General features: G+C 40.5%; 1 protein-coding gene across 5 annotated transcripts; it reads right to left on the reverse strand.

The window, feature by feature from the left end:
• Nucleotides 1-2,422: 2,422 nt before the first annotated feature.
• LOC124544911 (testin) lies at nucleotides 2,423-103,047 on the reverse strand. 5 transcript variants are annotated; one of them, XM_047123648.1, is made up of 15 exons: nucleotides 102,941-103,047; nucleotides 102,676-102,848; nucleotides 102,473-102,561; nucleotides 90,753-90,871; nucleotides 81,376-81,473; nucleotides 67,116-67,270; nucleotides 54,594-54,654; nucleotides 50,190-50,538; nucleotides 49,906-50,115; nucleotides 49,592-49,819; nucleotides 48,876-49,514; nucleotides 32,590-33,047; nucleotides 31,545-31,649; nucleotides 12,562-12,720; nucleotides 2,423-4,426 (listed from the first exon to the last, which is right to left on the reverse strand). In XM_047123648.1, exons 2-15 carry the CDS (start codon nucleotides 102,736-102,738, stop codon nucleotides 4,232-4,234), a joined length of 2,928 nt encoding a protein of 975 aa, XP_046979604.1. In that variant the 5' UTR covers nucleotides 102,739-102,848; nucleotides 102,941-103,047; the 3' UTR covers nucleotides 2,423-4,231. The 5 variants fall into 5 exon arrangements, with proteins under 5 accessions (XP_046979604.1, XP_046979603.1, XP_046979601.1 ...); XM_047123647.1 differs by having other exon boundaries at nucleotides 48,876-49,511; nucleotides 49,592-49,822; XM_047123645.1 differs by having other exon boundaries at nucleotides 49,592-49,822.
• Between the last annotated feature and the right edge of the window lie 4,443 nt (nucleotides 103,048-107,490).

The raw sequence follows: 107,490 nt of genomic DNA on the forward strand, positions 1-107,490 counted from the left end.
GTAATTTTCTGCAATTAAGATACTGTGTTTTTACCTTCTTGTATGTGATATCTTTGTGGACTTGCTAGTTAACTTGTTAATTCAGGAAAAAAAAAATCATGCCAGTTTCTTGGTATTTAAGGTACTTTCTGCTAATGTAGTTGAAGTTCAATTGCCAAGCAAGTGCATCCATTCAAATCTTGTTGGTTTTCCATCCAGCATGGTGGCCCCTTGCTACCATTAAAACCATTGGGTGTTGTTTTGAAACTGATTTGCAGTTGGCAGTTATATCTTATCATCTCCTTGTAAAGATTTACGTGTGTGTTCTGTAGTAAAGCCCAACTGTTTTTCTTGCTATTAATACTGGAGGGCTTGGTTTCTGCCACTTTATTGATATGTGGGTGTGTAATTAAAATTGTAGCCATAATTTGTTCAGTTCCATGATTGAAGGGTTAAACATCATTTATGATTAGATTACTTGTTGAAATTGATCATTTTTATTGCCAGTTATTACTAGCAGTTACTCGTGCCATCCACAGAATTGCCTTGATTATCTGGGAGGTATCTCATTAAAGCTGAGTAACTACCTGTTGGCAGTTGGTTGAATTCTGAGGTCTCAAGTTGCGCTGCCTCTTGATCAACAGTATTTGCATGGCCAAAAAATTTACTTGATGGAACATTGTACCCATCTCTGTTTTTTAAAAAATTACATATTTTTTAAAATGTGAATGTGTGTGTGTGTGTGTGTGTGTGTGTGTGTGTGTGTGTGTGTGTGTCCTTTTTGGGGAACTGAATGTAAATTTTAAGGTCATTTTTTGTAAGTTTTCATTTCTTTGGTCAGTAAAAATAAATGTCATGTGACAAGGGCCTCCCATCGGGTAGACCGTTCACCAGGTGCAAATCTTTCGATTTGGCACCACTTTGGCAAGTTACGCGTCGATGGGGATGAAATGATGATGATTAGGACAACACAACACCCAGTTCCTGAGAACAGAAAATCTCCGACCCAGCCGGAAATCGAACCCGGGACCTTAGGTCTGACTAACCACTCAGCTACCAGGGGGGCAGGACGTTGGTCAGTAATGTTTTGTAAATCAGTAAACAGACTCTCAGAAAATATGACAAGGTGGATTGCCAAATTGTTTGTAACACAAATTCTTGTTTAGCTGCTGTTTGAACTATAGATACTGTATTAAATTTTTGCATTGTTGTTCTGTCACATAAACATGTCCAAAAAAATTTTCTATGTCATAATGTTTACAAGGTATCTCATTATAGGAATTGAAACTTAGTGATAAGCGATTAACTCTCAAGGAACTGCCACAAATTTCTTTGTCCCTGTGATGTGGGTTGTTGAAAGTATTTGCTTCCATAACAGTAATACTTACGTGCAAGGCTCATTTGTTGTCTTTGAACATACATATTTTCATAACCATATATAACATTTTGGGTTTCCCATGTTTTGAATGGTACAGTGCGTGCCAGTGTAATAGCGTATTGAAGTCTTATTTGAATACAAAGTAAACACTGCAGTACATGTTAAGGGATGTGCACATTTATGAAATTTGATCACTGCTGAGACTTGTTACTGTTCTTAAAGTGTTTTTTAATTAACTGTTGAAAGCTTGCACATAAATTTTTCTTAATTGGTTGAACTGATCTTCTAAGCATACATTGTTCAATAAATATTTGGTCATGAATGATTTTCAATCCTTACTTGGTCCTACTCCTCCCCTCCCTAGACAACCCCACGCAGTAGCTGTTTACCCACAATTTCTCTCCGTTAAGAATGACATGACATGCAATCTCAACAGAAAATGCAAGACAGCTGAACAATTACAAAACTGTTTGATTGAGCGAAATGTGATTTCTGGACATTCAATAGCACAGTTATTAACAACTAGACTGAACATTAATATAAAGTATCTCATAAATAGTATAAAATTGTGTGGTGGTGGTGGTTAGTGTTTAACGTCCCGTCGCCAACGAGGTCATTAGAGACGGAGCGCAAGCTCGGGTTAGGGAAGGATTGGGAAGGAAATCGGCCATGCCCTTTCAAAGGAACCATCTCGGCATTCGCCTGAAACGATTTAGGGAAATCACGGAAAACCTAAATCAGGATGGCCAGAGACGGGATTGAACCGTCGTCCTCCCGAATGCGAGTCCAGTGTGCTAACCACTGCGCCATGTCGCTCGGTAAAAAATTGTGTCTCTCACAACATTACTATGATGACATCGTCTATACTACAGAATATTTCTGCAACACTGTACTACTAGCAGATGATGCAGACAGTTCACCCAAGGTTAATGATCCTACAAGGTGCACATTACCAAGTGTCTCCACTCAAAATATACTTCTGACATCATGAAATAACGTAACAAAACCAGCTCTGTCTGACAAAACTATTCTCATTAACATGATGAATAAATTTCATGAACCATATTACATTTAAAAAATGAATCTGAAGTAGTATACTTCATCATTTAAATTTATTTCCAAAAAAAGGGTATATCAATATTTTGTGACATAAAATAGGAATGTAAATACAAACTCTAAAATTTGAAATGCTTAAAAATGCATACAAAATATTAATCACTTATAAAAGTTCTAAAATTTACTCTTGTTTATCTTGAACAACAGTCTACAGTAGAACAACCTCACACAAAATATAGGCTTATATATATAAAGTAACTAACAGTCTTTAATCTTAGTGAATTATACTTTTTGATTTTTAATACTATATTTCCTGAATTTGTGAAATCTTCTGAAAATTTAATTCACAGGAAGGAGATTGACAACTGACAATAGCTAAAACAAGTGAACACAAAAACATTCACAGTAATTCCCAATATTCAATCACAAATGAAATGATATGAGAGCAACGATGTTTAACAGTAAATGATGTAAAATTTTCTCTAGTCTTTACAAAGATGATTATCTTGGCCAGGCACACTGTGATATTCCTTAAGAAATACCCTAAAAATGCCATCAAATTTACAGCCTGTAAAGCATTTCTGTTTCTGAATACATTTAATTACTATGGCACCATATTTCAAGTAGAAATAAATGCATGACTGGGATAAGAAATAATACTGCAAAGCTGCTGCATGTACCTACAATACATGAAAAAGTTACCTCAACATATCACCTTTTACAAAACATCAGGCTGAGGAATACCATACTGAAAAATGAATCTAATGATCAATAACCCAACCCACAGAACATAAGATGAATGTATGAGCACAATTATCAACTCACTAATTTTACAGTCTGCATCAATCATTTCTGCACTATGTTGAACAGACTGTTTTCTGCGTAAAAAAGGCACATCATAATATTTTGCATAAGATATGCTCACATATTACAATGGCCATTGACAATCATTACTTACAGTTACACTAACACTTTGTCACAAACATCAGTGATATTAAAATGTATGTAAAAAGTATAGAAATCTGTCATTTCATAGCTTCAAAATTAATTTTCACAGCCAAGGTACACTGCAGAAAATACTTTTAAGACAACATGTAAAAATACCTGTTAAGCATGTAGATGCAGATATTAAGTGTAAAGTTGATATAAAAACATATATTTCTCTTCAATGATTAGTCAGACTGTTTTACAGGGACACAGTAAGAAGCAAATTAGGCCACTGAAAAATGTTGTGGACGAGTTCACACTGTTCATATCAAATGCAGTGTATCTAAACCTGTGTTAGGTGGCATCACACTAAGTACGAAAAGTACCTTATGAATGTTTCTTATCAAGAGAAAATAAGTTACAGTGAAAACGATTACTGTGTCGCACCTTTTTGAAACATACACTGTAAACCGAATGCATCACACTTGACTCTCATTCTCCTATTATTGTACACAGAATACTCTGAATACTCATGACATTATCACTTAAGACTGTAATGAGTTAAATGTTGCTTCCTTAAAACAATACAATTTTGTCACAATTAATAAAATCCACAAATTATTGGAGAGAGAAAGCAAAATGAATAAACTGTGTTATTCACTTCATTATTCTCTTCTTTTTACTACTGTAGAAATGACTCCAAATGCACTATGCTTCTTTTCAAATGCTTGAATTATATGTCAAACATTTCCTAAATATAAATCTCATAACCAAGATGTGGTTGAATGGAAAATAAATGAATAACATATGGCACATATACCAAGTATTCTCCTTGGCTACATCCAATATACCCAAATGTAATACATAATTATGATTACATTTCATACAGTTCTATAAGATACCAGATGCCAAAACACACTCCTTGCTACAAAATGGCTGATTTTTCTTCACAGCAAAACGTCCTCCCAGAAGAGATTTATGGCATGAGAAGCAACTGAAACAGTCACCTGACACATGCCAGTGAAGCTCATTCCAACTAACTCTTTGGTCACTGGCACCAATTTTTTTTCCACATGCATGACAACTCTGTGAAACAAGTAAATTATTGTTATTAGTGTGAACAAAGATTTCAAACTGATTTAGCATAAAGAGAATGCATCCTCAAACTAATGCTATGCATTGAAAATCAATGTTAAGGTACTACTCCAACAATTGTGAAAAGAACAAATTATTCCTAGGTAGCTATGTCTAACATCAAAATCAACTGAGCTCCAGCACTCTTAAAGTACTTGACATTTTGGTGATCTAGGTGTGAGAAAGAATAATGTTCTGTGGGTACACTGACTTCGAACTCACTGAACATGGTACACACAAGTTATTGTGACACTGTTCTCATTCCTTATGAGCATCTTTTCAGGGGTGCGTTTGCCCCGACTTCATTTTTATGGGTGACCATGTGAGGCCACATCAAACACAAGGGGAGGAGTTCTTGGAATGAGAGGATATTCAGTTAATGGGTTGGCCTGCCCGTTCCCTTGATTTAAATCGCATCAAGTGCATAAGTAGTATGTTAAAAAGAAAGATGATGTGACTTACCATACGAAAGCGCTGGCAGGTCGATAGAAACACAAACAGACACATACATACACACAAGATTCTAGCTTTCGCAACCAATGGTTGCTTCGTCAGGAAAGAGGGAAGGAGAGGGAAAGACAAAAGGATGCGGCTTTTAAGGGAGAGGGTCGGGATTGGAATGACTCCTTACCCTCTCCCTTAAAAGCCGCATCCTTTTGTCTTTCCCTCTCCTTCCCTCTTTCCTGACGAAGCAACCATTGGTTGCGAAAGCTAGAATTTTGTGTATATGTATGTGTGTGTTTGTGTTTCTATCGACCTGCCAGCGCTTTCGTATGGTAAGTCACATCATCTTTGTTTTTAAATATATTTTTCCCACGTGGAATGTTTCCCTATTATATTCATATCATTAAGTAGTATGTTAATAAGACATACTGTGGCATGTCCACGTGCACCAATGACCATTCAGCAGTTGTAAACTGCACTGGAGGAGAAATGAAATACCCTACCACAAGAACTCCTTACCCATCTTGTGGCCAGCATGGCAGCATGTTGAAGAGGATGCACTGACATTTGTGCCTATTAGGAACCATACCCTTCCTTTTGTAACATCCATAGGACCATCAAAAATCACAGTGACACCAATGTAATTACCTGCATTGTCTTTGAATAAAAGTGTTATTTCTGTTTGTCTCACTGTGTATTTGCTTCTGTCACATTCTGTACTATAGCAGTTCTTTCAATGTGTGATGCAAGTTTCATCCAGGTGCATTACTTGGCAGTGACACATCATGCGAAAGTTACTTTCATCCTTAAGTTTTGCACACCATGGTATATATTCACAGTTTAAATGAAAAATTGAGTTCTGAAAGAAACATTTCTTTCTGTTTACAAACAATATTCCACATTAAAAACATGGTATCTTATTCACACAGTATCCTTATACAAACAATGATTCATGCATACCCCAAATTTAGTTGAAATTGTTCCAGATGTTCCTGAGTTACACTTTTATGTCACCCTTTTTCACTCCCACCCTTCGCCATAGGAGCGCTAGTGATGTCTACTGCCATAGTAACTTATTTTTTCCAGATACGCTGATATGTTGCTGTCTTTGCATCCCCAAAACTGCCCCACTCCTAGAGGTAAAATGTCGTCAGTACTGTGATCAATGAGCATAGCAAAACTGGAAGCTATAGATTTGATACTAATATCAGTCATCATTTATAATTTTAATGTCTGGGCCTCTCAGTCTTCAGCACTTGGGGTGGTAAGGGTACATTAACTTCACAGTACTTTTACACAAATAACACAACTGATGAGTCAAGCACAAAATGTAGTTGAAACTATTCCAGAGGTTCCTGATTTATGGTTCTACATAATCCCCTTTCTGCCTGCACCCTTATATGAGACACGTAGTAGTTCTACTCATATTGCTTCACTTCAGATAGCACCAAAGTATACCAGTTGGTGGGAGGAGATGTGGTATATAAACACACAAACACACACACTCTCTCTCTCTCTCTCTCTCTCTTCCCCTTCTCTCTGTCTGTCTTCCCCTCCTCCATCACTCTATCACCACCGTTCCCCATCTCTGTCCATCTCCTCCTCCCACCATTTCTTGGTTTCTTTCCCCCTCCCTCCTCTCTCTGTCCAACTCCTCCCCCTCCCTTTTCAACCTCCCCACTACCCTCTTCCATCTTCCATCTGCCTCTTACACCTGCCCCCCCCCTCCTCCCTCTCTCTATCCATCTTCTTTTCTCCTCTCTCGGCCCATCTCCTACTCACCTCTATCCCTGTCCTCCTCCTTCTCCACCCCCCTCCTTCCCTTCCACATGCCATTCAACAATCTACCTACTTCCTCTGACCATTTTCTCCCCCTCCCCTCTGTACATGACCTCCTCTCATTCTTTCTGTACATCTCCTTCTTCCCCCTCTCTCTGTCCAGCTCCTCCTCCTCCTCCTCCTCCTCTTCTCTCCATCCATCTCCTCCTCCCCATCTCTGTGTCCATCTTCTCCTCACCCTGTGTCCGTCTTCTCCTCACCCCCCTCTCTGTCTATCCATTTATTTCTCCTACCTCTCTTTGTACAGTACCTATGACACTCACCTCAATGGGAACTAGGTGATTCTTGCCCCAACAAGGCTTCTTTCCTGAAAGTAAGAGTTATGTGTACCAAGTTTGGTTGAAAGCAAGCCAGTGATTTAGGAGGAGATGTATATATGATGTAGATCCTACTTTTGAGCTAGCATCTATTAGTTCATAATGAATATGTATATTTCTCTGCTACCACAATAATTCTATGCTTTACTTGCCCTGCACTGCTATGCTCACTTTGTTGGAGGACAGAAGGCTATTCAAAAATTAAATAGAAACTAGAGTCCTTCAAATATTCTGCTTATTTAGTGAATACATAAATTTTATGCAAGCCTTTGTTTTCTATTATCAGATGTAGGAATGAGTGATTCAAAAATCTCATAACTATGTAACATTTTCATTGTGTGTGTGTGTGTGTGTGTGTGTGTGTGTGTGTGTGTGTGTGTGTGTGTGTGTGTACTCCCACACGATAAGTAAACGTTTTTATCTGTTTTACCTGTAATTCAGTCAAAATGACCAGTGCTGTCAGTAAAATGTACTTGTCAGAGAGGCTCCTGAAGCGAATTTCAGGCAATAACAAGCTGTGTTGTAGTGATCTAACATAAAAAAATTCAAAGGGCCATTGGTATATTCTTTGAAGTGTAAAGTCATATGCAACATACATGACATTTGGGATATTTTTGTTTGTATGTTTCAGTGGTAGACATCGGTTTGCCATTTATTTCCTCTGGGAGACAGTAAATTTGCTGAAAGATGATGTTCACTTTTCTAATACATTTGTCTGTACCTAGGTCAATCATGCCAAAATATACAGTGTTCCATAATACAAGAAAATTTCATTCCGTATGGGTCCCTAGCATATCACTATTACAGTCAAGAACAATCTTTACAAGCACTGTCACAAAACCATGTGGATGTAGTGTTGTCATTGTCAGTCAAATATTGGGCATTAAGGTAACACTCCCTATTCCAGAAAGAGCTTAGGCATTAAGCTAACACCCCTATTCCCACATCATAGAATGAATTGCTACTTGTATTATTACGTGAAGAGAGAGAACAACCAAATACAAATATCAAGACTTCGAAATCAAAATTAACAAGAAATGTCAGCACCAAATAAATGTGTTCTACATGTTAACACTATGAATGGCCACTTCACAGCCCATGCCATTTGTATCTTTCCAAACAACAGTTTCTGTCCACCACCCACCTACACTCATGCTCATAATTTAAGGATAATGCTGATACATGGTGAAACAATGATCTGGTGGGTGGTTTGTAGGTTTAAATCACCTTGGGGTATGACCATGCGGTGCATTTGACCTGCGGTCATCGCACAGTGGCACTGGCAGCAGTCCACATTCACAGAGGTGTGTTGGTGCTTGTCAGAGTACGGTGCAGCGAGTAAGTGTGCAGATGTTTTCAGATGTGCTAATGGTGACTGTGTGTTGAAAATGGCTCAAAGAACACATATTCATGACGTTATGAAGAGCAGAATACTAGGGCGACTGGAGGCTGGTCAACCACAGCAGGTCATAGCACGGGCCCTCTGTGTGGCACAAAGTGTGATCTCAAGATTATGGCAATGATTCCAGCAGACAGGAAACGTGTCCACGCACTACAGCACGGGACGTCCACAGTGTACAACACCACAAGAGGACCGATATCTCACCAACAGTGCCCGCAGATGGCCATGGAGTACTGCAGGTGGCCTTGCTCGGGACCTTATCGCAGTCACTGAAACTGAACAGACATGGTTTATTCACCCAGAGACCTACAAGGTGCATTCCACTGACCTCTGGTCACAGGAGAGCCCGTAAAGCTTTGTGTCAAGAACACAGTACATGGTCATTTGAACAGTGGTCACAGGTTATGTTCACGGACGGGTCCAGGTATAGTCTGAACAGCGATTCTCGCCAGGTTTTCATCTGGCGTGAACCAAGAACCAGATACCAACCCTCAATGTCCTTGAAAGGGACCTGTAGAGAGGTCGTGGTTTGATGGTGTGGGGTGGGATTATGATTAGTGCACGTACACCCCTGCATATCTTTGACGGAGAAACTGTAACAGGTCAGGCATATCGGGACGCCATTTTGCACCAGTATGTCCGCCTTTTCAGGGGTGCAATGGGTCTCACCTTCCTCCTGATGGATGATAACGCACGGCCCCTCTGAGCTGCCATCGTGAAGCAGTACATTGAAACAGAAGATATCAGGAAAATGGAGTGGCCTGCTTGTTTTCCAGACCTAAACCCCATCGAGCATGTCTGGGATGCTCTCGGTTGACGTATCGCTGCACGTTTTCAAACCCCTACGACACTTCAGGAGCTATGACAGGCACTGGTGCAAGAATGGGAGGCTATACCCCAGCAGCTGCTCGACCACCTGATTCAGAGTATGTCAACCCATTGTGCGGCCTGTGTACATGTGCATGGTGATCATATACCATATTGATATCGGGGTACATGTGCAGGAAACAGTGGTGTTTTGTAGCACATGTAGTTTCGGGATCGTTTCCTCAACTTATCACCAATACTGTGGACTTACAGACCTGTGCCGTGTGTAGCGCCATGTGCCTATGCTATTGGCACCAGTTTTGTGTAGTGCCACATTGTGTGGCACCACATTCTGCAATTATCCTTAATTTATGAGCATGAGTGTATATCTCCTTGCCTACTACCAGTCCAACCTCTAACATGCTTCCTACTCCCTTTGGTTCATCTGCACAGTGTTGCCCTTTTACTGTCCCCCCTTCCCCCCTCACCCCCTTAGTTCCCAACACAGAACTCCCAATGGTACACCTAGCAGTCCACCATCCCATGGATCATTGCTGCACCTTCTTCTCCCACCCTTACCCAGGTAGTCCTCTCTGCCCTCCCTCCCCCATGGTTCTTCTGAAACCCCAATGCCCATGCCAGTTAAGAACGCTAACTGCCGCAGTGGCGCTGCAGTCCACAGAACCAACGGTGGCTGCGAATGTGTAAGCACTTTGTGTGTGTGTGTGTGTGTGTGTGTGTGTGTGTGTTTTGCTCCATCCAATAAAAGGTTTGTCCGATAGCTAAAATCTAAGTCAACATTTAAATATGCGTCTGCTATTCAACACCTATGTGGTAATTAGCAATCCATACTAATATTCATACTGTTATTTCGTCACAAACTTTCCATTCTTTGTCATACATTTTAAGCTTGACATTCAATTTTTTCCACAAACACTGTATGTACATTTGAAATATAAGTATCCAAATGATTATTATAATGTTAAAAAGGAGTGTGCTATTGTATGAAATGAAAACCACACATGAGAAAGCTATAAAATTACCAGAAGACAGAGTGGCTCATCAGAACTCACCACCGGGAGGTGATATTACTGCACTGCCACCACACACATTTAAAAGTGAATAACCATTCCTCGCTTTTGGAACTAATAGTTCCTTTCTCAATGAGGAAATAGGAATACGATGGAAGGTTAGAAAGAAGGGCAGATCATTTGGACCCAAGGATGAGGAGCACCCACCTGTATTGAGGATAGCAAAAATGAAGGGGGAAGTGCTGTACCCGGACATGTAGCACACCAATTTAACAGGACACTCTAGCAGGTTGCCAAAGTACTGGGCTGGTGATGCTATACCTTTGAGAATGTAACAAACATTCCTGAATGACAGTATTAACACCAGCATGTATCCACAGGCATCTCTGGCAGCTTCCGCTGAAACCAGCAGTGCCTGCTTAGCCAACAGATCGCACCCATATTGCCAATAGGAGGCATGGCAATCATGACACTACTTGTGACCACAATGTCACATATCCACAAGTACTGTACACCATATTCCTCTGCCAGCACAGCATTTAGGACACTGTATGGGCACAGCATGGCAATTCAGACACCAAAACCGATCTGGTGGATTCAGCCATCAAACCAAGATGCAGTTCTTCCAGCTGTCAAACCACAACTGAGTTCAAGTTGCCAATACTGGATGACTTTGCCTGCACCATCACTAAAAGGAACCAGCTGGACAACAACAAGCTTCCGCCTCACTGACCTGGGCCCCCGTGGACAACAGCATCCACACTTGGTCTCTTAACAGTTCGCTGACATTATCCTGGGCACTACTGCCTTCATAGAGTCTATAAGCAGCCACTTGTTCTACAATGAGCCATGTTTACTGACCTCAACATCACAGGACCCAGGGAGCACGACTTTAGTGTTCACCAGTTCATTGACTTTTGTGGTCATATTTATGGACAGCCTGATTTTGTTCATCTGAACTTCGAATTTGTTCTGTTCAAACTCTACACTAACAGTGTGACTACTTGTCATTAAATTCTAGAAACAATTGTTCAGAATAAAGTGATTCTTGTTTTACATCTATTTCAAGCCTTTTTGTACTGAGGGAGCTTGTGGAAAGACACTTCAGGAGATACCAAAGAGAGCTGGAGGTCAGTGGAGGTACTCACTGTTCCAGTTTCAGTCAAGAGAGGATATAAGGATAGAGTGAAAAATAAAGATGGACAGAGGAAGAGCTATGAGTACTGCAGTTAAGAACTAAGTACAAAGCAGAAAAGGAAACAGGGACAAATCAGAGAGAGTGGGGAGGGGATGGCGGTAGGGAGGAAACCTGGATTTTTCTTTATTCCTTTTTCATCTTCTTCCCCCCACGTGGATGCAAGATCCCTCTTCCCCACCCCCATCAACACACACATGCACAACTAATTTCACTACTAATTTATCTTCCAATATCCATATTCATTCTCTATCCTTGTGTTACCACTGGGATGAAGCTGGGCAAGTGCTTACCAACACACTGCCTTTGGCTCCAGCTCTCTGTTACTCATTCCCATTAATAATTGTTTTCCCTTGATCTCAGTGTAAGTGGGTCCCTCTCATCCTGGGGGCTCCGTGATATGGTCCTCCACTCTAACCTTCCCCAATCTATCCTTTTTTCTCCCTGATGAAGGAACTAATAGTTTTGAAAGCTGGAAAAAATTATTTCACTTAAATTTTATATACTGACAGTACTGGTATTTCATCCCATGGCAGTAAGAATTGCTGTATGCAATGTTAAGAAGTATGAACATCAAATCAAATTTCAGCACAGGAGTGAAAAGCCTAGATTCTATAGAAAAAGAAAACAGTGTTTAAACTGTGGAATGTTAATGTGAGACTGAATACTGAATAAAACAGCTGAAGTGAACAAAGATGTAGGATTTGGAAGGTAGGGAGATCATACTGCAGCAAGAGGATTGTGTCATGTAAAGTAGGATTTATGTCAAAAGGAAGTCAGGGCGAAGGCTTGTACACAGAACCCAGGAAAACAGAGCTATTAAATATTGATGATGATTTTGGTGGTGGTGGTGGTGGTGACTACAAAATGACATGAGATAGTCATAATGGAGAATGATTTTATAATTAATGTAGTATATTTTAGAACTAAGACCCCAGTTATTCCGCATAATAATGTTAACCAACTCTGAGATTTGATAGTTGGTGATGTTACTGAAAGTATCTTTCAATAAAAAACTAATTTACAATATACAACAAGGTTTTACGTCTTACCTTTCCATATTTTTCTTGGAAACAATCAAGACACACTGGTTGACCATCTACTGGAACATATTTCATGCCTCCGAGGGGAATGTCACATTCATAGCAACAGAAATGTTTTACATGGAAAGCCTGTCCCTCTGCCATTGTGTATTCATTGACAAATATCAGCTGAAACACAAATGCAAATTAATACAACTATAATGCCACAGTGATTGTAATTATAATGCTTAAGTCAACAAACAGAAATAACAAATGCTGACTTCATATTCAAAAACTAAAAAACACTCCTAGGGTGTGATACTAAAAACCAATGAATGAAGGGGAGAGGTTAGAGCTAAACATCATGTTGATGGCATTGTCATTAGAGATGAAAAACAAGCATGTAATGGACAAGGATGGGTTAAAGAAGCTGGAAGCATCAATTTCAAACAAACCATCCTGTCATTCATCTTCGACAGTCTAGGAAACCTAAATACCATACTGCTCAGTAAGGCATGAAGGACGATGTACACACAAACCCCCGAGCATTCACGTAAAATTTTCATTCATTTAGTTTAATCTTCCTCTTATGAGCTCTGCTCAATTGTAATATGTTAAATTGCATGCAGTGATGTCAATGTTGCACAAAATTTAAACAATGGAAAATCCAGGGTGGAATGTAACAATATTAGGGAAAAGAAAGTTGCTCCTCATCATATAGCAGAGATGCTGAATCGCAGATAGGCACAACAAAAAGACTCACAAATCAGCTTTCAGCCAGTATGGCCTTCGTCAAAAATAGACGACACACACACACACACACACACACACACACATTATCTTGTTTTGTTCTACAGGAATTTTTGTACTGTTTCACATCTCTTACTAAAATTACAGTATTTTGTAATGGCGTCAGTACCTCTATTGAAGAATGGCAACCAAGAAATCTGACATTTGTTCAAAAGCATAATTTTTGACAACAATTTACATGCTTAACTTTATCTTTAATCTGGATCTTTCTATGTATTACCAGTACAAAATTGTATCCGATTAGGCGTAATTTGTATGTTGCTGTTTGCAAGCTTGTTCTCAGTGCTTCACATAATAATCATATCACCAGCAGTGGTTATCATCGTATCAGTGTTAAGATGCAATGTTTCTGTTATTGTGTTTCTACTCCCTCAAAATGTCATCCATGTCAATATTAAAATGTCGTATGGGATGCACAGTAACCTCGTCTTATTCTTTGTTGTAAATTCTCTGTTAGCTGACCATTCGCATCTTAAATTATCAATGTGCTATGATGTGAGATTTTTAAGTGCTGCAAACAGATATTTGGCATAATTTTTCTTTTCTATTCTTGTGCAAAGTTTAGTTCTTTTAACTGTACCAAAAGCATTTTTCCATTTCTTCTTCTTATTGTTAATCAACAACTGCAACATTGGATGCATTAATGTTTATGTACTAAACATTCCAAAACAAAGCAAGGCAGTCATCAACCTGAAGACTGGTCTGAATTCCTCTACTAAGCACGCTTCTACTGGATGGGGGGTATGCCCTTGCCTTCCTTCAAGTTTGGAACTGACTTACTCAGTCTCTTATAGGGGTCCTACAGTTTAGTGTGGATTTGGAAACTCAAAATTTTTCACATTAATGAACTTCATCAGAGGTGAAAGAAGTGATATGTCACAAGTAAAAAAAACCTAGTACTGACCAGCAATCAAACTCAAGATCTTTCCATCCACAGTCCTGCACTTCACCATTGAGCCATTATGATTCCAAAGTAACAACTGCATTTAAGCACAATTTTATTACTCTAAATTCCATCTATTCTTCAACAATTTAACTCTTTGTCATTGTGTTCAGTGTAGTTTTTAAACCAGTAGCGCACAATGTGCAGATACTGTTTGCGGAAAGGGTTGATTCTTTCTCCTTTTTGAAAACAGAGACTATTTATGTTTTCCTGGACTTACGGAACTCCATGGGTGCAGCACATTTGTATGAGGAGAAAACCCACAAGTCCAGTTGCTTTGGATTTTCAGCTTCTCTTACAACTTCTTCCAATTATTTCATGGATACTTCATGGATATAAAATGTACTTGTTATTGGGAACTTTTATTCTGCTACTTTATAGTCCAGCAAAAGCTTTTCACAATAGTTAATGCATTCTTCAACTTTGATACAATTCAATTTCATTCATTCTTATTGTGTTGCATTCATACAACATTTTCATGGCCTTATATCCTACCCTCTCCACTCTTCAAGTATACTAGAAGTCCAACGTTCACTCAGTGTGCTTGCCAGGGGCCTTGTCCAGGATGTGGAAGAGGCTCTTCCAGCAGCTATTGAGAGTGCGGGGTGCAGACAGCTCCAAACTGTTGCACATGTCGGCACCAAAAATGCCAGTCATTGGGGCTCCGAGGAAATCCTTGGGTCCTTTGACGGATGGCTAAATTGGCGAAGGCAGCCTCCATCTCTCGAGAAGTGGAAGCCAAGCTGATGACTTGCATCATCGTACCCTTGGTGGACCGGGGTCCTCTGGTTTCGAGTTGAGTGGAGAATCTACACCAGAGGCTATGTCGACTCTGTGATGAAAATGGTTGTAGATTTCTCGACCTACATTATGCAGTGGAAGGTTGTAGGACACCCCCGATAGATCAGGGGTGCACTACACAAAGGAAGCAGCTACATGGGTAGCACAGTACTCGTGGTGTGCACATGGTTTTTTTTATTTCTTTTTTTTTTTTAAAAAAAAAAAAGATTAAGTTCCTCTGCACGGGAAACAAACCGTTGGCCTGAAAAATTACTAGTTCATGACAATGATATGTGTGTGCCAACTGTAAAAATTATTAGTTCGCCTAAACAGGTCATTCCAAAGGATTTAAATATGTTAAATCTCATGCTAGTAAATTGTCTAAGAGTGTGTAGCAAGATCCCCGAGTTACTATCCAAAATAAACAGTAGTAATGCCAATACTGTATTAGGTACTGAAAGCTGGTTGAAACCAGACATAAATAGCAGTCAAATTTTGAACTCTGATTGCACAATGTTTAAGGAGGATAGGACTGATGCTATGGGAGGTAGTGTGCTCATTGCAGTTAAAAGCTGTTTAAACGCAGTTGAGATTGATACTGAGTCAGAATGTGAAATAATTTGGATAAAGCTGTCAATCAGAGAAGAAGTGACCATTGTATTGGGATATTTTTATAGACCACCAGCATCCACAACAAATGTCACAGAACATTTCAGGGAAAGTCTTGAGTACACAGGAAATAAATATCCAAATTGTCCATTAGTTATAAGTGGAGACTTTAATCTGGCATCCATTGACTAGGAAAATTACATGTTTATCACAGGGGGCAGAGGCAAAGACTTGTGTGAAGTTATTCTAGGAGTGCTCTCAACATAAAACCTTGAGAATTGGTTATAACAGCAACTCGAAATGGGAACATGTTAGATATCTTAGTGACAAACAGACCTGATCTTTTGGAGGAAGTTAATCTAGAAGAAAGTATTAGCGACCATAATGTCATTGTGGCTTCTATGTCAGTGGAAGTGGGGAGGGGGGAGATAGAGTTTTCTTGTTTGGCAAAGCAAATAAAAGTGTCATTAATGAATATCTTCATAGTCGTTCATAGTCGGCTCCAAGCATTCACCGTGAGACACAAAGATATTCAGCATCTTTGGCCGGAATTTGAAGGTATTGTCCACCATGTGCTAGAGTAATATGTGCCTAGCAAGAATATAGGAGGGAAAGGATCCACCTTGGTTCAACAAACATATTAGGAAGTTGCTGAGAAAGCGGAGAATTTTGCACAGTCGTTTTAATCATAGTCACTGTCCTGCTGAAAAATAGAAATTATGCAAAATGAAGGCAGCTGTCAAAAGGTCACAGAGATATTCTTTTAACGAATTTGAAAGCAATATTTTACCTGCAAATTCTAAAAATAACCCCAAAAAGTTTTGGTCGTACGTAAAATCTATGAACGCCACAAATAATTCAATACCTTCTCTTGCTGACAGTATGGATAATGCAACAGATGATGATAAACAGAAGGCTGAAATTCTAAACCTAGCTTTCAAAAACTTATTTACAGCAGAGGACTGCAGCACCATTCCCCCTTTCAATTGTCGAACAAACGCAAGGATGGCTGACATAGTGTTTAGTGTGCCTGGGATTGTAAAACAGTTAAGATCCTTAGACGACAGGAAGGCATCTGGCCCAGATTGTATCCCCATAAGCTTTTATATCGACTATGGTACAAATATAGCATCATTCTTGTCCATCATCTATCAGAGATCATTGGAACAGCAGAAAGTTCCACGGGACTGGAAAAACGCCCAGGTCAGAGCAATCTATAAAAAGGGCAGAAAATCGCATGCACATAACGACTTTTCTAGACTCTGAGAAGCTAATCTGCAGAAACCAGCATGGTTTTAGGAAACAGCACTCATGCAAGACACAGCTGGTCCTCTTTGTGCATGATATACAACAAGCTCTAGATACCGGCTCCCAGGCTGATATGCAATATTTCTCGACTTTTGAAAGGCATTCGACTCAGTTCCGCACTGTCGCTTGCTCCAGAAAGTGCACGCTTACAGTCTATCTGATGACAAATGAGGTTGGATAGAAAGTTTTCTAAGAGACAGAGAGCAGTATGTCATCCTGAATGGGGTGACTTCAACAGACACAAGCGTAACTTCAGGTGTGCCCCAGGGCAAGATAAAAGGTCCACTGCTTTTTACGATTTACATAAACAATCTGGTTGATTGTACTGACAGTGGCATTAGACTGTTTGCTGATGATGCTTAGTGAAGTTGTGAACAAATCAATGAGGATTTGCTGAAAATAAAAGCGTGGTGTAACGACTGGCAGCTATCTCTCAATATTAGTAAGTGTAACGTACTGCATATAGCAAGGCGAAAATCCCCATTAATGTACGAGTACAGAATAAATGCCCAGTCTTTGGGAGCAGTAACATCCGTCAAGTGTCTGGGTGTGACTATTTGAAATTATCTCAAATGGAACGATCAGATTACACAAGTAACGGGCAAGGCAAACTCTAGATTGTGGTTTATTGGTAGAGTCCTGAAACGATGCAGTCCTTCAACAAAGGAAATTGCTTACAATACTTTAGTTTGTCCAGTCAGAGTATTGTTCACCTGTATGGGAACCTCACCAGTTGGGTCTCATTCAAGAGATTGAGAAGATCCGAAGAAGAGCGGGTAAGACTCACGACTGGTACATTTAGCCATTGCGAGAGTGTTACAAATCTCATAGAAAGTTTGAAGTGGGACACACTTGCAGATAGATGACACGCTAAACGGAGGGGGCTGCTCGCTAAATTCCAAAATCCGATCTTTGCCGAGGATGTAGAGCATATATTATTACCACCAGCTTTCAAATCGTGCAACAATCACCATTCAAAGATAAAGAAAATTAAAGCTCGTACTGAGGCATTCAGACCGACAGTCGTTTCTTCCTCACGTGATCCACAAGTGGAACAGAGGAGGGGAGGGGGGAAATATGACTTTGGCGTGATAGTACCCTCCGCCACACACTGCTTGGTGGCTAGCGGAGTATAGATGTAGATATCACATGGTCCAGTCACATTATTGGGAATGTGCTGAAGTAAGCTGTTGTCAGCACACCAGTTGGCAGAGATGTAGCAAGAAGATCGATAGAAGGCACTGGATCAAGCATGCCTATCAGGAGAGAGGCCACAGATAGGCTGGCGAGCAACACGCCACCAACACCCTCTTGATCATAAGTATTTAGATCCCCGCCACAGACCAGAGAGCCCAGTCTCAGTCTGTCACTACTTCAGTCCGTCTCACACTCCAGTTTGGCACCTGTCATTCATCGCATAGCAGGGCCTGTACTTCACCAGCGGTGAGGCTGTGGACTGTTAGTGAAGAGTTTGTACCACAATACATGGACTCAAAGTTAAGTACTTTGTGTAAATAAAGAACCCTGTCAATACGTGTGTGCAGTTGTGTTGTAGAAAGAGGATACCGACCACCAGACAACATCCTCTCCCTTGATCCCTATGGTACAAGACTCTACAGTGGCATTAAGGATACAACAGTGTCAACGAGAACACTAAAGAGGTGACAAGAATGGGATTCAGTGCAGATCAAAGATAATCAACTTGGCTGAAGATTTTGCTTGCTTCTCTTATGTTTTAGCTTGCAGAGGTTTCTAATTGCTAATTTGTTGTTGTGTTCTTGCATGTATTCCAGGAAGGGAGCCGCAAAACTAATTAAATTTCTCTTTTCAGAGGCTTTGCTTCCTTTTTTGACAAAGTATTTGGATACCCCATCCCTGAGCCTCAGCCACAGACAGCCAGTGTGATGGATCTAACACAAGCTTTTCAATTTCAGAACCAACAAAGTGCTGCCTTACTGATGACAGTACAACTACTGGCTGCACAAGCCATGTCATCTGCACAACCAACCAACCAGCCAGCCCAAAAAGTACCGCTGACTAGCATACCAGTGTTCTGGCAATTTAACGACACAGAAGAGGAATAGTTTGAACACTTGATTCAGTTCCAAGCACATTGTCAAGTTCATCATGTTGAAGGTACTGTAAAGTTACAATACCTCCTTTCTATTGCAGGGTCCCCAGTGTTCTGGTTAATACAAAAACTATTTCCAACCGCGTCCCCTGATGAACTCATCTATGACGAAATAATCACTGCTTTAACTCAATATTATGACCAGCAAGTCCATGTAGCTGCAGCCAGACAGTTTCTTTGCTTGCAGAAAAAGCTGGAACAGACATACTGACAGTGGTACACGAATAACATTCAGTGTCCCAGATAATAGAATACGGGAATGAATCTTAAAGTACTCTGATCCACCACTTCCCCAAGTACTGCAAATATTAGAGTAATATGGTTCGTGTGCCACAGCGGCCGATAAGTTTGATTAGGCCCCGATTTGTTGGATCAAGTCGCCCCTTGCATGTGACTGCCCCAAACAGACACAACAAGTGTGTACACAGCCGTGTAGGCAGCCACATAGACATGTAAACAAGCCTGTGAAGCATATGGAGTGAATGCTGTGTTTTCAAAACCTGTAACAGGTTTTGACAAAAGTAAGATTAAGGTTGTTTCTACTCATTGCTCTAGTGCTGTGCAATGACGTCCTAACAAACTATTTGTCTCATTACGAATTGCTGGCCCTCATGTGAACTTTCAGTTAGACAGAGGTGCCCCAGTAACTTTGCTTAATCATGCCACGTCTGTTTAAGTCTAGAAAGCACTTCACTGCTTACAATAGACAGGAAATTCTAGTGCTTGGACATTGTAGTTTGCCCACCACTTACAAATCTCACACTAGGATGGTGAATTTTACTGTTTTGAAATCAAGAGACAGTGAGACCATATTCAGTTTAGATGCCTTTGAATTGCTTGGCCTTAGCATCAAAGACAATGTACTTTCAGTAGCGGCCTGAGCAACAAAAGACAGTGTTGCTAGCAAGCTAGCAACACTGTCTTGCTTAAAGAATTTCCTGAAATATTGTCAGAAGGAATGGGAAAACCTAATAACTTTGTAGCACATGTTACATTGAAAGATAATGCACAGCCTAAGTTTTTCCAGGCCTGCCCTGTTCCAATAGCTTTAAGAGAGAAAGTAGCCAGTGAATTGAAAGAATTACAAGATAATGGTTTAATTGCTTCCATTCAAGCTAGTCAATGGGCAAGTCCTCTCGTTTTGTTGCGCAAGTCTTCTGGTAGCATTCAGATTTGTGTTTATTAAGTCTAAAGTCAACCCCACAGACAATAGTTGACACTTATCCATTACCACGCCGTGAGGAATTCATGGACAGGCTTGATGCGGGACATTACTTTTCTAAAGATAGATTTGCATGAGGCCTACTTGCAAATTCCATTGGATGAAGAATCACAGAAAGTGTCTGTTGTAAATACGCACTTAGGACTGTTCACGTATTTGCATTTGCCCTTCGGCAGTGCTTCCACACCTGCCATTTTTCAACTTTATTTGGAACAGCTGACAGCAAAAGTGCCATTTTGTCCAAACTACCTTGATGATATTGTTGTCTCACGTTTGTACACCAGAAGAACATATTGCCAATTTGCATACACTCTTGAGTGTTGTCAGAAGCAGGACTCAAGTGTCATCTCAAAAAGTGTGACTTTTTTCAAACAGAACTACAGTACTTAGGTCATGCGATAAACGGTTATGATGTGCATCCCCTCCAGTCTCATTTGCTTGCAATCTGTGACCTGCCTGTTCCTCGCAATGAGTCTGAACTGCAGTCGATACTAGGAAAGATAACGTACTACATTCGGTTCATACCAAAAGCTGCTCAGATCATGGCTTCATTGTATTGCTTGCATCACAAAAATATACCTTTTGTGTGGACTGAGAACTGTCAAGATGCATTTGAGAAACTCAAAAATGCTTTGCTTAGTGACAGATGTTTACCGCATTTTGACCCTGCCAAGCCAGTAGTTTTACAAGTCGACGCTTCGTCTGACGGAATCGGCACTGTGCTTTCACACAGAATTGGTGCACAAGACAGACCTATTGCTTTTGCCTGAAAGTTGTTAAACTCAGTGCAATTATTCTCAAATTGAAAAAGAAGCTCTCGGTACTGTGTATGGAGTAATGAAATTCTACTTAGTGATAAATCACAAGCTTTTGCAGTCCTTGTTTCATCCATCATAGCCGGTTCCTATATGCACTCCTAAAAAATTGTGATGTTGGCCTTTATTGCTTTCACAGTATCAGTATGAAATTGTATACCGACCTATGGCAAAGCATGGCAATGCAGAAACCGTATCTCAGCTTCAGATTGGCCCAGCCTCTGATTCTGATGCATCTTGTTGCCAAATCGATGTGCAGGACTCTGGATTGCTGGAATCTTTTCTCATGCAGTACAGAAAAATAGCACAGGCCATGGAAGCAGACCCAAATCTGAAGATTTTATTGCATTACATTCACAATCTTGGCTTCCTTCATTGAACAGTATACAGAACTCAGTTGTGTGCTGATATTTTGCACATCAGCACAACCTTTCAGTTCAACAGAATGTGACTATTTTAAAATGACAGTGGAGAGTTGCATGTGCTTATTCCCTAAGTGTTGCAAAAGGATGTGTTGTGAGTGTTGCTCCACCAAGGAATTGTTTGCACTAAACAGTTTGTGCAACGGCACTGTAATTGGCAGGGCGTGGATGCCCACATTGAACAGATGACGGCACAGTGTCACACATGCGCGGGCAACCAATCTGCTCCGCCACAGACATTTGAAGCTTGGCCTAAGACTCAATCGCCATGGCAAATAGTGCACACTGACTTTGCTGGATCATTTTGGAACATTCGTTGGCTCATAGTGGCAGATTCTATTAGCAAGTTTCCATTTGCAGTGCCTATGAACTCTACTACATCATGTGGCAATTTCAGAAATCGTTAAGTGTGTGGGCTGTATGCATGCCACCATGGTTACAGAATACCGTGCATGCCAAAATAATGCTATCCAAAACTGGCACCAAGGCAACTCTAGTGCACCACAGACCATAGACGACACGAGTGAACAAAGGCTGTGGAGATGTAGTGCACCACAGACCATAGACGACACGAGTGAACAAAGGCTGTGGAGATGTGTATACGCAAATAGATGTGCAACTGCTGAGCAACTGACAGCCCAGGTGAATCTAGGGGCTACCAACAGTGTCTTCTCAATGATCATTCAGCAAATGATGTTGCGTATAGGCTTTTGCACAACTATGAGTCTACCCATGAAGATCATGTCCATCTCTACATGCAGTTTGTTTTTCCTTGGCACAACGGCATGTACCATCAGGACAAAGCAACATGAAACAAAGCTAGCAGTATGTGTTTGAGTGGTTCAAAGGGGGCCAGGAGGAGTTTACCGTACTCTGTTGACCACTCAACCCCCAGATTTAAACCCGATTGAGAATCTGTGGGTCAACCTCAGTCATACTGTTTGCACCATGGATACTCAACTGAGAAACCTAGCTTAGCTGGCCACAACAATGAGTCAGCATGGCTTCACATCTCTGTCAGTACCCCCCAGGCCCTCACTGACTGTGTTCCTGCACATCCGCACTACAAAAGGTGGTTATTCAGGCTTTTTGAAACTTGGCCACATTAATGGGACCAGGCCGTGTGTCATTTGTTTTATTTCTGTTTTACTTACAAGCCTGCCTTTGATTCTTGTTGAGTTTGACATAAAGTGCTTTGAGCCACTTCTTGCTTTTCTGGTGTGGCTTGATGACTCTGCGATAAGTCCCAGACTAGAAATGTAAAGGTCCAGGGTTTCAGCTCCAGTCAGTCTTAAGATCGTTTCTGTTATTTATCACTTCTCTCACTTCTGGCAACTGTTTCTTAATGTAAAAAGTGTCAAGTTGTGCCTTGGTTTGGAGACCATTTGAAACTGTAGATCCCTCTATGACTGAGTAAGTTCCAAGGTTGGGGGAAACCAAGAGTATACCACCTCCAACAGTAAAGCACCACAGTAATGGAACAAGCCTTTGGGTTGAGGATGTAATGTGCCAAAATTCGTTTGTCTTTTGTCATGAGCAGGGTTGATTTTCAGGTGCAAATTTCAGATGAAAAAAGAAAAGGAAAAGATGCACAAATAAAGTAAAAGGGGGAACAAAAAGTGTTGGCTTATTCTACTAATTCAGTGATTTCTCTTTCTTCTATTCCACTATTGAATTACAAACAAGTACATCAAATTTCCACTCATCAAAAGTAGCAAAAAACACTAAGCTGTTGTACTTCAAGACATTAAGCATCTCTACATTTTTGAATGTAAGTCTGTTTCTATTAGGAGATAGAATGTCTTTGTAGATGTTAAAGCTTCTTCCCACATCCACAGAAAGCAGTGGGGCAAACCTTGTATTCACTTGGAATGACAACTCTACAGATGTGGCGAATTCCTCAATGTCTGGATTCTTCTGAAGACTACATTCACGTTTGTCTTTGGCATAGCCATCTAACTGCTCCCCCACAGAAGTAATAATATCCCATTGATTTCTCTTTTCCAGACCTTGTTCTTCTAATTGTATAATAGTTGCAGTCAGGTACTTGTAACTATGGACATGGTATAGTTCTCTCTGCAAATTATGTATTTTCTCTGGTAACAGAAGTTGCTGTGCCTTGGACATAGCACCTGGGTTGGCTGGAGTCAAAGAAAACATAAACACACTAATTATGTCAAAATTCTCACACAACATACCAGCACACTCAATCCAAGATCCCCAACAAGCAATGATCAGGAAATCTGAAAGCGGCAGGCCAGTGGTATCCCCGTAGGAAACAACACGATTTGGAGCTTTCCGTAGAATCTTTTTCAGGGAAGAGATGAACTGATTTGCGATGTTGTATTCTTCCTTATGGATTCACAACCCCTATGAAGGGCATGAACCAAGCATGTCACATGCTTCAATTTAGGAAATAAAGGTTTCAATTGGTTAACAGATGACCCATAACCACAAGCAGTAGTTTTCTGAACTCGATACCATTAGGCCAGAGTTTCTGGCAGAAGTTCACAATTGATTGCATTACTGTACTGGCATTGGCTTTCTGCAGCTCATACATTTTTTTAACAAGATGGGCTCAACTTACTCCCCTGCTAAGGAAAAAACCAAAAATATTCAAAACATTCTATTGAGTATATGGTTTCATCCACAATGCTTCCCACATCATATTCAGACACTTTCGTCTTGTTTCTTTATATGGTTTCTTGGTAAGCAGAGTCCATGTAGTTTTTTCTTAAAGTATTGTCATAAGGCATTGACAGCTTTGTATATTTTTCAAGAAATCTATTGACGGCTGGGTAGTTCACTTTACTGAGTGGAATTCCTGTTTGTGTAAGAACTGCACACAAATCAATGTTTAATTCCTGCAAATTTTGGCTTTTTGAGGCACTCTGTTGAAATGAATTTTGTAATAGAAGTTGCTGATTTGTTTGCTTGAAGAGCCTTATTCACTTGACACCTAGAGCTGGAAATGTGTTGTTTGATGCAATCTCGCTGGTGTTTTTCATCTAATAAAATTCCTGGATCACAAATAGTACATCGCACAACAGTTCCACCAGTGTCTATGAAATTTTGTTTGAATTCCTGACCCGGAACAATAAATTGGGCTCTGGACACCTTTGGCATGGCAAAATCGAGTAGTACACTCATTTAGTAATGTAAAAAAAGAGAGAAGAAGAAGCTAACACCAGCTCACTTGCTAACTCAATGTGCCTGTCATACATCACTCTTGCACCCACTCGCTCACTTGCTGTCCACACTCTCTTTTGTAATACTGGAACAATTACCAGAATATTCTCATTCATCTGTCTCTGCGATTTCTAGTAGCTTCTACCAGAGCCCTGTCTCAATTCCTGGAACTATGCAGGTGCGGTTACTGCTGTCCCTGTGTAATCAGACTCTGCCTATATGTGAACAGATGAGGTCTCCCCAGTAACAAACTCACATTCGTGAACAGCAGGCTACTGGTTCTGGTGGGGTAGACTCACTCATTGTCAATTGCATTACTGTGGTCCACTTTATAGCGGTGAAGCACGAAAAAGAGGTTTTGTCAAGCACAGAATTATTTTCCATTGTTGCAGGTGTGCTCTTGGGCTAGACTCACTCATTGTCAATTGCGTTACTGTGGGCCACTTTATAGCGGTAAAGCAAGAAAAAGAGGTTTTGTCGAGCACAGAATTATTTTCCATTGTTGCAGGTGTGCTCTTAACTCCTGTACAGCATTTACTGAAGGAGGTAGGCTTACTATTCACATGTACAAAGCAAGGTGAGGAGACTTTAATTAAAGTTAAATATTTTAAATTGATTAGAAATCTCGTACAATAAATTGGAATGAAACTTCGAAGAAAATGGAGAATTATGGGCATTGTTGGGAGAAAAAGGTGCATTTGGTTGGTAAAACCTTAAATGATCATAACCCAATCACTAGCTGATAACAAATCAAACGCAATTTTGTGGATGCGTAAAGCGTGATATTTGGATCGGCATTAGTTCCAACTAGTTCCAGCTTGTAGTTATGGTCCTGCACAGAAGCATTTCGATGGAGAGTGATTTCTGTTTTCATGGTGTAGAAAGGATGTGTTGATTTGCATTACGTATATGTGTGATACTTAAGACCAGGTTCTTGTTGTAGTTGACACTATATTATTAGTATTTCTTTCTTTTCTCAGACGTTATGTCTGGTCAAAAATGGAAAGTGGTGTGGACCTTGATAAAGCGTGACTTCCTTTTAACTGTACAGTATATGTTATATTGCATTTAGGAACTTTCGGGTAATTGAACATGCATCAATAATTACGGATTTCTGTAGTTGTATATATAAGTTTGGATGTAGCTGTATTGCATTGATGTACTGGTGGATATTGTGCGGTATGACTCCTGTAGTTGATAGTATAATCGGTATAATGTCAACTTTATCCTGATGCCACATGTCCTTGACTTCCTCAGCCAGTTGGATGTATTTTTCAATTTTTTCTCCTGTTTTCTTTTGTATGTTTGTTGTATTGGGTATGGATATTTCGATTAGTTGTGTTAATTTCTTCTTTTTATTGGTGAGTATGATGTCAGGTTTGTTATGTGGTGGTGTTTTATCTGTTATAATGGTTCTGTTCCAGTATAATTTGTATTCATCATTCTCCAGTACATTTTGTGTTGCATACTTGTATGTGGGAACGTGTTGTTTTATAAGTTTATGTTGTAAGGCAAGCTGTTGATGTATTATTTTTGCTACATTGTCATGTCTTCTGGGGTATTCTGTATTTGCTAGTATTGTACATCCGCTTGTGATGTGATCTACTGTTTCTATTTGTTGTTTGCAAAGTCTGCATTTATCTGTTGTGGTATTGGGATCTTTAATAATATGCTTGCTGTAATATCTGGTGTTTATGGTTTGATCCTGTATTGCAATCATGAATCCTTCCGTCTCACTGTATATATTGCCTTTTCTTAGCCATGTGTTGGATGCGTCTCGATCAATGTGTGGCTGTGTTAGATGATATGGGTGCTTGCCATGTAGCGTTTTCTTTTTCCAATTTACTTTCTTCGTATCTGTTGATGTTATGTGATCTAAAGGGTTGTAGAGGAGGTTATGAAATTGTAGTGGTGTAGCCGAAGTATTTATATGAGTGATTGCTTTGTGTATTTTGCTAGTTTCTGCTCGTTCTATAAAGAATTTTCGTAAATTGTCTACCTGTCCATAATGTAGGTTTTTTTATGTTCATAAATCCCCTTCCTCCTTCCTTTCTGCTTAATGTGAATCTTTCTGTTGCTGAATGTATGTGATGTATTCTATATTTGTGGCATTGTGATCGTGTAAGTGTGTTGAGTGCTTCTAGGTCTGTGTTACTCCATTTCACTACTCCAAATGAGTAGGTCAATATTGGTATAGCATAAGTATTTATAGCTTTTGTCTTGTTTCTTGCTGTCAATCCTGTTTTCAGTATTTTTGTTAGTCTTTGTCTATATTTTTCATTTAGTTTTTCTTTAATATTTGTATTATCTATTCCTATTTTTGGACAATGAGCAACTACTATATAAAAATCAACATGGATTCTGCAAACAGAGATCCTGCGAAACGGAGCTCGCTCTGTTCCTCCATGAGATCTACAGTGGAGTGGACAAAAGCACTCAGGTTGATGCCGTATTCCTTGATTTCAGTAAGGCATTTGACACCGTCCCGCATTGCTGTCTAATGAAAAAAAAAGTGAGCTTATGGAGTATCAGAGCAGACCTACGATTGGTTCAAGACTTTCTTGCAGATAGAATTCAACACGTCACTCATAACGGAACTAAATCGACAGATGTAAAGGTAATACCCGGAGTACCACAGGGAAGTGTGATAGGACCGTTGCTATTTACATTATATATAAACGAAACAGTACAAATCATTGGATGCTCTTTAAGGCTATTCACAGATGATTCAGCTGTCTACACCAAAGTAGCAATGCCAGAAGATAGTGAGAATTTGCAGAACGACCTGCAGAGAATTGACGAATGGTCCAGGCTCTGGCAGTTGACCCTGAACGTAAACAAATGCAACATATTGTGCATACATAGGAAAAGAAATCCGCTACTGTACAGCTACACTATTGATGACAAACAGCTGGAGACAGCATCTGCCGTAAAATATCTGGCATAACTATCCAGAACGACCTTAAGTGGAATGACCATATAATACAGATAGTGGGAAAAGCACACACCAGACTCAGATTCACCATAAGAGTTTTAAGGAAATGTAACTCATACATGAAAGAAGTGGCTTATAAGGCACTTGGTCACCTGATTCTTGAGTAATTTTCACCTATTTGGGATTCCTATCACGTGGGACTGATAGAGGAGATAGAGAAGATCCAATGAAGAATGGTGCGTTTCGTGACGGGATTGTTTAGCTGGCGAGAGAGCGTTACGGAGATGCTAAACAAACTCCACTGGCAGACGTTATAAGATAGGCGCTGTGCATCACGGAGATATTTACTACTGAAATTTGGGGACAGCACTTTTCAGGAGTTGGATAACATACTACTGCCCCGCACATACATCTCGCGTATTGACCACGAGGAGAAAATTCCAGAAATTAGAGCCAATACAGAGGCTTACCAACAATCATTCTTCCCACGCACTATTCATGACTGAAACGGTGTTGGAGGGATCAGAGAGTGGTGCCGAAAGTGTCCTCCGCCACACACCATTAGGTGGCGTGCGGAGTATGACATAGATGTAGATGTTGATGTCATTAACTGGATAGTTTACTTCTTTTGGTACATATATTTAATTCCACATCCATCTTGCAAGTAGGCTTTGAGGGCATTTCTCTCTTTTTGATCACATCATGTGCTAGTTTTTTCCTGTCATTTGAGGAGTGACACCTTCATTGAATAAATATTGTTCACAATGCCATATAATCGTAGACAAATGCAATAAAACCTGCAGAGGATCAACATTTGGTGCAGCACAAACAAATTTAATCTATGACGTGTAAAACGATAAAGATCCATTATTGTATCATTGCACCATCGGCAGTCAATCGATGGGAACAGCCAAAACTGCAAATTTCTAAAGAGAATTCTACCAGAGCAGCTTAAGGTGGGATGATCACACAAAACCAGATGCAGCAAAAGTAGACATGAGTCTGCAATTCATTGGAAGAATCCTAATGTAATTCACCCACAAACAAGGTAACCAACAACACAATGGTATGACCAATTACTGTTTTCCTACTATAAAATGTGAATAAGGAATAACATAAACCAACCAGAATAAGAGGATATGGGGAGTATTACATTGTCAGCAGAGAAGCAACAGCAGCTTGAATTGGCCAGGAGAGTTCTGTGGCTTCAAACATGGATTAGTCATTGGATGTCACCTGAGCAACAAACCCACCAGACACATCTCAACTCTTCTACAACTACCCAAGTCGACTGTCGGTGATATGTTTATGAAGCGCAAATGTAAAGGAACAACCACAGTTGAACCAAGACTAGACAGATCTCATTTACTGACAGACATGGGCCATCGAATATTGTGGAAGGTGGTAGTAAAATATCACACAAAATCAACACAATGAATCACTCATGAGATACAAAGTGCTACTGGCAGTACAGTTAGTGACTCTGCACATGAACTTAAAATTAATGGGATGCAATGGTCGAGCAGCTCTTCATAAGCCACACATTTCTACACTCAGTGCTAAGTGACTATTGAGGTGGTGTAAAAAGAGTGATGCCACTGGGTAGTGGGCGACTGGAAACCAGTCACTTGGGAGTGATGAATCGTACTAGACCCTGTGACAATCCAATGTAAAGGTTTGGATTTGCGAATGCCTGGAAAACTTTACCTGTCATCATGTGAACAGTGATGTAAAGGGTAGGTGCTGTTACAGTATGGGTTTACCTTCATGGTTAGTATGTGGTCCTCTCACAATATTGTGCTTAAAAAAACCCAAAATGCAGACGGATACGACCAAATTTTACAGTATAGTGTACTGTGTACAGTAGAGGAATAGTCTGTTGATGATGACTGACTGTACTGGTATGACAATGTGCCCTGTCAGAAAGTAGCATCTCTGAGGCAATGGTTTGTGGACAATAACATTATAGAAATGGACTAGCCAGCCCATGGTCACAAACTGAACCCAACAGAACAACTTTGGAACGAGTTACATAGCCAATTTCATTCCAGACTCCAGCATCTAACATTACTATCTTCTCTGGTTTTGGCTCTTGTGGAAGAATGGGATCCCATTCCACAACAGACAATCAGACACCTCACTGAAAGTTTCCCCAACAGAGTTCAAGCTGTCACAGAGGTGAAGGGTTGGACACACCCTCGGATCAATCTTCAGTAGTAGGGGTCTGTCTGCAGCTCATGGTCTTGCGGTAGCATTCTTGCTTCCCATGCACGGGGTCCCGGCTTCGATTCCTGGCGGGGTCAGGGATTTTCCTTGCCTTGAGATGACTGGGTGTTGTGTCATCTTCATCATCATCATTCATCCCCATTATGATTGGAGAAAGGCAACGGCAAACCACCTCCATTAGGACCTTGCCTAGTCGGCGGTGCGCGTCTCCCGCATCGTCCCCTACGCTCCTCGGAGTATGGGCCCTCATCATCATCATCATCATCATCATCATCATCATCATCATCTGTAGGGGCCCAAATACTTTGGATCTAATAAACCATTTAGCAACACGATATGGTCTCTTAATCATGAGAAGCAGTGAGTAGGTTACACAAGCAGAACTACGGCAAATGCTAGACCATTACTTTTGTAACCTATGAGGGGAAATCACGTAGCTTATGATACTCTTACTGGATTGATTCTTGCTTATAACTCATCAGTCTGGGATCCTTATTATGGAAGATTTATAGAGGGAAGATTTATGGAGAAGTCACAAAAAAAAGTTGTATGTGTCATAGTGGGCTTGTGGAGCATCATTGAGGTACTCCAATGGCACCAGTGACATTCCAAGAAGAATCACAGTTCCTCCCACATATATCGAAAAAAATGACAATACAGTAAAATCAGAGAAGTTTGAACTTACACAGAGGCTAAAGATAGTCTTCGTTTCTATGCACCATTCACAAATGGAACAGAAAAGGAGAAAAGTGATGGTAGCACATAAGGTACCTTCTACCATACACCATACGATGGCTTGCAGAGTACATATTCTACGCAACAATGATTTGTATTCCCATCCATGCCACAGCATATGTCATATACTGTGGATGACAAGTAGGCACAGTTCTTCACTGCTCCTCAGACTATGCAATGAGCACAGTTTTGAGATGAAATACAGGCACTCAGTTGTGTACTGCCGTTTGTGACCTTCAGACCACATCATCTGATACAGTGTGTTGACTATTGCTTGTTTTGGAGTTCTCTCTCTTTCAGTATTCACTCTGAACTGATCTTGAACACTTGTGGAGACAGTGTTGTTGTCTTTTGATCTGTGTTTCTAACTAATCATTCAATACATGAACTTACTTACATTACTGATCGTCTAGAACTACTGTTCATTTCATGGCTTAGTGCACCACAGTGTGCCAAGTGATGCAGAACGCCAAGGAGGATATAAAGTATAAATGTATATGTAGAGCAGTTTACAATGTAAGCTAACATTTTGCAATAATTTACAGCTTTATAACTTAGTTTATATTGCTTAGGCTAAAAAAAAAAAAAAAAAAAAAAAAAAAAAAAAAATCTCAGAATACCATTTCAGCTTCCAGTTCCCCCAAGTTTACTGTGCATATTTCTCCAGTACAATGAGAACTGGTAATAAGAGCAATGCAAAAAACAGTTTGTAGTACTGTAACATAAGCAAAGTTTTGTCTCAGTATTATGTAAATCACAGCAATATGCTGGAGGGGAGATACACTGGTTAACATAAGCAGGCAGGCAGGCAGGCAGAGTAATGAGACAACATAATATATTGTGGTAGTTGTCGACTGGTGTTTAACTAGAACTGCTGATCAAGCTTACTTCATCACAGGCAAAGCATCGAGGAATCTTCAGGAGCTCTGCATAATGACGGCCACAGTAAACTTGTCCCTTATTGAAGAAGTAAATGAGGTCCACCAGAAGCTCCTGAAACAGACAGTAGTTTCTGAATGCTAAAAATGATGGTGACAAAATTTTAAAAATTAATCTTAATCAAATGAATGTGACTATTTAAAACAGAAAACTATCAAGATTTGGTTTTTTAAAGCCTTTTTCATCAAAGCACTGTTGATATTAATTTGTGTAAACACGTGATTTGTCCTCTTTTTACAATGACTTCAAATGCACATCTAAAATTGTTCCACTTGAAGTTCCTTGCAACCCAGAACTGAAGTTTTCAATATTTCACTTTCATAAAGTTGAAGAGTGAATCGTTTCCTGAGCTGCAAGGAGAGGTAGTCTACAGTGGGTGCAAGGTCACGGCTGCAAGGAGGTTGGGGCATGTACAAAAGATTCCCACCTTAAGTACTAAAATGTGTGGACAAGGTAATCTACTGTTGAAAATCAAAATAACTCTAATCTCATCTTTACATGTTGTCACTGTTAGTTTGATACCAAAATGCAACCATCAGAATTTTGGCTTCAGTAAGTTTGAGTGATACCACTGCACAGACTGCTGTTTAAGACTCCGGGCTCCATAACTATTCCATGATCTTCTGCAGTGACTGTAATTCATTTGTGGTAGTACTGTTTATTTTTACAGTCATTTTGATTTACTGTCACACAAAAAGCTATTCCTAACAGATGACCAGTGCAGTCTACTGCACACATGCAAGCTGACCCTAGCAGCCAGTTAAATTTTTCAGCCAATCAGCCTCTACTTATAATGCATGCCTTGTACCTCACACTAAATCCTGACCGCATGGTCCAATTGTGCTTATATACTGCTGTCACTGATCACCTTCAAGCTGTATTACTTAAAATAAAGGACAATTGGATGGTGTGTTGCATAAAAACAAAAAAAGTTGCTGAAAATGAATAAATTACATTTCTGCAAGAGCATGAAAATCAGAAAATCAGCTCTTACCTTGCAAGTAGTGCAGACAAAGCAGGACGGGTGCCATGCTACATCTTGTCCTGCTCGGTCAGCGAACACAGCTACGTCACCAGCCTGAATTGCACCTTTGCACTCCTTGCAATTAAACTGTGGCTGCTGCACAGCTGGGGTATCATCAGTTTTCATTTCTGCCATGTGACTTGACAACTCTCCAAGTTCCGCATCATGTCTGTGCTGCTGCATTGCTAGAGCTGACTTAGGCAGTGCATCAGTAGGAACACCTTCAGAAAAGACAGTCTCTCCGTGAGGACCCAATGAAGAATAAATGGAACTCTTGGCTGGAAGGGCTTCTGGCATTCCAAAAGGATCATGCCCAGTACCAACAGTGTCAGCAAACCTTCCTTTCTGTTGCCTATGGGCATCATCATGTGATTCACCTGGAATATGCTTTGTTGGAACTGTCTTCCCAGGTGACAAGTTGTGGACTCCTGTCAAAGGTAGAACAGTTTTGTGAGGATAAGTGACTATCAAGATCCACATTTATATCCAAGTTCTGCATGTCATTGCACTTGATTTATAAGAACATGAGGTTCTAAGTAGCTTAGGTTGCAAAAAACACACAAAACAGGATGGATACCAAGACTACTTACTTACTTAATTATTCTACAGTTTAACTGTGTACAGTAGACAATGAACCAATACTTTTAGTGCTGCATACATTTCTTATACTAAAACACAATAATTTTTCAGCTGGAAATAATAATATCTAATTTGTATTATTGAGTACATATGTAACAAGCATGAGTACATATAACAAGCATCAAAGGTGGTTTTTTTTTTTTTTTTTTTTTTTTTTTTTTTTTTTTTACACGCCCTCATGGATCGGGACTAGGGCTCAGTCAGATAATATTTTACTGATGATTTGAGTTCATTCTGGTCCATTATTACTTTTGTGTGTCTCAGTAGTGTATCATACAGTTTTTGCTAGGCTGGGGTAAACCTCTTTAGAATAGTGCTGTATTTGTCCACTGAACATGTAAATTATTTGTATTCATTACAAGAATGCGAGGATTACTACTGTTCAGTTTTCCTTTTATAATAATTACATAATCTAATATGCGCATACAGACTGCATGTTACTCTTCCATTTACTTTTAACATTAACCTAATTACCTTTTTCTGTGCTCTGAAATATTTTGGGCTTGCTCTGAAGTTGCCCCAAAATACTATCCCATATTTCAATACCGAGTGAGCATGTCAAATATAGTTCTGACTATTATATGAGATGTAATTTCTTAGAATTTTGGAGTTTGTTGAACATCCCTATAATGTTCTTGTGCAGACTAAATGATCCCATAATGCAACGCACCACTCTTCATCACATCTTCTCTATTTAATCTATTAATCCCACATGGTAAGGGCCGCAGACTGATAAACAATAATCATGAGGCAGTCAAATGAGAGTTTTTTAAGCCCTTTCTTTCATGGATAAAATATATTTCCTTAAGCTACTCCCAATGAATTTCAGTCTGGCATCTGATTTTCCTATTAATTGTTTTATGTGGCCATTTCACAGCAGGTCCTTTCAGTAGTAACTCCTAGGTATTTTACAATCATTTGGTTTTCCAGTGATTTGCAATTAATAGTGTAACCACGCAGTAATTAATCTATTTTGGCTACTTACATAAATTTATTTACATTCAGGGTCAACAGCCCATTCCTGCACCAATTGTTGACCCTCTGCAGGTCTTCCTGCATTTTGCTACTATCTTCTGGTGTTGCAATCTTGTTATAGACAATAGCATCATCTACGAATAGTCTCATGGAGCCTCCAATGCCATTCACCAGACCATTAATATAAATTGTAAATAGTTATAGATCTTCAACACTCCATTAGGGTAGTCACAAGATTACTTTTGCATGTTTTGGTTAGTTCCATTAAGAATGACGTGGTGAGTTATATCTACAAGGAAGTCTTGAATACAATTTGGCTTGCTACTCAATGAGCTCATATTTTATTCGTTAAATGACAGTGTGGAATTGTAGTGAATGTATTCCATTAAGTCAAGGAAAATGACATCAACTAGTCTAAGGCACTTCGGGTCTCATGGACAAACAGAGAAAGCTGAGTTTCACAAGACCTATATTTCAGGAAGCTATATTGATTTTTGTAGAGATTTTTGTTCTCCAAGAACATCATAATGAATGAGTGTAAAACATGTCACATAATTCTATGACAATGGTATCAGTGATAGAGGATTATAATTATGCAGAACTGTCTGATGATTCTTCTTGAAAACAGAAATGGCTTGCACTTTTTTCCAGTCAGTAGGTACACTCTGTCACTCCAGCAGCCTGTTAGAAGGTTTGCGAGTTCTTTCACACTATCTCTGGAGAACCTCACAGGAGTCTCATCCAGTCCAGTTGGCTTTTCACTGCTGAGCAGTTGCTTTTCTTTTCTGTGATTGCTTATCTCAACAACTGTCATTTTGATATTTGTGTGATGATTGAAAGGGGAAATGATATTCTGTGGTGAAACAATTACTGAAGACTAAATTTACTACTGTGGCCTTCTCCTGTAATCTTCTGTTTTGGTCCCAGTATGGTCACCCAGAAACTAAATAGACGATTTTGATCTGCTTGCCAATTTTACATAAGAATAACACCTATTAGGACTTTTAGTCAATTAGTTTGGCAAAATTTTACTTGTAAATTCATTAAATACTTCTTGCATTACACCCCTCATGCTCATTTTGGCTTCAGTCAGTTCCTGCTTGTCCACTAGGTTTTGACTTCACTTAAATCAGAGATGAACCTCACTTTGCTTTTGCAGAAACTTTCTAACCTGACTATTGAACCAAAGTGGGTCTAAGCCATCTCTCACAACCTTGTTGGCACATACTTGGCTGAGGCATGTTTTACAATAATTCAGAGTTTCATCTATTTGTCATCCACACCTTTATTCTCAGAGCTGAATATTTCATGATGACTACTTAGATACTCTACAGTTTGTATCGTGTCACTAATGCTACCAAAAAAAATTTCCTAGTGTTTTTTAAACATTCCTTGTAATACCTATAATAATTTCCTCATTGACATTAATAAGATTCAATAGGTTCGGCCTGTTAGTTACTAGGAGGTCTAGGACAGTGCCCTCACATGCTGGTTCTTTAACTATCTGCTCGACGTAATTTTCAGATGAGACATTCAGAAATATTTTACTCAAATCCATTTCTCTGACACCACTTTCATTTCCTGACTCTCCCTTTCTACACCAGACAACCTGATTCCTCCACTACTAAAACAGCACACGATAATAAAACTTATTTGTGATTTCTCCAAGACGTCTCTGAAGTGCTCTGCCACTACAACTCCTGACACAGGGGGTCAACTAAAGCATGCATTATATTCTTTTACCCACCTTTAATGTAACACTTTACCCGCATTATTTCACATTTAAAATCTGTAATAACCTCATTATATACTACTGAGTTCTTTATGGCATCAAACATGCTACCACCACCACTTGTGTCTAGCCTACCCTTCCATAAATTAAAATCTTCACTGCTGCACACTTCTATTCCTAATAATGTGTGGGCATTATTATCTTTAATAAGCAAGACTAATTATGAAACTTTACCATGTCTACTTTTGCAGTATACCAATAATAAATTAACATTCTCTCTTTTCGATCTACAAGATGAAGAATTCTCCTTTCAGAGTAATCTGGCTATTCTATCTTTGAATGTGACAGGCATTTTACAATTTCCCCTAAGAAGGGGTACCTCTAACCCAAAAACCCTCATGTGCAAGCCATACATACCCTGCTATCCGAGCAACCACTTCCTTTGTGTGATACTCTTGTGACCTGCCAATGTGGACACTACAATTCTTCCCTCAATAGCGGAAATCAAGAATAGCACTTTTGAAATCACTGCAGAACCATCTGAGCCTCTGGGTATGATGATGGAAATGATGAGCTGTGCTTCCACTCCACATATGATGCTAGATTTGGAGATTGTAAAGTTCTGTTAACTGCATGTCAAGTAGCATTGTTTGCTACAAATCTTCATGAAAAATAATAATGTACTGGAAAAATAACTTCATTTTTACAGATGTAGGTAACTTTTGTTTTTGAAAAGTATCACTGTAATCAATTAACTATTAAGCTACTAGCAGCATACATACAGTAAAACTGAGGAAGTTCCCCGTTTTTAAAATTTTTGTTGAGCTGCTGCATTCTAATTCCAGCCACACACTGATGTTGCAGTTTGGGACAGTAATATTTTTCAGGAACAATTGTAATTTAACTTTCTTGCCTTTTCTTTCTCTGTATGTCACCATCTTCCACTGATATACAGGGTGATTATAATTTAAGTTAAACTATCAAAACACTGTAGAAATAACACCACTTGTCAGAATGACGTCAAATTGCAATGGAGTATTATCGGAGAAGAGGGAAAATGTAAGGCAGAAGAAATAAGATAGTGTGAAAATTGATCAACAGACAGCGCTGTATGTGTCAGAATATGTAAATGAAAACACCTGTCATGCGCACGACACATGGCTTTTCCTTCTTTCACGTCTGCGACGTTCGCCATGACTGTCTCAATGCAGGATCACACTCTGCTTGTAAAGTTGTATTACAAGAATGATGACTGTGCATACGTTGCTCTGCATGAGTACCGGACACTTAAGGGTTTGAAAAAAGCCGTTGGTCCGATGACTGCTATGGGTCTGGAGAAAATGATTCGGAAATTTGAAAAGACAGGTTCTTTTGGTGTGCAACCTGGTAGATGAAGGAAACAAATTGATTCGACATCAATGGAAGCAGTGGTCACAGCAAGGAAGGAGGAGATGAGTGGTGGTGGTGTGCAAATGTGTAGTGCACGGAGAACTGCCCGAACACTGGACATACCCGTGCGAGCATGGTGCATAAAATCATACGAAACATCCTTCTTTGCTATCTATTCAAAGTTAACCATGTGCATGAGTTGTTTCCTGCTGACCTGCTAGCATGAGAGACCTTTGCTTCAGAATCTCTTGCTCGGATGGAAGAGGACAATGATTGGCCGTGGAAGAATTTGTGGACAGATGAAGCCCACTTCCATCTGACAGGATATGTCAATACACAGAATTGTCAAATATGGGCAATGGAAAATCCACACGCAAATCAACCAGTACCACTTAATCCTGAAAAGGTCACTGTGTAGTGCGGGCTTACGGCATCATTTGTCATAGGGCCATATTTTTTCGAAGAGAGAGGTGCTTCCGGTCCTGTTACCTGTACTGTCACTGGTAAGTGCTACGAGTGTCTTTTGAGCGCACATGTCATTCCAGCTCTCCAACAGTGTGGATGTGTGGATGGGATCATTTTTATGCAATATGCTCCACCTCCGCACACTGCAAATCCAGTTAAGCAGCTGCTGAAGTGCCATTTCGGAAATGCTACAATCATCAGCTGCCATTTCCCTAAAGCCTGGCCATCCCAATCACCTGATCTTAATCCGTGTGACTCCTGGCTGTGGGGCTATCTGAAATATGTAGTGTTCAGTGTTCCGAATGCAAACTTAGCTGCACTGAAGGCACGCACTGTGCAACACATTCTGAATGTGAACCCAGAAACACTTTGATCAGTTGTGGAACACACTGTTTCTCATTTTCAACTCATTGCAGAAGATGGTGGACAGCATACTGAAAATGTTTTGTGCCAGTCACACGGAAATTAATAATCTGATTTGATTTTTTATGCGTTTTTGACCTCAGAACAAATAAAAACCGATGTGATTGATGCTTTTTATGCAGTTTTTGAACTAACGACAATTAAAAACCAATGTGAGTGATGCTTTTTGTGTGGTTTTTGGCTTCAGGACAATTAAAAACTGATTTTTGCCATCCAATGTGATATGACCTTGCTGTGGTGGATGGGCTTACGTAATTAACAGTATCACACCTGTACACCCATGCACACTGAGTAGGCCTAGTACAGTTTGTTAAACGTCAAACGTACACCTTAGGCATTGTTGTATGATTCATTGGTCATTTGAAGTCGACGACTATTAAATTATGATGCTTACAGCGCCATCTATTGCTATATTTTGTAACTATTTATTTTTCTTGTGCCATACATTTCCCCACTCCTCCAATAATATTCTGTTGCAATTTGACGTCATTCTGACCAATGGTGTTATTTATACAGTGGTTTGAAAGTTTAACTTTAATTATAATCATCCCGTACATTTGCAGATTTTGGTTTGTGCATAATTGTCGGAAACAACAGATATGTTAATGTTTAACATGTGTGCACAAGCATTTTCACAGTGTCGTTTGATTTTTATTTGTTGGTTGTCACATACAAACTGGATAGTTTCTCTCATATTAAACCACCACTTTCTCTCTGTACAGTCAATATTTCATTTTCTGACACCTCGCTTTCATTTTGTAATAACTTAATAATTTTGTTTTCGGAGTCAATTTTAATTGGCAGTTCCTAAGTTTCAACACACAAAAAGTCATAGCATGTCCGCAGAAAACTATTACTTAGGAATTCTAGGTATATTTTTGCATCCTTTTCATGTAACCAAAAAATAAATTTACTTGATACTTAAGATGAATTTTATCAGTGTAATATACGAGTGTAATCCCAAAAGTAAGGTCTCCTATTTTTTTACAAGTGCAGAACTCTGTTCGTGTGGCAGTTGGTCACACTGTTATGAAGAGTGCTTCACGTGCTATGTGTAAACATGCGCACGCCGTGCTGAGGCGCTCAGTCTTGGCTTGGCAGCCATTGAGAGTGGAGCTCCCATTGGGTGTTACCGCCAAGTACGAATTGCACGCAGTTATTTGGTTTTTGAATGCAAAGGGCACTGTGCCGATCGAAATCCATCACCAATTGACGGAAGTGTATGGCGAGTCGTGCATGGATGTCAAAAATATTCTTAAGTGGCGTAGAGAGTTTGCAGCTGGTTGGACCAAAATTCACGACGAACAAAGTAGCGGGAAACCGTCAATTTCTGAGGAGACAGTGTTGAAAGTTGAGCAAAGCATGCGTGAAGGTCAGCGGATCACCCTGGATGATCTCTGCACATTGGTTCCTGAGGTTTCCCGAAGCAACGCTCACAGAATTTTAACTGAAACATTGAACTACTGGAAGGTGTGCGCAAGATGGGTGCCACACAAGCTGACTGAGGACCACATGCAGCAACGAGTTGATGCTTCCTGCGCATTTCTTCACCACCAGGACAACTTTCTGGACTCAATTGTCACAGGTGATGAAACCTGGGCATACCACTCTACACCTGAGACCAAGCAACAATCACACCAGTTCATAACTTTCTGAACAGCATGGCGGCGAGCTGGTATGACATGGGCATACAAAAACTGCCACAGTGTCTACAAATAAGCATTGACAGAAATGGTGATTATGTCAAAAAATAGCTAAATTTTCAAGCTGTAAATCGATGTAAACCATTGTACAAATAAACAGATCTATGTACTTATAAACAAATAAGAGACCTTACTTTTGGGATGACCATCGTATATTGGGATTCAAATTAGTGATTAAGAAAGTGATCAAATAATATGTTCACACAAGGAACTTAAAAGCATGAAATATGTATGTATATACAAGAATGAGGTATGAATCACATTCTCTATGAAACGAATTGTTTAATTTTTTGTCTTTTTGATGACTGGGAGGTGTCACTGCACTTTTCTATTGGCTACATCTTATTTTGCTAAATTACCAGACTGAATAGTAAACTAGTACTTAATAGATTTCAGAATGTCCACAATATTATTACTAGAATCCCAGCCTATTAGAAGATTACATGTTACTTCCCTCTGTGGCTTTCTGATAGGAGGCTGTTCAGGTTTTCGTTGCAATTAACAAAGATAAAGAAAAGCTGTCGAGATCTTAGACTCTGTGAAACAAGAACTTTGAAATCCACCTCATAGCAGCAGAAGGATGGGGTAGGGTGGGGTGGGGTGTACGATTTGCTCAGCAAGCAGCTAACAGATGCAGGACCTGAATGTCTCCCGGGATATAAAGACACATTTTATCAAGAACGTAGAAGGACAAAAGAGTATTTTATGAATTATAAGATGCTATGGACTAGAAGATGCACTTTAATTTTTAAGCAAGTTTTTAAAAAACATAACATTTTTACCATTTTTTATTATTAGATTGTGAAGGCAGACTAAAAAAAAGTTTTAATTTATAAAACTGAATTGACCTTTAAAATCCTTGAAAATTGTCATCTGATCTCTCACTCTACACCACGACTGTTTTATCCACTGACACACTTGTTTCATTGTGGGTCGTTTTAAAGCTCCATTCACCATGAATTCATGCTGGGTTTCATCCATCATCCATTTGTGCCACTCCTCCCTCATATACACTTTAAATGGTGTATTTACTGAGACATCAAGAGGTTGCAATTGTGACATAAGTCTTCCCAGAATAACAGCAAGCTCTGTATTTCCCTGTCTCAATTTCTCCTTCACAGAATTTTTCAAATGACTACTACACCGATCTAGCCAAGAAGAGAACTTTTCTTCAATAAAGCACCTTGGCTTCTCTCCCACACTCTGTTAACCCATAATTTCACACCAATCTCGTCCATCCAGTCCCTGACATGTACATGAACACCACCACAAGACAGTATTTCAGAAGGTTTTGGCATTTTTTTGAGCTTGAAGGTGATCACTGGATTAAGTTTAATACTTTCAGCACAAGATGAAAAGACAACAGTGTAGTGCATGTTTTTTTGCATGTACACTTGTTTTTATGTCCGCATCTTGCGGTCTCGTGGTAGCGTTCTCGCTTCCCGAGCATGGGTGCCGGGTTCGATTCCTGGCGGGGTCAGGGATTTTCACCTGCCTTGAGATGACTGGGTGTTGTTGTGTCGTTTTCATCATCATCATCATTCATCCCCATTACAGTCGGAGGAAGGCAATGGCAAACCACCTCCACCAGGACCTTGCCTACAGCAGTGTCGGTCTCCCACATCGTTCCCCTACGCTCTGTTAAGGAGTATGGGACATCATCATCAGTTGTTTTTATGGTTACAGTTTTAGCACCTTTTATGGCAACAACTCTGTTACTCGGCACATCATATGTCAGAGTTTCGTCCATATTCACTATTTGGCTTAGTTCCACAATGGTTTTCTTTTGATATTGAATAACAAAGCGATGGAAAGATAATACAAAGGGTGTTCAAAAAGTTTTGCACAGTCTTCTCTAATTTTTTTTATTTTTGGCAAGAGGAGAATGAAATTTTTTGTGAACATACTTGGAACTTTTAGCTATAAGTTGGTATATAAAAGTATTTTCTTTTATTTACAGGTGAGCCATAATGGACCGTGAAGTAGATGTCAGGTTGCAACAACGGTCGGTGATAGAGTTCCTCTTCAACATCTCAAGACCTGCGATGACTCTGCCACATCGATTCACAGGAAGTTGTTCCCTGTTTATGGGGAGGACACAGAGGATCACAGCAGTGTCCAGCGGTAGTTGCAGAGGTTTAAAGAAGGTGATTTCTCTCTACTGGACAATCCACCATGCAGTAGACCATTGACGGCAGTGAGTGGTGTGAATAAGGAGACCATTGATTAAATCATCCAAAATGATAGATGTGTGACGACACGACAGCTTGCTGAAATGACTTGTTTGTCATGGGGTAGTGTGGTACCACTGCTACAGTCACTAGGGTGCAGAAAACTATGTGCATGTTGGGTGCCTAGATTACTGACAAGAGAAATGAAAACGATGAGGAAGAACGTGTGCGAGGGTCTCATAAAGACCTTTACCGAAGAGTGGAAACAGTGTTTTGATGATGTCCTTACCCATGATGAAACATGGTTGTTTTTGTCCGAACCTGAGAGCAAAACTCAATCCATGAAGTGGCGTCATCCGGGTTCCGCTTGGAAAAAGAATCCAAGACTTTCATGAACAGCAGGCTGAAAGGTGATGGCCTCCTCCTTCTGGGATCAGTGTGGTGTCATTTTCATTGACTTTTTGGAAACTGGCTCCACAATTAACCGGGACCGTTACTGTTTGTCACTGGACAAGCTGTGATGTGTCATCAAGACCCCCAGACCACAGCTTCAGGGTCAGCTCATCAGACTATACCATGACAATGCCAAACACCATTACAGCCCTTATGACACAGGAGAAAATCGTCAAAATGGATTGGAAAATTGTTCCTCAACCTCCCTACAGTCCGGACTTGGCTCCGTCTCTTTGGTTGTTTGGGGGCCCACCTGCGTGGTAAAACATTTGATAGCGAGAAAGACCTTATTTCCTGTGACAAGTAATGGTGTAAAAGTCAATCCCCAAGAATTTTACCAAAGTGCATTTACATCAAGAAAAGAACGTTAAGCCAGATGCGTCACAACTGATGCAGGCTCAAAGTATAGCTAAATGTTCCAAGTATGTTCACAAAAAATTCATTCTCCTCCTGCAAAAAATAAAAAAATTAGAGACGACTGTGCAAAACTTTTTGAACACCCTTTGTATTTTCTCTTCATACTCTTCTGGCATTTTCTGAGATATTTTGGTTTTGGTTCGCATGCTAAGTCTATGACACTTCAGAAACTTGACAAACATGTAGCACTAACCAACACTCCTCTTAAAGTCTGTTAAGTTCCACTGTGGCACTAGGTTATGAGCAAGTATTTCACTCACTTCTGTATTAATTCCAATGCCATTGTGACAGTCCTCAAATCCATTTCAATATGTAATCATCTATTTTTGGCCATTTTGCCTTCAGTCCTCTTGAAGTGTTGGCAGAAGAGCCAACACAGTGTTGCTAGAGGAGGCCGAAATGCACGCGCAGACTGGCGTGAGGTCTGGAACAATTAAAGGAGTGAGGCTAATAAGAAAAGAACGTAGTTCTTGGAATACTTAACTTTAATCCATAATTGGTGTACATCGCTCTTGACAGTACATGTTTTACAATCTCAATATAAACTGGTAATGACGCCTTGCTAGGTCATAGCAAATGACGTAGCTGAAGGCTATGCTAACTATCGTCTCGGCAAATGAGAGCGTATTTGTCAGTGTAGCATCGCTAGCAAAGTCTGCTGTACAACTGGGGCGAGTGCTAGTAAGTCTCTCTAGACCTGCTGTGTGGCGGCGCTCGGTCTGCAATCACTGACAGTGGCGACACGCGGGTCCGACGTATACTAACAGACCGCGGCCGATTTGTCCTCATTTTTTTTTTTCAATTCTTGTTTACAAGCCTGCCAACCGTGAATGGTTTTTGCTGTTGGTGTAGAGAGGGGGGAGGGGGAATGCCACTCCACTGTTCTGTTTCCATGTCCTTCTGCATATGCTATTACTTTCAATTCATAGCCCACATCATATGAATAACCATCAGGTTACCTTCCATTAGGAATGTGGGTGTACTCAATGCAGGAATGTGGGTGCACTCAGCAACTGTGATCTGATTTAAAAATTATAGATCACAGCAATCAGTCTTCCTCTTTTGCAGGTTTTATTTGGCAAATCCAGATTTCAGCTAGTGTTTGAGCATCAGTCACAGTTCTTTGAAAAAATATTCAAAGAACTGTGACGGATGTCCGAACAACAGGGAACTGACATGCACTGAGACTAGAAAATAGTGCACTGATAATGGCTAGGCACTAGGTGAAATCTGGAGTTGCCAAATAAAACCTGCAAAAAAGGATGACTGATTGCTGTGCTCTATAATTTATAAATCATATGGATACTTTTTATTTTTTCCCGTTATGAAACTAGCTACTAACAAAAATATTGCACTGTTATTGATAACACAAATCACTTTCAATTCATGTTCACTGGAACCATAGACGGCAATGATGCATCATAGGCTAGACAATGCTCTAGATTTGCGAGAGGTGGGAGGGAGACAGTGCTAGCAAGCTTGTGAATCCCTGCAAATCATGTTCGCCACATTGGTGCACTGCTGCTGCCAGTTGAATCCAATGTTGCCAGAGATAGGTTTCCCACAGCATCAAATATATGGCTATCTTTAAGACTGGTGCGAATTTTACATCAAAGACTGGTCATTTTTATATTAATTTCGAGTAGAAGACATACCTGAATTTTCGAGGCAATTTTTCAAAGAAAAAAGTGAGTCTTATAGTCTGTAAAATACAGTATAGTGCAAGGCAGTCTCTTATCCTTGGAGTGGTAAACTGCTCCTAATGCTGCATGAAGTAGCGTAATCTATGCCACAGGATGGAGAAGGCCACACAGAAACCACTCCATTGAAGACCCACTGGATATGCCTTGCTTCGCAGAAATGATGATGGGCTTTGAAAATCTCTGCTCCCGACGGTATAGAAAAGAAAAAACTCAATTGATTGATCCACATCTATCAACACAACAGCTTACTAGTTAATGTGATGAAACGATGACTCAAGGCAAGGGAGGAAGAGTAAGACCTAGATAGCAGTCTATACCTACATAAATACTCCGCAAGACATCATATGGTGCTTGCGAGGAGGGTGGGGTGGGGTGGGGGGGAGGGGTGGTACGATGTATGATAATTAGTCATTCTCTTTTCTGTTCCATCTGCAAATGGAGTGAGGGAAAAGCGATGTCTATATGCTTCCATATGAGCCTAGATTTCTCTTATCTTGCCCTCAGGGTCCTTATGTCAGGTGTGTGTTGTGGCAATAGGAGCAGATCAAGTATGGCATTCAGGGAAGTTCATATGAAGAAATGAAGAAACTAACAGGGAACAGAGAGGAATGGAGAAAAGAACTGCTGCCAACCAATTTTCAGGTCACAGGATAGGTATATCTGAAACAGAAAATAGATAAACAAGCACCAGAATGGTTGAACTGCAATGACCATAAAACAAACTAGTACCAGTCAGAGAGAGATTTTGGAGCAAATCCCACCACAAGATTACCATGGTAAAACAAACTTCAAAAGTGGTTACAGGAACAACTCATTCTAAGTTCCCCACACAGATGCATTTATGTACCTAAAAATCCTCCATACCACATGATGCAAGAAAATAGGACTCCTGCTACTGCTTCTGCAAAGGCAATACACTGTCATGGTTGTGAGAAATTGACACATCAGTGATAAAAGACATTATTGAGAGAGAGTTGCTAGACATTGTTAAGGTAAGCACACTTAATCCTGTAAGCACCATGGACAAGATTTAAAAATATCGTTTTTCTGTTTAATGGTCACTTCCCTTCTATAACAAACTAAATTCAATGGAACTGATGTAGAACATAATTCGACAAAAAAGTCAGCAAGCAGTAAAAACAGTCTTATGTTAAAGACTTCCAAAGAACAAATACAAAGTTGCATAAGAAAAGTAACTGCATAAGAAAAGTAATTTCAGAAGACTGAACCAGAGCATGTATACATGTCATCAATATCGACATTCTGGTGCCTTTACGGAACGTGAACATTAAATATTTGTAATATATATTGGGATTCAAAGTAGTGATCAAGAAAGTGATCGAGTAATATGCTCAAACAAGCAACTTACAAGCATGAAATATGTATGCATATACAAGAATGTCCCACATTAAACATGTATGCCACACATATCAGTTAATCATCTCTAGTCGAATTGCTTTCAAGCACAGTATCCTGGAACGAAACTCCCCACAACCAGCACTATTCAAGATCTGTACAAGAAATAAAGGGCTGTAGGAATATGCAGAGGAATAGGCAACCAACAATGAGGACCCTGAAATTACAGACAAAATTCGCATGGATATTATGAGAAGTCCACAAGTTGGTAAGTTTGTGTACCTTGGCCACTGTGTCATTATGTACTAAAATATCTGAAATTAAAAGCCTACTCTTTGAGTATGGTGCAAGAGCTGAAATTTGAGGACTTGGAAACTTCATTACTGTAATTGGCTGCTAGTATCAAATGCAGATGGTTACTTGGACCCTTGCTTTACTTCATGTCAGATGAGGCCTGATTTCATTTGTCAGGTTATGTAAACTCCTAAAAATGCAGATACTGGTCACAAGATAACCTGTGTATTCTCCATGAAGAACACTACCACTCAGAGAAGATAGGTGTCTGGCATGCATTGTCCGGTGTACCCCATATTTTTCAATTACACCTTAAACAATGCAAGATATGTAGAGATCTTTGACTCCTGGATGCATTGATCACCACTTCCAGCATCTACACTCCTGGAAATGGAAAAAAGAACACATTGACACCGGTGTGTCAGACCCACCATACTTGCTCCGGACACTGCGAGAGGGCTGTACAAGCAATGATCACACGCACGGCACAGCGGACACAAAAGAAACCGCGGTGTTGGCCGTCGAATGGCGATAGCTGCACAGCATTTGTGCACCGCCGCCGTCAGTGTCAGCCAGTTTGCTGTGGCATACGGAGCTCCATCGCAGTCTTTAACACTGGTAGCATGCCGCGACAGCGTGGACGTGAACCGTATGTGCAGTTGACGGACTTTGAGCGAGGGCGTATAGTGGGCATGCGGGAGGCCGGGTGGACGTACCGCCGAATTGCTCAACACGTGGGGCGTGAGGTCTCCACAGTACATCGATGTTGTCGCCAGTGGTCGGCGGAAGGTGCACGTGCCCGTCGACCTGGGACCGGACCGCAGCGACGCACGGATGCACGCCAAGACCGTAGGATCCTACGCAGTGCCGTAGGGGATCGCACCGCCACTTCCCAGCAAATTAGGGACACTGTTGCTCCTGGGGTATCAGCGAGGACCATTCGCAACCGTCTCCATGAAGCTGGGCTACGGTCCCGCACACCGTTAGGCCGTCTTCCGCTCACGCCCCAACATCGTGCAGCCCGCCTCCAGTGGTGTCGCGACAGGCGTGAATGGAGGGACGAATGGAGACGTGTCGTCTTCAGCGATGAGTCGCTTCTGCCTTGGTGCCAATGATGGTCGTATGCGTGTTTGGCGCCGTGCAGGTGAGCGCCACAATCAGGACTGCATACGACCGAGGCACACAGTGCCAACACCCGGCATCATGGTGTGGGGAGCGATCTCCTACACTGGCCGTACACCACTGGTGATCGTCGAGGGGACACTGAATAGTGCACGGTACATCCAAACCGTCATCGAACCCATCGTTCTACCATTCCTAGACCGGAAAGGGAACTTGCCGTTCCAACAGGACAATGCACGTCCGCATGTATCCCGTGCCACCCAACGTGCTCTAGAAGGTGTAAGTCAACTACCCTGGCCAGCAAGATCTCCGGATCTGTCCCCCATTGAGCATGTTTGGGACTGGATGAAGCGTCGTCTCACGCGGTCTGCACGTCCAGCACGAACGCTGGTCCAACTGAGGCGCCAGGTGGAAATGGCATGGCAAGCCGTTCCACAGGACTACATCCAGCATCTCTACGATCGTCTCCATGGGAGAATAGCAGCCTGCATTGCTGCGAAAGGTGGATATACACTGTACTAGTGCCGACATTGTGCATGCTCTGTTGCCTGTGTCTATGTGCCTGCGGTTCTGTCAGTGTGATCATGTGATGTATCTGACCCCAGGAATGTGTCAATAAAGTTTCCCCTTCCTGGGACAATGAATTCACGGTGTTCTTATTTCAATTTCCAGGAGTGTATTATAGACAAGTAACTACATAATTTTTAACATTACTATTATCTATTCTCTTTTAGTTAGTTCACAGTTTCTCAAATCTTGGGTGTGAGGCATACTGAGGTTTTATGTGGGACACACTGTATTTCCCCAATGTCAATAATGTTTGCAAACAGAGTACACCAGCTGTCTCTTCTGTTTCAGTGGTGGTGCCATTTCTAGGTCAACAAACAACCATGTTCTTGCTGGTGAGAAATAAAGATTCATCAAATAAGCTATACTTATATAAACAAAACAGTCTGGATGAAGTGGACAGTCAATCATATTACAGCAAAGAAATCAATATAGCAACCAAAGTCAATTGAATGGGCTCTTGCTGGTAGCAGTGAGACATTTGATAGTGAACTATGAAATCCCACAAAATACTTTCTGAAGTTCATATGATCAATTCTTGCCTTGCCCGTTTTGCAACAATATGGAGGCCAACCACTGTATATGGTATTCTGCAGATCTGTTGAATACAACTTAGATTTTTGTATAAATAATTCTTACTCAGTTTTTCTCCTTTAATTGCTGTGTCAGCAAATACCAACGAAGTTGAAAATTAAAGTATATACAGAATGCAAACAAGGACGGACAGACAAATGGAAGGACATACCAATAAGACAGATGGACAAACATATACACAGAATAACGAATGGACGAACACAGAGGACATGCACAAATCGACAACAAAGACATGGACACACAGAAGACTTACCAACTTCCCAATGACTTGAACCAGCATTTCTGGCAGCTATTGGCTCACAAGATGTGCTTTCCACAGGATGGGACATATAATATGGTTTATGGCCTAATAAAGAGCTTGTTCCTTCAGAATTTCTTAACTGAGTTCTGGAGACAGGGCTTTTAATGTTCACTGTATCAGACTGTAAAAGTGCTCCTGGCTGTTGACTGTAAATGTCTTCTTTTTCTGCTGGATGCATTGAATATCCCAAATTTCCCTCTTGAGGGATATCTTTCCCTACCCATTGCTTTACAGGCTCATTATATGGCAGTTTGTCTGGACAGGCATTCTGGTAGCATTCCTGCCCACTAGGATATCTTGAGCCAGCAACTGCACCAGCACGTAATGTACCAGTATTTTTATTGTGAGGAACAGACTCATTCTTAAATCCTTCACGTGCTCCACAACTTTGAGATAAAGACGTAGCTATCATTGCAGGTGAGACACCTGGCACATTAGTAGAAACAGACATAATCATTGGATGCGTTGCAAGTGAAACAGTTGCATCAGCTGGTGAGCTCAATACGTTATATCCAGGAATTGATTCACTATGTTTAGTGCTCATGCCTTCCATCCATTCACTTTGCTGTTTTGGAGACACAGGGTCTACTACTGGAAAAATGAAAGTTATCTCAACTACTGTAAATTTCACAGAGCAAAGGATGATATTTTTCACTTTGTAGAGTTACCTTGTAAACCAGTTCTGTGGTATTCAGGCGATAGGGCTGAATGTTTTCCTGGGACAGATTCTGAATACACAGTGTGGGAGTCAGGATGCATTGTGTGAGCGAACGTGGCATCTGCTGGCAAAGTTGCAGCAGTGTTTTCAGGCATTAGCCCGTAGTGTTGATGCTCAACATCATACCGCTGATGCCCAACATCTCCTTGTTGCTGACCTCTCTGTGAAACAGGATCTGCTACTGGAAAAAATGTGATATTACTTTAAAAACCATCAGCTTTTCAAAGACATCTAGTAATCTTGTCTTTTGCTTTAAACAGTTACCTCCTGAACCAGACCTATGATGCTCGGCTGAGGAAAATGAAGGTTTTCCTGGAACAACTTCTGAGTAGGCAGTATGAGATTCAGGATGCAGTGTATGTGATACACTGGCATCTGCTGGCAAGCTTGAGACACTCTCACCAGGCAACGTACCAAACTGCTGATGACCCACACTTGCCAATTGTTGGCTATTATTTTTCTGTGACAGACGATCTGCAAAAAAAGTATTTTATTTCCAATATTTTCTTATAAAAGAAAACTACTTTTCGATTTCATTGTGTAGTTACCCGTTGGACCAGCCTTTTCAAATCCTGATGATGTATATGGTTTTCCTGGAAGAGCTTCTGAATATGAAGTTTGGGATTCAGGATTATGGTAAGGCTTCCAACTTGGTGCAAAGTTACTTGGTTTCTTCAGATTTGGTGGCATGGTGTTAGGAAGTGGTGGGGGAGGTGGTGGAAAATCTTCATCTTCTGTGCCAGCTGGCATACGAGGCACTGCTGAGTGGAATGGACGAGGAGCAGAGAAGGCAGATGGTGGAATGCCACGTATGGAATCTGCCGAGTGCGATGCCGGAAGAGATTTTTGGCCAAATGCTTCTGATGCCCACCTCACATCTGCGTGGAGTAATGGCACCTGCAAAAATTCAGACATATTACACTTCTTATATACTGTTTCCACTCTAACTTCTGCTACAACTAATTATAAATCAAACACAAAAATATACTGAACACTGATTGAAGTATTTCCTTCAACTAATTCCAATACAATCCAAAGCAGAAGCCTGTTATCTTAGATATACAGGAATTCCAATTGGCAATACATAACTGCAAGTTACCGTTCAACACATAACGACACCTGAAACAAGTATCCACAATTACGTAACTACGAGGGCCGTTCAGAAAGTAACCTCCGGTTGATTTAAAAAAATACACCAAGTTAAATAAAAATATTTTAATATATACATCTTACAACTACATCTTTGCACTATTTTTCTACATAGTCTCCATAGCGATTGAGGCACTTATCGTATCTCTTCACAAGCTTTGAAATTCCTTCTGCATAAAAATCACCCGCTTGTGCCTGGAGCCAGCCTGTGACCGCATCTTTGAGCTCTTCGTCGTCATCAAACCGCTGTGACCCGAGCCATTTCTTCAAATGCATGAAGAGGTGATAATCACTTGGCGCCAGGTCTGGGCTGTAAGGTGGATGGTTGATAACGTCCCACTTGAAGGACTCAAGAAGGGCCGTTGTTCTGCAAGCAGAGTGAGGATGGGTGTTATCGTGCAAAAAAACGATACCGGAAGTCAGCATACCACGGCGTTTGTTCTGTATAGCCCGTCGTAACTTTTTTATTGTTTCACAGTACACGTCTTGATTAATGGTCGTACCACGTTCCATGAATTCAACCAACAACACCTCTTTGGTATCCCAAAACACCGTTGCCATCAGTTTTCTGGCAGAAAAATCTTGCGAGGCTTTTCTTGGTTTGGTAGGCGAATTTGAATGTGCCCACATCTTTGATTGTTCTTTTGTCTCAGGGTTCACGTACTTAATCCAGGTTTCGTCACCAGTCACGATTCTGTTTAACAATGGTTCTCCTTCGTCCTCATAACGTGATAGAAAGTCTAATGCAGAGGCCATTCTTTGAGTTTTGTGGTGGTCGGTAAGAATTTTGGGCACCCATCGTGCACAGAACTTACGGTAACCCAATCTTGCTGTCACTATCTCGTACAAGAGAGTCTTAGAAATCTGTGGAAAACCAGTAGACAACTCCAACATTGAGAAACGTCGATTTTCACGAACTTTTGCATCAACTGTCTGAACGAGTTCGTCAGTCACCAATGATGGTCTACCACTCCTCTCTTCATCATGAACGTTTTCTCGTCCACTTTTAAATAAACGTACCCATTCACGGACAACTCCTTCACTCATAACTCTTGGTCCGTACACGGCACAAAGCTCACGATGAATAGCTGCTGCAGAATATCCTTTGGCTGTAAAAAACCTTATGACAGCACGCACTTCACATTTGGCGGGGTTTTCTATTGCAGCACACATTTCAAACTGCCACAAAAACTAAACTAGCGCAGATACGACGTTCACTCGACCACGGCTTGATGCCGACTGACCTGTTGAGTGCGTGAACGCACAGATGGCATCGCTACTCCCCCCACAACCCGCACTGTGACCAATCGGAGGTTACTTTCTGAACCGCCCTCGTATTTATAGTTTCTCAGGAAGACAAGTCAACATTACAGAGGTGGCAAGAATGATCTAGAAATCTTGGTGTGTCAGAGACTGGTGCATCCACGATCACATGTGAGGAAGCAGTACTGCCCACTCACTATTATTTTATTTATTCTTTTCATGCTAACAAGCTATGATTTTTCCTCTCCACCCACAAGACCAGATTTTGAGATGCAGGTATTCTCTATTTTCGTTCATGAACTGCATGATTTATGTCAGCTATATGATGAAACACATTCTGGTGGTGTCTTGTGTTGGAAAAGATTGTGGTTGTGACAATAATCTTTGAGGACTAAGTGTACCCATTGGTCGATATGTCGCAGTTTATGAATAGTAATGTATGCCACCAAAATAATGAAGACTTTAAAATGAATAAACAGTGATAAAAAGTATAATACATCTATAATGCGTAGAAATCTGTGATGAAAAAATGACTGTATGTAAAGTAATGGAAAAAATCTTGCTTTGCTGCTTGTTAATGCAAAAGAGAGGTTTTAAAACAAAAAAAGAAAAGAAAAACAACTGCTTGCTTTTGTATCTGGCTCTTCCATTTAACATTATGCATGGAAGGAATGGTATGTGATTATATTAATTATGTTTTGGTAGAAACAAACATAAAAGATGTAGTTGAACAGTATCATTTTTGTGGCTCAAACATCCTTCTGCTATTTAACGTTTGTTACACTATGTGAGCATAAAGTGTAATACACTGAGAAGAAATTATGCTTCCGAAATTTGTTAATTGTAATGTTCTTGCAGACGTAATTTGAATAGTTATATAACACAAAATTATATCATGGCAGTGCACAGCTGTTTCATACTCATTGTCTTTATTAACCAAAAGATAAAAGCATTGAGGCCTATGCCACACTGGTGGTGAAATGAATATGCAATTGCAGAAAAAAGATCTGGCCACTGGCAATACTTTTCTCTTTGTGTAACTGGATAAAACCTCACAAAAAAGTAAACACAGAAGAAATTCATTATTTTGTTTTTACTATACTATTACACACATGATGTTGTGGACTGCAGCCGAGAATCAAATATAAAAATGCAGGGTATCATCTCACAGAATTCTTAAACATTTTTCTTCCAGTGAAAGACAATAGATGAAAGTTTATAATTACAAATTGGCAGTGCTGTTTCCAGATGTCCAAAAGGAACACGCATACCCCACCAATTACAGAAGTTGTGGTGGAGACTGTGGAGTAGATCCAACATGTTGGAAGTGTGTTGTATTACATGTAATAAGCAGAACATCCTCTAATTGTCCAGAAAAAAGCTAGTCGTCGTGTTCTGACATTGTTCCTTCAAAATAACAGCACAATTATCAAAAATGTACATTAAATGTATTGTATGTTGGAAATCACTTGGGACAGGACATAAACTTTTAATTTTTTTTTTCCCAAATGAGAATTTCTGTAGCCTCACAGAATCTTGATCTTTCTTGTTAAGATGCCTTGTATATTGGTTTAGTTTGTTCAATGACTTCTGAAACTAGAGTAGCAGTCTGTAATCTGAGTATCACTCTTTCTAAAACTATGTATCCATTTTCTCTCTGCCTTCTTTCTAATACAATTTTTATTATTGGCTCCTGCCCCACCCTCTCCAGCTATATAACCTATTTTTCACTGTAATGAAGCTTTGCATTTTTTTCGAAAACTGACTTACGTCTTTGAGCTAGTGGTTGCTAGCATCTCATGCTGGCAGTTCAGAATGTTAGTCACAAATTCTATCTCACTGTTACTTCCAGCATTCTTCTTACATTTCATCTCTCTCATAATCTGTGGTTTGGTGTGACATTTCTCCTTTTTTAAATCTGAGATATTTCTATTTTAGTGGCTGGTGAGAAAACACTCTTCCTCCTTGTCCAGCATTCTTAATACTCAATTCTGACTTTATTCTTGAATTAGATATTTGTTTTATTTTTTAAATTCCAATAACCAAAAGTAAAATTGCACTATTTATCTTATAAATTTATACACAATCTTTAGCTATAGTTATCTACTGCAAGGAGCAGAGCATAGACTGGATGATGGGCACACAGTATGAACAATCTCCCACCTGTGATTCTGGTAGAACTCTTCCATTATGCGTCAAATCGTCACATTTTATACGAAAATTAAGGTATCGTGGCATTACAATTTTCTTGCAAAAAACACAATTACAGTGCAGAAATCAATCTGTGGATTTATACATTAATCAATACCAGTGCATTTTTATGTAAAATGAATTGCAACAGTTACAGAATATACACAAACACACAAACTTAATAACAATAATATGCTAAAGCACCACAAAATATGAGTGTGATTCATTACACTTATTTTGCCATGCTTACTAACCCATTTCCAGGATAATATTAGTACTTCACCACTACAAATATTATGTAAATCTTGTTGTTAAAGATGAATGAATGAATACGAAATGAATTCACTCACCTTGGTGACACGTCCTTGTCCAACAACATTGCTCTTTAGATTGTCAAGATATTTCTTCAGCCTATGCATGGAAAATAAATATCATGCAAAAAATGTAATTAAGTGACATTTCTATAGGGAAAAAACTTTGACAAAACAAAAAATTAAAAGAACATAATAACATAAAAATATATCTAAAAAGAAAGATGATGAAACTTACCAAACAAAAGCGCAGACAATGTCTGCTTGTGTCTGTGTATGTGTGGATGGATATGTGTGTGTGTGCGAGTGTATACCTGTCCTTTTTTCCCCCTAAGGTAAGTCTTTCCGCTCCCGGGATTGGAATGACTCCTTACCCTCTCCCTTAAAACCCATATCCTTTTGTCTTTCCTTCTCCTTCCCTCTTTCCTGACGAGGCAACCATAGGTTGCGAAAGCTAGAATTTTGTGTGTATGTTTGTGTTTGTTTGTGTGTCTATCGACCTGCCAGCGCTTTTGTTTGGTAAGTTTCATCATCTTTCTTTTTAGATATATTTTTCCCACGTGGAATGTTTCCCTCTATTATATTAATAACATAAAAACATATATATAATAAAATTTGCAGTAAAAAGAAAAGCCCTTCAACAGGTAAACTGTAAAACATACAGGCAACACATAATTGCAATTGAAATACAACTTTATGGAAAAAGGCACTAAATACTGAGATATGACACCAAAACAAGTAATTGTTACTTCAATCGGTGTAAGAGAGTTACAATGGGAATATAGGTAGACAAAAAATGGATATGGTTGGAACGTAGTGAAAGGATGGTATGCAAGAGAGGACTGCATTTTACCCCAGAAATGTTAAGTGGTGAGTTCCTGTGCAGCTTCATAGAAAATAGCAATAAGAAATATTTAAAACAGTGGAAGGAATGATTTTGACATCTGTGGATTTCAGTGTGTCCTAGCATGAATGTGCCACCCACTAACTGAACATACGTAGCAAATACATGGATTTTTCAGGATAAGTGTTAATTCTTTTGTGTCAGACATTGTACAGTACTTTTCCAGCAGAGCGCAAGAACATATGCGTAATAATCTCCTTATCCACTGTCACTTAGCTGACTGATTTTGATAAAACCTGGCACAGTATAAAGATAAACTTCTGGGGCAAAAACCAGTCACTGATTAATATTTATCTGAGCAATCGTATTTCTTTTGTGTTGAGGCTGTATGTCCACAGTATATTCTGGCTAACAAACTTCAAACCACACGCTAATCATAAAAGAACCTATAATGACAACAAATAAACCCCTTATCCTTCAGGGTTCTCCAGAAAGAGGGAAGATGACTTTCTTTTTGCAGAACACTATTGAAAAATTAGAGAACCAACATATGAAGTTGACTACAGAACAATTCTACTGTTGTCAACACACATTTCACATAAGGACTGCGAAGATAACATAAGAGCAATTAGGGCTTGTATGGAGGCATAGACACAGTTCTTTTTCTCTCGCTCTATTTGCAAGTGGAACAGGAAAGGCATCCTCCACCGTGCACCAGATTGTGGAGTATGTAATTAAGTATGTATGTATGTATGTATGTAGATGTACACAAAGAAATCTTCAAGTATTGATTCTTTATTCCTGAAATCCTTCATATGACTTCCTGAGGCTATCAGTTATGCTAATCTCTAGACAGTAGAGATTAGGCACCCATACTACAAGGGCTCGTCAAAAGAAAACAAGACAGACTACATAACAAGCATTGTGCAGGTGCTGGTAGCACAGGTAGGTGTGCGTATAGAAGTGCCATCTATTAGGAAAGAACAGTGTGAATGTTCACCACTGAGCCATTTGTCTGTTAGACACAACATGAGCAACAAGTCGTGTGTGTGTGTGTGTGTGTGTGTGTGTGTGTGTGTGGGCGAGGGGTAGTGTGGGTTTTGACTACAGAAGGATTGTCAGGAAGGGAAATTCATGCCCAAATGTCTGCTGTGTATGATGGACAAAGTATATCAAGTGCACCTGTGTCTGTATGGAATAAATGATTCGGAGAAAGTTGAGCGTCATTGAAATACAGAAGTCGGTCAGGACAGAGTCACTGTGCCACAATTCTTTCAGTCATTGTTGTGGAAATGCTGCCATCAGAAACAGCCAAAAGCAGACAATGGAAGATATTCGGCTATGTTGGGAATTGGTCATGGTGCCACTCATGCGTTTTTGACAGAGCATCTGAAAATCTGTGTGCATTGGATTGCCCACAGGGCGATGGAGGAGAAGAATTTGAATGGAATGTCAATATCACTGCAGCACTTAGAATGGTATCATGATGTAGAATATTGTGTCCTGTCCTGTATTGTCACAAGAGATGAAACATGGTGTGAGCATTTTGACCCAGAGACGAAGCATCAGAGCCAACAATGGAAGCACATGGATTCAGCCTCATTCAAAAAATCTAAAGCTGTGCCTGCAAGCTCTAAGCAAGTTATGATGACATTTTTGTTTGGCTGCATGGGCCCGCTGCTGATTTTCTGGAACATGATACTAAAATTAACACACAGCAATAAGTGGACACAATGCAACAATTCAAGCATATGATCACGTCCAAACACATAGGATATTGACAGATGGCACCATTCTCTTGCAGGGTAATGCCTACCTGCCTGCTGCAAAACACTTAACACTTCCTAGATGCAGTCCCTATCTCTCCCTAGGCGATTTCCATATTTTCAGAGCCCTGAAGAAAGACATCAGTGGCTGTCAATTTGCTTCAGATGAAGAGATGCATACTTGGGTACAATTATAGTTCTTATGCCAACCGAAAACATTTTTGTATGGAGGCATTGCCCATTTTGCCTTACAGTGGGGTAAAAGTATTGACAGCTTTGAAACAATAACAGTTTACCCTTTGTTTACATCTGTCTTTTTTCACTTTTAGGTAGCTCGCTATGCGTACCTGCTGCTACTATGCCTCCCTCCTTCCACACAAAGCAGAAATCTGACATAGGAAACCTATTTCCATTTAATAAATGAAAATTTATGTAATATATTTTGCACAGGCTATCTACAATGAAATATATCAATTTCGGAGTTTGGATGAGAAAAAAAATTCTCTACTTGATTTCTGAAGCCTCCACAGCCTGACTGATAGATGATATCTTTCTGGATACTACCCATGTAAATAGCTCCCTTCTCCCACATTCCACAGAGTTTCAAATATCTACAAGAATTGCCAGACACTGCAAATATAATACCAGCATTTTATGCAAAGATACATGTCCAAGAAAAAGGAAGTTGTTATGTAATTGTTTGGATTTTGCATTTACGGTGACGGTGCTAACTGGCTATCAACTTCTTTCAGAGAACAATGCGTAGAGAGACCTGAGAATAAGAACAGCAACAAGGGCTATTTGGCAGGCCTAAGTTGAAAATATGATGACCTCATAAATCCAGTTAATTACCTTACCGTTCACCTTTACATAAGAAAACTGATATATATTGTTCATTTATGGACATACTGTTGTTCTACACCTTTTCACAGCTGCATGGCCTACAGCCACAGATGCTTTTTGTTATAACGTCAAGTTTAACAAATATATTCCAGAACGACACAACACATATAAGTCACAGAGTAAGTTGACAAACAGGACACGTGTACACATTAGCATTCGAATGAGCACTGAGTCCCAGTCTAGCAGCCGCTGCTCGGCTGGCTGCTTAGGTGGCGCAGCTGCTGCATGGCTGGCAGACAGCGCCGCACATAGAGGACGCGCGTAATTGCGCGGCGGCGCTTTCAATGATCAGCGAGTCACAACACTTTTCCCCCCTTTGAAATTGTTGCACTGGTCTTGATGGAGGTGTCTTGGAGATGGCTAACGTCCATAGGCGTTGTTTGACTCGCCGTAAAGTCTCGAGGAGGAGGCTTCCCGTATGGACGGAAGTGTCCCCGATGATAACGGGTCGAGATGACAGGAGACGTAGGGGTCGAATCTGCTGGGGCCCCCTGCACCAATCTGCCCGTTGCGGCAAGTCCAGTTGATATAACAGGAGACATGGGCAATGTGTCGGCGTCCGTTGGAGGAGGAGGCAAGTAGATTTGCTCTGACAGAGGATGGTCATCCGGTTCCTGCATGAGCACGTCTCCTGGTGGTGTCCGTTCTTGCGCTGGCATCGCGATGACGGTGAGAGGGCTACGTTGTGAGTATTGAGAGATGACGAGATCCCGAGCGTCAGGTAGGGCCAAAAGTGGTGTAGCGGCATTCGGAACAGGCGTTGCTGGCACACAAGGCCGAAGCTGGTTCGAATGACACACTGCAACACCGGTGTCCGTCTGGATTTCATACAGGCGTCTGTCACGGTGTCTTAAGATACGGCCCGGGCTCCATTTTGGCCGTCTGCCATATCCCTGTACCCAGACGAGGTCGTCGGCGGTGAACCGGCCAAGTGAAGGCACCCGCGGCCATGAGGTGGAAGACTGCAGAAGATGAAGTAGCATGCGGGGCTGTCGGCCATGTAAGAGCTCAGCCGGGCTGTGGTCACCCATGAGGGTGAAACGGTAAGACCCCAGAAACTGGATAAGCGCATCATCAGCAGCAGAAGAAGTCAGAAGTTTCCGCACCTGAGCCTTAAATGTGCGGACCGGTTGTTCAGCCTCACCGTTGGATTGTGGATGGAACGGCGGGGCCGTGACATGCATAACGCTGTGACGAGCACAAAAATCCGCAAATTCGGAAGAGGCAAATTGCAGACCATTATCAGTAACAAGAGTAGAGGGGAGGCCTTCCAAAGAAAAAATGCGGGCGAGAGCACTGGTGGTTGCCGCGGTGGTAGGCGACGTGCAACGGACAATGAAAGGAAAGTTAGAGTAGGTGTCAATTACGAGGAGCCAATAAGTACCTAAAAAGGGTCCTGCAAAGTCAGCATGAATGCGCTCCCATGGCTTCTCAGGCGAAGGCCACAGTGACAAAGATGACTTCGGGGCAGCGGCCTGTGACGCACAAGGGCCGCAGGCAGCGACCATGTGTGCTATTTCAGAGTCAATGCCAGGCCAGTACACATGACGGCGTGCCAGAGATTTTGTGCGAGACACACCCCAGTGCCCTTGGTGAAGGAGGCGCAAGACCGAAGCACACAAAGCTGCAGGTACCACAACACGCGGCGAAGCATTGTCAGTGGAGAGGAGGATAACACCATCCCTAGCCGTGAGGCGGTAGCGCAAAGTGTAGTAGTTCCGCAACGGATCAGAAGTCTTAGTGGACGGGCGATCTGGCCAACCCTTCTGAATACAGCGTAAAACCCGGGAGAGGGTAGGGTCAGAACCCGTAGCAGCAGCCAGCCTGCCCCAGTGATGGGGAACCCGTCCACAACCCACTGCTTGGCAACATCCAGGTGGAAACACAAAAGTTTGTCCCTATCGAATGCCTGATCAGGACCCATGGGAAGGCGAGACAGAGCATCAGCATTTCCATGTTGAGCTGTTGGCCGGAAATGAATCTCATAATTGAAATGAGACAAGTAAAGAGCCCAATGCTGGAGGCAGTGTGCAGCCTTGTCGGAAAGTGACGTTGATGGATGAAGCAAGGAAACAAGTGGTTTGTGATCCGTAACAAGATGAAATTTTGAGCCATAGAGAAAAACACCAAACTTATGAAGAGCATAAATAATGGCCAAAGCTTCTTTTTCAATTTGAGAATACTTTTGTTGGGCATCCGTGAGCGTTTTGGAGGCATAAGCAATGGGTTGTTCCGAACCGTCAGAAAAACGGTGCGCAAGGACTGCACCGACCCCGTATTGAGAGGCGTCTGTGGCAAGAACAAGATGTTGGCCAGGTCGATAAGTAGCCAGGCACGGGACCTGTTTCAGCATAGTCTTCAATTTCTGGAAAGCCGCATCGCATGACGCAGACCAGCAACAAGGCACGTTTTTATGCAACAGGCGATGCAACGGCTGAGCCACTGAAGCCGCAGACGGTAAAAACTTGTGATAGTATGCTATTTTCCCCAAGAAGGCCTGCAGTTCCTTAACAGATGTAGGGCGAGGAAGGGCATCGATCGCAGCAACAGTTTGCTGAAGCGGACGAATACCATCCCGAGAGAGTTGAAACCCCCAAGCACGTGATAGATGCCTGAAAAAATTGTGATGTCTGAAGATTACACTTAAGACCGGCAGTCTGTAAGACATGAAAAAGTGTGTGGAGATTTTGAAGATGTTCTTGAATGGTGGAGCCAGTGACAACAATGTTGTCCATGTAATTGATACACCCAGGGACAGGGAGCAATAATTGTTCCAAGAATCGCTGAAAGAGAGCAGGGGCGCTAGCAACCCCGAATGGCAAGCGTTGGTATTGATAGAGGCCGAAAGGCGTGTTAAGGACCAGAAACTGCCGGGAACCAGCGTCGAGAGGAAGTTGATGATAAGCTTCTGACAGGTCAATTTTAGAAAAATACTGGCCTCCAGCAAGTTTAGTGAACAGTCCTTCAGTTCAGAACGGGGCATAGGGTAAGTGTCGATGAGGCATTGAGCATTTACAGTGGCTTTGAAATCGCCACAGAGACGAATATCACCATTTAGCTTAGCAACGACAACGACAGGAGAGGACCACTCACTGGAAGTGACAGAAAGCAAGACCCCGGAAGTAGTGAGACGATCCAACTCCCGTTTTACCCGATCACGAAGGGCCACAGGAATGGGCCGAGCCCGAAAAAACTTAGGCTGAGCAGTGGGTCTGAGCGTGATATGAGCTTCAAAGTCGTTTGCACGGCCTAACCCAGGAGAAAAAAGGGACGAAAATGTCATCGACAAGGAATCCAGTTGAGCATAAGGAATAGCATCAGAGACAATATTGACAGAGTCATCTATGGAAAACCCAAAAACACGAAAGGCATCGAAACCAAAAAGATTTTCTGCGTTGCTCTGGTCGACCACAAATATGGGAACAGTGCGAACGACCGATTTGTAAGATACCTCAGCATTAAACTGTCCCAAGAGAGAAATTTTCTGTTTATTGTACGTCCGTAATTGCCGAGTGACAGGTGACAGGAGTGGAGAACCCAACAGAAGATACATCTGAGAATTAATTATAGTGGCAGCAGAACCGGTATCCACTTGCATGCGAACATCTCGACCAAGGATTTAGACAGTGAGGAATAACTTCGCTGAAAGGGAAGAAGTGCAATTGACAGACAACAAAGAATCAGAATCAGCATCATGTTCATGAACATCATGTATGCGGTCGGATTTGCAAACGGAAGACACGTGACCTTTCTTTTTGGAATTGTGACACACAGCCCAACGTTGGGGACAATCTTCGCGTGAATGTTTCGTAAAACACTGCGCACATGAAGGAAGTTGGCGGGGGTTTTGCTGCAGTTTCTTAGTGGGTTATTTACGGCTAGGCCGAGGCTGCACGTGGGAGCGCACTGCGGCCACGTCGGCCGGCGGGGACGCGCCGCACGCAGTGTCAACAGTGCACAGAGGTTGTATTTCCCCGACATCACCCCATGCCTCTATTTGTGCCCCAGCGGCACGAGAAATTTCAAAAGACTGCGCAATGGAGAGAACTTCATCTAGAGTCGGATTCGCCAACTGAAGGGCACGTTGCCGAGCTTCTTTGTCGGGCGCCAACCGGATAATAGCATCCCATACCATGGAATCGGCGTAGGATTCTTAGTGAACATCAGTAATAAATTGACACTTTCGATTGAGGCCGTGAAGTTCAGCAGCCCAAGCGCGATAGGATTGATGGGGCTGTTTTTGACAACGATAAAAGGCAACACGAGAGGCTACCACATGCGTTTGCTTTTGAAAATAGACAGACAGAAGTGAGCACATTTCAGCAAAGAACAAAGGCGCAGGATCCTTCAAAGGTGCCAATTGCGACAACAACCGATACATTTGAGGTGAAATCCAGGAAAGGAACAGAGACTTACATGGTTGTTCGTCCGTGACATGAAATGCCAAGAAGTGCTGTCGAAGACATTTTTCATAATCAGACCAGTCTTCCGTCGTCTCGTCGTAAGGAGGAAAAGGAGGTACAACCAACGACGAGAAACGCCCCGCATTTGACACCGCGACGAAATCGTGAATCGCCGCTGTTAGAAGCGTTCGCTGTCCAAGGAGATTTTGCAATAGTTGCTCGACAGTAGCCATGGAACCCTGTGGGTCAACGGTGAAAAGGAAAAATCCACTACCTCGTCACCAATTGTTATAATGTCAAGTTTAACAAATATATTTCAGAACGACACAACACATATAAGTCAGAGAGTAAGTTGACAAGCAAGACATGTGTACATGTTAGCATTCGAATGAGCATTGAGCCGCTTAGGTGGCGCAGCTGCTGCATGGCTGGCAGACAGCGCCACACGTAGAGGACGCGCGTAATTGCGCGGCGGCGCTTTGAATGATCGGCGAGTCACAACACTTTTTCAACACGACTGATTTACACCCCTTGTTTACTACATGGGGGATAAACTCTAGTGGGTAATTTTTTTTTATTACAAAAGCATGAACTAAACTATTGATCTCTAATCTCGCCAGCTACTACATTGTTAGGTTTCTATTTTGAGTCAAGAGGAGAACATGTCCAGCTACATAAAGTCTCCAGAATGTATTTGTTTGAATCGTTGATGTGTTGCAACAGCTCTGATGTACAAAGTGGACACTTTAGACATTTTAAATGCCTCCAGAAGAACTCAGATACAAATTTCTTCATTTTCTGTTCAATTTCCTTTCCTCTTCCATCTTCTTCTGATAAAAACTCAAATGTTGTGCTTTTCAAACTTGACAATAAGTAGGTCATATTTTTATTTAGTAATCTGATATAACATCCAGAAATTGAGTACTGCAATGTAGATGCCTTGTAAATGAAAATACACTAATACAGTAAAGTGTCTATTATCTGAACAAGTTGAGAGACATGGTTTTTAGAAAAACTGGTTTATTTTGATAACTTAACTGTATAGTTTTATTTGCTGGTAAAGACTACATATATTTATAGTAACATGACTCTTTTCTTATTAGAGAGGCAAACATGGTACGAATGTATGTAGTACAACCTAGTAAGCAAAAAAATATGTATTTCATATGCATTTTGTATGTACAGTACATACTTACAGAATTAAAACTTAACAAAAAAAAAACCTTTAATTTTGGTGTCTTAAGCAGGCCTACCAACTTACGAGTAGCTAAGTCACACACTTTTTCCACCACAGGTATCTAATATTGCTTGCATCTTGTGTTTCCATCCATCACAGAGCAGTATCTAAAAATGTAAATTCTTCAAGCAGTATCTAAAAATGTAAATTCTTCAAGCAGTATCTAAAAATGTAAATTCTTCAGAAGCAGCCAGTATATTTTCATCTTCATTTTCTGGATCACTAGTTGATGCGATATGGCACAGTCAGCCTTATCAGTGACAAGGTTCACAATGTTGTCATCCTGCATGATTTTGAGAATTTCGGACATATTATTCTGTTGTCATTTTCAATTATATAGACTTTTCACCATACCCAAAATTTTATCCCAGGCTTCTCCACTCATGTAGGATACAGCTTTCAAATCAAATTTTTACGATTTTGAAACAGACTGACTTCTCTCTCTCTCCCCCCCCCCCCCCTCCCACCCCTCTCCCCTCACCCCACTCTTCTCTTTCTAACAATAACTTATGTATCAGTTCTTTCCTGTAATACCATTTCAAACTCTAAAATAATGCTTTGAGCCACAGGCTGTAGTAAAGACTGCATAGTAGCTGGTAAAACATCACTTTTATGAAGTTGCTCTTTTCATTTAAGGTCTCAGATGATGGACACGTTGGTACATTGCCAGGAGCAGTAATGTTTTCTCCCTTTTGCCATTCTTTAACCTATAAGCTTTTACAAACGACACAAAAACTTCCTCAATCCATTGCATGAAAATCGTATTATACATTCAGGTGTTCTTTTGTGATGTGTTAACAACAGGCATCACAGACATATGAAAGCCTTTGAAACAATGCAGTTTCTTACTTTTACCAATGAGAAGTCTATGCAATGGGTGGCTACCAGTAGCATTAGCACAAGTGAAAGCATTAATATGATCCTTGCTTATTTTAAGACTAAGTGCTGCTAATTCACAAAACAATGCAAAAACTTTTCTAGGTAAGCTTTCCAATTGGGCCCAGTTTTGTCAGTATTGTAAATGTTTTCAAGAGCATAATCTTTTTCCCTTAACATGCCCCTTAGTTTGATTTTGAAAGAATCAGCTGCTGAAGAATCGGCACACAGTTTTCCTCCTTGTATAGTTGGTTCAAGTGATTGTAGCAGGCTGAAACAGTTTCTATCATCAGGGGCTGGGGGACGAAGGGGAGGCAAGGCCATAGTGAGAAAGGCAGCATGCCCAAGCGAATAATGGTTCAGTGAAGCTGTAGTGTGGTTGACTAACATTCAGATAATTGATGCTCAATTGTAATAGTTCGAATGAAATACAGAAGGGTCATGCAGTCAAATCATTAACATTTCTGGAATGAATGAAAATCAGTTGAATATAATGAATGGTATCTAGGGACAGGAAAATTTAATGAAAATGATAAATTGGAAAAAAACACAAATTATTGTTTTGTTGCAAAACAATAGGAAATTTGCAATTTTTATGTGATATCACAGAATCTGAGATTTTGCTGTATAAAAAAGTTATAATTCTGAGGACACAAATGATAAATTGCATTTTGTCATCTAGTCTCCTCAAAGTCAAAGTTCATGTATATTCTTAAAATAACAGCATATGTCCGGTGTAATTAAGTTTTGTTTGATAATGAAAATAGTGCCAAATTTGGTATGGAGTACCACTGAATTTGGCAAAGAGCATCACAGATTTTAGCAAAATAAATACACAGAATATGGTAAAGAACATGAAAGTTGACAAACAATTTTGAGTTTGACAAAAAAATCATCAGATTTGGCGAACCAACACTGAGTTTGGCAGAACACACCAAATTTTGCGAAACACATCGAATTTGGTAAAACAACACAAAATAAAGCAACACCGAATCTGGCAAAAGAAGCCACTGAATTTGGCAAAAAATATCACAAAATTTAGCAAAACACCAAATTTGGCAAAAATAAAATCATTTTTTTCCGTCCCTAAAGATATCTATCTCATGCAAGTAAATGGTTGTTATAAATTTAACAACTGTATCAGAACAGATAATACCATGCAAATACAAGCAAGCAATGAATTGTGAACTTAATCTTTAGCAATTTATTATCCACATCAATCACAAAAAAGTGTACTTCAGACTTTTATGTTAATATTTTACGAGCACATACCTCTAAAACATTACAAGGAACTCAGCAGCCGAGATTTATTGACAGTTATGTTAACTAATGGGCTCAATTTCATGCTCAAAATTGAAATATCATGTGGTAGCAAACGGTTTGTGGCCATTCAATAAAATGCAGTGTAAAACTGGCTAACTAAAATGTCTAACTCGCACTCATTAGAATGCACTGCAAAACAGAAATATACAAGATGATACCCAAAATTTTTGGAAGTGTGTCAAGCAGAGGCATGCTATACTTTGAAAGAATAGCTCCTAACTTACCCAGAATTTATTTTCTACAATCATTGCAGTTGACGAGTCCTGGTGCTATGAAGAGGCATGAAATGAAACTGATTTGATGATGTAGAAATGGTTGAGAGGGGAAGAAACAACTAGAGGAAACAGCCAATACTGCAGATCAGCATAAAAATTATTCCCACAATGAATTCACTGACTGAAAAAAATGTATTACGTGTAATGAAGAGCACTCTGAAGTTAATAACGTTGTTTCGTATGAAAAAAACTAAATCCATAACTTTAAAAAAAAAATCTTATTGTTTCCATTTCCCCTAATATGCTCAATGAAAAGTGTCTAGGGAAGAGGAATCAATACTGAAGCAACTACCTAAGAATGTGAAATAGTACCACAACAAAATATCTACCTCTGACAAGACGTGTGTTGCCTGCTTTCAAGTAGGATTGTACCGACGTCCTTCCTAACACAGTAGTGCAACAATAATGCACAAACTGGAGTGTCCACATACTAAATTGAGTCAGGTTGCAACAACTAACTGCCCTTACTGCCTGTTCCTTCTTCAACAAAACTCTGGAGAATGGCATGGCAAATGGATATTCCATTACAAAGTGAGCACATGGCCTCTTACTCTTCCATGCTGCAACTATTTTCATGTCAGTAACTAATTAATACATACACATTGTGTGCATTAAGCACTATCATCTCTAACAACCACTTACAGTACAGTTCTTGTTCCAAGGCCACCAAATTAGCTTTAGCTGAGTGTCAACACTGCTGCATATCAGAACTGTTTAATTCTGCAGCATAATAAAATTCATAGTCCTGAGTGCAGCAGGAAATGTGAAATAGAAAAAACACATACACACACACACACACTCTAGCAACATAACTACAGAATAGACATAAAAGCTTTGCATTTACAGACAAAAGTGTAACAGAGGAGTTTAATTTATAGATACTTCTTAAAACACACTGTTTGTTTATAAAGTTTAATTATAATCTGTAACAAACCCTTCCACCTCCTGTGGAGTCAAATTGTGACAACGGCTGGCATCCAAGTCATGTATTGGTACTTGTCGTTCAAGTTGTTGACGTCGATACAAGGCACCATCGCTACCACTGATTGGCAACTTTGCTGTTGGCAGCTGTTTCATGTATTCCACTGCCTGCACACAATGATCAAAATAAATACTACAATGAGGAAGAAAAACTGTTTCAGTAGCATGATGACAAAATACATGCACTTTTATAACAACTGGGCTATTTGCAGTTACAATGCAAGAAGCAGTTACAGACATAAAAAGCAGGTCTTCAACCACAAGTCTATTTTCACTCCCAATTCACTCACTGCCACTCAAAATCATCTTTGACTGCAAGAGAACACGATCAATAAAATAAGTTGTCATGCATAGCAGCCTTGATCCAAATTTTATTAAAAACAATGCTCTGCCAATATACGAGAGTTGCATAGTTCATTGATATATTGCTAATTATTTACTCTATAGAAAATTTTAAATTGTAAAATTTGTTATCCATCTCCAATGAACACATCATGATGGCACACAAAACATCATTTAGGCACACACAAACTGTTGATAATGAGTAAAGCTAACAACTCACCAAATAAATGCAGTGCCAAGATGTCGACAGGCACATAAACAACACTGAGAACTTAGCTGGCTTTCTACTGGTCCAAAAGTTAACCAAAACCTTTTATTCTCTTATTGTGTGACGTGTTTATCATCCCTGTTTCGCTTTCATAAATGGTTACAAGCCATGCAAATACCTTTAGAAAAGACTTCCTAACACTTAAATCTATATTCGATGTTAACAAATTCCTCTTCTTCAGAAACATTTTTCTTGCCATTGGCAGTTTATCAATGAACATGATCAGGTCCATATAAGCAGTTTTTGCATTTAACTATATTCAGCACCAGTGATCTATGTGTAGTGTCTTTGATTAGTAATCAAAACTTTCTCAGTTCTGGGTTCAAACACCACCACTGGCTAAACTTTGAATAAATATTTTTAGCAACAGCAGCTGAAGACTTCTGGCATAAGAAGTCACTCTTATTCTACCAACGGACTTGTGAAAAAGGATGGAGGAGCGGACAGAAGTTCAGGGCACTCTCTTGCTCTTGTGGTGTGAAACTGCTCCAAAATGCAGAAGAATCAGCAGTGATCAATAACATGAGGATGCAGAAGGCAATGGAAACCACTGCATTGAAGGCACACAATGTGTATTCACAGGACATGTGGTGTGAAACTGAAAAAAGTTTCATGATTATCTCAGTGGCAGAAGAGTCTGGACTAGACCCCATCCTACTATCATCTGGGGTGGAAGCAACACTCTAGAGGGGGTGGGGAAGTGGAAGAGAGGAATGCTTTCTGGTTGAATGTGCAGGGGCTGAAATGTGAACAGGCACAGTGTCAGGAGGTTGGGGGAGGGGGAGGGGGAGGGGGGGCAGGGAGGTGGGAAAAAAAGGAGTGAAAGGAGCTTAGGAGCGAAGAAAGATGGGCGACTGCATTGGCAGAGGGTGGCAAACAAATAGGGTGGCAGATGGGAAGGGGGACAAGTGATACAACAGAGGGGTGGAAACTGTCTGGTGGTATGTTACCATAGGCTGAGGATGAGATAATTACGGGAGAGTGTGTTGTAAGGATAACTACCATCTGTGCAGTCCAGAAAAGCTGGTGTTGGAGGGGAGGATCCTGATTGGTAGGGCACTGAAGCAGCCACTGAAATCCAGCATGTTATGTTCAGCTGCATGTTGTGCCACAGGGTGGTCTACTTTTCTTTGTGTGTGTGTGTGTGGTTTTAGTGCGCACAACTACAATGGTCATTAGTGCCCAGACTAAGTTAGGAATGCACCGCGAGGCACGAGGTTAAAACAGCAACTAAAAGGGACAATACAGGGTGGTCTACTGTGCTCTTGGTCACAGTTTGGCAATAGCTGTTCATCCTGGTGGACAGCTCTTTGGTTGTCATACCAATATAAAAAGCTGTGCAATGATTGTAGCAGAGCTGGTAAATGACAAAGGTGCTTTCACAGATGGCCCAGTCCCCTATGGGCTAGGATAAATCTGTGACAGGGCTGGAATAAGAAGTGCTGGGAGGATTAGTTTGGCATGTCTAGCACATGGGTCTTCCACAGGGATATGATCCTTGTGGCAAGGGTTGGGATTGAGAGTGGCACAGGGATGGACTAGGAGACTGCAGAGGTTAGGTGGGTAATGGAACACCACTTTAGGCTGGGTGGAAAGAATGTCGGGTATGATGTCCCTCATTTCAGGACATGATCACAGGTAATCAAAGCCCTGGTGAAGGATGTGGTTCAGTTGTTCCAGTTTGGGGTAATACTGGAACCTTTGTCTGCAGGTAGGATGATTAGGTCAGGATTTGTTTTCAAGTGTGTATGACTATTCTTTCTTCTACTGAAAGGCAGTTATTCCAAGGAAGGAGCCAGGGAAAGGATGGCAGGGCTAGGTTAGAGGTAAGAAATTCCTGGAAGGTGACCAATGGGTGGTTAGGTGGAAAGAGGAGAGGATCATGCTTGTAGTAAACTGGAAGAGGCAGGGTTCAGTATTGGAATTAGGTTGGGTTTGCTTGAAGAGATTAGCTGCAAATAAGTGTTCACTGCAGGGATTGGAAGGAGGAGATGAGGTAATTGCCAAGTCCAGCAAGGTTAAATTTGGGTGTAGGGCTAAAGGTGGGGTCTTTGGGTAGGAGTGAAACTGCTGTAGAACTGAGGGTTTTGGTGGAAAGTTTAACAACAGTGTTACACGAATGTTTTGGCTCTGTATTTGGAGGAGTGTTGGTGGGGAGTTTTGTGGGATGTGGCAAGTTGAAAAGGTCAACTAGGCAGGGATTAGGTGCTATGAGGGGTGGATGAGAAAGAACACTGCAGATGTGGACACTGGTACACTGAGGCAGCAGTAGAATGTCAGCAGGTTGGATAACTTATGGAGGTGGTGTCTGGAATGCTCCTTCAGGTGCTGGAGAGCAAGGGATTCAGTTTCAGAGATGTGATGTATGCAGCAGGGATTGAACAATAGTAGTATCTTGTGGACAGAGCAGAGGTAGTTCTGGGATGTCTGTGCCATGGAGATTTGTTTGTGCAGCACCAGGTTTGTGAGGGCCGAGGACTGCTGGAATCTGAAAAGGTGAAGGTCCCTCTGAAAGGAGGGATGTGATCCAGAGAAAGGGATTTTTATGGTTAGGCCATTTGCAGGGATTCCATGGTTTAGGCAGCATTTGAGGAATAGGATGTGGGACTGGGTTTTAGCCAGTGAAAGGGATACTTCTCTGAACTGGTGCCAAAAGATGGAGCAGGAGACCATTGTGGCAGGAGCCCACTGTGGCAGGAATGGTGTAAAGAAAATAGGAATGATGCAGAAATGGATAAAATAGTTGTTGATATTTGTGACAGGAGTTGGATAAGAGAAAAGATGTGTAAAAATATGTAAAGACATGTAAAAATACTTAAAGACATGCTGAAAAACACACAGACACGCAAAAATATGCACACATATATAAAAATGAACACAAATATGTAAAAAAAGTGAGAATGCATGAAACCATTATGAACCACATGAAAATACAAACAAATACATTAGAAACCTACTCAAATGTGGGAGAAATGGAACAGATGAGGTAGGGAGTGTGTGGGTTCCAAGAAGGGAAGAGAGAGGGAGAGAGGATGCGTTAGGTTGAAGATCACAAATACATGTGAGATGGGCAGGTATAGAAAATAAATGCTAAAGTACATCAGGATGAGGGATGAAGGAGATCAGTGGTAATAGATAAAATTGTAACCATCAAAGGAAAAAATCTGGAGCATGAGATGCTACATCAACAACTCATGTAGTCACGATGCCTCTGTTGTGCATGGACGATCGTTGATAGTGTGTCTCGGAAGTAGATGTGGTTAGGGAGGCAATGAATAAGCACACACTGAGAAGAGTAATGCTATAGGCAAGAGCGATAAAGGGAAGCATCACAAGGTTGTAGGATGGAAGAAAAGCAGTTCAGCAAAATCAAACAATGGAAATCAGTAGGAATATCAATAAAGTGGGAAAAGATAGATTGCTATTCACCATAAAGGAGATGTGCAAATTTGCAGATAAGCACAATTAAAAGACAATTACACAAACCTTTCCACCACAGCTATCATCAGCAAAACAGAAACGCACACCGTTCATACATACAAGAAAGCACACCACAAAGACACATGACTGACTCTGGCCAGAATGCTACTATCACATGGGATGGAAACGGCAATTTGGAGGGGGTGAGGAAGGGGAAAGGACAGTAGCGTACAGGTGGGGAAAGAGAGGAACACTTTCTTGCAGAGAGTGCAGGAACTAGAATGCAAACAGCTGCAGCATCAGGAGGTTGTGAGGCATGGAGGTGGCAAAGAAAAAGAGTGAGAAAGGAGATGAGAATGGGAAAGATGGGCAGGAGGCAAACAGAGAGGGTGGGAGATGAGAATGGGGAGGATGATATGACAGAGGGGGTAGAAACTGTCAGTAGGAGGGTGTGGAGACAGCATGTTACCATAGGTTGAGGCGGGATAATTCTGGGAGCAGAGAATGTGATGTAAGTGTAACCCCCATCTGCGCAGTTCAGAAAAGCTGGTGATGGAGAGAAGGGTCCAGATGGCTCTGGTAGTGAAGCAGTCACTGAAATCAAGCATGTTATGTTCAACAGCATGCTGCACCACAAGGTGGTCTACTTTGCTCTCTGCTCAGTGGCTATTCATCCTGGTGGACAGCTGGTTGTTAATCATACCAATATAAAAAGCTGTGCTATGATTGCAGCAGAGTTCGTAAATGGCATGACTACTTTCACAGGTGGTCCAACCCCCGATGGGCAAGGATAAATCAGTGACAAGACTGGAATAGGAAGTGCTCATGATGTCGATTGGGCATGTCTTACAACTAGGTCTTCCACAAAGATATGATCCTTGTGGCAAGGGGTTGGGATTGGGAGTGACATAGGAATGGACTAGGATGTTGCAGAGTTTGGATGGGTGAGGGGTGGGAAGTATCTTGGGCAGCGTGCCCTCATTTCACGGCGTTATGATACGTAATCAAAGCCCTGGGAGCATGTGGTTCAGTTGTTCCAGTCCGGGTTGGTACTAGGTAATGAAGGGACACTCCTTTGTGGCTGGTTCCTTGTGGTAGTGGGAGGATTGGGGTGTGAGAGGAAATGGCATGAGAGATCTGTTTGTGGATTAGGTCTGGGATAGTGCCTGTCTGTGAAGGCCTTGGTGAGACCCTCAGCATACTGAGCAAGTGAGTTCCTTTCACTGCAGGAATATAGTCCCCACATGGCCAGGCTGTATGGGACATACCTTTTGGTGTGAAAGGTGTGACAGCTGTCAATATGCAGGTTCTGTTTGTTGTCAGTGGGTTTAATGTGGACAGAGGTGTGGAAGAAGTCATCAGAGAGGAGGTGGTCAATGTCCAGGATGGTGGCACACTGAGTTGAGGAAGACCAGGTGAAATGGATGGGAGAGAAGATGTTGAGACTGTGAAGGAATAATGTTTGTTTATGTTTTGCTGATGAAGGCTGTGGCTGAAAGCTTTGTGTAAGTATTTTTTAATTGTGCCTGTCTGCAACTTAGTGTGTCTTTTTTACAGGAAGTAGCAGTCTATCTTTTCACACATTTCTGACATTCCTACCTGAGTTTCCACTGTCTGATTTTGCTGAATGGCTTTTCTTCCATCCCACAACCATGTGATCTTTTCCTTGCTACTCTTCTCTACAGCATTACTCTTCTCAGTCTGTTCTCTCTCTTCCTTCCTCTGTTTATTCACTGCCTTTCGAAACCATGTATCAACAATCATTCGGGAGCAGCACAGACATCATGACTGCGTGGACTGTTGATGCAGTATCTTATACTCCAGTTTCTATAATTATATTTATTCCTATTGATATTCCTCACCCTGGTGACATTAGCATTTCAGTTTCCACACCTGCCCATGTCACAGGAACTTGTTATCCTTTACCTAACCTATGCCCCTCTCTTCCCTTAGTGCAATTCCAGTGTGTGCCCCCCCCCCACCCCCTCCCCCACCCCCTCCCCCACCGCGCGCGCGCTCACACACACACACACACACACACACACACACACACACACACACACCTCATCCATTACTTTTCTCTCACCTTTCTGTGCATTTTTATTGTAACTGTACACATTTTGATGTGGTTTCATGTCTTTAAATGTATTTTTGCATATTTTTAGATATTTGTGTGTATATTTGAATATCTGTGCATATTTTAGCGCATCTGTGTGTCTTTATGTATTTCTTGTGTGTCTTTTCCCTTATTCAGCTCCTCTCACAAACATCAACACCTGTTTTGCTGATTTCTGCATCATTCCCATTTCTTGCCACAATGGATCCCAGCTTCATCTTTCTGCACCAGCTCAGAAAAGAATGCTAAAACTCAGCATTCTTCAAATGCTGTCTAAACCATGAAATCCTGGCAAATGGCGTAACCAACAAAATTGCTTTCTCAGGATCCCACCCTTCCTTTCAGAATGACCACCTTTTCAGATTCCACCGGTCACTGGCCTACACAAACCTGGTACTGCAAAAATACATTTCCATGACACAGGGCACCCCAGAACCACCTCCACTCCCTCTGTGAGATACTACTACTTTACAATCCCTGCTCCATACATCACAACTCGCATGACCTCTAAGTTACCCAAGCTGCTGACATCCTACTGCTGCCTCAGGGAACCACAATCCAACTCCTATCCCCACAGTGTTCCTCCTCATCCACCCCACACAGCAACTAATCACTGCCTACTTGACCTTTTCAACTTGCCACATCCTCCAAAACTCCCTACCAACACTCCACCAAATACAGAGGCAACACATACACATAACACTGTTGTTTACCTTTCCCCCAAAACCCTAAGTTTGAAAGAAGTTTCAGTCCTATCCAATGCCTCACATTTAACCCTACACCCAAATTTCACCATGTGGAACTTGTCAACTACCTACTCTCCTTCTCCAACCCTTGCAATGGAAGCACTTCTTTGCTGCCAATACCTCCAACAAAAACCAAGCTAATTCCAACACTGAACCCTCCCTCTCCCAGTTCATAAGACCATCCAACTGTGACCCTCTCCCCTCACACATAATTAACTGCCGAATACCTTCCAGGAAGTCCTTACCTCCAACTTAGCCTCACCACCCTTTCCCAGGTGCCTTCCTCAGAACACCAATCTTTTAGCAGAAGAAATAAAGGCCATACACATCCTCAAAACACTGCTGACCTAATCATCCTACATCCTGACAAAGGTTCCACTACTGTTTTTATGAATTGCAGTGACCACCTGACAGAAGGCCTCTGCCAATTATGACTACTCCACATATGGACTCTGCCTGAGTGATCCCATTCCAGAAGTCCAACACAACCTCCAACCCCTACTTAATGCCTCAGGCCCTTCTCAGAACCTCACCCTGAATCCATTTCCCTTCTCACTTCTATAACAGCCCACACATCAACTTTCTATATGCTCCCCAAAATCCACAATCCAACAATCCTTGATGTCCCATTGTGCTGGTTATTGCGTCCCCTCTGAAAAAATTTCGGCTCTCATTGATCAAAATCTCCAACCAATTGCTGGAACCAAGCCTTCTGCAATGAAGATACCAACTACTTGCTTCATCGACTCTCCACCATCCCCGACCTTTTACCTCCTAGATTCCTACTCGTCACTATTGATGACACCTCCCTATACATCAACATCCCTCATATCCACGGTCTTACCGCTATTGAACACCACCTTTCTCAATGACTTTCAGACTCCAAACTCACTACTTCATTTCCCATACATCTTATTAACCTTATCCTAACCCCCAATTACTACTCCTTTGAAGGTAACATACACAAACAAATCTGCAGCATAGCCATGGACACTTGGAAGACACCCTCCCATGCCACCCTGTTTACAGGCTACCTATAGGAGACCTTGGTAGCCCCACAAAATGCCAAGACACCATATCTTCATTCCTTCACAATCCAACACCTTCTCCCCCATCTGCTTCACCCCATCCACCTCAACCCAGCATGCCTAGACATGGACCTACTAACCTCTGTTTACACGAAATCCACCAACCACCAGTGCTACGTGCATTTTGACTGCTGCCTTCCCCTTCACACCAAAAAATCCACACCATACAGCCTGGCCACAAAGGGATGGGGAATCTGCAATGTCAAGAATTCCATTCCTCAGTGTGCTGAGGGTCTTACCCAGGCCTTCACAGACAGGCACTACCCCCAGACCTAGTCCACAAAAAGATCTCCCGTGCCATATCCCCTCACACCCCTAATCCCTCCTCCTCCTCCTCCTCCTCCTCCTCCTCCTCCACCACCACCACCACCACCACCACCAACAACAACAACAACAACAACCACCATCCACAAAGGAATGCCCCTTTTATCACTCAACAGCATGTCCGACTGGAACCACATCCTTCACCAGGCTTTGATTATCCATCAGCATGCTCTGAAATGAGGCATATCCTACCCAAAATCCTTCCCATCCCTCCTAAAATGGTGTTCCATCACCCACCCAACCTCTACAATATCCTAGTCCATCCCTATTCCACTCCCAATCCCAACCCCTTGCCCAAGGATGATATTCCTGTGGAAAACCCAAGTGCAAAAGAAGCCCAATCAATGCACCGAAAACTTCCCATTACAATTCTGTCACAAGTTTATCATAGCCTATCAGGCATTGGGTCACCTGTGAAAGCATCCATGTCATTTGCCAGCTCCGCTGCAATCATTGCGCTGCTTTTTATATTGTTATGACTACCAATTAGCTGTCCACCAGGATCAGCAGCCATCGCTACTGTGGGCTAAAGCACAGTAGACCACCCTGTGGCACAACATGTATAACATGCTTGATTTCAGTGGCTGCTTCACTGCCTCACCCATGTGGAGCCTCCTCTCCACCAACAGCTCTTCCGAATGGTGCAGATGGGAGTTATCCTTACAACATAATTCTCTCCTCCCTAATTATCCCGGCCTCAACCTATGGAAACATACTATATCCACACCCTTCACCCAACAGTTTCCACCCCCCCCCCTTCCCCCCCAGTCGTACCATCTCCTCGCAATTCTTATCTACATCCTCTTTGTTTGAAACCTTCTGCAACACACCGGCTCATCTTTCCCTGCTCCGCTCCTTTTTCACTACTTTTTTTCCCCACCTCCCTGCACTACAACCTCCTGATGCTGAGCCTGTTGGCATTCTAGTCCATGCACACTCTGCCAGAAAGTGTTCCTGTCTTCCCCCCACCTGTACACTACTATCCCTTCCCCTTCCCCACCTCCTCCAGGCTGCTGCTTCCATCCCATGGAATAGCTGCATAGTTACTCTAGCTGCTGGGGTTGGTGGTTATGTGTGCATGAGGTGTGCTTTCTTGTGTGTATCAATGGTGTGGGTTTCCCTTTTGTTGATGAAGGGAGTGGCCAAAAGGTTTGTGTAATTGTCTTTTAATCATGCCTGTCTGAAACTTAGCATATCCTACTGTGAACAGTTCAGAGATATGGTTATACTCATAAGAATCAACAGCAAACCAACACCAACGACAATAGCTTAGGTGTACACGCCAACATTGCAAGCAGAAGATAGATAGATAGATAGATAGATAGATAGAGAGAGAGAGAGAGAGAGAGAGAGAGAGAGAGAGAGAGAGAGAGAGAGGGGGGGGGGGGGGGGGGGGGAGAAAGTATAGGAGGATACTTAATGGGTAATTCAGTATGGAAAGGAAGATGAAATTGTAATAATAATTGGGGATTAGAGTAGAAGAAAGGGTTATGTGAGAATATGGGCTTCTTGGTAGTAGAAATTGGAGAGGAGAAAGACTAATTGACTTCTGCAATAAATTTCAGCTAGATGTCATAATTAAATTTTCCTCAAGATATCTTTATCTATGGTGATGACGGAAGCTGAAGAAATGAATTAAAACTTATGGCACAGCTGGGACTTGAACCCGGGTCTCCTTGCATACTAGGCAGGGATGTTGGCCATTACACTACTGCAGCACTACAGTTAGCATTGCTCCAAGGACTACCTAAGTTCAACCCCCTCCCCAACAAAAACCTTGATTAACATTTTCAGCTTATTTCCCCTTCTTAGATTGCCACTATTGCTGCGGTTCTCCAGCATTGGAATAGCTCCACATCGTTTGATGAAATGGCGAAATCCTGTACCGCAGGAGTAGGTGATCTATGAATCTTACAATTATTACCATTTTTTAATTTAGGTATAGTGCTGTGGTTGTGTAATGGCTAGCATTTGTGCCTAGTAAGCAAGAAGACCTGGGTTCAAGTCCTGGCCTTGGCAAGAATTTTAATTCATTTCTTCAGCTTCCATCACTATTATAAATTTCACATAGTAATTACAAATATTCTGTTCAAGAATCACAAGAGAAGCAGGCATAATTGGGAAAGGCTGGGACATACAGGAAGATTCCAGTTAGATTACGTCATGGTCAGGGAGTGTGTCCGAAATCAGATACTGGATTGTAAGACATACTCAGAAGCAGATATAGACCCAGGCCACAATTTGGTAATGATTAAGACTAGACTGAAGTATAAGAGAGTAGCCAGGAAGAATCAGTGTGCAAATACGTGGGATACCGAAATACTAAGGAATGAAGAAATAAGTAGTTCTCTGAGGCTATATAAACAGTGATAATGAATAGCTCAGTACGCATTTCAGTTGAAGAGGAATGTACATCTCTAGAAAGGGTAATCACAGAAGTTGGAAGGAAAATTGTAGGCACAAGAAATGTAGCTGCAGATAAACCATGCCTAATGGCAGAGTACAGGGTAACCAGGGCGAAATGGTTGGAAAAAAAAAAAAGGCTGTTGGAAGGACTGACGCAGAATATGGAAAAGTAAAAACAATCTTTAGTGAAATTTTAAAAAAAGGATGGTAACATTAAGTGTGTCATGGAAATTCAGAGGACAGAGTGGATAGAGTACACTGAAGGAAGGCCTCTATGGGATGGGGTGGAGGGGGGGCATGATAGAAGAAGAGAAGAAGAATCAAGAGCTGACAGGGAAGAGATGGGGGATCCAGTATTAGAATCAGAATTTAAATGAGCTTCGGAAGACATATTTGATATTATAGCAGAAGGGCACGATAAAATTATAGTGGAATTTCTAAAATCATTGAGGGAAGTAGCAACGAAACTACTACTCACATTGGCGTGTAAAATGTATGATACTTGTGATATACCATCACACTTTCTGAATAACATCACCCACACAATTTTGAAGATTGCAAGAGATGACAAGTATGAGAAATATCACACTATTTGCTTAACAGCTCACACATCCAAGTTGCTGACAAGAATAATATTCAGAAAAATGGAAAAGAAAATTGAGAATCCATCAGATGACGACAGTTTGACTTTGTTGTTGTTGTGGTGGTCTTCAGTCCAGAGACTGGTTTGATGCAGCTTTCCATGCTATTCTATCCTGTGCAAGCTTCTTCATCTCCAAGTAACTACTGCAACATACATCCTCCTGAATTTGCTTGGTCTACCCATATCTTGGTCTCCCTCTACAATTTTTACCCTCCATGTTGCCCTCCAATACTAAATTGGTGATCCTTGATGCCTCAGAAAATGCCTTACCAACTGATCCCTTCTTCTAGTCAAGTTGTGCCACAAATTCCTCTTTGCCCAATTTCTACTCAGTACCTCCTCAAGAGTTATGTAATCTACCTGTCTAATCTTCAGCATACTTTTGTAGCACCACATTTTGAAAGCTTATCTAAACTACTTATCGTCCACGTTTCATTTCCATACGTGGCTACACTCCATACAAATACTTTCAGAAAAGACTTTCTGACATTTAAGTCTATACTTGACGTTGACAAATTTCTCTTCCTCAGAAATGCTTTCCTTGCCACTGCCATTCTATATTTTATGTCCTCTCTACTTCAACCATAATCAGTTATTTTGCTCCCCAAATAGCAAAACTCCTTTACTACTTTAAGTGTTTCATTTCCTAATCTAATTCCCTCAGCATCACCTGATTTAATTAGACTACATTCATTTATCCTTGTTTTGCTTTTGTTGATGTTCATCTTATATCCTCCTTTCAAGACACTATCCATTCCGTTCAACTGCTCTTCCAAGTCCTTTGCTGTCTCTGACAGAATTACAATGACATTGGCAAACCTCAAAGTTTTTATTTCTTCTCCATGGATTTTAATTCCTACTCCAAATTTTTCTTTTGTTTTCTTTGCTGCCTGCTCAATATACAGATTGAATAACATAGAGGATAAACTACATCCTTGTCCCACTCCCTTCCCAACTACTGCTTCCTTTTCATGCCCATTGACTCTTATGACTGCCATCTGGTTTCTGTATAAATTGTAAATAGTGTTTCGCTCCCTCTATTTGATCCCCGTCATCTTCAGAATTTCCAGTCAACATTGTCAAAAGCTTTCTCTAAGTCTACAAATGCTATAAATGTAGGTTTGCCTTTCCTTAATCTATCTTCTAAGATAAGTCATAGGGTCAGTATTGCCTCACGTGTTCCAACATTTCTACGCAATTCAAACTGATCTTCCTCGAGGTCGGCTTCTACCAGTTTTTCCATTCATCTGTAAAGAATTCGCGTTAGTATTTTGCAGCCGTGACTTATTAAACTGATAGTTCGGTAATTTTCACTCCTGTCAACACCTGCTTTCTTTGGGATTGGAATTATTGTATTCTTCTTTAAGTCTGAAGGTATTTCACCTGTCTCATACATCTTGCTCACCAGATGTTAGAGTTTTGTCAGGGCTGGCTCTCCCAAGGTTTTAGGAAAGATAAAAGCACCAGAGGTAGTTCTCATGTAGTGGCTGATAATGGAAGCAACTATGGAGAAGAATTAAGACATATTCACAGGATTTGTCAACCAAGGAAAAGTGTTCGATAATGTGAAATGGTGCAAGATGTTTGAAATTCTAAGAAAAATAAGGGTAAGCTGTGGGGAAACATGGGTGACACAATATGTACAAGAACTAAAAGGGAACAATAAGAATGTAAGGCGAAGAACAAAGTGCCCAGATTAACAAGACTGAAAAACAGGCATGTAGTCTTTTGCCCCTAATGTACAATCTGTAAATTGAAGACTCAATGATGGAATAAAAAGAAAGATTCAAGAGTGGGATTTAAATTCAAGGTGAAATGTTATCAATGATAAGACTTGCTGATGACATTGTTCTCTTCAATGAAAGTAGAGGAGAATTATAGGATATGTTGAATGGAATGAACAGTCTAATGAGTACAGAAAATGGACTGAGAGTAAATTGATGACGGATGAAAATAATGAGAAGTAGCGAAACGACAACAGTGAGAAACTAAAGATCAGGATTGGTGATCACGATGTAGATGGAGTGAAGGAATTCTACTTCCAACGCAGCAAGATAACCCATGACAGACGAAGCAAGGAGGACCTAAGAAGCAGACTAGCACTGGCAGGAAGGACATTTCTGGGCAAGAGAAGTCTACTGGTATCAAACAAAAGTCTTAATTTGAGGAAGAAATTTCTGAGAATGTATGTTTGGAGATCAGCATTGTATGGTGGTAAAACATGGGCTCCGGGAAAACTTGAACACTAGGGAATCAAAGCATCTGATATGAGGTACCACAGAAGAATGTTGAAAATAAGGTGGACTGATAAAGTAAGGAATGAAGAGGTACTCTACAGAATCGACAAAGAAAGGAATATATTGAAAACAGTGACAAGAATAAGGGACAGGATGATAGGACATCTGTTAAGACATCGGGGTATAGCTTCTGTGGCACTAGAGGAAGCTGTAGTGGGTAAAAACTGTACCGGAAAACAGAGACTGAAATACATCCAGCCAATAATTGAGGATGTAGGTTGCAAGTGCTGCTGCGAGATGAAAAGGTTGGCAAAGGGGAGGAATTTGTGGTGGACCGCATGAAACCAGTCACAACATTGATGACTTAAAAAAAAAGGGGGGGGGGGGGAGGGGGAAGAAGAAGAAGAAGAAGAAGAAGAAGAAGAAGAAGACATCAAAGTTTATACTCAGTGAGCACTGGAGAGACACTATTTGCAAATAGAATAGTACATGAAGTGTTACATGATCTACCCTCTGACATACACCACAGGGCAATAGCATAATATAAATGTAGATGTCTGGCACACAAAGTTTTATTTCTTTATCTTTAAAACATAGAATGCAAAACACATTATTTCACTTACCACATCATCAGAAACATTTGGGGGGACCCAATCGAATGCCACTTCAGCACTTTTAACAGTTTTTGCATTGTCGACACCTGGGACTTTGATATTCAGACCTGTAACCATACAATCAGAAATTTTTAGATGTGTCCCACATGAGATAACCACTTAAAATAAAATAAATTAGCTAGAGTTGAATAAATTATTCTGCCTGGAGTCCAGGAACCGTTGAAGATGACTTGGTCAGTTATTGAGATATTGATCAGAAGAATGTAATCATCAGCTTGGATCGAAATTCAAAGACATATCACCATTCAGTCATTCTAAGAAGCCCGCCTGGCTAGCCGTGCAGTCTAACGCACTGCTTCCTGAGCAGGAAGGTGTGCCAGTCTCCGGCACTAGTCCGCCCGGCGGACTAGTGTCGAGGTCCAGTGTGCCAGCCAGCCTGTGGATGGTTTTTAAGGCGGTTTTCCATCTGTCTTGGCGAATGCTGGCTGGTTCCCCTTATTCCACCTTGGTTACACTATGTCAGTGATTGCTGCGCAAACACTGTCTCCATGTACACTTACACCATAATTACTCTACCACACAAACATTGGGGTTACACTTGGCTGGAATGAGACATTCGCGGGGGGTCCACTGGGGGCCGAACCATACAATAACCCCGAGTTCGGTGTGGGGTAGTGGTGGGGTAAGTGGACTGCTGTAGCCTGTTGTGGGGTTGTGAACCACTGAGGGCTATGGCAAGGATGAAGCCTCTCCATCGTTTCTAGGTCCCCAGTTCAATACATACATACATACATTCTAAAAAATCTACGAGGCTGGTATCTCTTCCTTATGAACAATGTCCTTTGTAATCCATGTCACCGATTTTCTCTTCAAGCCTTAATGACAATTCTGTGGTACAATCTGGATCAGAATGGCAAAGATTTCAGTACTACACACAAATTATGCTACTTCATAAAATAGCTTATCTGCTCATTAAGTAAGTTGTAGCTTGCATATTAATGGTGAAGACTGCACATCATACATAGTGATTGGCCATACTATTATCAACATATGACTAAAGTAATGTTATAGGCTGCACGGTCGATGAAGTGAGTACCTGAATAATATTACGTAAGTGGTTACCCTCCAAGGATCATGCAATGCATGTAGCAATACATTTTCTCACATTCGCTGACTTGTATACACTATCACACAAAAATCACACTAAAAATAAAAGCAAGTAAGATTATACACTAATATCTGAAGGGTAAGCATAATCGAGAAAAAGAATACTCAAAGAGAAAAAGTGAAAAGTTACTATGTATGACCAAGAACTCAACACATGCAGGAATAATTGTGCTCCACCTAAAAAAAATCTGTTTATCTGAATGTCCAAAATGGAGCTACATTTTTGCAGAGAAAATGCATCTTACTAGTAAAACTATTGAACCATTCCACATCATAACAAGTTATTGCAAATATGACCTGTGTAACACACAAAAAAGTAAGCAAACTGTACAGCAAAGGAAAGTACCTCTTTTGAATAGCATGCCATTCATAGACAATTAAGAGCAGTGACCTAGATCCATAATGCCTCAAACATGTTTGCACTTTCACTGAGAGGAGGCTTCAGTCTTTTGTTGAATTTTGCAATGTTATTCCAGTCAGATCTTATCTTGAAGCAGAGGATCCTTGGTTATCTTGAAGCAAATCAGACACAAACCAACATCGCAGAAGCACTAAATGTGTCATTATAAAGCTTTCATGATGATTCCCTGACATACGAAAGGCTCACTGTTGCACAGTGCAAGGTAACCAAGGGCAACTATACCAGAACAGGACAGATAGCTGGAATTGATCAATAAAAATAAATTATGTATCTAAAAGAGTTGTTGACAAACCTAGCATGTATTCATCAGTTTAAGGCTACTGACGACTTGTATATTTGAAGCACGGAGAGGCTGGTCACAGAACATTGCAGAAAAAGACTTGTCTGGTGAAGGTTGAGTCCTTGAGCTGGAACATTAATTGCAGCTGTGCCTCCCTCCCCCCTCCTCCATAACAAGCACCCTTTCAGACTTTGCACAGCTCTTTGTCAGGAAGAGACTATCCAACTCACTACCCGGCATGTGTGCCAATTATTAAAAGTCACCCTTTCTGCCATTAACTGATCACTTGCTGGGAAAGAGATTTTTATCTTTTTCTGAAATGTGCACATTCAGTTTGATTTTTTTCATCATTAATCCTTTGATCATTTAGTACAATGATATGGATAAGTCATTTCCAAAGAGGTACACAATGCCTAGTTCTGTAGCACTTAGCACATACCATTCATGTAACAAGCCCTTATTTCTTTATTATGCTTAATTTATAGCAATCAAATTTCTAGGTATGATGACTATGTTTGTTTCAGAACTTGAATGGGAGAAATCAGTCTGAAACAGAACATAATCGCATAAGGAAATGATATTAAATTAAAACAGTTAAAGAATCACAAAATCTTCTAACATCCTGGGGAGAAACCCATTTACAGCTTTAAATGTAACTACTTGGCACTCTTCAGTGAGTGGAAAAATTTATCTCCTCACCAAGACACACAAACAGACATGACTAGTAATTGTGTCACTTCTTAGGTGTTTGAGCTATAACCATTAATCTTTTCACTCCAAAACGAATAACAATGGTGCAATATCTCAGAAAATGCTTCAGAAAAACTTCTGATCTCACAAGCCACTAGTAAGATGATAACTGATAAGTCACAGTACGTCCCAAACTGTAGTTTCACAACTATGACCTATGCAACTATCAAATTACTCAAAACAGGTCACGGCAACACTAAGCAAAAGAAACTACAGCTAAAGACAATTATTAATTTTTATTACGGACTGTTGGGATATGTGGCAGTATGTACTTTGATTCCACTGAGACTTGGAGACAGCGAAAGGAGGCAGAATATCATTCAAACTGTCTGCAGAAATGTTTTTAGTTGTGACTTATGAATAGGGGCTCCTTAAATACATGCCCCTAAGGAAAAAATTACTAACCTCACTCACTCAAATACACGCAGATACAAAGCGGTCTTGTCTGTTCATAAAATCACTTAAGACAAGGCGGCTGGTGTTACTTCACCTGTTTAAGTTTTCTATTGACAAAAAACTATTGTCCTCTTGTGAGTCTCTCTTGAACCATTCAGATAAGAATTACACAGAACCTACATCAGTATAAACCCTTATATTATTGTAGTGGAAAAGAAAATAAAGGATTTGTTCAATGATGATCAGTTTGGATTTCAGAGAGGCAAGGGCACCAGAAAGGCAATTCTGACATTGCAATTGGTACAGAAGCAATACTTAATAACAATCAAGACACATTCACAAGATTTGTCAGTCTTGAAGAAGAAGTGTTTGACAATATAAAATAGAGCAAGATGTTCGAAATCCTGAGAAAAGAAGGAGCAAGCCGTAAAGAATTATGGATAATTTATAATGTATGCAATAACCAAGAGAGAACAATAAGGACAGAAAAAAGATGAAGTTCTCATATCAAAATGGGTGTAAGATATCAATATCAACTCTTGTCCCAACTGTTCAATATACACTATGTGATCAAAAGTATCCAGACACCCCCAAAACCATACATTTTTGATCCTAGGTGCATTGTGCTGCCACCTACTGCCAGGTACTCCATATCAGCGACCTCAGTAATCATTAGACATCATGAGAGAGCACAATGGGACATTCCGTGTCACTTGTGTCATATGTCTGCAAGCGAGATTTCCACACTCCTAAACGTCCCTAAGTCCACTGTTTCTGATGTGATAGTGAAGTGGAAACGTGAAGGGACACGTACAGCACAAAAGCGTACAGGCCGACCTCATCTCTTGACTGACAGAGACTGCCGACAGATGAAGAGGGTCATAATGTGTAATAGGCAGACATCTATCCAGACCATCGCACAGGAATTCCAAACTGCATCAGGAACCACTGCAAGTACTATGACAGTTAGGCGGGAGGTGAGAAAACTTTGATTTCATGCTTGAGCGGCTGCTCATAAGACAAACATCACACCAGTAAATGCCAAACGATGACTCGCTGGGTGTAAGGAGCGTGAACATTGGATGATTGAACAGTGGAAAAATGTTATGTGGTGTGACAAATCACGGTAAGCGTTTGTAGTGCCAACAGTAAAATTTGGAGGTGGTGGTGTTACGATGTGGTCATGTTTTTCATGGAGGGGGCTTGCACCCCTTGTTGTTTTGCGTGGCACTATCACAGCACAGGCCTACAGTGATGTTTTAAGCACCTTCTTGCTTCCCACTGTGGAAGAGCAATTCGGGGATGGCGATTGCATCTTTCAACACAATCAATCACCTGTTCCTAACGCGCCGCTTGTGGCGGAGTGGTTACACGACAATAACATCCCAGTAATAGACTGGCTTGCACAGAGTCCTGACATGAATCCTATAGAACACCTTTGAGATGTTTTGGAATGCCGATTTCGTGCCAGGCCTCACCGACATTGATATCTCTCCTCAGTGCAGCACTCCATGAATAATGGGCTGCCATCCACCAAGAAACCTGCGAGAGTGGAAGCTGTCATCAAGGCTAAGGGTGGGCCTACACCATGTTGAATTCCTGCATTACCGATGGAGGGCACCACGAACTTGTAAGTCATTTTAGCCAGTTGTCTGGATACTCTTGATCACATTGTGTATACATCAAAGCAGCAATAATGGAAATAAAAGAAAGGTTCAAGAGTGGGATTGAAATTTAGGGTGAAAGGATATTAATGGTAGCATTCACTGATGACACTGCTATCCTCAGTGAAAGTTAAGAATAGTTACGTGACCTGTTGAACAGAATGAACAGTCTACTGAGTAGAGAGTATGGATTCAGAGTACACAGAAGAAAGCTGCAAGTAATGAGCAGTAGCAGAAATGAGAACAACAAGAGACTTAACATAAAATCTCAGGACTGTGATGTAAATGAGTTCAGGAATCCTGATACTTCGGAATAAAACAACACATGGCGGATGAAGCGAGGAAGACATGAAAAGCAGATTAGCATACGCAAAACAGGCATTCTTGGCAAAGAGAAATCTGCTAGTTACAAACATGAGCCTCAATCTGAAGAAAACATTTCTAAGAATGTATGTCAGAGCACACCATTGTGTGGGAACACCCCAAACGAAAATAACCAAAGCATTTGAGTTGTGGTGCTACAGAAGAATGTTCAAAATGCTGAGACACAAAATGAGGTTGTCTGTAGAATTGGTAAAGAATGGAATATGTGTAAAACACTGATAAGAATAAGGGACTGGATGATATGGCATGTGTTAAAACAGCAAGGACTTACTCCCATGGCACTAGGAGGAGTTGCACAGGGGTAAAAAGTGTAGGGAATGCCAGAGACGGGAATAACAAATAATTTAGGATGTAGGATGTAAGTGCTACTCTGAGATGGAGAGATTTGGCACAAGAGAGAAATTTGTGGCAGGACACACTGAATCAGTCAAAAAACTGTACTGTGTATGCGAGGGTTTGCAGGATGTTATCTCTGATAAACTTTTTCTGCATATGTGACTATACATTGTTTTATAGATGAACATTTCAAATACTGTTGCATGTGGTCTTCATCACTGAAGTGTCTTATGATTTTACTACTTTACTATTCCTGAAAGATTAATTGCCATGATAACACAATGAAATCTCTATGTTTATTAACTGTGTGAGATGTCTCATTGGATATGTTAATTGTTTTCATCGATGTACATTAATGATCATACACTAACTTCAGACAGGTAACGTAAGACACAATATACATACAACATTTTGCTGTTGCAGTAATTGGTGTCACTAATCTCCAAGACACCCATTTTGTTGCTGACATTGCTCACCACAAGGATAAAAAGGAAGTTCATTAGCTAGGTGCAAAGTTGACTGTCATGCAATCATTTCAGTCATGTGTCAATAAGGTTTTGTTCGTGTGTCATTTTAGGGTGTTCATGTTGTGTTTAATTAAAATTGATAAACTGGAATACTCTTTCATACTAAAATTCTCTGTTTTGCATTACCAACTGAAATGCATCCAAAGTTGCTTAAGTTTTATAAAGAGTCTGCTCCTTTGTTTTCAATAGGTAAGAAATGTGTGACTCAATCCAGTTGTAGACATATTACCTTGAAGATGATCTCCCTGAAGGTTATCCCAAAATAGCAGTCACATATGAAAATACCGAAAAGTGCAAAATGTGCTATAGGGTGAACAGCGGAAAGGGAAAATAATGGCTAAGCCCCTTTACTGGATAAACTGAACAAGTAACTCATAAAAACATGAGCACTTTCGGTAAGAAAAAAGATAATTCATTTCACGAATCTGCAACTGTCATGCATAGAAATGATTAGCTGCACTAAAAACAGCTACTTCACTGATACTATTCTCTATAGCAACTGGCATATGTCACAACAGGGAGATGCTGCCCGAGTGGCCAAGGGCATCAAATGGTGAGTCGCTGAAAATCACTGATGACAAAAACTGTGCGCAAGCAACAAGACAACACGACAGTATGGTGGTAAGTTCGTATGGGACCAAACTGCTGAGGTCATCGGTCGCTAGGCTTCCACACTAATTAACCTAACGTATACTAAGAGGAGACACACACACACACACACACACACACACACACACACACACACACACACACACACACACACAGAGAGAGAGAGAGAGAGAGAGAGAGAGAGAGAGAGAGAGAGAGAGAGAGAGAGAGAGAGGCGCACGCGGCATGACGATATGACAAGTTCGGCGTATAAACCAAAATGATAACCAAGTCATAACTACATGAGGCCTATCTAAAACATATCCGACCTTTGACCAGAAAAAATATTTCCAATACCTGCCTTGTGCTTGCACATACTTTGCCCACCGATACTTCCACTGCCGGAAATACCTCTGGAAGTCTTCTTTTGGAATGGTGTTCAGCTCCGTCATCATGTTCTGCATTCTCTCTTCTCTACTCTCAAAATGGGATCCTTTCAGTGGCGTCTTCAATTTTGGAAACAACCAGAAGTCGCAAGGAGCCACGTCTGGAGAGTAGGAAGGTTGAAAAATGGCTGTATTCCATGTTCGGCCAAGAAATTTTGGATAAAGTGGAATGAATGTGCGGGGATGTTGTCGTGATGCAGTTGCCAGTTTTTCGCCATTCACATGTCTGGTCTTTTGCACCGAACTGCATCACAGAGTCACCGGAGAACATGTTGATAGTACTCCTTTGTCACTGTTTGTCCTCCTGGTGCGTATTCGTGATGCAGAATTCCAGGGACATCAAAGAAGACAGTCAGCATCACCACGATTTTGCTTCACACCTGCCGCACTTTCTTCAGCTTTGGAGACTCGGGATGCTGCCATTGCGATGACTATCTTTTTGTTTCTGGGTCATACCCGTACACCCATGACTCATCTCCACTTATCACGGTGTTCAGAAATCCAGGATCAGTGTTGGTGGTGTACACATGGTCCTGTGCAATGTCCACTTTTTGTTCCAGCGACAATTACTTGGGCACAAATTTTGCAGCCACTTGGTGCATGTTCAAATCATCACGCGAAATTGCATGTGCAGAATCTTTACTCACTCCAACCTCTTGGGCAATCTCTCGCACAGTCAAACGACAATCTGCCATCACCATTTGCATCCTCTCAATAACTGCTGCACTCCGAGCAATTTGGGGCCCAAAACGCTGGTCATTCTCCACTGATGTGTGGCCACTTTTGAATCAATTGAACCACTCCTTAATTTGTGTTACACCCATCTCATCTTCTCCAAACACCTCCTGAACGTTAAAAATTGTTTCACTTTGAGAATCACCAAGATTTTGACAAAATTTGATGCAGTATCTCTGCTCAATACTTTCAGTCATCTTGAGAGAATCGGTAATCCAACGAACACATTGTGTAGCATCTCACTCAACAACCGACAGGCAGCGACAGACGTGCTGGAAGGCGGGGACAAAATTCACGCATGCGCATGAAGGTCTCTTCCTCTACTGCGTACAGTGGGGCCGTGCTATCATCTCTATTTTGCACAGGAAAATCAAAGGTCGGATACTTTTTAGACAGACCTCGTATGTGAAGCCAAGCAACACTGCATACAAGGAACAATACGTAAGTGCAATTGGAACACGACTGAGGTCTGGATCGTGGTGTGGCAAGCTTTACAGCATGGCCACATGTACCAACAGTTTGGCACATGGGACATGGCCCACACCTAGCGTTGATGCAATGACAGCAGTGTCCGCAAATATCAGGAACATCGCCTAGCGTCTATCATCTAGGTCCACGTGTTCTGGCGGGCTTTCAAACTCATTGGGACAGGATACCAGATTTTTTGTACAAACTAGGAAAAATCTGAGAATAATTCTTGTTTGAAATAAAAAGATGATGATCAAAGCTAATTTCCATTTTGCAGATCTTGAGATACCACATTTTTGGGAAATTGGGAGAAGCTGAAATTACAGTTGACAACTTGCATTGCCGCAAGAGACATACTTGAAAAATAAATTACATTTGAGCATGATTAAAAGATATTTTATTTAATGGTTACTAACTATTCAATTGACCCTCGAACTGTCAGATGTCCAAGAATCAAAATATACTTAAGTGTGGTGTATCCACATGAACAATCATTTTCAGATTCTATGTGATCTCGCCTGGCATGCAGCAATTCATTTTCTTAAAATTAATCAACTCCAATAGTGGTAATGTTGAACTGGAGTGTTTCTAATTTAGAACCATATGGCACAAATCACTCTCACAGATTCTCTGGTTAACCACTTAACAATAAGAACTTAAAATCTAGAATTTATTCGAGCAACTTACAAATAAACCTTACTTACATGTGTTCAGTACTAATAGTTTAGTGTTAGACCGCTAGAGAGTACCCATTCCAGCACCTGTAACCTCCCAGTTGGTGTTTACTGTAACGTCTCGAAACGACATTCAAAACTTCGTGCACCCCAGATAGAGATATAACAATGAGAGTTTGATATTGTACGATGGCAGACTTGGCCATGTGCCTTTCGAACCACTGAGAAGGGCAAGATTTGGAATCAAAACGTTCATGCTACATAAGGCTAGAAGTATGTCCAAATGTAATTTCATTCACTAATGAATGTTTTCATTAATAAAAAAAAGTTATTCTTTGGAACTTACTTAGCAAACAATTAGACATGTTAAGGAGTCAACATATAAGCCCTAAAACTTAACATCCATGACTGATTTCATTTCCAACTCTTAATGCTATTAAAACATTGTGAAGAAAATGATAATGAAAGTGAAAACATAATCTCATTAACAGAGAAGTGATTCCTGAATGGTTCCCAGATGTCTAACCACATGAAATCAAAGTAAACTTACAAGCACCACGTTTTCTCTTCTTACTAGCAGGTCCAAGTAGTATTTCAAATTGTTCATATCCTTCATCATCCTTCACATCATGTTCTTCCTTTTTGCACTTGCAATTACGACATAATTTCCTATGTGGCACAGAAAATACAGTATTATAAAATAATAAATGGTAGGTCAACAATACGGAAATTCCTGAATGGAACAGTAGATAAAATAAAGGAAAGGCAACCACTCACCTTTAGCATACTGATGTACAGTGCATACACTACATAACAAATGGCTCTGAGCACTATGGGACTTAACATCTATGGTCATCAGTCCCCTAGAACTTACAACTACTTAAACCTAACTAACCTAAGGACATCACACAACACCCAGCCATCCACTACATAACAGAATACAGTACTAACAACGACTAACTTTTGAGTTCTGGCTTTCCTTCTGGCAGACAGTATACACATATTCACACACACAGATACCCAAATGCACACCAGTGGTACAGTGTGAATGGGCATCTGTGTGGTCTTGCTTTTCCTTTATTTTACATAATGGTATACCATGCACTTTTAGTAAAGATTCAAATAATTTAATAACATCACAAATTAAATTATAGATGCCAACAATAACTTTCATGCAGAAAAAAAATGAACAAAACTTTTTAAAAACTCAGCATGTACCAGGTTATTCAAATATTAATATCACAAAATAATTTTATTTTGAAAACAAACAAGAAAGCCAGGCAAGAGGGCTTTTACTACATTGAAAGACAATCTAGAAACTGTGGATAGATGCAAGTTGATTAAAAACACGAGATTTCAAAATCTCACATTTACTCTTCAAAAGCTTCATTATTTATAAGGCTGATGTTTCACTTTTAACTACTACACAGACAAGATTGAGCCTGAATCTGGATTCTTAAAATTTCTTCTGGCACTGTAAGAAAAACGGGACAAATGGATGACATTAAAATACAGTAAGTGCCCAATCCTACAATATAATAATAATACTTGAAGACAAATATCTATGCTTACCATACATAGCAAAGATCAAAAGGACCAACACCATTTGTGAGAGAGAAAAGAAAGGTGCTCAGGGATGGAAACAGGTAAATCTGAATGGTATCTTATTGAGAGTTGACATATTTAGAACCGTTACTATAGTGCAATTATAAGGTTTATAATTTACATGGTAATGAGCCATCCACAATAAACTTTTCAAGTTATGATTCACTGCTGTTTAAGTTATAAAGTTTATAATGTACATGCGAGTTCTGTAGGCCACAAAACAAAGTACGACAAATGATGTACAATTGGTTTACTTACTATATTAACAGATGTGCACCAAGTATCAGCATAATCTCTCACAATAACACGTTTATCGCAGAAAAAAATGTATTTCCAGATCCATGTACATTGGACTTATCTCAGAAAGTATGCCTTTCCAGACCCATGTTTAGTGGACTTATTTTTCTTGTTTCAATGAGTACTGCCACCTCTGAAAGTATTTGACACTTTATTTTTGAGCACCCTGTATTCCTTACGTGAGGGGTCCATCACAGTTTCACATCCTGGGTTACCCCAAGATACTTCACTACCGCCTCTGCAGGGAGAGATTCACTGAGAAGCTCAAGATTCCAGTACATGTCCTGGACATGTTTCCTTATGAATGGTAATGCAACTGTTTTCTTGCAGCTGACCCTTAGATCCTAGTTAAGACACCAGTTTTTCACAATGTTCAATGTCCATCGAGCCATTGTTCTCATAGTACTAATAAATTTGCTACATATTATGATGATTAAATCATCTTCGTATCCTTAGCAAAAGTAGCCTCTCATGTTTAGCTATCCAGGGAGTTCATTCACCACTAAGATTCCTCAGCAGTTCAGCCTAAAACCCTCCTTGTGGACATCCTCTAGTGGTGTTCATTATATTTTTCATTCATTGTGGTGGCATCTACATCTACATCTACATGACTACTCTGCAATTCACATTTAAGTGCTTGGCAGAGGGTTCATTGAACCACAATCATACTATATCTCTACCATTCCACTTCCGAACAGCGCGCGGGAAAAACGAACACCTAAACCTTTCTGTTCGAGCTCTGATTTCTCTTATTTTATTTTGATGATCACTCCTACCTATGTAGGTTGGGCTCAACAAAATATTTTCGCATTCGGAAGAGAAAGTTGGTGACCAAAATTTCGTAAATAGATCTCGCCGCGACGAAAAACGTCTTTGCTTTAACGACTTCCATCTCAATTCGCGTATCATATCTGCCACACTCTCTCCCCTATTACGTGATAATACAAAACGAGCTGCCCTTTTTTGCACCCTTTCGATGTCCTCCGTCAATCCCACCTGGTAAGGATCCCACACCGCGCAGCAATATTCTAACAGAGGATGAACGAGTGTAGTGTAAGCTGTCTCTTTAGTGGACGTGTTGCATCTTCTAAGTGTCCTGCCAATGAAACGCAACCTTTGGCTCGCCTTCCCCACAATATTATCTATGTGGTCTTTGCAACTGAAGTTGTTCGTAATTTTTACACCCAGGTACTTAGTTGAATTGACAGGCTTGAGAATTGTATTATTTATCGAGTAATCGAATTCCAACAGATTTCTTTTGGAACTCATGTGGATCACCTCACACTTTTCGTTATTTAGCATCAACTTCCACCTGTCACACCATACAGCAATCTTTTCAAAATTGCTTTGCAACTGATACTGGTCTTCGGTTGACCTTACTAGACGGTAAATTACAGCATCATCTGCAAACAACCTAAGAGAACTGCTCAGATTGTCACCCAGGTCATTTATATAGATCAGGAACAGCAGAGGTCCCAGGACGCTTCCCTGGGGAACACCTGATATCACTTCAGTTTTACTCGATGATTTGCCGTGTATTACTACGAACTGCGACCTTCCTGACAAGAAATCACGAATCCAGTCGCACAATTGAGACGATACCCCATAGGTCCGCAGCTTGATTAGAAGTCGCTTGTGAGGAACTGTGTCAAAAGCTTTCCAGAAATCTAGAAATACGGAATCAACTTGAGATCCCCTGTCGATAGCGACCATTACTTCGTGCGAATAAAGAGCTAGCCCCGTTGCACAAGAACGATGTTTTCTGAAACCATGCTGATTACGTATCAATAGATCGTTCCCTTCGAGGTGATTCACAATGTTTGAATACAGTATATGCTCCAAAACCCTACTGCAAACCGACGTCAATGATATAGGTCTGTAGTTCGATGGATTACTCCTACTACCCTTCTTAAACACTGGTGCGACCTGCGCAATTTTCCAATCTGTAGGTACAGATCTACCGGTGAGCGAGCGGTTGTATATGATTGCTAAGTAGGGAGCTATTGTATCAGCGTAATTTGAAAGGAACCTAATCGGTACACAATCTGGACCTGAAGACTTGCCCGTATCAAGCGATTTGAGTTGCTTCGCAACCCCTAAGGTATCTACTTCTAAGAAACTCATGGTGGCAGCTGTTCGTGTTTCAAATTCTGGAATATTCCATTCATCTTCCCTGGTGAAGGAATTTCGGAAAACTGCATTTTCTCCAAAAATTATTTCGAGCAGTTAGTCCACGAACCCACGCGAATTGTAAATGGTTGCGAAAACACGCTTGACCTCTTAGCCACAAACAATCCAGAGCTGACAGAGAGCATCATGACTGATACAGGGATTAGTGATCACAAGATCGCTGTAGCTAGGCTCAATGCCGTTTCTTCCAAATCCACCGGAAACAAACGCAAAATAATTTTATTTAAAAAAGCGGATAAAGTGTCACTAGAAGCCTTCCTAAGACACAATCTCCATTCCTTCTGAACTGACTATGCAAATGTAGACAAGATGTGGCACAAATTCAATGATATAGCAGCAACAGCAATTGAGAGATTCATACCTCATAAATTGGTAAGAGATGGAACTGATTCCCCATGGTACACAAAACAGTTCCGAATGCTGTTGCAGAGGCAACGGAGAAAGCATGCGAAGTTCAGAAGAATACGAAATCCCGAAGATTCGCTAAAATTTACAGACGCGCGAAATTTGGCAGGGACTTCAATGCGAGATGCCTTTAATAGGTTCCACAACGAAACATTGTCTCGAAATTTCGTAGAAAATCCGAAGAAATTCTGGTCGTATGTAAAGTACACAAGCGGCAAGATGCAGTCAATACCTTCGCTGCGCAGTGCCGATGGTACTGTTACCGACGACTGTCGGTCGTTGCATGTGATGTGCTATCACCGGCGCTACTACTACAAGGCAATCTATGAGATGGAAATGCTTTGCTGTTGAGCACTCATTTTTGTGATACATTTAACACTTCCAAATGCAAGTCTTTAACACAATTAGTTTGTTTGAAATGAGGACAGCATATTCTAACATTTGCAACATTCACAGCGTTTTTTCTACATCATTTCAACAGCCAAATCTTTTGCGGATCTGCATCATGATGGAAAACATGAAGCATTACTTCGGACCCTTTCGTATTGCGATTGTGAGAATTACAACCAACACTAGCACAACTGTGCATTGCTTGCCCATACTCAAAACACTTTCACTTGAAAAATACCACTATGCAAAGTAATTAAGTGAAAACAATAATGCAAATGAATCTGCTCTGTCTCCGGCATACAAAACAGTTACGAAGCGTTCCTCTCTGACATAATGCACACAATGGCAGAAAAGCATTAGCTTCTGTTCAGCACTTATTGCATCTCCCTGGATAAAATACGTCCTGACTCTTACTGACAACTGTATCATATTGAATGCCAATAATCAATTAGAGTGCCTCAAAATAATACAGCAACTGGTAAAGTCACTCCACATACGATCTTCAGTGCACCAGCCAGAAAATTACTCACCCCCAGGAAACATCATACTAATGGTGTATATAAGCACCTCTAACCAAGATAAAGGACTCAGTTTGACAAGGAAGATTGTCCACAAGTTTCTTCAGGCATGCCTTATTGTGCTGACGCCATTCCTGTAGAGCTACCAAATTGCAGAGAGAGTGATTGCCATGTTTCATCTGCTGTTCCCAAATAACAGCAGCCATTTTCTATGGAATTAATATCATGATTGTTAAAGTGATAAAAGATGCCAGAGTATTTGTAACACCAGAAACATATGCCTGCAACTCTGTTATGCTGTTATACTGAAAGACAGGTGTGTGCAAATCATACTCTTCAAGAAGAAGGTGTAAAGGAAAGGGCAATACTTGGTCACCAAGAATATCTAAGTAAATATCATGGTTCATGTTCACAATAACCTGGGGGTGTGGGCCCAAGTTATGGTACAAAAAATACCCTCAAAACATCATAGAACCATTTCCACAGATTACACACCTTGTTCGACCATTACTGCAATCAACCCTTGGACCATTTGAAAAGAGGCAAAATTGCTACTTGTTAAAACAACAACAAGCCTCCAATCCACATCTATTCTCTGCAAACCACTGTAAAGTAAATGTCAGAGGGTATACCCCATTGTACCAGTTATTATGGTTTCCTCCCATTCCATCCACTTGTGGAGCATGGGATGACTGGCTGTTTAAATGTCTGTTTGTACTGTAATTAATCTAATCTTCTCCTGATGATTCCTATGTGGGCAATATGAAGGGGATTGTTGTATATCCCTAGAGTCATCACTTAAAGCCAGTTCTTGAAACTGTGTCAGCATGCTTTCTTCGGACAGTTTATGTCGGTCTTCAAGAATATAACAGTTCAGTTCCTTCATCATCTATGTGACACTCTCCTACAGGTCAAACAAACTTGTGACCGTTTGTGCTGCCCTTCTCTGTATACATACAACATCCCCTGTTAGTCCTATTCGGTATGGGTCCCACAAACTTGAGCAATATTCTAAAATGGACTGCATGACTAATTTGTAAACAATCTCCTTGTAGACTGATGGCACTTCTCATGTATTCTACCAACAAACTGAAATCTACCACTTGCTTTACCCACAACGGTGCCTATGTGATCATTCCATTCCATATCCCTACAAAGTATTACACCCAGGAATTTGTATGAGTTGGCCAATTCTAACTGTGACTCACTGACATTAGATTCTTAGCACACTATGTTTTTTTTTTTCTCCATTTTGTGAATTGCACAACTTTACATTTCTGGACATTTAAAGCAAGTTGTCAATGTTTGCACCACATCGAAATCTTAACTTCTGACTGAACATTTATGCAGTTTCTGTCACATAGTATTTCATAACAGATAGCTGCATAATCTGTAAAAGGTCTAATATTACTATTAATATTGTCCGCAAAGTCATTAATACACAACATGAACAGCAAGGGTCCTAACATACTTCCCTGGGGTACACTCAAAGTTACTTCTACATCTGTCAATGACTTGACATCCCAGATAACAAGCTGCCTCCCCCCTACCAAAAAAATCATCAATCCAGTCACATTTCATCTAATCAAAAATAAAGTTACACTGAACATAAAGAGAACAAATGCCATTTATTTCAGTTTGACAAGGGAAAATTATACTGTTACATTAAATGTAAATGAAATGGCAACAAACCCAAATTTTTTGAAAGATGATTGATTCTCAGTTGAAATGATGTGACCGTGCAATGATACTTTCAAACAGAATAGCATGTTGTGTCCTGCCATCAATATGTGACAGTCAGTGCTTTTTAGTTATCAGTAAACATTATTTATATGTGCTCTCAGTTCTCTGTTAAAGAATTCTTCTCTGAGGAAACAACTGCACAAAATATGTACACAGTTATCAGACTACAAAAAAGAGCCACAAGAATAATAACAAAAATTGGTAACCAAGCTCATCACAAAAATCTCTCCAAAATATGGTATATTTTAACTCCACCATGTGAATACATTTACCGATCTGTTACAACAAGATATAGACAGAAAGTTACCATAAAACAGCATTTTCTACTAAAGAATAAAATTACAAAATAATTTGTGCAAGGAGAGTAAAGAGATTAGTAAAATATATTTATTTAAAAAGCCAGTAAAAAGTACCTGTCAAGCAATACATCATATACAGTGAATTGTGATAACCAAAACATACTGCACTGTGAATCTTCTAAATTCCTGGGCATCCTAACTTATGCCAAGTTAAAATGATCTGGGCGTGGTGCCCCACGTGTAATTACCCCTGTTGGCGATGTGAATGTTATTAGAGCTGTTTATTTTGGCTTTTTTCACTCTATCGAGTCATAAGGTACAACTTTTTGGGGTAATTAATCTTTAACAACAAAAAAACACTTTATAGAAAAAAAGAGGGGAGTTTGAGTCATGAGTGGTATGCATCCAAAATATTCTTGCAGAAACCTTTTTTGTAAGCTCCAAAAATTAACCACCATATTTCTATTTTCTTAGACGATTTTTGCCTCTAAAAACCATTCTCTTTTTACGTCTAATTGTACATACCATGACCACAATAAAAGGTCTAAAGACGATTTACACATGGATCTAAAACAGCTAAGTCTTGCACAAAAAGGTGTTCACTAATCTGCCACAAAAGCTTTCAATTCTCTTCCATCAGACATTAAAATTCGTCATTAATGTCCCAGCTTCATTTATATCTAAATTAATAAAATACCCAGTGGATAAGTCATTCTTCTCTCTTTATGAGTATATGAAGATTAATAAATGATTGTTTTTGTAAATTTCTACTGCCATTTGTATTTAAGTTTTGAAACTTTCAATTTCTTAAGAGTTAGTTCTAATTCATTTCCTAGTGTATGATGGTCAATGTACAAATATTCCATTTTTCCTGTAACTTAACTTACTCTCAGTAATTTATGTCATATTTACTTGAATCACATCTTAAGTTACTCTCATTAATTTGTGTCGTGTTCACTTTAACTATTCCTCATTTTTTTCTGCACTCAATCTCTCACATCTTATGGAGGGATTGTGTCTTGATTTTTTTTCAGGCAAGCAAACTGGATGTCTAAATACATAAAATGGAAACCAAACTCATGGTCCTGATGTTCCCAGTGATCCTGATGTTAGCTGATAGTATACACAACGATAAACTATGCAATAATATGTGAGCCGGGTTGGGTAGCTGCGTGGGCCTTGCCATGGTTTGCGTGGCTACCCCCGTCAGAGGTTCAAGCGCTCCCTCGAGCATGAGTGTGTGTGTGTGTTGTCCTTAACGTAAGTTAGTTTAAGTTAGATTAAGTAGTGTGTAAGCCTAAGGTCCAATAACCTCAGCAGTTTGGTCTCATGGTAACTTACCACAAATTTCCAAAAATAACATCTGAACATTATGTGCAATGGGAAATGAACTAATTATTAAATAACAGTATTTTCCACTTGGGATCATAACTAAATGAGTTTCCACACTTTTAAACAGACTGGCCTTGTACTTGAGAGGATGGAGAGACTAACCCCATCTGGCAGACCTGACTTAGATTTCCATGGTTTCTCTAAATAACTCCAGGCAAATGGGGGGGATGATTCCTACTATAAGGCCCACCATTGTCAAACTACACCTAAGTATGCACATGCCTGTAAATGTGAATTATGTTCTTATTTGTTTGTTCTTAACCCATAACATCATGACTTGCCCAATATACTTGAAAACGTGATACACAGACAATGTACCACAGCTTTTAAACTTGGTTTTCAAACCCTGCGAATTACAAAGCATACTTGTACTGATTAAACTTAATTACAGAATACATGTATATCAGTATTTGAATGCCCATTACGTATGTTGCTAGCATCGACAAAATTTTATGTCGCTCTGATACACATATAAATATGCATGAGAGTAGTCTAACACTTTAATATTTTTGTACTCAAGTAAAGTCATAAAAGTGACAAAATTATATTGCATTATACTGACAATGAAATGTTATTACTCAGTGAAAGAATTCATATGGGACAAACGGGAAATTTGAGCTGGATACAATGTGTCGCACATTCCAAGAAATATCATTATAGTGTTATCATTTATTATAGTGCTATTATTTATTAATGTAAACATCATTGTAACTGTTTTATAAATGTCTGACATTTCTCCTGTATGCAAACTGAATGGATTGCAATTGTATGTCATGAGATGAATAAAACACAAAACAATTCACTCTGAAGGAAATATGGATGCATGGACATCACAAATGGCATATGAAAGGAATCATGAAATACAAGCATTCTACATCTACACTTATTCTCTGTAGGCCATCATATGGTATCTAGTGGAGGGTACTTTATGTAAAACTATCACTGCCCACTTTTCCTATTCCAATCATGGATGGTCCAAAATGATCTTTTCATGAGATATAAGTAAGAGGAAGCAATAAATTGGTTAGCTTTTCTAGGAACGGTGCAAACAATCCAATAGAGCTGGTCCCACAGAATCTCTATTAGGTTTAAATCTGGGGTGTTTGTTGGCCAGTGGAGTAAGGTAAATTCATCCTAGTGCTCTTCGAACCGCTTGCGTACACTGCAAACTGTGTGACACTTTACATTGTCCTGCTGATAGATGCCATCGTGCCGAGGAAAAAACAAACAGCATGAAGGGGTGGATATGATCCTCAAGGATAGGTACATACTTGTGTCCATCCATTGTGTCTTGCTGAATGACAAGATCAAACAGGGATTGCCACAAAAACATTCACCGGACCATAAAGCTCACTCCTCCGGCCTGTAACCTTCTGACGATTGTTGCACATCCTTACACAGCCGTCCGTCCGATGGAGCATAAAACGTGATTTACCTGAAAAGGTCACCTGTTGCCACTCAGTGAATACCAGTTATGGTATTGGCATGAAAGTTCCAGCCTTCATTGCCAATGAACAGCAGTCAGCATGAATGCATGAACCAGGCGTCTGCTGTGGTGGCCGATACACAGCAACATTCGCTGAATGGCCATTGAGGAGACACTGGCGATAGCCCTTTTATTAATCTGTACAGTCAGTTGCTCAAAAGTTACACATCGATTTGCCCGTACAAATCTCGGCAGACATTGTTTACCCATCACCTACAGCATATCGTGCATCACAGTTGCCTCAGCATCAGTTTTGGATAGTGCCATTTTGCCATATGCAGTATACCTTAACCATGAAGGCAAGCAAACAGTTCGCAAACTTAACCATTTTGCAAATGCTTCCACTCTTGGCCAAAAAGCCAATGATCATGCCCTTTTGGATGTCAGATAAATCACTCTGCTTCCACACTATGACGACAAATACATTATTTTCTGCATCCCCCCCCAACACGCTTTATATACCCTCCACTGCTACTGCTGCTACCTGTTTTTGATTAGTGTGCACTGACACTAAAGACAGGTGGTGGTCACATTAATGTGACCAGACTGTGTATATCAGTAAAGCATACAGTGATGCAGAACGCTTCTCTCACAGCATCTGCCACTGGAGTTGGATGAGCATCTCCATGACACTTTCGCGCTTATTAAATGAAGCTGTAACAAAATGTGCTGCTGGTTGCTAAATCTTCTGTTTCCTCTATCAATTCTATCTAGTATAAATCTCAGACTGACAACCTGTATTTAAATATTGATTCAACAAGGATTTTGTAAGCTACATCTTTGGTGGGTGGACGGATTTCCTGACAATTCTTCCAATGAAACTGCCTGTCATCCACTTTACTCATGATTAGTTTTATGCGGCCACTCTGCTTTAAATTGCTCAATATGTGTATTCCTACATATTCTACTACAGGTAAGACTGCTTTCCATGATTGTTCTGCAATCATATAATAACACAACAACAGATCTTCCTGACTATTTACGTGCAATATACTGCTTCTTTTATTTTGAGGGCCAGTTGCCAATCTCTGCATGAAGGATGATCCACTGCAGATCTTCCTGCACTTCACGACCATTTGCTAGCATTCCGGCATCTCTGTACGCAACAGCATCAACAACAAACAAACGTGGAACTTCTAACGTTGCCCAATAGGTGATTTATCTCTAATGGAATAATTAATAGTCCTACAACACTCCCTTGGGCAACATCTAAAATTACTTTTATATCTGAAGACCTCTCTCTGTTCAGAATGATATGCTGTTCTATTTGCTAGAAACACTAGAGTCCAATCACATGGCGGGCATCATATTTCATACAGTCTTACTTTGTTCATTAGGCTGTAGTGCGGATCTGTATTGAATGCCTTCCAGAAGTAAAGGAACATGGCAGCAACCAACTCACAGGTATCTGTTGCTGTCTTGGTCTCCTGGATGAAGAGAGTAAGCTGCGTTTCACACAGTCATTATGTTGGAATCCATTTTTCTAGGGAGGAGATTTTTGGTCTCCAGAAGGTTCATAATATGTGAACATAAAATATATTCTATCAAAGGAAATACTAAAACAATTCGAAAAATAAAGTTTAATTTAATGCTGGAATGTGTTCATTGTGTAACTAATACCCAAAGAACATTTCTATTTCCCTTAACAGTATAATAAATTGAGAAATCTTTCGCTGGTCAAACTTTTGTAGGACATGTTGTGACCCGTTAAGTTAAGCAATAGTTACTGGTAAACACCTAATATCTTCGAACATGTCGTTACTACCGGTAAAGGAAATATGTGTATATTTTCCGTTAAATAACTAGCTTATTTTCGCAAAGAGTTGGCAGTTGAGCAGTATATTTAGAGCTTTATCATCTTCCATACGATTAGCGTGAAATTGATGAAGTCCAAACAAGTAAAAAAATAAATAAAAGGGAGAATAGAAAACAAGAAAACTGTTACCTCCAGAAATGTAAATCAAGCCCTGGACAAGAATCTCCGCAGCTAAGACATGGAGCACCGGCGCCGATTTCATGAGCCAACCGATTATGCTGGAAGACATGTTTACATTAATTTACAATTTTTTCGCAACGAACCATCCGCAGAGAACAGGTAAAATGAAACTAGTTTTCGAAGTGATATTTCTGAAAAGCACTTCTACTTACCCTCTTCTTCTTGTTTTCCAGCAACACCAACCACTCTGGCGTCTTTTCTGAAGTTTCAGACATTTTTAAACGACAAACCTCATTACGTTGTTATGCCACACCCGTTTACCTGTCGCTTTTATCGGTTATCGTTCACACTGAATGAGTCACACCTATGACTCAGTCGAACTCATCTGTCAATAATAATAGAGATTATTATATCGATCAATGCTCTCTGTAGAACTACAAAAATTTCCCAAACGGATTCTGTAGAGCTCTCACCTACCTACCACCTGTGGTCAAACTGTCTGTAGTACTCCAGATGTCAACAAACACAAGCTGTAGCTGTCAACATTACTCACAGATACAATACACTCAACCCATTGCTTACACGGAAGGGAGCATATACCGAGAATGGGAAGACAAATTAGTACATCCCGATTTTCAAATGACACCGAGACATATTTACACAATAATTGTGCTACATTATTTTAGAATAATTTATTACAAGAATTGTGAATTTATTTAAAAATTTAGATTCTTCTGCAGCGTTAAAATACAATTGAATACTGTTTACTAATCCGTGAATTGATGCTGCTAACGAGCATTATTTTTTCACTACCACAATACTACAAGAAAAACTTTCAAGACATACTATGAATTGCGCCCAGAGTTCAGAATGAAATTTTATACTCTGGTGCAAAAGTTACTGGTAGGCTTCAGACAGAGGACTGAAAATATCGACTTATAAGAAAATTGAACTATAGTTCATTGCCCGTGTATGTTAGTTCTGAGAATATACTCCATTTCAAACATGTCTAAAACCGTAAAAATAGGATCTGTAGCTTGTCAGAATTGAGGTCCAGTAGTTTACCTGCCTTCATGAAATCATCATTCAGGACAGCATAAACCGCTCACTTCCAATAGGCATGATTTCACTTACTGCTTGTTTGGAAATTACAGTTGCAAATTCTAGATCCTTGTAACTCCTATTGCCAGTGACCTTGACGTAATCATCAGTTGCTCATGTGGAAATATTTCTCTAATCATCCGATTTTTTTTTCCGTATTATACCTGAAGTTGGGGAAATGCTAAGGCTCGATCTAGATATAGTGGAGGGGTAGTGAAGTGAAATGGAGACAATACAAGGATTTCTAGTCAGATGAGTGGAGGATAATGTCAACAGCAGTAGAAAATAGTATAATGGACTTAGGACTAATTATGAATATGAAAGTAGGGCAGAGAGTAAGTTACTGTGAATAGCTCAGTGACAGGGCTGTTCTCATCAGAATCGACAGCAAACCATCACCAATAATAATAGTTCAGGTATACATGCCGACCTCGCAAGGACAGACAAGGTAAGGAATGAAGATGTTCCCCGGAGAATTGGCAGGAAAGAAATATATGAAAAAACATTGACAAGAAGAAGGGAGATGATGGCAGCACATCTGTTCAGAAATCACTGAAAAACTTCCATTGTACTAGAGAGAACATTAGAGAATAAAAACCATAGAGGAAAACAGAGACTGGAATGCACCCAGCAAATAATTGACGATGCGGAATGCAAGTGCTGCTCTGATATGAAAAGGTTGGCACAGGAGAGGAATTCATGACAGACCGCATCACACCAGTCAGAAGACTGACGACTCGAATAATTAAATAAATAAAAAAGGAGTTATGAGCGATAGAAGATAATTATATGCCTCTAACTCCATCCTGTGCCCTACAACTCGTGAAGTAAATCTATGTGATAAAACTGCCTTTGCTTAAGCAGCCACTATGTAGATCATTTTGATCTGTCTGTTTATTCCTGACATTTTGTTTGCTTTTGTTTGTTGGAACACAAGTTGCAAATACAGACCGTAATAGAATTTCCAGCAGAAATAAAAAAAACCGTTGAGGTTACTGCACAAGAGTGATAATCGCTTGCCACTGAAATTTCTTTCCTACACCAACACATAGCGGGCGAGAAGCAGCATGGAACTTGTGTCATGTCAGCATGCCATATTTGCATAGAGTAAATATCTCTGGAGTGAGCATTGCGTTCTGCGCATGTTGTCAACATTAAACCAGGATTGTCACATGTTTCCGGGACTTCGCTGTGCGTGTGTGCTTTCCTCAGAGTTTGAAGTTTATAATATCAAGAGTTTTTCTTGTGTTTTCACCGTTCGTTGGTAGTGTAATAGCGATGGTGAATTACTGTTGTTGCTACGGATGCAAAGAAAAATACAGGGCTATTACAAATGATTGAAGCGATTTCATAAATTCACTGTAGCTCCATTCATTGACATATGGTCACGACACACTACAGATACGTAGAAAAACTCATAAAGTTTTGTTCGGGTGAAGCCGCACTTCAGGTTTCTGCCGCCAGAGCGCTCGAGAGTGCAGTGAGACAAAATGGCGACAGGAGCCGAGAAAGCGTATGTCGTGCTTGAAATGCACTCACATCAGTCAGTCATAACAGTGCAACGACACTTCAGGACGAAGTTCAACAAAGATCCACCAACTGCTAACTCCATTCGGCGATGGTATGCGCAGTTTAAAGCTTCTGGATGCCTCTGTAAGGGGAAATCAACGGGTCGGCCTGCAGTGAGCGAAGAAACGGTTGAACGCGTGCGGGCAAGTTTCACGCGTAGCCCGCGGAAGTCGACGAATAAAACAAGCAGGGAGCTAAACGTACCACAGCCGACGGTTTGGAAAATCTTACGGAAAAGGCTAAAGCAGAAGCCTTTCCGTTTACAATTGCTACAAGCCTTGACACCCGATGACAAAGTCAAACGCTTGAATTTTCGGCGCGGTTGCAACAGCTCATGGAAGAGGATGCGTTCAGTGCGAAACTTGTTTTCAGTGATGAAGCAACATTTTTTCTTAATGGTGAAGTGAACAGACACAATGTGCGAATCTGGGCGGTAGAGAATCCTCACGCATTCATGCAGCAAATTCGCAATTCACCAAAAGTTAACGTGTTTTGTGCAATCTCACGGTTTAAAGTTTACAGCCCCTTATTCTTCTGCAAAAAAAACGTTACAGGACACGTGTATCTGGACATGCTGGAAAATTGGCTCATGCCACAACTGGAGACCGACAGCGCCGACTTCATCTTTCAACAGGATGGTGCTCCAACACACTTCCATCATGATGTCCGGCATTTCTCAAACAGGAGATTGGAAAACCGATGGATCGGTCCGAGTGGGGATCATGATCAGCAATTCATGTCATGGCCTCCACGCTCTCCCGACTTAACCCCATGCGATTTCTTTCTGTGGGGTTATGTGAAAGATTCAGTGTTTAAACCTCCTCTACCAAGAAACGTGCCAGAACTGCGAGCTCGCATCAACGATGCTTTCGAACTCATTGATGGGGACATGCTGCGCCGAGTGTGGGAGGAACTTGATTATCGGCTTGATGTCTGCCGAATCACTAAAGGGGCACATATCGAACATTTGTGAATGCCTAAAAAAACTTTTTGAGTTTTTGTATGTGTGTGCAAAGCATTGTGAAAATATCTCAAATAATAAAGTTATTGTAGAGCTGTGAAATCGATTCAATCATTTGTAATAACCCTGTATATGAAAGGAGGGATAGTAACTTTTCATGGGTACTGTGTTTAAAAATTTCGAGACGCATTATAGTTAAGGCTTGATTCTGTAGACCTATTTTTCTACGATTTTATGACTATATAATAGATATTATGGCTAGTACAAAAGCTTACAAACAATCGCTTCCTCTCGCAAATTTGTTAGTGGAACAGGAAAGGGAATAGTTAGTTGTTTCAGCAAATACTAACCTCCATGCATTTATCAGTGATTTGTCGATTGTGTATATAGATTTGAAAGATGGGGGACAGATAAATTCAATAGAGTGGGAGTCTGTAATTGTCTTCGTATAATATATGTGTCTAAACCTTTTTATTTACTATAAAGTTACAGTAGGAGACCATGTTAAGTGTGTCTAGGACATGGAGAATGATTATGTGTGATTTATATTTTAGTTTCCCAAAGGATGAACAACGAGCAAAAATGTGGCTCCAGAAAATAAGGAGGAGTAATTTTGTCCCCACAAAATATTCCAAAGTATGTTCAAAACACTTTGAAGAGGAATGTTTAGAAAGGGAAAAATTTGGACGTGTGTGGCTGAAGGTAGATGCTATACCAACAATTTTCAATTTTCCACAGCACCTACTACCAATTTCTGCATTCAGCTTAAATACATTTCCTGCACAAATCAAATGAAAAACACAATAGTGTAGCTAATCAAAGTACACATTCATCTTCTTTGGTATATCTTGCCTTCAATTTATTTTCTTCACCATTTGATTAAGAAGCGTAAAATGTTAGTAAACATGTCCCCAAACTCTTTCATTTGTGTCACTTTCCACTTCCCTTAATGGTGTTATATGGGTTGACTGTTACTTGACCAAATGTATTTGCTGTATTACAGTACATTTATTCTCCGATAGCCTTTTTCCCCCCTTCTTACTCAGTCTACTATTTATTTAATTAACTGGGAGCAAGTACGCAAAATTCGTTAAATAAAAACTTCAGAGTGTCACCAGTAAGGAAAATTGTGCTTTAGGATGCAAAAACGATGAAAATAAATACGCAGAAATATCAGAAAAAATGGACGAATTAGCAGGGATATAATCGCTAATTCCGTTGGAATTTGACTTCATTCTGATCAATGGCGTTATTTCTACAGCGTTTTGAAAGTTTAACTTTAATTACAATCACTCTGTGTATTCAAATTATTACCGTTTCAGTTTGCAGAACCGCAAACGTGGCTTCACATTGTAGAATTAAGTCTGCAGAACTACATTATCATGAAAGACAATGA

The sequence above is a fragment of the Schistocerca americana genome, chromosome 8 (assembly GCF_021461395.2).
Source record: "Schistocerca americana isolate TAMUIC-IGC-003095 chromosome 8, iqSchAmer2.1, whole genome shotgun sequence".
NCBI lineage: Eukaryota > Metazoa > Arthropoda > Insecta > Orthoptera > Acrididae > Schistocerca > Schistocerca americana.

What these genes read in the sequence shown, in the direction of transcription:
- LOC124544911 (XM_047123645.1), bottom strand. Translation starts at nt 102,738, where the DNA reads ATGTCTGAAACTTCAGAAAAGACGCCAGAGTGGTTGGTGTTGCTGGAA. An exon ending in GAAGAGAAAACGTGGTGCTT is followed by an intron (nt 81,474 to 90,752) that starts GTAAGTTTACTT and finishes GTATGGTTACAG; the next exon opens with GTCTGAATATCAAAGTCCCA. An exon ending in GACAAGGACGTGTCACCAAG is followed by an intron (nt 50,539 to 54,593) that starts GTGAGTGAATTC and finishes GAATTTTTGCAG; the next exon opens with GTGCCATTACTCCACGCAGA.